This window comes from Sorex fumeus, unplaced genomic scaffold (assembly GCF_029834395.1).
Source record: "Sorex fumeus unplaced genomic scaffold, SorFum_2.1 ptg000091l, whole genome shotgun sequence".
Lineage (NCBI taxonomy): Eukaryota > Metazoa > Chordata > Mammalia > Eulipotyphla > Soricidae > Sorex > Sorex fumeus.
Window position 1 is genome coordinate 102988 of NW_026606148.1, and position 121204 is coordinate 224191.

The 121204-nt window shown below is 49.2% G+C and overlaps 4 protein-coding genes across 7 annotated transcripts; 2 read left to right on the forward strand and 2 right to left on the reverse strand.

The window, feature by feature from the left end:
* Positions 1-7409: 7409 nt before the first annotated feature.
* ACAD8 (acyl-CoA dehydrogenase family member 8) lies at positions 7410-19963 on the reverse strand. 2 transcript variants are annotated; one of them, XM_056131476.1, is made up of 11 exons: positions 19805-19963; positions 15971-16071; positions 15449-15618; positions 14505-14614; positions 14184-14260; positions 13114-13251; positions 12551-12686; positions 12381-12478; positions 11184-11336; positions 10482-10584; positions 7410-8081 (listed from the first exon to the last, which is right to left on the reverse strand). In XM_056131476.1, the coding sequence occupies exons 1-11, from the start codon at positions 19911-19913 to the stop codon at positions 8029-8031; spliced, it is 1248 nt and encodes a 415-aa protein (XP_055987451.1). In that variant the 5' UTR covers positions 19914-19963; the 3' UTR covers positions 7410-8028. The 2 variants fall into 2 exon arrangements, with proteins under 2 accessions (XP_055987451.1, XP_055987452.1); XM_056131477.1 differs by lacking the exon at positions 15971-16071 and having other exon boundaries at positions 19805-19943.
* Positions 19964-20173: 210 nt separating this feature from the next.
* THYN1 (thymocyte nuclear protein 1) lies at positions 20174-25740 on the forward strand. 2 transcript variants are annotated; one of them, XM_056131480.1, is made up of 7 exons: positions 20174-20561; positions 22489-22661; positions 23672-23740; positions 24375-24467; positions 24911-25006; positions 25213-25363; positions 25611-25739. In XM_056131480.1, the coding sequence occupies exons 1-7, from the start codon at positions 20519-20521 to the stop codon at positions 25652-25654; spliced, it is 669 nt and encodes a 222-aa protein (XP_055987455.1). In that variant the 5' UTR covers positions 20174-20518; the 3' UTR covers positions 25655-25739. The 2 variants fall into 2 exon arrangements, with proteins under 2 accessions (XP_055987455.1, XP_055987454.1); XM_056131479.1 differs by having other exon boundaries at positions 20176-20561; positions 25608-25740.
* A 493-nt stretch (positions 25741-26233) lies between these two features.
* Positions 26234-43442, reverse strand: VPS26B (VPS26 retromer complex component B). Its single transcript, XM_056131478.1, has 6 exons — positions 42988-43442; positions 35288-35444; positions 32277-32441; positions 29670-29845; positions 27985-28127; positions 26234-27737 (listed from the first exon to the last, which is right to left on the reverse strand). Exons 1-6 carry the CDS (start codon positions 43208-43210, stop codon positions 27591-27593), a joined length of 1011 nt encoding a protein of 336 aa, XP_055987453.1. The 5' UTR covers positions 43211-43442; the 3' UTR covers positions 26234-27590.
* NCAPD3 (non-SMC condensin II complex subunit D3) lies at positions 42606-120014 on the forward strand. Of its 2 annotated transcripts, none has more exons than XM_056131475.1 (35): positions 42606-42656; positions 48540-48694; positions 52583-52745; positions 63303-63490; positions 65022-65189; positions 65297-65358; positions 65543-65630; positions 70451-70584; positions 72901-72973; positions 74626-74751; positions 74888-75140; positions 75687-75737; positions 76011-76097; positions 84196-84269; positions 85681-85815; positions 87253-87473; positions 90911-91102; positions 91690-91787; positions 91878-91993; positions 96322-96429; positions 102897-103011; positions 103107-103214; positions 104907-105145; positions 105909-105988; positions 112663-112800; positions 112988-113121; positions 113280-113473; positions 115194-115304; positions 116534-116713; positions 117190-117335; positions 117499-117641; positions 118400-118477; positions 119002-119076; positions 119159-119219; positions 119293-120014. In XM_056131475.1, the coding sequence occupies exons 4-35, from the start codon at positions 63335-63337 to the stop codon at positions 119399-119401; spliced, it is 4053 nt and encodes a 1350-aa protein (XP_055987450.1). In that variant the 5' UTR covers positions 42606-42656; positions 48540-48694; positions 52583-52745; positions 63303-63334; the 3' UTR covers positions 119402-120014. The 2 variants fall into 2 exon arrangements, with proteins under 2 accessions (XP_055987450.1, XP_055987449.1); XM_056131474.1 differs by lacking the exon at positions 42606-42656 and adding an exon at positions 44212-44346.
* Positions 120015-121204: the final 1190 nt, after the last annotated feature.

Genomic DNA, 121204 nt, shown 5'->3' on the forward strand with positions numbered 1-121204 from the left:
CTGTGCGTCTTTTCTCATGGGGGGGGGGTTCATATTTGGTGCCAGTGACCGCTGCATGCAAGGTGAGTACCTTAGCCCCTATATTATCTCTCTGCTCCACTTTGCTGTTTTTTTCGTTCATATATTTGAATCTCTGTTGCTTTCTTAGCAAATGCTTTATTGTTTTATGGTAAGGCATTTGAAACCTAACACTTTTTAACACTTCAAGCTGCATACTCTGAAAAAAATCTAGATTCTCATACAGTTGTGATAAATAAGAGAGATCCTTGTCCCCGTTAGGGTATTAACACTGATGCATTTAAGCTGCAGAACAATTTCCAGACACCAAATTCCTCCTCTGGTTTTGCCCCTCCCCACTCCACTCTCTCTCCAGCCCAGTCCTTACCTGTGATTCTGCACTTAGGCTCTGCACTGTTTCCAGAATGAGAGCAGCTCATGTTGGGATCGTGGCCTAAACAGGAGCATACAACAGGCGACCTGTGGGAACTGCATTTCCAGCACGGCGTGACTCTTTGGGGATAGCTCAGGCCCCAGGGCTCCTGCAGCGGGCTTTTCCTTTGTGAAACCCAGCCCACACCTGTACCCCACACCCAGTCCATGCCTGTATCCCACACCCGGCCCACGCCTGCACTCCACACCCAGCCCATGACTGTATTCCACACCCATGCCAGCCCACATCTATATTCTACACCCACCCCAGTCCTGATGCTTCCAGCTTCGATATTCCCAGCCTGTTGGTCTGACAAGAAGCACATAGATCTCCTCTTTAATCCAGTCTTTGCTGCAAGGCTGCTGAGGTCTGCCAGATCATCAGTCACATCTAACGAAGGGCTGATATCACGTGTGACAGAGACGTGTTGGGCTCATTCTCTTCAGATGCTCTTTGTACACTTTACGAACACTTTCCCCACGTCCACTCATAGGTTCATGGCCATTGTGAGTTGTGCCTCTGGCCACTTGGGAGGCTGTGCTAGTGTAATGGTGTGAGACGTACCTGTCTCTTTCACTGCAGCCCTGCCAACACCCCCTTTGCACAAGCTTGGCAGGGCTACCTGTCACCAGCAGCCGAGCCCATAAATCCTTGGAAAGACATGTCCCCATCAGTATGTGGGAAAGTGCTCGAAGAGCAATCAGAGCTTGGGTTCCTGTGGCCAGGCAGAGAACCCTGGGGGAGGGGGGAGGATGGCTGTTCTGGCTGGGGTCGCGCTGAGAAGAGGAAGAAGGACACGTGCAGGGGCTGGTGAGGGATACCCTGACTGAGGCCCCTGGAGCCCTAGGGTGGCTATGTGTGGACTAGGTTACCTGAATAGCAGGTGGTTTTGGCTCAGAGTCGTCATAACCTGGCCATCAGGCCACACTGAGTCCAGCTTCAACTGCTGGGCCTGGGGAAGAGTCTCAGGGACCAAGGAGCCAGGGTTGGCATGAGATAAAACCAGAGAGCAGGAAGAGTCACAAGCACCTGCACCCACACTGATGTTGTTGGTGCAGTTCCCAGACCTGGCACTGCTCGTCAGCCTGGACTGAGACTCGGTCTCCAGCCCTTGGTGTGTGAGGAGCGGGCAGGGCTCAGACAAGGTCGAGCTGGTGCTCGAGCAAAGAAAGAACAGAAACAGGACGGCCCTTGTTCAGAGTCCAGGCTCTTGGCAGTGCCTCAAGGAGAAACTTCAGGACAAGGAGCCAGAGAGACAGGACAGCGGCCAGGATCCCCGAAACTGCAGCAGTGTGGGGGGTAAGCAGTCTGTGTGTATGGACACTCTGTGTGATGGACAGCCTGTGGTGATGGACAGTCTGCGTGTGATGGACACTGTGGGACATACAGTCTATGTGTAACAGTGTTGATGGACAGTCTGTGTGTGATGGACAGTCTGTGTGTGATGGACCCTCTGTGTGTGACAGTCTATGTGTGACAGTGTTGATGGACAGTCTGTGTGATGGTCAGTCCGTGTGTGATGGAGAGTCTATGTGTGACAGTCAGTGTTGGTGGGCAGTCTGTGTGTGGTAAACAGTCTGTGTATGACAGGCAGTCTGTGTGTGATGGACATTTTACGTGTGATCGATTGTCTCTGTTGATGGATTGTGTGTGATGAACAATCTGTGTGAGGAACAGTGTGTGATGGACAGTTTGTGTGTGATGGACAGTCTGTGTGTCACGGACAGCCCTCAGTTCCCAACCACATCCCTACTGGAAAATCCAAGAACCACCAGTGGGAGTGGGGGATAGACAGGCCCTCATCTTCATGGACACCCCACTTCCGGTCTACTGATTTGCCAAATTGTTTCATAAGAGCTTACATTCATTGGCAGTTGTTTGTTTTTATTGTTATTTATTTATTTTTATTTTTTGGGGTCACACCCAGCGATGCTCAGGGGTTACTCCTGGCTCATGCACTCAGGAATTAGTCCTGGCGGTGCTCGGGGGCCCATGTGGGATGCTAGGAATCGAACCTGTGTTGGCCATGTTGGCTGCGTGCAAGGCAAACGCCCTACCTGCTGTGCTATCACTCCAGCCCCAGCAGTTGTTTGCTATGTGTGTGTGTCTGTTTGTCTGTCTGAGGATCAGACCAAGAGCCTCACACTTACAAGGCAAGTGTTTACTACTAAGCTACCTCCTCACCCCCTGGGTAAGGTAATTTTTTTTTTATTGTGCCCAGGAATTAAAGCTCATGGAAAATGTGTCACATTGCTCAAATGCCCTTGGCTTTTTAAGCCTCTGCACTTTTCAGAGCACTGTCTAGGGTCTTGTTTTACCTGCTCTCTGGAGGACACCAAAGGCTCACTGCGGTCAGGGAGATGGCACAAAAGGTGGCAGTACTTGACTTACATGTGGGAGACCCGGGTTTGATCCCCAGCACCAACCACATGGTCCCCAGAGCAGTGCAGGAGTGATCCCCAGTCATGTGTGGGAATAACCCTGAATATTGAGTTCTCCCTCTCCCCCAAAAGAAAGTGCTGCGTGAATCCAACATTTAGGAGGGCACTTGGAGTAGTGAATGCTTTCCAGAGAGGCAGCAGCCTGGGAGGTGAGGATGCAGAAGCATGAGGAAGGTGTGAGTAATGGAGATGGGGAGCCACAGGGTCCCTCCCAGCCACACCCACACCCACACCGGGGGGTCGCACCACATCCAGGGGCTCCCGCCTGGGCCGCACCACACCCAGAAGCCTGTGCTGACCCTGTCTCCCTGCCTCACCCTATGTGCGGACACTCTTCCTGCTGAGTAAAGGTGGCTGGGTGCCAGCCCTAGTGACGCTGCTCCTGGCCAAGCAGATGGCAAGGTGGTACCAGCATACATGGGGTTAGACACAGGTTCCCGTGGAGACACTCTGGAGCGGGGCTCCGTCTCGTTCCTCTGGAGGCCAGCAGGCTTTATGGATGCTGCGGCCCAGCTCAGACCACTGCTGGTCCACAGGTCAGCAAAGGCTGAAAACTCCTGGTCTACCACCTTGGTTACAGCTGTGCATCTGTGGGGCTGAGATAGGACAGTGGGGAGGGCGCTGGCCGTGCACGTGTCTGACCCGGCTCATCCCCAGCACTGCACAGGAGGCCCTCTCACCTCTCCTGGGCCCCACAGCTGGGGCTGGAGGCAGTGGTAAGGTCTGGTACAGTGAGCGGCCACTGCAAAGTGACCAGAGCTGGCCAGAGCTCCCTGTGCAGGGGACAGTGGGTATCGGTGACACAGCCTGGAGTCCTCAAAGGTGGCCACTCCAGCCTGGAAGTGGCCACAGCAGGGCACAATGGCCTGAGGAAAGCGGCCAGGCAGGCCGGCTCGCGATCCAGCCCATGCTGCAGACTCTCTTCCCTGAGTGGTACTCAGCCGGAAGTACTGAGTTTCTTCCCGACCTGCTCTCCCACCCTTTTCTCATTTCCTCACTTTCCCCGGCTCCCCAAGCCTGGGGCCACCCTCCCTCTCACGTCCACTTAGTGACCAGGATGCTCCTCATGTCCTGGGGAGCCAGAGGCTCAGGAGCACATTCTGGCTTGGGAAGGCCCTGGGTGCTGCCCCCAGACCACAAGAGAAAAGAGAAACAGGCAGGAAGGCACCTCCTTCCCCCACCCACTGCAGGGGTTCCGTGGGCTCTACGGCCAGTGTATCTGTGCCGGGGTCTCAGGGTGCAGCTCATGTCCTGCCACCAGTGCTCGGGGAGAGGGCGAGGGGGCCAGCGTGGTCTCAGAATTGGGGCGTCTGAGGGCGCCCCGGGAAAGCAGTGGAACCTCACCGGCTCTGATCTGACCTCCAGACAGATCTCCTGTGAGGCGGGGCCAGCCGCCTGCCCCGCTGCCCCCTGCCCGGGGACCTGAGCTCAGCAAGACTGAGAAGCCTCTGGAGAGCCGCGGGGCAGTGCCGTCGCCAGGTCTGGGAGGTCGCCTCAGCAGTCGGAAGACATCGCTGGTTTGGATTTGGATGTAACTGTAGATTCACGGGACGTGGAAGCACTGTGCACCGCCTGTGGCTCCCGTGCCCACATCACATCCCACAGAGAGGACAGCAGCTCTGGGAGACTGAGGCAGCACCAGCAGGGACCTGCTGTCACTCAGTGGGTGTGTGTAAGCGTGCGAGTGCGTGTGACCTGCAAGTATGTATGAGTGTGCATGTGTGTGTGTGTCCAAGTGTGTGTGTGCGCTTTTGTGCGAGTGTGTGTGCGCAAGTGTGTGTGCGAGCGTGTGCCAGAGTGTCATGTGAGCGTGAGCAAATGTGTGCAAGATTTGTGAGCATGTGTGAGTGCATGGGAGCGGGTGTGTGAGCATGTGATTATGAGTATTGTGTGTGTGTGTGTGTATGAGAGTGCACATGTGAGTGACTGTACACGGGGGTTTGGGTGTGTGAACAAGTTGCATGGTATGTATGTGTGAGCATGTGAGTACGACATAGGCAGTTGGACAGGGAAGGGCCCATGGCTAGCGAATTCCTAGGATGTAAGAAAACCAACAGCCCAACACTAAGCACCCCCTTGCGACCCCAGGCCTGGGAAGACTCACCTGGCCCCAGCAACAGACCTGGTGAAGGCTGGACCCCCCCTGGGAGAAGCGCCAGCAGGGACAAAAGGCCAGGAAAGGAATTTCAAAGACCATCTGCCTGCTTGGCAACTGCCCTAGCAATGGACTTTGACTTAGGTAGAAGCCTCATGTGGGGGCTGGTTGGAGAAACCCTCTAAAAGTCACCTTGAGCAAAGGAAGACAAGAACCTTACCCAAAATCCTGGGTAAGTCCTAGGAGTGACCCTTTTCCGGCAAAGAGCAAATCCTTACTCCACCCTGAGTCCCTGGCTCCCTGAGAAACTGGGTGCTGGGGATCAACTCCCGTGCAGAGACCAAGTAGATGTCAGGTGTGGCTTGACAGCCACCTGGTTGTATTGACCTGTGTTGTGCAGGGGCTCATTGTAGACTTGATCAGTGCTCGCCTCCCCAGAAGCTCTGGGGGGCAGGGGCAGGTCAGGAGAAAGTCTCTCCCCCTGCCTCACATAAGCCACCCATGAGGGTGCACAGCGCACCAACTTCAAGTGTGCCCGCATAGATGTGTTTGACTGTATGGAAGTGCGTGTGAACACATGGGTGTGCATGCATAGGAGGGAGTGTGTGTGCATTTGCGTGTGTGCATGTGCATGCATGTGTGATTGTGAATGGAGTGTACTATGTGTGTACATGTGTCCCAGCTCTGGCTTTGTGGCCGCCACCACCATCCACCGTCTCTCCCTCTCTCCCTCTCCTCTCCCTAGTCTCTCTCTCTCTCTCTCTCTCTCTCTCTCTCTCTCTCTCTCTCTCATACACACACACCTCCCAGGCTGTTCCCAGGGCAGAGGGCAGCATAGTGGCGCCCTCAGGCCATCACCTGATGTGCTTTGACAGTCCCTGAGGCCCTTCACATTTGCCTCAGATTGGCTCACTTTGTACAAGCAGCTTGCTGAGAACTGTGTTAGATATAGAAGGTCTGTGTTAGAGAAAAATTTTCTGATATGAACCGCGCTAGAGACATGTTGTATCTGATACGGATTGCATTAGAGACATGTTTTATCCGATATGAACCACATTAGAGTTGTTTTATCTGATACGGACTGCACTAGAGATATTTTCTCTGATACAGATTGCATTATCAATATTTCCCCATTTTCTCAACTAAGAGTCAACCATGACCCAGGGAGGTACCAAGGAGAGGCACAAATCCAACAAGTCTGGCTCAGCCGACCTCTGGGCTAAGAATCTACAGGACACTTTACAGACATAAAGGAGAGTGGGGTGGGGAGGGCTTGGTGGTTGGTGGCCTTGCAGGAGAACCTGGTGACTGGCCCTGCTGACCTGTCCTTCCCCATTCGTGTTCAAGCCCAGACACATCCCAGAATGTCCTCCAGAGTCAACTCATCTTACTACTTTTACTTTTTGGTGGGGTTAGGGGAACTTAGGTCACACCTGGCAGAGTTCTGGGCTTCCTTCTCATGCTGTGCTCAGTGATCTCTTCTGGTAGGGCTCAGGGCATTGAACCTGACAGTGGCTTGTGAGGCCAATGCCTACCCATTGTACTATCCTTCCAGTCCTCACCTTACCATTTCTTACCTGTTATAAACCCGTGGCTTTGCCTCGCTTACAAAATTAACACGAAGGTCTTTATCATTTTCGCCACAAACTAGGCCAATGCCAGAAGCCGGAAGCAGCAAACCCCACACGTCTCCCATTCCTGGCTCTTTCTTGTCTCCTCAAATATTTCTTACTTTCAAAAAGCTTAATTTGAATTTCCACTCAGGAAACACGCATGCTTTCCTACTGTAAATCTGTTGCCACTGGCAGTGCAGCCCTCAGAATAAGGCCTTCGGAGAGAAACATATTTTAGACCTTATAGTATTCCCACACCTTGTACCCTCAAATAGCTCACACGTTTCCTCCCATGGAGTCTGCGCTGAGAAGGGTTCCTGTTCAGGTTACCTGTCACTGGCTGGAGCTCACATCTCTTGGATATCAGATAAGGACTGGAATAATGTGAAGATCAGTTATAACAGAGTCTCCACGAGGCTTCCAGTTTCAAATATTACTTTACACGGTCTTTCACAAATCACAAAACCTTAGCTCGCAAAACTAGTAGTAACTTTTAAGGGCCAATGTTAAAAAAAGACAACTTGGTTGAGGAAATCTAAAATTGAGTTGAACTTTTTAAATTTTTTTTGTCTTTTTGGGTCACACCCAGCAATGCTCAGGGGTTACTCCTGGCTCTGCACTCAGGAATTACTCCTGGTAGTGCTCAGGGGACCATATGGGATGCTCGGAATCAAACTCGGGTCGGCCGTGTGGAAGGCAAGCGCCCTACCTGTTGTACTACCACTCCAGCCCAAGTTAAACGTTTAATTAACTAAAAGCTTTAAAATAATTGTAAAAGGTATTAGAGAGAAATAAAGATAAACTAAAAGCCACTTCAGTAGAACTGGAGATATTATGGAGAAGTTGGTTTTATTTATCAATGTAGTGATTAAAAATACTTTAAAAGAGGACTAACTTTTAAAAAGGAAGCAACGATTCAGAAAAAATATATAACCAAAGCAACGGATCAGGAAGGGCAAGGAGGGGCTCTGAGCGCCACTCCAGACCCCAGGCTACCAACAACAAAGTTCCAAATGACCTCAGCGCTGAGCACCCAAGTGGTGTTCCCCACATCACAGCTCATTCAGACGTCAGACACGTCTTCCTCCCTACTCCTTCCTTGGCTGGAGTGTTCCAAGGACGCTCGGATGAGGGGCTGCGACATGGGCACTGGAGTGTGTCCACTTGCGTCTCCACCATGCCAAGACTCCTGGAAGGATTTGGTGAAGCAGCGAGACCACGTGGGTCGGAGGAAGGGCTTTGGCGTGAGCGGGGATTCCTCCCAGTCACCTTTCCCAGACACGCATGTGGTCGGTATTTGACACTGTCCCTCTGCAAAGGCTTGCCCAGCCCTGCCTGCAGGGGCCACTGCTGCAGTTGTGGAAGCGCCCTTCTCCCGTTACCCCCCCATGGGCGCTCAGCCCTGGTTTTTGACCGCAGCAGCCCCCTGGCCAGACTCGAGGCTGGGTGCTACTCCTGCAACAGGCTGCGTGACACCAGCATCCTCATCACTTCGTTGCTACCTGCAAGAGGGAGAGAGCAGAGGGTTAAAAACACTATAGCCAGTCCCACGCTCTGGGAGGTGCTGGTGGGGCCAGTGTCACCTAAACCCAGCTCGGGACAAGACGGCGCAGGCGGAAAAGAGGCAGGAAGTGAGGGGGAACTTTATATTACAACAACAGCAACAAAGTCTCTTGGGCCAGAGCGATGGTACAGCATGAGGGTGCCTGCCTTACGCAGAACCGACCTGGGTTCACTCTCCAGCATCCCATGTGGTCCCCTGAGCATGGCCAGGAGAGACCCGAGTACAGAGCCAGGAGGAAACCCTGCATATTGCCGTATGTGTCCCCAAAACCAAAACCAAACACACACACACACACACACACACACACACACACACACACAAACAATGCCAAAATAATTAAAAACAAAAGTCTCTCTCAGGTGGCACCAGGTATGAAAATCTGATGGAGGGTATGAGAGTCTTTTATACACATAAAGCTATCAAGTTATAATCCTGAAATTCTATTTTAATCAATGATAAATCAATTTGAAAAAAGAAAAAGGAGCTGGAGCGATAGCACAGTGGGTAGGGCATTTGCCTTGCACGCGGCCGACCCAGGTTTGATTCCCAGCATCCCATATGGTCCCCCGAACACCACCAGGAGCAATTCCTGCGTGCAGAGCCAGGAGTAACCCCTGTGCATCACCAGGTGTGACCCCAAAAGAAAAACAAACAAACAAACAAACAAAAAACATCACCCCATTGGGAGTGAGTACAGAGGACAGGGCCACTTGCCTTGCACACCGTCAACCCAGGTTTGATCCCTGGCATCCCATGTGGTTCCTAAGCACTGCCAGGAGAGGTCCCAGAGTGCAGAGCCAGGAATACGCCTGAGCATCACATCACTGGAGTGTGGCTCAAAACACAAAAGACAAAAACCCTCCCATAAAAGCAGAGAAAAATACAAACCAGGATCAGGGAGCGGCTCAATGGGGGGGCTGCACAAACACTTCCTGTGCAGGAGGCTTGGTCCAGATTCGTGAGCACTGTCCAGGGACCCCTGGGCAGCGTCTGGAACAGTCCCTGAGCACTGCTGGGTGTGTGCCCCCACAAACAGAACAGTCAAATAAAAACAAACTGTCCTGGAGCCAGATCAACAGTACATCGGGTAGAGCCGACCTCGCATGCAGCCGACCCGGGTTCGACCCTGGCACTGTAAATGATCATCTGAACCCACCAGAAGCAAGCCCCGAGCACTTCCAGGTGTGGCATCCCACCCCACAAAAAAGATTGGTGGGGCCTGGAATCGCCCTATCCCTTTACACAAGGGCCATTTATCCCAATAAGGTTACAAGGCGGCATCAGCAGGAGGGAGGCTCCCTTGGCGAGCCTGCGGGATGAGGCCCACAGCAGGCAGGATGGACAGAGCAAGACGGGGGGGAACGAGTTTGCGGTAGGCAGCAGCTGCCTCCTCTGAGGCCCTTGCTGGTGACGGGCGCCAGAGCTCAGGCCCTGACAGAAACCAGGCTGGTGGGTTCAGGCATCTGCTGGCACCGACCCCTGACCTTGTGTGGTTCTGGAAGACTGTAAATGCCCTGCGGCTAGTGCTCTCAGACTCCACCTCTGTCCCGGGGCTCCTGCAGCACCCATGACCCCTGCACATCACTCAGGGAGCATTTCCAGCCCCGCCCCAGGGCTGTGCAGGGCACAAACTTCTGGGGGGTCTGTGAGAAGTGTGAGGAATACAGTCAATCTCAGGCTGTGGCCACGTTCCTGGCCTGCTGCCCACAGTGCCCACTGCCTGGCCAGACACTTACTCTGTAGGTGAATGACCCCGAGTCACGCCAAGGGAGATGGTTCCTCTGGATGTGCCTCCTGGGCTGCTGGCTTGTTTGTTTTGGGGTCATACCTGGCAGTGCTGTGCCGAGGAGTTACTCCTGGCTCTGTACTCAGGGCTCACTCCTGGAGAGTTTGGGGGATCCTTTTGGATGTCTGGGATTAAACCTAGGCCGGCCAATGCAAAGCAAGTGCCCTCCCCACTGTCTGAAGGCTCCAGCCCGCCACTTACCCCGAGCACCTCTGTCCTGAGGTTCTGGAACCTCTGAGGCCCGGGCTGCAGCAGCTGGGCCGGCCTGCGGGCTGGTACCACCGTTTCTAAGCAGTAAGAACTAATCACTGCTGTTTTTCCTTTTGATTCGGGGCTGCCTCTGGCAGTGCTCAGGGATCAGTTTGTGTTGTTCTCAGGAAACCATGGGGGCCCCGGGCCAGCTGCGTGCAGGGCACGCATCTCCCGGTGCCATCTCTTGGCCCAACTGCTGGTGTTACACACAGTGTTAAGGACACAAGGGCCCCGTCCTGGCTCATGGTCACCTCAGTGCTGGGCTGGAGGAGAAGCCGGGACTGACGGACAGAGCCTCACCTTCCAGGATCTGGTGGACTCTGGAGTCGCGCACGTACTGCTGGACAGCGTAGTCCTTCAGGTACCCGTAGCCCCCGTGCATCTGCAGGGCCTGGTTGCAGATCTGTGGGCGCAGCCACAAGGTCAGACCCGCGCTGGGTAGACCCAGCTGGCAGTTCTCCTCCAACCCCGCTCAGATCTGACCGGGGAAGCCCATCCCAGCAGGGCGTGGCTGTGCGCCTGGGGGGTCTGCTCCCCTCAGTCCACTGCATGGAGGGGGTGGGCCCAGTCTTTCCAGCTTCTCTCCAGCTGGGTGGGTGCAAGACAGAACCGTGCAGTTAGATTGCGCAGAGCCACGGCGCCACCTAGTGGTGCAGCAGCCTCAATGCGGGCTCATCGCTGCTGCCGGCACGCAGCCAGGGATGGAGCCGCAGACACCCAGCCAGCGTCTGAGAAGGGCTGTGAGGGCAGGTGCAGCGCGCCCCCTGGCGGACAGATGCGAGTACTGCAACCAGAGGGCGCCCGTGCAAAAGCACACGCGCGTGCCCGCCCAGCAGCAGCGTGCATATGTGAGCACCACACCCAAGAGGTGTGACCTGGGGATCACAACAGCTGAAGCGAAAGGGTCGGAGGACACGGGGGTCAGGTTCCCACGCAGGGCACTCTGAGTGTCCTGGTCCCAGGAGAGCCCTGCATCCACCTGAGCCGTGGTGGGGGACTTACAGTGAAGCATTCGTCTGTGGCAAAGAGCTTGGCCATGGAGCACAGGGCCACGGCATCCTCCCGGTCCTCCTGCAGCGCCACGGCCGCGTTGCGGATCATCAGTCTCGAGGCCACCAGCCGCGTGGCCATGTCAGCCAACTTGAACTGCAGGTACTGGGCGCCGGGAGGACAGGGGAGGTTTGTGGCAGCTGCACCGGCTCCACAGACTGGCAAAGGAGGGACCCGCTGCCGGGGTCACTCCTGGTGGTGCTGGGGGTCCAGGCAGTGCCTGGGGCTGTACCTGGAATCCCTGCACTCCGGCCTTTCCAGCTGTCTCCCTGCCCAGGAGGTCCCTTTCGTTCTTTCGGGATTTTTTTTGGGGGGGGGGGGGGGGCGGGTTGGAGGAGAGGCACATCCAGCAGTGCTCAGGGGTTACTCCTGGCTTTGCACTCAGGGATCACTTCTGGCAGTGCTCAGGGGATCATATGGGATGCCGGGGATGGAACCTGGGTCAGCTGTGTGCAAGGCAGGCACCCTGCCCGCAGCTGCACTACTTCTCTGAGGAGGCCCTATCCTAAGTGACCCACACCTCAGGTCTCCCGCCCCTTCTGCAGAAAGGGGATTCACTTGCCCTGCTGCCCTTTATCTCCTTAGCAGGCCGCTGGGGGGGAGGGGATGTGGGTTTTTTTTCTTTTTTTGCAGTAAAGCTGGATTTTGGTTCTTCCCTAGATCCCCTTAAGAGACAGAACATGGATGAAGACATGTGTCATGCATGTGGCCAGCCCGAATTTGATCCCCAGTACCTTAGCGGCCCGCCAGGAGTGATACCTGAGCAGAGAGCAAGGAGTAAGCCCTGAGCACTACTTGGTGTGGCCCCCAAATAAAACTAAACCAAAAGCTCTGCTCTTGCTGCCCCCCCCCCCCCTCGGGCCCCTTCCTGAGCCTGAGGGTTGAGTGGCCCAGCTCCATTGCCTGAGTATCATCATCAGTGGTTCCTGGGCCCTCTGGTTCTGCCTCCTGAGGCTGGGTGTCAGCTCACCGGCTGGGCTGGAGCCTTATCCAGCACGCAGCCCGGACTCTGGTCACTGAGCAGCAGGGGAGGCATCCTGGCCCTGGACATCCAGGAAGGACTGCTCAGGGGAACCACGGCTCTGGCCTGGTCAGACCAGGATGAGCCTCTCGGAGACTCGCTGCAAGCACAGAGACCCGGGTGCATACCTGGTTACTGGCCAGGGGCTCTCCAAATTGCTTGCGGATGTTGAGGTGGTCCCGGGTGAGGACGACGGATGCGTGGGCAGCCCCCAGGGAGCAGGATGCTGCAGGGGGAAGAGTCGCTGTTTCTGGGGAGCAGGACTGGGCCCCTGCCCCCACCCGCACCCCGTGCTCACCGACGTTGATCCGTCCCCCGTTCAGCCCCTTCATGGCGATGAGGAAGCCCTGGCCCTCACTCCCGATCCTGTTGGCTGCAGGCACCACGCAGTCTTCGAAGATCACGGCACGGGTGGGCTGTGAATTCCACCCCACCTGGCAAAGAGGGGGGCAGTGTGGGTGCCAGGCACCCCCGCCAGCAGCTATCCCCACAAGATGTCGGCGTAGACGGCTCGCTTAGAAATGTGCCTCCAGGGTACTGTGGGAGCCCTCGCATTGCCCACACTCGGCCCCTGTGGGTTCACTTTATCTGCACTGAATAGGGAGTGTCTCCCACATGGTACTCAGAGGCCCAGGGCCTCTCCTGGTGATTCCCAGCTGGCCTGGCCAATGCCTCAGCGTGAGGCTGGAGGATGCTAGGCTGCTTGTGCCCTGTGGTACCAGGGACCTGACCCAGGAGGACACGTGCAAGGTGACATGTGTCACCTTGGGGAACTTGGGGGCTGTGCTCAGGGATCGCTCCTGGCGGGCTCAGATCCCTGGGCCTCATCCCCTGTGCCACCTCTCGGTCCCAATCACTCACCTTCTTCTCCTTCTTGCCAAAGCTGAGGCCAGGGGTCCCCTTCTCGATGACGATGCATGAGATGCCCTTGGGGCCCGGTCCCCCAGTCCGACACATGACCACATAGGTGTCTGACTCGCCGCCTCCGCTGATGAAGGCCTGAGGGACAGGGAACGGGAACACCGGGCTCAGGCCTGGGGCCTAATGCCAGGAAGACCCAGCAGAGGGAGGAAGTTCCAAAAGTGACAGACCGACAGGACCAGTGGAGAGACGGCAATGAACAATGACACAGAAAGGGAAGAGCAGAGCCGGGCAAAGCGAAGGGGCAGTGGTCACTCCCCAACATGAGGCTGCCTGCAGCTGGGAGAGGCTCAGGGTCACGGGCTGGCCCCTGAGCACTGCCTGGTGCGGCCCCGGGGGCCCCCAGCTCCACTGGGCTCCGAAGTGCCCCCACCAGAGAGAAAACAAAAGGCCCCACCCAGCAGGAGCTCAGGGGTCACTCCAGCACTCAGGAACCACAGGCGGTGCCAGGGAGCAAACCAGGGTCAGCTGCGGGCAGGCAAAGGCCTCCCCCTCACTCCCTCTCTAGCCCCGTCCCAAATAAATGTCAGACCTGGTGGGGGAGGCCGGGGAGCGCACCACGGGCAGCACCTGCCTAGAAGGCCAACGGAGCTGCCTGCGGAGTCCAACTCTCGGCACCACACAGACCACAGCCAATGGGCTGCTGGCAGCACACACGCAGCAGGAGATGCCAGCACCCCAGCCCCACGCCCGGCCTGGGCCACACCAGCACAGCAGCTACAGCAACAGAGAGGGAGGGGGGAGGGGAGACGTGCACACGCCACGCACGCACAGTCCCCGCTGAAAATATTCCCCAGCTGTTGCAGGGGAAAGATTTCCTGGGACCTGGGAAATAGCCCAAAGTGCTCAGAAGAGGCTTTGCCCGGGGGAGGCCCGGGTGATCCGGCACTGCCCAGCACCCAGGGTGTGACCCCGGCACTGCCTGGCACCCCGCACAGTGAGCATCCAGACCCGCAACCAGGAGATGAAGGGGCAGTGCCTTCAGCACAGGAAGAACGGCAAGCCGGCACCTTGGAGCCGTTGAGAATGTAATGGTCTCCTTGCAGCTTAGCTGATGTCAGCAGTGAGGCGGCGTCACTCCCACTCCCTAGAGTGAATGGGAAAAGGTTGGCAGGGCTCAGGCGCCAGGCCCGCAGCCAGCCCAGAGCCTGTGGTGGGCACAAGGCTGGAGCCCTGAGACTCCCGGCACTTGCTGGCCAGGGCACCGGCAGCAGCCTCGGGTGAGCCTGTCTGCGAGGGGCCTCGGTCTGTGAACTCGCCCATGTGCCCTGTCCAAGCCCACCTCCGGCGGGGGCCCCCCCGGCACCAAACTGGGCCGCCTACGGACCCACCTGGCTCGGTGAGGCAGTAGGAAGCGAACTTCTCCATGGAGCAGAGCGGGGGGCAGAACTTCTTCCTCTGCTCCTCATTCCCGAAGGTGTCGATCATCCAGACACACATGCTAGAGAGAGAGCGAGAGAGCGTGAGACAGACAGACAGACAGAGACCGACACAGCGAGAGAGAAAGCAAGAGTGAGCAAGAGAGAGTGGGAAAGAGTTAAGGGAGAGAGAGAGAGCAAGGCAGAGAGAGTGCGGGAGAGCAAGAGAGCGAGAGAGAGGAGGAGAGAGAGAGCGTGGGAGAGGGAGAGAGGGCTGGAGGGGTAATACAGTGGGTAGGGCGTTTGCCTTGCACGAGGCCGACCCAGGTTCGATTCCCAGCATCCCGTATGTTCCCCCGAGCACCACCAGGAGTAATTCCTGAGTGCAGAGCCAGGAGTAATTCCTGCGGCTGGGAGAGGCTCAGGGTCACGGGTTGGCCCCTGAGCACTGCCTGGTGCGGCCCTGTGCATTGCCGGGTGTGACCCACAAAGAAAAAGAAGAGAGGGAATAGGGGAGAGAGACCAAGAGAGGGAGAGAGCGAGAGAGCGGAGAGAGTGAGGGGTGCAGGACAGGCACGGCAGAGGCCAGCACTGTCCCCCTGGGGACAGTGACCAGTGGGGCTGTGTCACGCCCGCACTGTCCGGACTCTTCTCCTTAGGGGAAGGTGCTGCCCTCCAGCCCCACGGTCTCACTTTCCCAAATGACTGCAGGCTCCACTGGGGTGAGGCTGAGGCGCAGTGGCCTGGCCCCTCCACTGGACAGGCCCGATCGGGGAGCCAAGAGGAAGTCACACACCAGCTTCAGGCCCGCCAGCGGTGACGGGTCTGCTGCAGACCCTGCTGCTGGCTGCTCGGGAGCGCGAGGAGCCGCATCTGTGCCCGCAGCCCCTCCCGGCCGCCCCATGCCCTGCGCTTACTTGTGGATGCTGATGTAGGCGGTGGTGCTGGTGCAGCCCGTAGCCAAGGCTTCGAAGATGACTGAGGCGTCCAGCCGGGACAGTCCAGAGCCCCCCACATCCGTGCGGACGTAGACGCCCCCGAAGCCCAGCTGCGCTGCCTTCCGCATCACCTCCACGGGGAACAGCTCCTGGGAGCGGAGAAGAGCGGGTCACGCATGCAGGCCAGGGGACCAGGACTGGCATAGGGGATCTTCACAGGCCCGTCTGTCACCCCTCGGCGCTGGCCATCACCACGTTTGCTCTAAGGACTGACTTTCTAGCATGGAATAGCATGGAAGTTTCTTTTCACATCCGTAGAACCACCCTGGTTCTAAACTTGTCTGAATCTTTGTGCGATTAAGAAAGAAAAAAAAAGTCACAAGATGATGAAGATGCTTCCCAGGAGACCGCGCCCAACAGCATGGCTGCTGGAGAACGTGGACCCCGCCAGGACCAGGAGCTACAGACAAAGGTGGGCCCAGCCAGGACGTGAACGCCTACCTTCTGGTCCCATTCTGCCATATTTGGCGCCATCTCCCGGGCAGCAAAGTCAAAGGCCACTTTCTGAAATTCTTTCTGCTCCTCATTTAGTCCCATGGAAGCTGTGAGCCAAGACGGCACATATTCAGTTCCGGGTCAGGGGTCGGTGGGAGGAGGGCAGAGAAGCATCTGGAAGCAGGACAGGAGGTCTAGAGGGGGAAGTCCCCTTCTCAGACAGTGTCACCCAGCAGGACTCAATTGCTCAGGCCTTTTCCTTCCTGCTGTGCTCCCCAGTGAACTGGCTCCACTTAGACCCTCATCACTCCCTCAGTCCTCAATACTCTCCTCTCTGGCTTCCTCTCACACCCACACTGCAGGTTATTCAACATACACCATCCCTCGAGTTAGTTTTCCCTCTAGATGTCTTCCTTCCTTCTCTGTTCTGGAACTGTGTCCCCATTCCATGTCTGCTACATCTGCATCAACAAAACTTTCCCTTTTCTCTTTTTTTCTTTTCTTTTTGGGTCACACCTGGTGATGCACAGGGGTTACTCCTGGCTTTGCACTCAGGAATTACTCCTGGCAGTGCTCGGGGGACCATTGGTATGCTGGAAATCAAACCCGGATCAGTCACATTTGTTTGTTTTGAGGCCACAGCCAGCGATGCTCAAAGGTTCCTCCTGGCTGTGCACTCAGAAATTACTCTTGGCAATGCTGGGGATCAAACCTGGGTCAGCCCATGCAAGGCAAACGCCCTAACCACTGTGCTATCACTCCAGCCCCAACAAATCATTTTTAAAAGATCGGCTAGGAGAGACTCGTGGGCAGCCTTGGCAAAGCTGCCGGATGAAGAAAAGGCCGCTCTCAGGCAAGCCCTGATTACACGGCTGCTGTTTTCTTCCAGGGAGCTCGGAACTCTCAGCACATTCTCTGTTCTGATCAGCGTTGTGCCTTGGGGCTTGGTCCTTAAGGTCTAAGATACTGAAAAGCAAAGGACCATAAAACAGACCTACAAATACAACAGGCTGGAGCAGTAGTATAGCGTGTAGGGCACTTGCCTTGCATGGGCTGACCCAGGTTTGATCCCCAGCATCGCCAGGAGTAATTTCTGAGTGCACAGCCAGGAGGAACCCTTGAGCATCACTGGCTGTGGCCTCAAAACAAACAACAACGACAGAAACAACAAAACCCAAAACCCAAAAAATAACAGGCAGGTGGTAGAAGGTGGAGACCCACTGGGACAAAGAAGTCTGCCGGGAACCCCCAGCGGCTGTCAGAGGACACTGCACGGCACCGTGAGGAGGGGCTGTAGGGAAGCCCATCCCCACACAAACCAACGGTTCCCAGCACATGAACATTTTGCTTTTCCAACATCCTTGTTCTCCCAGCTGACTTCAACGAAAGATCTCTATTAGCAGTGGCTTCTGGTAACAGAAAAAGCCTCTTACAAGAAAAGGCGAAAAGGGAAACTGGAGCTCAGAGCTTTAGAGCCAACAGCACCTCAGAAAGGAGTGTGGCCCCCATCTCCTTCCCAAGGGCTGCGTTCTGCAGGGTGGCCGCCACTGTGTGTCGTGGGATTTCAGGTTTTACAAGCTACTGTTTTTTGTATATTTTTTTTTGGGGGGGGGGGGGCTAAAATGCTGCATATAAACTAAGGATCACTGTCACTTAAAGTAACTTCTTGATTCTGGAATGGTCTTGCAAGATTGCTCTGCTTGGGGCTGAAGCAATAGCACAGCGGATAAGGTGATTGCCTTGCCGACCTGGGTTTGATTCCCAGCATCCCATATGGTCCCCCGAGTACCTTGCAGCATTCAAATCCTGGTCACACTGGGTTGCAGCCCAGGAGTTCTGCAGGAAGACTATGGACAAGACTCACTGGGAAATTTGCTGGAGCGGGCAGCCCTGTGCTTTCCTGGGCGGGCACAGGCACGAGTCGGGGTCCTGTATGAGCTGAAGGAAGCCCGGCCTGCTCCAGGCCTCACCTGAAAGTGGGAAGCCAGGGAACGAGAGAAACACAGTATAGCAGGTAAGGTACCGCATGTGGTCACTCCAGAGCAGGGGTCACTCCTGGGTCAGGAATAACATCCTAAGCACTTTGGCTGTAGCCCAACTCTCAGCCCTTCCAAAAAGGGAAACTGAGGCAGATATGCAAGCAAGGGCCTTGGGTTTGATGAGCAGGATCATACAGTCCCCTGGTGTTGCAGGGAGCGAACCCTGAGCACCAAGTTGGAAGGCATTCTCAAGTCCTGTACTCACCCTGCCCTTCACCCCTAACTCCCCCAATAAGCCAAAAACAACCGAGGAAACTCAGAAGGAACATGTGGGAGGAGGATTAAAGACCAGGTTGGCCTGACCTGGCTTCATGGGGTCATAGGAGCCAGGATTGGGTTGGGTTGTCTGTAAAAATGCTCCTAGAGATCACAGCCCAGAGTTCACTCACAAAAGCATATTTATTGAGTATCTACCATGAAGCTAGGCTGAGGTTACAAAGATGAACATGGTCCATGCACACAGGATGAAATCAATATCCAGAAGAGTGACAGAATTTCAGTGCCAGCAGAAGCTAGGTAAGTGTTAACAGTTGCTATCATTCTTAGTTGACAGAGGAGATGTCAGCTTCTTGCTTAACTTCTTAAAACAAGTAGTCAGGGGCTGGAGCAATAGCACAGCGGGTAGGGCGTTTGCCTTGCATGCAGCCGACCCGGGTTTGATTCCCAGCATCCCACATGGTCCCCTGAGCACCGCCAGGGGTAATTCCTGCGTGCAGAGCCAGGAGTAAACCCTGTGCATCTCCAGGTGTGACCCAAAAAGAAAAAACAAAAACAAATAAAACAAGTAGTTAAAGAAACAAGAGGTTGATCACACAAGCCGAAACTGTATCTTTATAATAGGGAACAGCTGCACGCAAGTTACATAAAGGTAAATACAATGTGGTTACAAATCTTAAAGAGAGAGACTCAGTCCATCTTAGAGAAGGGGAACTCACATAGAGCGGTGCTGGAGAGAAAAGAACTGGTAAAGAGGAGTTAGGGAAGGCACACCCACAGCTAAGTAAGATTACTGACATTCTCCTTACATACATTCTAGCAACAGAACAGAAGCAGGGATTCCAGAAGCCAACAGCCACACTGAATTAGCCCAGGTAATAGAAACGGGGTGCAAAGGCGAGGAGGTGCCTGTAGAAAGATCCAAGAGTGTGCAAGAGGTCAAAGATAAAAACCCGAGGCCCTGAAGAACAAGAATGTTTTAATGTGTCCAAAGCGGATCCCTCCCTGGAGAACTAACAAACAGATGGAGAACCACCGAGAGCTTGAGTGCTGGAGAACGCTAGGATGGCTTTGGAGTTCTGATAGTTCTTGTCTGTACTGGGGGGAAGGGGGTCTTGCAAAGGAGGGGTGAACCCACCCGGGAGTGCTCGGGGGTCCATGTGGTGCCTTCCCAGCTGGTGCAGCTCTCGGGAAGTCGGGGCGCTCTATGGGAACCGGTCTGCGTTATTCCCTTGTTTAAAACGGGGGTCCCACTAGAGAGCGAGTAAATTCCTGGTCTGGGTGGCAGGAGGGAGGTGGGGCGAGACGGCGCAGCAGAGACCCAGGGCACCGAGGGTCAGCGCTGCGGGGGGCAGCCGCTGAGCCCCGCCCGGGTCGAGAGCGGACACGCAAAACGCGGGGACGAGGTGGGCAGCCAGGCGGACGCGAGGGGTGACAGCCCGGTGCGGGGGGGGGGGGGGCGCGAGCGCACGAGGGCAGCCAGCCAAGGAGGTGGAGCCGGGGTGGGGGTCGGCCGTCCGCGGCTGCAGAGGCCGAAGCCCCCCGCCCGGCGCCGGGACCCCTGCACCTTCAGGGTGAGCCTTACGGTCGATGCAGGAGACCAGGCAGCGGCGGGTGCTCCCCGGCCGGGCGGGGCCGAATCCGCGCAGGAGGCAGAGGCGCGTCCCGAGGCGCGCGCACCCACTCAGCAACATGTTCGCTCGGTACCGCCGGCGCCGCAAGCCCTTGACCTCGGCCCGCGGGGTCTTAAGCGCCGCCCCGCGCTGCACCCTGGGAGCTGTAGTCCTCTCGCCCCGCGCGGAGCCCTGGGGGTTGTAGTCCCTCCGCCCCGCGCTGCTCCCTGGGAAATGTAGTTCTTTTGACGAGGCTCGCACCGGGACCCGGGCGAGCTTTGCGGCACTGAGAACTACAACACCCAGAGATCCCTGAGACTAGAGCCCAGCGCCCGGGAGATACGTGCGACCTCGAGCGGGAATGCGCTGCTCAGACCCCCGGCACTTTGGAGGGTGGCTGGGGTCTTGCGAGCCGCATGGTGGGGCCTGTGCCGTGAAACGACTGAATGGATGAGAAGGACCCAGGGAAACAGACAGGGAGAGTTTGACGGCCAGGTTGTGCGAAGTGGAACGGGGAACGCAGATAAGCGGGGGGAGGTTTTGAGGGGCTGCAGCCCAGGACCCTCCGCGCCGCCAGACTCCGCACCCTCCAGTCTCCGACTGGCTCCGCGCAGTTTCCTGGAGGGAGTTGGAGGCTGCCTCCCGGACCTCTCGCCCGATTCCAGAGCCGACCCTGCGGGGATACCATGCCGAGACCCCAGAAGAGGCCGGCGGGGGCCGCGGGGCCAGGTGAGCTGCGCCTGGTCCGCAGAGGGCTCAGGCCCTCCCCCTGCGCACTACTCCTTTGAACCGTGCCCGGCGTCTCCTTACTCTTTCGTCCTCTTTCCTTGTTCGATACAGATAGGTGAGAAGGAAAACAAACGAAAAAACGCGCTGAGGTTAAGAACACGTGGTTCCTGATCTTTGAAAACATGCAAACAAAACTAGATGAAAGGCGCCTGTAACCGGGGCTGCTGCCCGAGAATGTGTTGTTTGAGTTACCCAGGCCGCAAAATCAGATGCACTTCCTCCACTCCTGAACAGGAAGAGCAGGAACTGAGCAAGAGTGCTCTTGGAGACAAGGTGCCCACAGGGATCCCAGGGGACACCAGGAACCGAAGCCAGGTTCGGAGAGGTAGACCATAGCCGGCGGATATTTAATAACCTCTGATAAGGCAGCTGGGGCTTTAAATCATAAGCCATGCAGGGCTGGAGAGATACGACAATGGGGAAGGTGCTTGCCTTCAGGGTGTGATCCCCGGCACTGCTTATGGTCCCCCAAAGCCCTCCAGGAGTAATCCCTGAGCACAGAGTCAGGACTGTGCCCACCACCCAAAAAAGTCAAAAACAAAGTGTTGGGACCAACCCGGGTGAGCAAGTCTGAAGCAGGGATGCCGTGAGGATTAAGAAAGGGCACAGAAATCAAAGCATGGGGTTAGAGGGCTCACAGTCTCACAGACTGAGACCCTAGCCTTCCTCCACTTCCGAAATTTATTGCTTAGAACCAGTCATCAGAAGAATAACATTTTTCAGCCAAATGTGTCTCTTAATCTATCCAGGCCAGACTTTTAACACATCTGATAGGACAAACATCTTTGTAACAGCCTTTCTCTAGGGCAGTTTCTTCCTGAGAGGGAGCAGATAGAGCAGATACATGACCCTGCCTGGCAGCATCCTGTCTCAGGTGACAGCATTTTGCATTTAAAAGTTCCATGAACTACCTGTCCTGACTCCTTATCTAACTTAGTCCTCAGCCAAAGCAGTTGCAGCTTATTCCTGAAATGTGGCATCAGATACAACAGTGGCAGGTGATTCTGCTGTTCACTTGTAGTCACCAGGGTCTGTGCCAGGGAGGAGGACATGTCCTAGGTCACCAGCTTCATTGAGTTCCATTAGGGTGAGACATAGAGTTTCAGGTATTAAAAAAAAAAAATAGGGGCTAGCGTGATAATACAGTGGGTCCAGTTCTCTAGAATAAAATCTAGGTTATAAACTCAAGATTATACAGTCCAGAGCTTTTGTCCTTAACTTGTCTTGGCACATTTAAGGAGCAGAAAGGAGGAGGAGCCTGCAAAGCACATGTGCAAAGGTAAAGACAGCGACGGTGCTATCAGCATATGTCACAGTGCCAGGCACTGCCTAAACCCTTTGCCATATCTCTTTGGTTTGGGGCCACACCCAGCAGTGCTCAGGGATTACTCCTGGCAGTGCTCAGGGGACCCTGTTGGGGCGCCAGGGATTGAATCTGGGTTGACTGCATGCCAGCCAACTATCTTACCTGCTATGCTCTTGTTCCAGCCCCTCTTTGCCCTATTTTACTGTGCCTTGGAAAGAAGTCCAAGAAGGTGCTCAATTGCCTCACCAGGGAGAATCACCTCAGGCCCAGGAGAGAAACAAAAAAAAAAAAAATTGGCTGTTTGTAGGCCGTTCTGCTGGGCCCCTGAGCCCTGAGTACGACCACGGAGGGTATTCCTGTCTGCAGGGGCTAAGCCAGATGACCTGTAGGATGGTGTTCTTGACCCAGTCTCTTTGCCAAGAAACACCTTCTGCAACTTGGGGTGCTGGGGGTGAAGGGCAAGGGTGGGGCATGGCCAGGGTTCGAATCCGGGCCTGACTCCAAGCCAACGCTCCTGCTCAGCAGCAGGCACCCCCACTCACTCCTGGCTTCTTTTTGCAGACAAGAAGGGGAAGCGTGTCAGGACGGCGCGGGCTGGGGAGGCAGCAGCGCAGACAAGGAGCTCTGGCCCTGCGGACACAGTGGCGTCCAGCCCCCGGGAGAAGAGCCTAGGCAGCTTCTGGCTGATGAAGTCGGAGCCCGAGAGCCGGCTGGAGAAAGGCGTAGATGTGAAGGTGGGGTGCAGGAGAATATGCGCTCTTTGGGGTTCTTTCTCCGCCGGGATTCATCGGGGAGGAGGCCTTTGGGCCATACCCCACAGTGCTCAGGGCTCTTCCTAGTGACCTTGTCGGTGCTGGGGAAACCATATTTGGTGCTGGGGATTCAGTTTGGGGTCAGCTGTGTGCTGCAGGGAGAGCAAGCACCTTAACTAGCAACTCCTTCTGGCCCCCTGCCTGGTCTTGGAGGGGCAGAAAGTGCGTAAGTGGGCGAGGGTCGAGTGATGTTTTGTCGCTCACCTGTTTGGTGAGTCCTCCATCGAAGGCCGTTTTCTAGAAAGGCTGGGGACAGTGCCATAGTTATTCTTGTAACTGGGCTGTCATAGCAAAAAAGTGGCGACAAGAAAACATGAGCAGGGGCCAGAGCCCTGATACAACAGGTAGGATTTGCCTTTTACGCAGCCCACCCAGTTCAGTCCCTGGCACCACAGATAGTCCCCAAGGACCACCAAGAATAATTCCTGAGTGCAGAACCAGGTGCATCATCAAAACAAAAGCAAAGGAAGAAAGAAAAAATTGTGAGCTAATGGCGTGGCTGTGTTCTAGTAAAAGCTGATTTACCTGGCCTGGACCAGGAACCTGTGCTCTTGCCACATCCATGCTGACAGGTCCCTGCTAATAGGTGGCATATTCTAAGGGATTGTAGGACGCCCTTCAAGGAATTAACCTTGATAATAACCCAGAAAAAAATGCAACTCGAAATACATTTTAGTCAAATGCAAACAGCCAGATTAATTTATCCGAGGCTTCAGTCATCTGGATGATCCGTTTCACAGACCCTCTCATTAGCAGATGAGTTACGTGCAGACTCCTTCCCTCCAGCTGATGGGTTGCTCTGGGGCTGTGTTCAGTGCTTGGCTTCCTCCCCCTGCTGTCAGTAGCGCCCCATGGGGGCAGAGCTCCCCACCGTCATGTGCTCTGCTTAGAGGGCGCAGGTGTGCCAATGACTGTTTCCTGCCGCCTCTTAGTTCAGCATCGAGGATCTCCAAGCAGAGCCTGGGCAGACAGCGTGCTGGGATGGCGTCCGCAACTACCAGGTAAGGGCGGGCCCAGGTGCTCTGTGGGTTTGGGGACGCTTCCTTCCTGTGGGCGAGATGGATGCAGAAACTCCCCCAGGCCAGTTCTGTGCTCTATCAGAACCCACACTTGACATGTGCTTACACTATCACTAATTTACTGTGTCTTCGTCCAATTCACAAAGGACATGTGTTCTGGCCAGTGCAGTGCCCTGGGACAAGCCTGAGTATCTTGTCAAAGACGAGAACTAAATGGAAGGTTGGGGGTGGGGAGGGGTGTAAAGAGAAGAGAAAAAACGTGTATAGGGTCAGAGACACAGTGAAAGTGTTATGACACTTCCCTTGCATTTAGCCAACCCGATTTCAACCCCCAGCGCCACACAGGGCCCCCTGAGTATCACTGGGTTCCACCCTGCAGGCCCTTCTGAACTCCACTGAGGTGGTCTGGGGAATCCCAAGAAGTTCCTAACACCACCGCATCCTTGGGCTCTGGCATCAGACTTGTGGCCTGCCGAGCTGAATTTGTCAGGAGGCTGCCCTCCCTTCCCGAGCCTCCTACAAACTCATCTTTCCAAAGCACACTCAGCTTCTGTGAGAAGTGTGCGTTTTCCACTCGGTGGGGAGGCTGATTCTTGCTGCTTCTCCCTTGCGTCAGGCCCGGAACTTCCTCAGAGCCATGAAGCTGGGGGAAAAGGCCTTCTTCTACCACAGCAACTGCAAAGAACCAGGAATCGCGGGCTTGATGAAGGTGAGCTGGGAGCCTCCGAGGCTCCCTCTCCTGGACACTCGCTTCTGTGGCCAAAGGGGTTCAGCGTGAATCATGAATAAAGAGGATGTGCTTCGGGAATGAAGCAAGACCACTCGGGGACCCTCCCGGGCCCAATGTAAGCTCCTCTGAGCCCAGAGTTCAACAGGAACAAAGGAATGGACTCTGGCAGCAGGAGGCGGCCATGTCTACAAGGAGTATTGCTAAGTTTGTGTTTGGCTGGGGAATGAATGTGCTTTGGAAACTTGGTCAGGACGGGAGTCCAGTCCTGTACTTGCCCAATATGGGCAGTTATGTCCACTGTCAGTGCCCTCACCAGCATCCCTGCTTGGCTGTGGGCCAAGAGTGCGTGGGCCACAAAATGTGTGCCTGCCCTGGATCCCAGGCGGTGTGTCAGAGTGCTGGTGTCTTGCCTTTGGTTTCAGATTGTGAAGGAGGCTTATCCAGACCACACCCAGTTTGAGAAAAGCAGCCCCCACTACGATCCCTCCAGCAGAGATGATGACCCCAAATGGTCCATGGTACAGAGGCTGGTTTGCCCTTTTGGAGGAGGGGGAGGATGTAGGAAGGGACGTTGATCTGGGGTGTTGTGAAGAAGCTCCTACACTTGGGAGACAAGCAGGACTTGGTGGCAACCGCCCTGGGGAACACCCTGCAGGTGGCAAGGACACAGCGGCATGACAAGGCTGGGCCTGTCATCCTGTCCCATCTCCTGCCATTCCCCCAGGTAGATGTACAGTTTGTTCGGCTGATGAGACGTTTCATTCCCCTGGCTGAGCTCAAGATCCATCACCAGGCCCACAAAGCCAACGGGGGGCCCTTAAGTAACATGGCCCTCTTCACCCGCCAGAGACTCTCCGTTCAGCCCCTGACCCCAGGTAAGGCGGGCACAATTGTGTCACCACACCACAGGATGACTCAGGGCCTTACCTCTGCTCTTTAGCCCCAGGTACCACTGGGAACTAGTTGTACTCCCTGGAGCATCCGTGAGAAAGCTCCTAGGCCCGTGTGTTTGCAGGCCCCATGCCCAGCCCCCACTGAGTGATGGGGTACTGCGCCTGACTTCCTGTTTGGGCAGGGGGCCAAGACCTAATTATTCTCCCCTTTCCTCCATTTTGGTAGAAGAGTTTGATTTTATTTTGAGCCTGGAGGAACAGGAGCCGAGTTAGTGAAGAGACAGCCTGCTTGAAACAGCCTGCCGGACTAGGCCAGACTGCACCCCCCGAGAATCCTGGCGCCCACTTCCCCCTCCCCCCCCCCCCCCAAGAAGATGGGCAAAGCCTGGTCCTGCACTGCTGCCTGCAGGGAATGAGGCTTTCGTCAACATTCCCCTAATAAAACATCCCTCTCTGAGGCTGGAGAGCTTCTCTTAACTCGGCTGTATGGGCAGGACCCCTTCTGCCCTACAGATTGATTGTTAACACCCACACAAAGCCCACCACGCCTGGACCCAACGGTCTTAGCTGCTCCCACGCCTCCCCATGCCCCCTGTTGCTTCTTAGGGGTCACGCCCACAGAGTGGGCCATGCAAGTCAAGTGCCTCCCTATGCACCCGTCCCTTCAGCTCTGGGGACCTCCCGGTGCCAGGCTGGTCCACACTGTGCAGAGAAGACCCTGGCACACCAGAGCAGGCCCATGGAGCAAGAGCAGACCCTGTGCTGGGTTGGGAGGACTCTGCCAGGTGTGTGAGGTGGCACAGAATAGGGCAGACACAACCACAGACCCCCCAGGACAACAGACACAAAGCCTCCAAGTCACGAGCTTCCTTTAATCAGAGACAAGTGAAACAACGGCTCCTTTTTGTTTTTTTTTTAAATACAGCCATTGGAAAGACAACACATTAGGAAACATGTAAACAGGGCAGCTGCTTGGCCTGGGGCCTGGAACCCGGGACCGGCGCTCCCCACTTCCACACTGACCAGGACCAGAGGAGGAGAGAGTCGAAGACCTGGCCGGGTGCAGCTCGTGACGGGACAGAGGGTCAGGGAATGAGTTGTCAGTTGGGGGAAGTGGGACGGGCAGCCACCTGCTTCTGCTTAGCAGTCCTGCGGGTGGGGGTAGGACCCTCAGCCCAGCTCATGCGCACAAAAGGCCAAGAACAGAGAACCTGCCTCCCGGGCATCTGTGTGCTGCTGGCAGGGGCCCGGGCCAGCTGATGTGGACCTGCTCCACAACAAGGGGAAGGGGGTCCGAGGGAGGGCAAAGCCCTGGGGCTGGACCTTTGCCACTCTTTCACACAGACCATTTGACAGCCCGTGGGAGGGCAGCCCCGCGAGAGAATGATTCCTGGTCCTTCACAGTCAAGTGGCCAGGATGCCAACACCCTGACTGCTGGGCCCAAGTGGGCCCCAGGCACATGTGTGGACCTCTGGTTTCCATCTCTGTCCTAGCAGACGCTGGGGCTCGGCAAGGTGTTCTGTGGGGACCTGCGGTGTCCCAAGGCCCCCAATACCCTCCTTATCTTGGCAGCGTTGCCCAGTCTTAAATCAAGCCCTGGCTCCCAGGGAGTCCGCGGAGACCAGGGAGGGAGCAGGACGGACACCAGGAAGCCAAGTGACCCCAGGTCCCAGCACCGGCTCCACTTGTCCCACCTGGTGGCTGGAGAGTGTGTGATGTGACACTGTCCCTGATCACCCAGTACCCAGACGTGCTCATGGGGCCAGGGACAATCAGCCCGGGGCCCTCGCACGTCACGTCTCTCCGGGTCATCACTCAGGAGCCGGAGGCCGAGGCTGGAGGCAGCTGGAAGGCCTCGGAGCACTGTGCTCGAGGCTCCCCGGAGGTAGCTTCCCGACCGCGACTCTCCCATCGCCCGTCGGCAGGGCAGGCCTACCGAGGTGGCGAGGACCAGCACAGCCCAATCCTGCAGCAGGAAGCTCAGGGGCCGAGGACGCCTGTTCTGCTCCCTGAGGAGCCGGGAGGGAGCCCCCGGGGAAGACCCTCTCAGAGACCATCTTCCGGGATTCTCCCTCTCCAGGGCCCCTCCGTTCTCCAGAGAAAAGAATTGACGGCAAAAACATGATTTGTTTTCAGGTTCAAGTGACCGGCCCCCTAGCCCAGGCCGCTGGTGCTTGGCAGACGATGGGGTGCTGGGCCCAGAGGGGCCTACTGCCTGCTGTTGGCGTCGGGCAGCTGCCCGGGGGTCCGCACCTCGCCCAGGGAGCTCGTGCCCTCGAAGCGCTGGGAGGCGATGGCCGCCTGGTGGGACATGCTCTTCCGAACGATGTCCCCCTTCCGCCATAACACCACTTCCTGTGGAGGGAGAGACGTAGGCTAGGGACTCTGGGGCACTGGGAATCAGAGGACAGAATGGGGGCCAGGGTCAGGCCCGTGGAAGCCAACTTGGGGTGCCAAGTGCAAAGCCCCACACGCTTCACTTGGCAGTGGGCAACAAAGAGTCTCACTTCCTGCTGACCCCAGAGATAGGACCCTGCAGGGTCCTGTGCGTCCCACCGGAAGTGCCCGTCCGCGGGAATCGCCCCTCTCTCGGGTGCCTCACCTGCTGCTTGAAGTAGCGCCGCTCCTCCTCGTCGATCAGCACCAGGTTGAGGTAGTAGCGCACCGAGAACTTCTTGTTGATGTCCCGCATGGTGGGAGTGAGCTCGTAGCCCGCCAGGAAGAGCCGGATGGGGATAGACTCACCTGTGAACACCAGGGGGGATCAGTGTGCCCCCACCACGGGAGCCCGGCCGCTCCCACTTGCACCCCGGCCCCCAGGCTGTGCCATGCCTGTGGCAGTGGCACCATGCACAGCTGACAGGGAATCCAGCAAAGTTTATGGCAGCACCTGTGACCCGGTGAGCGGCTGTGGGTGGAACATCCTATTTCCTCCCTGCCCTGGGTGCAGCTGGCCCGAGAAACGACTCTGTTACAACAGGCCCGACCAAGGATGAGCGAGGCGCCCAGAGCCAATGCTCAAGCCCCGTCTGGTCACCAGGGCACCCCGCCTGGTGCAGTGTAGAGCCACCCCAGGCATCCCGGCCAGAAGGTGGGGTGACGGGGCGGGACAGCAGGACAGCGGGACAGTCTGCAGAGCAGGGCCTGCGGGCAGAGTCCACTCCCCAGCATCCCATGTTTCCTTGGGGGGACGCAGGGGAGACTGGCACTGGTGACCTCTCAGCTCCTCTCAGTGCGACAGCAAACCAGGGCAGTAACTCTGCAGAGACAGGCCGAACTAGAACATCGTTCAAGGGCAGCTAAATATACACAGCTTTGCACATGCTTCTGCAGACCCCGCTCTCAGGAGCAAGAGGGAGGCGGCGAGGCCATGGCCAGCTCTAGGCTTGAAGGTAACTGGGGAGAGGGAATGCAAACTCCTCCACAGGCCTGCTCAGGCCTGACCTGCTGCTGTCATCAGGTCTGGGCGACCGAGGGGCGGGGCCAACGGTGGGAATCAGGTGAAGCCCTGATGCGGCAAACAGCTCTGTGTCCTCCCTGCAGCATCGGGATCCCTGAGCGGGCGAGACCGCACCCCCGACGCCCCCGCCTCCAACTCCCTCCCTGGCCTCGTGCGGTCAGCTCCCTCAGAGGGGCACTCCGGGGGGACATTTCCATCCAGTCCCAGGGCTCTCCAGGACCTGGTGTCACTGGCCTGTACTTGGTGAGCGAGTGCAGAGAAGGGGCCGTGAGAGCAGTGCTGGAACAAGGATAGAGCACTGCGGCCAGGGAGAGTGGGGATCAGCAAGTGTCTGCCTGGGGTGCCGCGTGAATGCTCTTCCTTTCCTGGTGTTTTGTTTTTTAAGTTTTTTCACTTTTCGGCTTCAGGCCATGCTGGTGGTGCCAGGACCATCTGCCGGATCGGGCCAGGCTCCTGCAAGCGCACTGCTCCAGCACCCCAAGCCTGCCCCATGGCCTAAGTCACACTGATTCAAGAAAACCACTTGAGGGTCCCTCAGCGCCACGAGGAAACCCCCAAGCCACAGACCAGGCACGGCCTCTGGGCACTGCCCAGTGTGTCCCCCCCACTCCCCCAAAGAAGCAAAGTGACGGTGTGGTTCCAGACTGACTCTAAGACACACACAATCTACAACCTGGGAGGGACCCTACACTTCAGCCCCCCCTGAACCCCACCCTGCCGTGCACCCTCAGAACCCAGAGCAAACCTGGGGGAGGCAGGGGGAGGGAGCCAGTGGAGGGGAGGTGGGGATGGGGAGAAGCAGCGGGAGGAGGGGTGGGAAAGCTCACCTCGCACGGGCGCCCCGTCCATGATCTCGTACTTGGCTATAGTGTCATTCTCGTGGTACACATTGGGGCCAGTGCCCGTGGTCTCCCGCTTGATGATGTCAATCTCCATGTGCTTGATTTTGATTCTCACCAGCAGGAAGTAGATCTTCCCCACAATGACGTCCTTCAAGTGGTATCTGGAGACGCGGGGCAGAGGGGATGCGGTGTGGGGAGGGCCGGCCCTGGGGCCCGCGATCAGGCTGTCCTGGTTTGTGGCTCAGGTGCACCATGCTGGCTGACGAGAGGCTGCTGGTGTGTCACACTCCCTGCCCCACACTGCAGCTGTGGCCCCACGGGAGCCCCATCCTGTCCCCCTGCCCTGCCCATCCCCCATTCTTTGTGCCCCTTGCATCCCTTGGGCTCCTGTGCACCGCTGGCCCCTTGACACCTCCTTCCGGTGCGCGTGTGGTCCATGTGCGAGGCTGGCGGCTGGCCCCCGAGTGCACCACTCAGACTGGGCCTCAAGGCCAGGCAGGACAGCAGAGAAGGTTCCGCAGGGGGTCTCGCAGGTTGCTCGCAGGGTCAGTGCTTCCTCACCCGCTCCCCACTCCCCAAGCTCCTCTCTGACAGTGGGCTGCACAGGCTCTGTGTGGGAGTATATGTACATGTGTGAATGTCTGTGTGCGACAACCCCCAGGTCAAGTGTGCGTAGCTCTGATCCCAGTCGGGCATGACAAGTGTGTGCGTGCCGGCCCTGACTCCAGGCAGGCAGGCATGAGGGCATGGGTTTGTGCACAGGCCAGCCTGAATCTCGTCAGATGTGGCTGGGAAAGTCATCAAAAGTGAGGCCAGCATCAGCGGGCTGGGAACTTTACAGATTAGGAAAAGGGGGTCTGCAGAACAGGGAAGACTGAGGCAGGACCTGACGAGGGGAGGCCCAGGATGAGACCCCAGACTCTGAAATCTGGGCTCTGATCTCCCAACCACAGCACCGCATGGTTGAGCACAGTCTGGGGGTGCAGGGGACCCCGCCAACATCCCACAAAGTCTGAGAAGGGGGACAGAAGCTGAATGGGGACACTGGCACCCTGGAAAGGGGAGGCCCAGAGAGCAGGTTGGGGGATTTCTCTGCTCTCCTGAAATCCCAGCAGAAGCAACGGAGCCAAGAGTATAGAGTGAAGAGTGAGAGGGGCCTTGTGAGGGAGCCAGAAACCCAGCCCAGCTGCACCCTCACTTCAGAGGGGTGTGTGTGTGTGTGTGTGTGTGTGTGTGTGTGTGTGACTTGTGAGAGTGAGTCTCGGTGTGAATGTGGGGGGGCTGTAAGCGTGCATGTATGAATATGAGTATGTGGCTTGGCTGTGTGTGGGTGTGTGTCTGTGTGAATATGTGTGTGACTGCGGTTATGTGTGAGTATGAATGCATGTGTGTGGATGAGTACTTGGCTGTATGAGAGTGTGAATGTATGTGTCCGTATGTTTGGAATCTTTAAGCATCTGATCTGAGATCTTCCTTATGGAGATGAGAAGCCCAAGAGGCAGAAATCCCAGCACCTGCCCCCATGCCTCACTCTGAGCCTGAACCAGACCCGACCACCTGCCCTTCCAGAGTCTCACCAGGGTCAGACCCTTTGGCACAGGGGCTCCCAGGGCCTGACTCCCTGCGGCAGGGGCACTAGTGGGCAGAGTCTTCACCAGCGGCTGGGCTGGGGGAACAAATGTTCCAGGCAGATCCACAGAGCTCCAAGACTGTGAGGAGCTGTTTCCATCCGTGTGCCTATCAGGCCCAGATCCACCATCCATCCTGTGCCTTGGATGGGGTTACCCAGGTCAAGGAGCGCCCCCTGCTGGACAGCCCCAGTGACATCACTACACGCCCTCCTAGGGGCCTCCTTGCCTCTCCTGGAGCAGGAAGTAGGGAGGTACCCTCATCATGACAGTCTTGGTTGGGCCAGGGGCCAGGCTCTGGGCTTGGGGCTCCAAGGGAGGGCCCCCCACTCTGTGATGCAGTGTCTGTGGGGTTTGTAGCTATATGAATCGAATACCCTTTTTGTGTTTGCCTATCTGCCTTCCAAACATTCTCAGACACAACTGCCCAGAAAAGAAAGTTGCCTTCTGGACATTTTTAAACTATAAGTTCTGAGACTTACACGTGCTTATTTTGCTCTTTTAACAGAAAACTGTGGGAAATATATGTGGCTTCCCAGCACGCCAGTTAAAACCAAACCTTCTCCAGACCTAGAAAACGTTCAGGTTTTGCTCCAGCACCATTCTTAAGCCCTGACTCCTCTCAGCAGAGAGAGCAGGCGAAGGGTGGGTTCAGCTCCCTTGCTTCGATTTTGAGAGGTCTGTACATAGGGTACAAACGCAAATGTGGTGGCAGTCTCGGTAACAAGGAAACAGTTGTAGTAGAATCCCAAACCCACACGAGCTCACCGTGGCTCTTTACAACCTCGAGGCAGTGACACCCAACCCCTCTTACATTTGTGTGAAAAATGCAGCTTCATCTCCTGCTAAATCTGGAGCCCACCAGACATGCCCTCTGTTCTCTGGGACTGCCCCCCCCGACAACCCAGCCAGAGTCGAGGGGTCTCCCGAGCTCCCCGCATTCCATCCTGCCACCGACACTCACTTGGACTTGTTGTACTCAAACTCGATGTGCAGACAGTCCTCGATGCCCACCTCCATCTTGATGGAGGAGTTCAGCTCCGGGTACGTGCTGAGTGTGTGCACCACAATGTCCATCTCCTTGACCACGTCATTGAGGCGGCGGCTGATGGTGGCCCGAAGAAAATACCTAGAGGGGGTGTGACCAGAAAGGGCAGTCAGTCTACGGGTCAGACCCAGTCCACCCACGAAACAGAAACCTCCTGAGGCCAACTGACAGCACAGTGGTTAAGGCGCATGCACCTGACTGGGTCTGATCCCCAGTACCACCCTGAGCAATGCTGGGTGCAATTCTAGTGGCCTGAGCACTGTGGGGGTGGCTGGGTGACACTCAGCCCTGCAGGTTCCCAGCTGCACCGTGTTCTGTGTCTTGCCAGCTCAGATAGCCTGAAATATCTGCTGGGGCAAACTAGGCCTTCTGAGCACCATTTGGGAGGGCACCCCTTCCCCAGGAGTGGGGGGAGAGAGAGTGTGGAGCAAGAGCGAGTGAGCGAGTGAGAGAGAGTATTTACAAACCCTTTCAAGGTCCCTAGCCATTCTGGGCTACGAACTCCTCTTCCAAAAATGCATCTACGCACTCAGATTTGCAGACCCCTCCCAGAAATGTATCTACACATTCAGAGTCACAGACCTGCCTCCTAGAAATCCATCTATGCACTGATTAAGATTCACCTCTGTGAGAGAACAGAGGGGAATGCCCTGCCACAGAGGCAGGGTGGGATGGGGAGGTGGGGGGTGGGAGGGATACTGGGATCCGTGGTGGTGGGAAATGGGCACTGATGGAGGGATGGGTATTTGATCATTGTATAATTGAAACCCAAGCACAAAATATGTAAGTCTACAACTGTACCTCATGGTGTCTCACTAATTAAAAAAAAAAAAAAAGATTCACCTCTGCATCTAAGCATGCAGATTTGCAGACGTGCCTCCCAGAAATGCATCTATACACCCCCGTCCCGTAAATGCATCTATGCTCAGTGTTCAGGGATCACTCCTGGCAGGGTTTGGAGGACCATACGTGGTGCCAGACACTGAACCCAGGTCAGCTGTATGCAAGGCAAGCACCTTAGCCCCTGTATTATGGGGCTGGCCGGGAACTGGCTCCTTTGAACCAGATGAGGATCTGGCTTTTCCTGGGCTCCCCAGCAAGGCTCTGAGACAGTGCAGTTCTGAGGGAAGCAGAGGCAGGCTGGGGCGTGTGTGAAAGGGGGTAGCCAAGCCCTGATGGCTCCTGTGAAACCAAGGCCCTCTGCTGGCCTGACAGACCTGTCCACACACTTCCCGCCCAGCAAAGACTGCAGGACCCAAGAACAGAGGGAAGCCCCGAGACCTTCCTGCTCCTCTGCCTCCTCCTGCCTCCTCTCCCTCTCCAATACACCTCCAGTCCTCCTGTCATTTAGTGGTAAGCAACCCAGCGACCTTCCTGCCCTGTGGTAAGACACAGAAGGGCTCAGCCAGGCCGGTACAGACTGCTCCAGCGTGAGGATACTAAGCCAGAAGCAGCCAAGATGCCGCAGCGGCCAGAACGTGTGTGGGTCCCGAGCCAGCGACAGCCGCGACTCTGTCTCTCCTCCACTCTGGGCTGTGGTGCCCCGAGCTCCTGTGAGTGGCTTGTCTGTCCTGCGGTCATCCTGTGCCCTTGGATCAGGGAACTGGTATGTTGCGGGTTTCGGTCAGACAATCCAGAGGTGGTCAGTGTTCATAGCAGGGCGGCAGCACACCCCTGGCCGTCACTGCCTCCCTCCTGCCCTGCAGCTTTTCTAGCTGAGCCACCAGCAACCCCTCCCCCCCCATACTCCCCCCAACCCTGCTCATGGCCTCTGGCAATCGCTACTTTCAGTTTGGGGGCTGCAGGAGGGTGCTTGGGGATCAGGCGGAGCCTGACCCACGCTGTGGCTGCTTCCTTTATGCTTGGCTCCACGGTTCTGTGTGCACACACCACACGTGCATGGGCGGCCTTGCTGTCACTGTCCAGAAGAGCAACTGCCACCGCAGCTCGGAGCGCTACGGTTAGCTTTCTTGAGGAACTGCTGATACTCAATTTAAAGCAAATCCCTGCAACACAGGGGTTGCGTATGATGTCACAGTCTTGATGGCAGGTTTCACAGGAATCAGGGGGTCATACAGAAGCAAAGTCGTCCTTTGCCCTGCGACAAGTCACAAGGCCACCAGGATTCAACAGACTGCTCTGGAACTTTCTCATCTCAGAGAATTTGAACTTGGTCCCTAACCAGAGGGTCCAAGACTGGAACAGTAAGAACAAGTCTGTGCACTTATTCATCCTGGGAGTGGAAGGTACTCGCGATGGTACTCAGGCACTGCTCCTAGCTCCGTCATGCTCAAGGATCAATCTTGGGGGTATTTTGGTGGGGTGAAGTTGGGGAACAGGGACCAGAGGTGGTACTGGGGATCACATCAGGGTAGGCTGCATGACAGGCAAGCGCCTCACCCCATTGTCTCTCCAGCCCCAGGACTCTTTTAAGAACTTTTCATGCTTTGCTTCCTTTCATGCACCCAACCCTCTTAGATGGAAAGTTCTAGAACAGGTATCTGGCTCTGCCACCCACTCCTCAGTTGGGACCACAGAGGGACAGCACTCAGGACAGTCTGCAGGATGGCTGCCAAGGAACTAGCTTGACCTCATGTCAGACAGCCAGCTCTGGATTCCTGGCATTCTCTGACCCATCTGCTGGTTACCAGGAACAGACCCACACATCCCACCCAACCAGACAGGAAGTACGCTGAAGACTCGGTGCTTCCAAACACTTCCAGCTCTTTGCTCTTGGGGGAAATAACACCTGGTACCTCAGGGGGATGATCACGAAGGTCTGAAAAGCCTCTCCCTGCCTCAGTGCGCAGGGATGACAGGCCTGAGTAGAAACCCATAGAGCTGACGAAGGTCACGGTCCAGGTGCTCTCCTCCGGGGCTCCCGCGCTCAGCCTCCTGCCCCAGACCAGGCAGCCTGTGCCACTCACCGCAGCTTCACATTCTGGCCTGTGTAGGACTCGTACGGCTTCTCCACATGGGTGAACTCGAAGTCGAAGGTCTGGGACTGGGTGATCTCCCCGGGCCGGGCCAAGTCCTTCACCAGCGACACAAACTCATGGTGGTTTCCGCGGTCATAGTAGAGCTCTGGTGAGAGAAAAGTGGGGTCTCATCCATCAGATCCCAAGCCTCAAGGAGCTGGGGGCCTCCCAGCTACAGGAATTGTTCTCTCTCACCACCTGTCCCCAACACGCACACATGCATGCACGCACGTACACACACTCCACCAGCCTCACTTTCCACCTGAGCCCACTCCTGCTGCACGATCCTCACAATTCAACCCCCACCCCCAAAATCTCTGTTTTGTCCAGAAAAACACAGACATTAAAGAGCAAGCTAGCTCCAGGCCAAGGAGTCAGGGGAGTTCAGAAACAGCCACCAAAACAATTGCTTTGCACACATTTATAAACCATTTCTAACTTCGTTTGTTTGTCTGTTTTGGACAGCCCAGCAGTGCCCAGGACTTACTCCTGCTTCTGCACTTAGGCATCAATCCTGGAAGGGGTCAGAGGGCGCTATGGAGTGCTGAGGACCACCCAGATCGACCGGTCCCATGCAAGGCAAGTGCCCTACCCGCCATGGCTCCATCCCATACAAGCCATTTGCAGCTTCTGAAAGCCTTTTCACAGCTTTCCCAAGGAAGAAGCCCTGCTGCCTCCTGTGAGACATGGAGTGCAGGCCTGACAGATGGCGAGGCACTGAGGCTGAGGCACTGAGGTCCCAGGCTGCCTGTGAGGCTGTGGGCCAAGCCTCTCTCCTGTGGGAAAGTCTATTCCTATAATCTGGCCCAAGGCGGTGCAAACACTGAGGTTCTATGATCATCAGCAGAAGTGAGAACATGAAGGAAAAACAGTTACCAGGGAACAAGCATGCACCCAGCATTCTCTCCTGGCTGCTTGGCCTAGTCGGATGGGAGTTCAAGGTGATCTCATCAGAATCAAAGGCGCTCCGAGCCCCATGTGCCCAAATCACGCAAAGACTTTGCAGAAGCCACTGCAGGGCCTGGCCTCTGGGTGCTGGGGCGGGGCCCAGCAGTATCCCCCAGGAGGGACACTCTACTCCTTCCCCTCGGGAGAGCTCTGAGGCTGCTGTCAGTTCATGCCTGCACCTCTTGGGTCTGTGAGCTCGCAGTCTGCATGTCGGTATTAGCCGGAATACAGTAGAAACACATGGGGCTGGTGGGATCCCCACAACCTGTCTGGGCCAAGGGACACTCACCGCTGAGTGTGGCCCGCCCGAGAGAGCTGCAGCCTGCCCCTTGGGTATTTCTGGATCCAGACCCACAGAGTCTATGAGAGAGAGGCCAATGGGGAGTGCGGGCGGGTGCCGCGCACTTGCAGCTTCTGCTGTCAGCTGCCTGGGGACCAGGGGACAGGTCCCCAGAGTGCAGTAACTGGGACAACGGCCCAGTGGGCCTAGTTGGGTCCCTGGCACATAGCAGCACTCACGTGGGGGAACAAGCCTCAGGATGAAGGAAGGTTTGCTGATGGGCCTCCTTGGCCCTGGGTCTGGGTGCATAACCCGCCTGCTTGGCCCTGGGTCTGGGTGCATAACCCGCCTGCTTGGCCCTGGGTTTGAGTGCATAACCCGCCTGCTGCTCACTGCTGGAGGCACGCAGAGCACGGGGTCTGTCCTGAGAACTAGCCAGGGGTGGAGGGGTCTTCTGTGTGCATACAATGTAGGTGGTGATTACTGTGTGCTTACAGTGCATCCTATGATTATTGTGTGTGTTAAAATGTAGCCTATGATTATCTGTCTCCTTACAATGTTATCGTGTGGTGCCCTGTGCTTACAGTCTATCCTGTGATTATCTTGTGCTTACAATGAAGCCTGTGATGACTGTGTCTGAGAATCCTATGGTGACTGTGTCCTGACAGTGTATCCTGTGGTGACTGCCCTTACAGTGTATCCTGTGACAACTGTGTCCTTACAGTGTATCCTGTGGTGACTCTCCTTACAGTGTATCCTGTGTGACCATGTCCTTATAGTGTATCCTGTGTGACTGCCTCCTTACAGTATACACTGTGGTGACTCTCCTTACAGAGTATCCTGTGTGACTATGTCCTTACAGTGTGTCCTGTGTGACTATGTCCTTACAGTGTATCCTGTGTGACTGTGTCCTTACAGTGCATCCTGTGGTGACTGTGTCCTTACAGTATATCTTGTGGTGACTGCCTCCTTACAGTGTATCCTGTATGACTGTTTCCTTACAGTGTATCCTGTGGTGACTGTCTTTATAGTGCATCCTGTGATTATTGTGCATGCTTACAATGCATTCGTGATGACTTTATATGCTGCCAAGGATGTCTATGACTACAGTGTATGCTCACATCCTTTGGGGCCACACCTGCTGATGCTCAGTGCTTACATCCTGGCTCTGTGCTCGGGGGTCACTCCTGGCAAGGGTTCAGGGGACCACAATGGAACGGGCAGCAGCCAACACAAGGCATGCGCCTTAACCTGTGCAATGCCTCAGGTCCCTGACCCACCTTCTTCTCCAAATACTTAATGGCTTTAGAAGAGCATATGCAGCCTGCAATACTCTGGTAGTGAGACATCGATGGCCGCTGCAGGGGTGCAAACCTGTACTTCCTCAGAACTCCACTAACTGGCCCCCGGGAGTAAGGAGGTGCAGTGGGCAGCCAATTTGCCCCCACCAGCCCATGACTGCTGGTTTCCCAGGAAACCCTTATGGTATTTTGGGCGCCAGGGTAGGATCTGGGAAATGAACCCCACAACCCATGCACTTAAGTCAGGAACAGAAGCAGGTGGAGCGAGGTCCCAATGCCCAGGAACCTTTGGGAAAATGGGATGTGAACAGAACCCCAAGCGACAGAGAAAGGTGAGGACCCTGTGCTGTGCCCTCTGCTCTGTCCCTGCGTGGGCAGGGAAGGCCTCCCTTGTGATCCTCCTTCCGGAGGCAAGGGGGCACCTCAGATTGCGCCTGCGTGTCCTGCTCTCCGACGAAGCTTGTTCATGAATAACTCAGAAGCCACTTGCACTGTCTGTGCCAATGGGGCGCAAAGGGGCAGAAACAGCAGCAGACTTGGCCGGGTGCCTACAAGTGGGATGTCCTCTTGCCTAAATTACCACAGAAAACCTGAGCTGTTCCAGAACAAGGGTTGGGGCCTGGGCCCCGGAAGTAGAGCTCGGCCCAATCACCTCCGCTTCTCTCCAGCCAGAGCCTGTGGGGCCGTCCCTTTCCTGCTCCAAGTCAGGACCCACCACTGGCCGGTCTTCGGCCTCCTCCTCATTCCGCCAGGAGGAAATGACTTCAGTAGTCAGAGTGTCTCCATGGCGACACTTGCTGCCAACAGCAGAGCAGAGACTGCTCTCAGGGAGGAAGCGGAGCCAGTTTGCTTCCCAGGCTCAACCCAGTTAAGAGCCCCCATCAGAGGCGGCGGCAAGAGGGGGGTCAGCCTCCTCTCCATCCTCATGGGCCACTGCTGGCTGGGCCAGGAGTTACCCTCTGAATCTGCGGGGGCTGCCCTCTGGACAACTGCCTTCCCTCCACCCCAGTGCACGCCCCCCCACCCCCCACCTGCTCTGCCAGGACAGACCCTCTTTCCAGTCCTGTACTTCCTTTTTTTTTTTGCTTTTTGGGTTACACCAGGCAACGCACAGGGGTTACTCCTGGCGGTGCTCAGGGGACCATATGGGATGCTGGGAATCAAACCCGGGTCGGCCGCATGCAAGGCAAACACCCTACCCACTGTGTTATCGCTCCAGCCCCTCCTTTATAAGAGCCAGAATCAATCCACTTCATCTCAACCTGTCTCTTAGAGGGCTCATGAACTAAAACACAGAGAAAGCCTCTGGGGTCTTAGAAAAGACTTGTTGCTCCTTGTTGCAGAATTTATTTATTTATTTATTTATTTTTAAAAAGGTTACTTTTTTAAAATATTTAGAAGAAAAAACGGGGCAGGGAGAGAGCTCATAAGGCTGGAGCGCAGGCTTTGCAAATCGGAGGCCTAGGTTCAATCCCGGCACTGCATGGTTCCCTGAGCACCAAGCCAGGAGTACTCCTTAAGCACTGTCAGGTGTGACCCGAAAAACAATGCTATTTTTTTTTGGCAAGTGACTTATCCACTCTTCTACCTTTCCGACTCCCTCCTTCCCCCACTCCACCCCCAAGTGGCTCAGAGGCCAGGAGAAAACAAAATGTACATGACAGCCTTTGGAAATGCTTAGCAAAGGCTGCCCGAGCTCCTACTCCCCAGAGGGGCCTCCAGGCTGCTTCGATCAACCCTGCTGGGGGCTACAGCCGATCCCAGCTTTCAGGCGCTTCCAGTTTAGTGCAGAAAACACAAGTCCAAGCGACAGAACAGTGTCAGGCTCTGCACACGCTGCTTGAACAGAGGGACCCACGAGGTCTCGGGCCTGGAGAGTAGAGCGGGAAAGGTGCCAGTCGGCAGAGGGGGTGGGGGTGGGGTCGGCTTCTCTGGGCGATGGCAGGCTTGCTGAGCTCTGAGCAATGAGCAGGTGGCAGCGAGGGGAAGCTGGGGAGAAGGAGAGAGGCAGCCCCAGAGGGGGTGCTGCACCTTTCCCTTTTCCCCAGGGGCAAGGAGTGGATGAAGGAACATTCAGGATGGGCCAAGGGGCCAGGAACCCTTGGAAAGCCCATCTCTTCCAGGAGATGACCTTACAGGAGAGGGGAGGGAGCTGGAGAGGACTGAGGATCTAGTCTAAAGCCGTAAGGGGGGCCAGAGCAACAGCACAGCGGGGAGGGCACTTGTCCTGCACCTGGCCAACCTGGGTTCAAAACCTCAGCACCCCATAGGTTCCCCTAAGCCCTACCAGGAGTGACCCCTGAGCATGGAGCCAGGAGGAAGCCCAGAGCACTACTGGGTGTGTTCCAATAACTTAAAAAAAAAACCCAAAGAAACAAACAAACCAAAACTGTGGGAAAGGACCATGTTCACAAGCCCATGGAAGGTGCTGGAGGAGGGATAAAATCTGAGCTGAGCCCCAGCTTTCAGGGAGGGGTCACCCCAACCCCAGCGAAGATGGGGCTGGGGTGAAAGAGCACAGGGCCTCGCGGCTGGGGATTGGGGAGGGGGGGGTAAGCCCTGCGAGCCTCTGGGACTCTGCGAGGTGAGGTGAGCACAACGAAGGATCCAGAGTCAGCATACAACACCCATATCATGGGTGCAGGTAGAATGAGAGGTCAGGGACAGTGCACAGACAGTGCCTCTCATCCTGACCCCCCCTCACCCCACCCCACAAAGCTCTCTGAGCGTGGTATACCTCCTAAGAGGCCCGATGCCACCCACAAGGTCAGCTGTGTGTGAGCACTGTGCAGCTAGAGCTAGGGGCCCATGCCGCCCCTCCTGGAAACAGACATGAGACATTGCTTGTCCTGCCCCAACAAAGAAACAGAGTTGGGCTGGAGCGATAGCACAGCGGGTAGGGCGTTTTGCCTTGCACGTAGCCAACCGGGTTCGATTCCCAGCATCCCATATGGTCCCTCAAGCACCGCCAGGAGTGATTCCTGAGTGCATGAGCCAGCAGTAATCCCTGTGCATCTCCAGGTGTGCCCAAAAAGCAAAAAAAAGAAAAAGAAAAAAGAAAATAAACAGAGTTGATCCCAAAGCTTAGAGCCATCTCAAAGCTTAGAGCTATCCCAAAGCTTAGAGCCATCCCAACCCCAACCACTGCATCTTCGACTCTGGTGTTCTCCCCCGGCTAAGGAGAAGCGAGGACCATATTCCAGAGTCTGTTCTGGAGGAAGGAAGATTGAGTGCAAAGACAGAGCTGGGCCTCAGACCAGAGTCCCACCTACTTCCCACAGGTAGAGATGAACAAGAAAACCACACATGGCCAGCAGGTGCAGGTGAGGTCAGCTCAGACACATGGCGACAGTCCCCAAGGAAAACTCAGCAGACCCCACCTTGCAGGTGAGGGGCAGTGGCCAGTCACCTCAGTCCAGAGTACATGGAACCTGAAGTAGTGACGAGCAGGAGCACAGGGGGTCCCGAGCAGTGACCAGCGGGCATGCACGGGGCCTGGAGCAGTGACCAGGGAGAGCAGCAGAGGTTCTGAGAAAGCTAAGCATAACTGCTAGGAGTCAGACAGGTATGGTTGGCAGCCCCATGCCCCTTCGGACTAGACAGAACTGCCCCACGCTGTGTTGCTCGGCCCCTGCAACACTGGGGATCAGTATTGCTGATACAATGATACAAGGCGAGTCATGGCAATACTGATTTTGCACAGGCTGACCTCACGAGTGACGCTCAATCACAGACATCCCTATGGCTCTCACTGTGCCCAGCACACTGTGCCTTATAGAGCACCCACGTCACTCTCACAGAACTGGGCATACTGGCAGTGAGTGGCAGGGAGAAGCCCGGTAAGCTGGGAAACCTGCTCCAACGACAAATGATGGAACCGCAAATGCCAGGAACACGGCTGCCCAGAGCACCCTGGGCTAAAGCTGGCAAGCGGAAGGCCTGGCACCGTCTCCTGCCCCCTTGCAACCCCCATTCCAGCACACCACAGGCTGCTGGTGTTCTGGATTCCAAACAGCAGGGCTGTGGGACAAGTTCTTAGGTGAAAGCGCACATGCTAAGTTCTGAGTTCGACCACAGCACCTCATAGTTCCCAAGCACCCTGTAGTGCGGCCCTGGCAGGGCCCAGCATCTCTGGCCAGGAGCCCTGGGCTTTAACCTGGCTCCTCTTGAGAAAATCAACAGGAAGATTCCCAGGGGGTCAGTCTGATTCCACTTAACCAAAGACTCAGAGCACAGTCTCCATCGGGCACTGGAAAATAGACCCGGCTCCATGACCTGGGTCCTCTCATTTCCGACCACTGCGAAAGGGGAGCCCAGGGGCTCTGCGGACAGGCGGAAGGAAGGAAGGAGCGCTGAAGCAGCTTCCCCAGAGTCCAAAGAGCAGGAATGTGTACCTATGGCATAGGCTGGGAACCGATTCCCAGCCTGAGGTTTCCTTTTTGCCTGCTCAAGTATTTCCTGTCCTTATGGCAGAGACCATGTATTTCTCAAGCCCTGCGAGTTGCAATAAATACAAGCCTCTAATTGGTTTTCCAAATGGTGACGCCCCCTCAGCACCCCTCTCTCCCAGCACCCGGGCTGTCGCTGCCTTTCACTGTCCAGCTGATTGATTAACAGGGGTGATACTGTGAATCTGGAGTTACTGTATTTGGGGCTTCGGACCGGCCCTCCCGTCAGGACAACGTGGAAACAAGCGTCAGAATGCAGAACTTCGGAAGGACGGCTCGGGGAGCAAAAGGCCGGGCTGCTGGCTTCCACGCACAGGCTGCCACCTGCAGTCAGACTCAAGGTGAGGCGCGGGGGCAGGCGGCCGCTCCCCTCCGCAGAGAGAGGAGCGGCTAACCGGCCTCGCCGCTCGGGTAAGCGCGGGGCCCAAGACTGGACCGGCCATCCACCCGCAGCACTGCGCTGCCGCTTCGCTCCGAACCCGGGCGGCAGGTGCCAGGGACAAGCGGGCATCGCGGGGCACAGAGGCGCGGCCGCGCGCCCACGTCGCCAGCCGGGCGCCCTCGCGCCGCGCTGTCACCTGTGGCCGAACCCGGGGCACGGACGCGCCGTGGACGGCGTGGCCAGGGGCTGTCCCCGAGGCCCGCCGAACCTTTCGGCTCCCGGCCACTCACCGATCTGCCCGATGAACTCGACCTTGATGCCCTGGTGCTCCAGACGCTTGTTGGGGTTCTTGAGCGCCAGGCTCACCTTCCCGGACACCGTCTCCCCGTCGTAGAAGAGGAAATATTTCTCCTTCTTGCCGTCCTCCGTCTTGTGCTCGGCCCGCTTCCTGCTCTCCGCATCGCTCAGCAGGATCTCCACCTCCACGCTTTGCCCGAAGCCGAAGAAGCTCATCTCCCCGGCGGGCCGGGCCGGGCCGGGCCGGGCCGAGCGCGGGGACAAGGTTCCAGTCCGCGGGGCCGCGCGGCTCCGAGCGCAGGCCGGGCAGGGGCGCGGGCCCGGGCTCAGCCACCCGCCGGGGGGCGACCGCGCGACTCGGCGCTCCGCGGGGAGGGGGCAGGGCCGGCTGCGGCGGCGCCGCGCGAGCCCGGATGCACCAAGCGGCCGACGCGGCCGAGGGCTGGCGGTGCAATTCTAGGGGCGCAGCGCAGAGCCCCAGGGTGCAGCGGAGCGGGCCAGCCAGCCTCCCTCGGGGAAACCGCCGAGGTGCCCGAGCGGCTCGGGGCGCGGGCGGGAGGGGGCGGAGGGCGGGAGGCGGTCCCAGCCCGCACGCGCCGCGGACGCCGGACGCATGCGCACGCCCGGGCCCGGGCCGCTGGGGCCCGGCCTCGGGGCGGTGGCTCGCGCGCATGCGTACTGGGCGTTTCCCTCAACTGACATGGCAGCCGTGGCTTCCTTCCAGGACAGCTCCAGTCCAGACGCCCCGTCACTAGAGGCACCGCAGTTTGTCTTTCTGAGTTGTTTTTTAAATTGCTTTGGCTTGGTGGAAGGTTGGCTGCCACCCCGGCTGGGAGTTGCAACGCCGGACTGCTGTCTCGGCGTGTAAAGCGTGCCCTCAAGACGTGCCTGGGAAATGTCTCCTGACAGGGGGCAAAGGTGATTATTACAGGGAGGGTCTTGTCTCAAACGCTCTTTTTTCCCTTTAGGGACTCTCCGGTGAGGAAAAATGCGGCGGGCCAGACGCGACTAGAGTAGAACGTCGTTCTTGGGCCCGACCTTCAAAGGAAACGGGAGAAGACCGGCCCGGAGCCTCGGCGCGGCGCTCGGCCCCTCGGCGCGGCGCTCGGCCCGGCCTCGCTCACGGTTTGCGCGTGCGCGAGCGGCGGAAGGCGCCGCTGATTGGTCCGTGGGCCGATGGGGCGGGGCGGATTCCCGCGCGCTGGTTGGCCGGCGAAGAGGTTTCGGAGCGCGCGCGCCAGCGAGCTTTCAAAGTTTGCCTCGGCGGCGCGTCGCGGGTCGCGGGAGCGTCATGGCGCTGCCCGGCCTGGCTGACAGCCTGCATCCCTGGTGCCTGTTGGATCTCAGCCCCGGTACGGAGACGACGCGGGGGGCTCGCGGGGCCTGGGCCGCGGTGCTGTGCGCCCGGGCCGAGCCGGGGGGGGGGGGAGGCGCCTGACTGCCCGCGGTCCCGGGGCCTCGGGGCGGCCGCGCAGCCGGACCCGCGGGGCCTGGTGCGGTCGAGGGGCGCGCCCGGGAGCAGCCTGGGGAAAGGGGCTCCGGGGCCCGGTTCGCCGTGCCGGGGCGCCGGCGCGGGCTGGGCCTTCCCTGCCCGGCTGCGGCCGGAACCGCCTCCGCTGCCTGTGGAGGCCGCTTGTCGGCTGGCGCCGAGCGGGCCGCGGCGGGTCCAGGCCCGGGGCGCGCGGGGACGCGCGGGAAGCGCCCCCCGTGCGGCGCGGCGGGGGCGGCGGGCTCGGGCAGGTGCTGCGCGTCGTCCCGTCGTCACGGAGCCCGGGCAGGCTGGCCGCGCCCGGCGAGCTGGGACCGGGCGTGGCCGGCGGCTCCCGGGGTCCCGCGCTGCCCCTCCGGGCTGGGGCCGGGGCGCGTAGGGCGTGGCGCAGGGAGCGGAGCGTCCGTGTGGGACGGGCGCCCCGCGGAGCCGCTCGACGCCCAGCGGCCCCTCGCGCCCCGGCTCGGACTCGGCGCGCACCTGCTTCTGGTCCCCGGCGTCGGGAGGCGCCTTCTTCCCCGGCTGCCCCTCTCGCCGGCCCCCTCTGTGTCCTGAGCGTGCCGTGCCCGCCCTCAGCCGGGCTCCGCTCCGCGCTCCGGGGAGACGGGGCCGAACGTGGGGTTCTCCGGGGCCAAGCACCCGCCGGCCTCGGCCCCTGGAGGCACCCCGGCCCTTGCTCCTTGAGCCCACGGTCAGCGCTGTCCTTCCTTCTCGTGTCTCCGTTCCTCCGCACTGGCTGTCCCCGAGGACCAGCCCTCCAGATCGAGTGGCCGCGCCAGCCCGCCGAGCGCCCACCTTGCTGCCCACCCCACACCTCTGCCGCAGTCACTTTTGGAAACGCTGCCTGAACTTGCTTGAAGTTGTCGGGTCTCCAAGCCTTAGTATTTTCCCTTTAATGAGTCGTCGTTCAAGTCCGAATCTTCCTCCAGAGCGCAAGAGCGCGGAGCATTCACTGCAGTTTTTCCTCACGGCAGAGTCTGAGCTGTGGAGACTGAGTTTGAGTTTGAGCCATGGAGACAGAGTTTGAGCTAAGGAGACTGGAAATGGCCTCTAGGCTTCGTGTCATCGGGCAACCCAAGTGATGTCGCTGTCCCTCCCGTTGTTCATCGACTTGCTGATGCGGGCCCAGTAACGTCTCCATTGTGAGACTTCTTGTTGCTGTGTTTGGCATATGGAATACTCTCGGAGTCGGACCTGGCTGGCCGGGCTGGCTGCGCACAAGGCACATGCCCTACCGCTGTGCTGTCTGTCCCTCCAGCCCAACCCAAGTGATAGATCTCCATTTCTTTGTCTGTCAATGGGGACGTTGGTCTCTGCAGCAGTGTTTTTGTGAGGTTTCATACCGATACCCTGCAACTCTTCTCTGGCAGTACCTTCAACCCTCACACACAAAGCCCACTGTACCTTTTTTGTTCATTTCCACATATCACATACTTTGATCTCTTTGTGCCTTGTTATACCCTTCTGGCTGTGTGGGGGCACTTTCTGACTTTTCCTTTGGTGGTGGGCTCCCATGATAAGGTTCAGCTGAAGCATTCTCTTTCCAATTCCTGTCCCCCACTGCCCCAGTGATTCTCTGCTTTGCTCCCCAGTGTTTTAAGTAGCTTTTTCTGTTTCAATTCTGTTTCATCTGTTATAAAAGTAGCAGTAACTATCATTGATTGACTGTATTGATTTCCTGACAGATTTTGTTGTTGTTGTTGTTGTTGCTGCTGCTGGGTTTTGATACTTATTATCTAGCAATGCTTTTAAAGTGGTTTTTAAAAATTGGAATTGCCGGGGAGGTGCTCAGTAGCAGAATATCATGTGTACACACACACACACACACACACACACAGGCAATGAATGGGATAGTGACTGTCTGCTGCCTAAATCTTGGCAGGCTTTTCCATTTCAGAAATAATTACATTAGAATATAAAATTTCTTACCATTGGTTTTTATTCCAAAAGTTTTAAAATTAGGGTGCTAAGTATTTTCAGTTCCTATAAAAAGAAGTGACATTTTTTTCATTCACTTTCTTCTCTGCCATTCCCATTCATTTAGATCCCCTTACTCCCAGTTTCTAGTGAATCTCTCCATTGCTCCTTGCTCTGGTTTAATGACAGATAGAGCTGAGGTAGTAAGACTAAAATGTTAGAATTGCTATGATTAAATTGCTATGATTTTTATGATATTTGCTATGATTGCTATCATGCATGATTTAAAGTCATGCAGTGGTAGAACTAATGTCATGCATGTGTTGATGCCCTGGGTGCGATCCCCAGCCAACAGCAAACAAAAAAAAATACATGTATGATTTATGAGAAGGGTCTAGAGTGATAATACAGCAGGTAAGGCATTTGCGTTGCATGTGACCGACTTCAGAAGAATAGAAATCTAGGTATTACTTCCTTCCAGATTGCACTAGATGTTTCTGACAGTGGGGGACTTATATGTTTAACACTAAAATAAGGAGTGAGGGGCTGGAGCGATAGCACAGTGGGTAGGGCGTCGGGTTCAATTCCCAGCATCCCATATGGTCCCCCGAGAACAGCCAGGGGTGATTCCTGAGTGTAGAGCCAGGAGTAACCCCTATGCATCACCAGGTGTGACCCTAAAAGGCAAAAAATTAAAAAATAAAAAATAAATAAAATAAGGAGTGAGATGTCTTCATTGTAGTCTACAATGGGAATCAAAATACTGCTGAAAATGCGTTTGTCTTTTTCGGATATTCCTTAAAGCAGCATATTTTATATCTTGGAAACTAATGCTCTGCAAAGCCACCTGCTGCACAGAGACTCTGTCTTCCATAGTTGAACTGAAGAGACAGAGGGGCACCGACAACTTCTTTGAAAGGAGGATAGTTTTTATTTAGTTTTTATTCACTGAATACAGTGTAGTGCTCCGAACCATGAAAGTTTGAGACTTGAGACTATCTCCAGATTTTCTTTATTCAGCCCCAACCCACTTTTCTAAAACAGTGGCAAACCGATATCTAAGTATTCATTTGAAAGAACATCTGACTACTAAGGTCTGAGACATCTGCGCGTTTTCACCTTTCTCTAAAAAGGATCTAGGGGATAGCAATGAAAACACAGAAGAAACATTTTAGAAGAAATGGAATCAAGAAAAATTAGCAAAGGGCTGGTGTGATAGTTCAGCAGATAGGGTGCTTGTCTTGCTTATGGCTAACACAAGTTCAATCCCTCGCATTCCATATGGTCCCTGGAGCTCACCGGAAGTGATCCCTGACCACAGACCCAGGGATAAGCTCTGAGCACCAGTAGGTCTCCCCTGCCCCCACCCCCCGGGGGGTGGAGGGGGGATGACTGGCAAAGTTCGGTCTAGAATCATAAATTACTACTACATTCTCTCAGCATACATTTTTCCATTAGTATGTTTGCAAATCACAAAGCATTTATTTAATTCTGAGTCTCACTTGACTATTCTCATTTAAATTTCTTAAATAAATTATAACCTTTTTGGTTTAATTATAACCTTTTTAGTTTTGCTGCAATGTTACATTTACATAAGGACCTGATAAAGCATTGTACTCTTTACTTGGGTTTATTATAAGATTTTCACAATTTGTATAACCTATTTTGTTTCTCTGATCAAAAATATGAAAAAGTCTGTTTCCTCTAATAATTTATATCTAAAAAGTATTTGTTTTTCTTAATAATTTTAGAATAAACGTCTTATGACCAACAGCCAGATATGATTTTAAAATGTGAAGTGTTCCTTGGGGTGGGTGGGGAGGGTGGTAATAGTTTAAGGATTGGAACATTTTCTTTGCATTCAGAGATACTAATGCAAATCTAAATCTTGGTACTACTTGCCTGCTCCAGAACTGCTTGGTAGGCCCAGAAAGGGGGAGAAAAGGTCTTAGGGTATTCTCAAACCGTTCCTGATATCTTTTATATTGGGTTCCATCAGTGCAGTATTTAATGTGCATTATAACTCATGAACTTTTTCTCTCCTTGAATGTATCTGTAATCTAATGGTCATCAAGTTGTTGGGATTTTTATTTGTTCATTTGTTTATTTAACTCGCTTTCTGATTTCTTTTTCTACCAGAATGGGTGGATACTGTATGGGACCTGGATTTCACGGAAACTGAGCCTTTGGATCCTGATGTTGAAGCAGATATCTTAGAGTCTGGATTGGATGCATTCAAAAGACTTGATGATAGTCTTTTCCACTTTGCTACTGAAGAACAGGGATCCAAGGAGGTAAAAAAATGAAAGAAGTTTTTTTAAAAATCAGGGGCCTAAGTGATAGTACAGTGGGTAGGTAGGGCATTTGCCTAGCTTTTGCCTAGCATGTGGCCGACTGAGGTTCGTTCCCCCCCTCCCATGTAGTTCCCTACGCACCTCTAGGAGTAATTCCTGAGTAAACCCCTGAGCATTGCTGGGTGTGACCTAAAAAGCCAAAACAAAGAAGCAAAAAAAATTAGGTATTAGAATGGGAAGATGAAAGTCGTTATTATAGTCTAAGGAGTAGCCTTTTTGCCAATTTGTATTCAAATCAGGAATACAAAAAGATTAGTGTAAGGAATATGACATCCTACCTAGTAGCATACTATAAAGGTTTTGAGTTTTTTTTTTTTTAAAGCCACAACTTCTTTTTCTAATAGCAAATTAAAGGAAAAGAATAAAAACCCAACAAGGAAGAAAACAGAATAAGGCAAAAATATAGTCACACATGTAGCAATTCAGAAGACCGTCATTGTAAAAAAAATTCATCTTTTTACTAAAACTGAGAAGTATAAGTTGAATTATGAATGAAACAGTTCCTTTGAATATTGAGTTCTACATAGTGTGCTAAATTAATATTTGGATTCACAATTTTTATTTATTTTTTGTTTTGTTTTTGCGCACACCCTTTGATGCTCAGGGCTTACTCTTGGCTCTGCACTCAGGAATCACTTCTAGTGGGCCGAGGGGCAATATGGGATGCTGGAGATCAAACTTGGGTTGGCCCGGTGTAAGGCAAGGCTCATGCAAGGCAAGTACTTTGTCTGCTGTACTATCTCCGGCCCCTAGGGTAATGATTTTTTTTTTTTTAATTTTGGGCTAGAAAGCAGGGGTGAAATACTTAGTAACACCTGAGAAATTTATATTGACAAAACATTTGAATTACAAGGTTCACATAATGTTCCAAAACAAGGTTTTCTAGTTAAACATCATTCAACCTATTGTCAAGTCTTTGGGAACCTGAGAAGACAATGTGATGATTGAGACAGAGACTCTCCTCATTGAGAACTTCGGCAGCAGCACTGGCTGCAAGCCCTCCATGTGTCTTCTGGTCAATGCCAGTTCCATGTCCTTCCAACTGCTGAGTCCTCATGAGTGAAAGCTGGAAATACTTGGTTAAACTGGTTGTCAAAACTGCTATCAGAAAGGTGTAGGTACCATGTAATAGGAGTGAGGAAAAGGAAGTACAGTGAGATTTGAAAGATTTCAGAAAGAAAGCCAGAAGTGAGTCTTCCCAATGGGTGGAATATTAAACAGCAGAAATAAGGGTGCTAAGGTACTGCACACATTCACAATACAGAATACAGAGAGAATCATGGACAGTAAGTGTGAAGGACTTATACAAGTTAACTGGAATATAACCTGGAATCAGGCCAGCTGGTCAGATTGAGAATGTATATTTGGGTAGCTTGAAGTAGGGTTCAACAACAGGGCTTGAAAATTTGTAGCAGAATATCTAGAGTATGTAAGGTTTTTTTCCTGAGGGTCATACTAACACTAACAGTTAATCCTCACAACCACCTGTATGAGGATGAGTTTCTAGGGAGTAGTAGATTAAGTGATATGAGGAGCTCTGATACAAGACACTGCTGTGGGTCAGAGGTGCCCAAAGTAGGAGGAACTGCACCCTTGGAAGACTCTTCCATCTTTCTGACTGTTATTGGTGTGATCTGGAGTCATGGTTCTGGATGTTCCAAAGGAGTTAAAAATGAGGGCCATTTTTCTTTTCCTGCAAGCAGTCTCCCAGAGGTGCCTGGAGGGCCTAGAGCCACTCCTGATGATGGTCAGCCTGGCAGCACTCAAGGGATCCTCAGGAACTGGGAATAGAATTTGAGAGCTCAGGACTTCATTGGAAGTGGTGCTCCATTCCTTGGAGCTATCCACAGGGACTTAGGCAGTTTTTGAAGTCTAACAAGTGGGCTGGAGCGAAAGCACAGCGGTAGGGCGTTTGCCCTGCACGCAGCCAACATGGCCGACCCGAGTTCGATTCCTCCGCCCCTCTCGGAGAGCCCGGCAAGCTACCGAGAGTATCTCGCCCACATGGTAGAGCCTGGCAAGCTCCCCGTGACGTATTCGATATGCCAGACACAGTAACAACAAAGTCTCCAACGGAGACGTTACTGGGCCCGCTCGAGCAAATCGATGATCAACGGGAGGGCCTTTACTTTTACTTTACTTACTTACAAGTAGAGCTTAGTGAACCCAGCCAGTCTTATCAGATCTACAGACATGGTGAATGACTGGACATGGAGTGAAAAGAAATGTCAAAGATCACACGGTCTTTTACAAAACTCGGAGTGGAGCGATATTTTTAGCCAGTATAGGTACTGAGGAAAAGACGGGAAAGTCTAGTAGAGGACTCTATGAGTTTATTTTTATGGTTTTGAGTGTGAGATTTTTGAGCTTTGGTATTGGGACCATATTGGGCATGGTTGATGGCTAATCCGAGCTCTCATCTCAGAGGTTGATATCCCAGTGCTGCTCAGGGAACCAGCCTTTCCGGGGGTGCAAGGCAAACACTTTACTGTGTCTCTGGCCTTGATTTGAGATTTTTTAAGTGATCTTCAGGGACATAATTAGAAATGTGAATCAGCTGTACAGAGAGATGTAAGGTTGTAAGGCTCAATAAAACAAAAACAGTGACTTCTTGGAGTATGTGGCCAGTGTGCTCTGCTGTCAGTGAGAGAGAGAAGAGGCCGACTGAGGAAAGGCAGGCACACAGGAGCTAACAGGAGGAGCTGCTTGTGGGCAGTGACCTGAGATCTTCAATCAAGGCTGTTGGGGCAGAGGTGACTGGGTAAACCCTTAACATCCTATGTCCCCATTGCACCAAGTGTACAGAAATAAAAGTACTGTTAGGACTGAGTATGTACTGCTAAAAATTCTGGAGTGTGCTTCCAGAAGTTTTATGGCTCAGGAGAGTGCTTAGAGGAATCCAAGCGGCCCTTCTTTGTATTGGTTAAGTGGTTAAGCTACTGTCTTTATAAGGAGCCAGTTGCTACAAGATATGATTTTCTTGAGCTTCTGTGGGCTTAGGTTCTGGTTTTGGTTGATTTTTTTTTTGAGGTTCTCCAAGACAAATCATATTTATGGGGCTGGAGCGATAATTCATTGGATAAGGCACTTGCCTTCCATCCTGCCAACCCAAGTTCAATCCCTGACACCCCGTATTGTCCACCAGTAGAAATCCCTAAGCACAGAGCCAGGAGTATACCCTAAACACTGCCAAGTGTACCCTAAAACAAGACCCCCCAAAAAACCGAAAAAAGATATATCATATTTATTCCCCACTACATTTAATTTTTAGAAAAAGTCTCACTAGGTTTGGTTTCTCTGCATTTGGTTTATATAATAGATGGTATGGAACAATGATAAAATTAATGAAATTTTGGTTTACACTATAGGGCTTATTTCCTTTCACACTTTGGCTACTTCTGAAATCTATAGAAGGAGCAAGTTGCGGATACTTCCTTTCTACTTTCGTTGCCAGAGAACACTTATTTAACATAACTGTAGACGAAGCAGTCAGAGTCTCTTGGTAACTAGAACATTAACGTAGAGCTGTAACTTGTCCAAGGGATCACTGATACAGGGTGATACCCAACTCTTGGTATAATTTTCTGTCTTTCTGAACTCTGTATATGCTTCATAGTTATCAAAATTATTTTCAAAGTTTATTTAAATGCACTGATACTTAGGTTTCTAATTCTAAATAGTACATTTCTATTTCAGTCCTGTTCAAGATGGTAATACGTTGAGATGATAATCAGGAGGAAGAGTGATTTACTTTCTTTACAAGTACTTTATGAATCAAATGACAGATTTTTACATCTATGTCATTGGCTTTGTGACTCTCCTCTCCAGAGCATTTGGACCTTCTTCATTGAGAACAACATTTCCCACAGAGCCCTGGTGGCTCTGTTCTATCACTTCGTTCAAACAGGCCACAAGAAAAATGTCAGTGTAAAAGCTCGAGAATACGGTCTTCATGCTGCTGGGCTTTACTTTCTGCTACTAGAAGTACCTGGTATGTATATTTGGTATGAGAGGACAAATCTTTTGTGAGTTTCGATTCATCTAAGTTCCTGGTAAGGGGCTGTAATGATGCCAAAGAGATAGTATAGCAGGGAGGGCACTTGCCTTACATGCAGCCAACCTAGGTTTGATCCCCAGCACTACATGATCTTTGCAGCCTGCAAGAAGGGATGCCGAGTACAGAGCAAGAAGTAAAATAAAAAAATATAGTCTTCTGGGAGCAGCTCCCTAGGCCCTAGAGTCATCCCAGAAGCTGGAGTTATTGTGACCCCTCTTTGCAAATTGTTGTAACCAATAAAGACAGTTGTTAGTATCATTTAAAAAAAATGGTGAAGTAGTAGGATCTACTTAATGCAGACAGGAAAGATTTTCTATCTGGATTTATGCAAACCAACATAGTGCCATGAAGCATCAGAAAGGTACGGATGATGCAAACAAGAGAAAAGCAAATATTTCAGTTTACTTACAGTGAAATACAATCTACCCATTTGCTGTGAATCCTGGTCAAAACAGTATTAAAAATTCTGTAGAAGTCAAATATACAGTTTATCAACATGTTTAATTCATTTAGTCCCATGTTGAAAACCTTGATTTTTAATTATCTAAGAGCACTGTAACAGGACTGTGGATAATCTGTCTAATATCTTTTCATAGATCTTGCCAAGAACAATTCTGTAGATACAATTTTTTTGTAGATACAATTTAAATATATAAGATCTATAAGTAACAATCCAGTTATAGTTTCTTTTCTTTAAACACAACCTCAGATATTCTACACTTTTCATTACACTCATTCTGTCCTTGACTTTTCTTCATTCCATTTCAAAACCAGCTTCACTTTAATAGGATTCCTTTTTTCTCACTGGTATCTCCATCCATTAACTTTCTTACTTAACATATACATTTATACTCCTTGTAATCTTATCTAACCTCCTTATTTTACTGAATTTACTACAACCTGATCTCCCAAGAAGTTTGGAAACAAGTTGCTGATCATTATCTCATTTAGCATGACCAAATTGTACTCTGCAGTACTCTTCCAAAAGCATTTACATCAGCTCTATAGATATTCAAAAGGTTTTAAAATGACATGATTAAAGATCTTAATTAAAGGAGGGGGAGGCTGGAGCCATAGCACAGCAGGTAGTGCTTTTGCCTTGCACGAGGACAACCAGCGTTCGAATCCCAGCATCCCATATAGTCCCCCGAGCACTACCAGGAGTAATTCCTGAGTGCAGAGCCAGGAGTAACCCCTGTGCATTGCCAGGTGCGACCCAAAAAGCAAAAAAAAGGAAAAAAAAGATCTTACAGCATATACTACACTTGGCAAAAGTTCACTTCACATTCAGAATTAACCAGAACATATTAAAAAGTTTCAACTTTAGAATTTTGACTTCTAGGAAAGCACAGTTATTATTAAAACACTCACAAAAATTACTATGAAACAGTAAGGATTTCACAGTTATGGATAAAACTTTGTAAAGGTCCAGACTAGTTGATATCTAGTGACAAAGCATTTACATCAGTTCTATAGATACTCAAAAGGTTTTAAAATTCCCATAATTGGACTGGAGTGATAGTACAGTGGGTAGGGCATTTGCCTTGCACACAGCCGACCAGGGTTCTATTTCCAGCATCCCATATAGTCCCCAGAGCATCACCAGGAATAACTCCTGAGAGCCAAGAGGAACCCCTGTGCATTGCTGAGTGTGACTCCCCCCCCCAAAAAAATGCCCATAATTAAAGATCTGACAGTATATACTACACTTTGCAAAAGTTCACTTCGCATTAGGAATTAACCAGAACATAAACAAAAAGTTTCAGCTTTAGAATTTTGATTTCTAGGAAAGCAAAGATATTACAGGGTTAAAGCACTCACAAAGTTAAAAATAAAGTTATCCTCATAATAGCATCATTTTCATGTACTATACAGACTGATTGACAGTAGTCTGGAAAAGGAAAAAATTGATAGTTTGTTTTCCACATTTTTCACAGAATTCCCATTCTCAGAAACCACTGAAGTTGAAGTGGCTCTTTGTAGCAGTGGCTGAGTCTTAAAACTCCCCATTTTCTTTTCTTCAGACTCTTTATCAGTAAGTAGCTGTTCCCTAGATCACTTCTGAAGGGAGAGGTAAGATAATGGAGCTTTGTGCAGTTCTTTGCATTCAATTTTATAACTTCTAGGAATCTATGTCTTAAACGAAATTATTACTCCTTGAGCCAGTTTTTTTTATTACCTCAGTTATTCCAAATCATGAGTTATAGGCCAGATGTTTTAACAATTCCACACAGAGAAAAACTAACCTATGCTTTCAGACACAGAAAAGACCCTTAGTTCTTACCAAACTTTTAGGTACCAGCATAAGAAAATACTTGAACTGCCAATGTTTTAAGAAAACATGAGAAATCTTTCTTTGACTTAATTTCTCTACCTCTGTTATTAGTAAAACAGCTTAATTTCTCGTAAAAATGCAACTGTTTCACAGAGCTTTAATCTCGCTTCTGCCTTTTGGTTTAGCTCTGCCACCCTTCAGAACATTGAAGGTTCTGAAGCCAAGAGAACTTATGGTGTCAGGGACCATTCAACTTTTTCAAACAAGAAATTTGGATTAAGAATATCAGTTTCTCTTTGTGCTCAATATTTAGTTTGGAAACCTTTCAGCTTACTCATGGTCTAGGACAGTCCAAAAGCATCTTTACAATTTCATACACAGGCAGAAAATTTTTCTACGAAATAGGGTGTGGCCATCACACACACAAGCACACCTGCCTACTGAGACTATCCTTTGCTCGTCACCACCACCACACTCGCACTAAAACCTCCCCTAGCCCCCCCGACACACACACACACACACTCCAAACAGGTCTAAAAAGAGCTTCTTTGATACTAAGCCAGCAAAGCTAACTTATAGCCAAGTCATTTTATTTATTTTTTTACCATTTTAAAAAGTTTTCTTTTTTTTTTAATTTTTACTAGTGAAACACCATGAAGTACAGTTGTAGACTTACAAATTTTTGTGCTTGGGTTTCTGTTATGCAATGGTTGAGTACCCATCCCTCCACCAGTGCCCATTCCCTACCTCCAATGCTCCCAGCATCCCTCTCACCACCCCAATCCCCACCCCACCCCTATGGCAGGGCATTCCCTTATGTTCTCTAGAGGCATTGAGTGGCAATCATGTTCAGTCTATAGTCTATTTTCAGCATGCATCTCTCATCCTGGGAGGATCCTCCCAACACCCGTTACTTGGTGCTCCCCTCTCCATCTGAGCTACCTTCTCCCCCAGCATGTACGGCTGGCCTCCAAGCCATGGATAGCCAAGTCATTTTAAATCTTAAGAATAGTGCAGCATTTTCAGTTAAAAACAAATAGAAGGAGAATCAGTGCCCCGTGGGGCAAGAATAACAAGGAACAAGGGCTTGTAACAGTCAATGGGGAAGACTGCCGCTTGGAATCTCAAAGGAAAGAAGTGGTTGCAACACTAAGCATACATTGGTCGGACAGACAGAAAAACAAATAAATGAATAATAAACCAACAGACAGACAACATAGACCACAAATAGGAATGGGCAGCCATCGGGTGCTAGCCCGGCAGGATCCCTCTAAAGATCTTAAGGTCACCTTGACATCAGAGTATGGGTATAATCCCACACCTGGTTGCTGCTGTAAACTGAAATTCAGGGGCAGGCGGGGAAAGGGCAAATCTCCATGAGCCTATATGGTATCCACAGAAGCCAAACCACAGATTAGATACACTCAGATCCTGTAGCCGAAACCATGGGACCACCAATCAATCCAAACACTCTCACACACTCCCATTCAAGCCAGGAAATAAGGCTGACTGATCAGCACAGGACAACAACAATAACAAAAAACAGACAGGTGGCCATCAACCAGATGATCCTACCAGATCCTGCGAGGCAGGGTTATATCTCACTCTTGACTCTTCTTGAGTCTAGGAGAGTAAACAGCACCTGATCCCTCCTCAGACACTGATAGTGTTGGCTATAATAGACTTTACCTCAGGAGGTCTTTTAGATAATTTCCTGCAAGATGTTCCAAGGGGTGATATCAGACCTGGGACTTCTTACTATCCTATAGCTGAGGAATGTCATCTCAGTAGCCTCTCCTAGGACAGAACGAAAGGGCCCTCGCAGCATTCTCCCCCACGGGACAAGGCCTGTTTTTTTTTTTTTTTTTTAATCTTGATGGGGCCTCCAAATGCTATAGGCTAGGCAGTCTCAAGTCAAGGAACCTTTATTAGCTTGCCAGCAACTACTCTCTCAAGCCCAGCCTGGATGAGAAAGGCATCCCTGAGTGAAAAAACAAGGGTTTTTCAAAGGGCCAAATCACTTCGAATTTCACTAAGCAAGAAAGCAAATTTATAGAAGCCAAAAAGCAGGTAAACTAAACAATCCATTGATTAACACAGAAACCAAAAATAAAATAGTCAAACAACTGAAATAGTTTTAGTCAAGTGGTTGAGTGGTTAATAAAAAGTTCAGTGGTTAAGTGATTAACCAATTGAGTAGTTAGACAAGGAATCTAATAGTTAATCAAAGAATAAAATAGTCAAATAGTATTAGATATTCAATCAATCAATTGATGAGAGAAAAAATGGAAAAGAAAATGGTTAGCTTCATTCTAGAACATGATTAGCTAAATTCATTCTTTAACATTCTTTATTGATTCACTAGAGTTTTGCGTTTTTTTCTTTCTGACAATTGAGTGTATCCATTCTGGATGCCTAGATCAAATCAGTCTTCCACAGTGGTAACCAATGTTTTTAGTTTTTTATTTTTTAATTTTTTGAATTATCGAATCACCGTGATTCATCACACAGTTACAAAGTTGTTCATGATTAAGTTTCAGTCATACAATGTTCCAACACCCATTCCTTCACCAGTATGTATTTCCCACTAACAATGTCCCATTTCCCTCCAACCCCCACGCCCCAGCCTACCTCAATGGCAGGTACTTTTTCTCTCTCTCTGTTTCCCATTTTTCCCTTTTAGGCACTGTGGTTTGCAATACTGAGGGGTTATCATGTATATCACTTTACCTCCTTTCAGTACCTAGTTCTTGTCTAGTGTGATCATTTCCGACTATCATTGTCATAGTGGTTCTTTCTCTGTCCTAAATGTACTACCCCTACCCTACTGACTTGTGACAAACTTCCTATCATGGACCAGTCCCCCTGACCCTCATTTCTATTGTCTTTGGGTAGTATTCATATACTCTGTGTATATTTAGTTTTATATCCCACAAATGAGGGCAATCATTCTGTCTCCCCTTCTCCCTCTGACTCATTTCATTCAGTATGATACTCTCCATGTCCATCCGTGTATAAAGCAAATTTCATGACTTGATTTCTCCTAAGGCTGTTAGTTTCTTTATGAACTCATCTGTTCTCAGGTACTTGAGTTGTTTCCAGATACTGTCTATTGTGAATAGTGCCCCAATGAACATATGAGTGCAGATGGCTTTTCTATATTGTGTTTTAGGGACCCTAGGGTATGTTCCCAGGAGCAGTATTACTAGGTCATATGGAAGCTCAATTTCTAGTTTTTTGAAGAATGCCCATATCATTTTCCATAAAGGCTAGACCAAGGGATATTCCCACCAGCAGGGGGTGAGACTCCCTTTCTCCCTGCATCCACACCAGCACTGATTGTTCTTGTTCTTTTTGATGTGTGCCAGTCTCTGGTATAAGATGATATCTCATTGTTTTGATTTGCATCTCCCTAATGATTAGTAATGTAGAGGAGATTTTTTTTTCTTTCTTTTATTTTTTTTTAATTTTTATTAGTGAAACACCATGAGGTACAGTTGTAGACTTACAAATTTTTGTGCTTGGGTTTCAGTTATACAATAATCGAATACCCATCCCTCCACCAATGCCTATTCTCCACCACCACTGATCCCAGTATCCCTCCCACCCCTGATCCCCCCCTTCCCACCCTACCTGTGTAGCAGGGCATTCCGTTTTGTTATCTCTCCTTTTGAGTGCTGTGGTTTGCAAAAGAGACATTGAGTGGCAATCATGTTCGGTCTATAGTCTACTCTCATCACGCATCTCCCATCCTGGGAGGAACCTCCCAACACCCTTTATTTGGTGCTCCCTTCTCTATCTGAGCTGCCTTTTCCCCTAGCATGTGCGGCTGGCCTCAAAGCCATGGAGTAGTCCTCCTGGTACTTATCTCGGCTATTCTTGGATATTAGTTTCCTATTTTGTTACTTTCTGTTCCCCAAATGAAGTAATGAAATTTATATACAAGTGGTACTACATGGAAAGTATCACGCTAAGCGAAATGAGTCAGAAAGAGAGGGACAGACATAGAAAGAGCAGATTTTTTTTCATGTGCCTTTTGTCCATTTGGTTTTTTGTTTGTTTTAAATTTTGATGACAGCAAGTTTTCTCACATATATTCCTGTCTTGATTCTCATCTAAGACTGAAAAATAAGGGTTAAATTCATGGTTATAGATGAGACAAGTGATGTTGCCCAGATTATGTAATAAGAAATTCTTTTTAGTTTGGGAGTGATGGTAATAACGGTTTAAGTTTTTATACTACTCTAAAGCGTATAATAAATATGCAAAATACATGCAAAGTGCCTGGCAGGCTACCTGTGTTGTATTCATATGCCAAAAACAGTAACAACAAGTCTCACACTGGAGATGTTACTGGGCCCACTCGAGCAAATCGATGAACAACGGGAGGACAGTGCTACCGTGCTACAGTGCTTGCTTTTTGGGTCACACCGGTGATGCACTCAGGAATTACTCCTGATGGTGTCCGTGGGACCACATGGGATGCTGGGGATCAAACCCGGGTTCCATGCAAGGCAAATGCCCTACCTGCTGTACCATAGCTCTAGCCCCTGTCCATTTGTATTTCTTTGAGGAAGTTTCTGTTCTCTTCTCCCCATTTTTTGATGAGGTTGGATATTTTTTCTTGTAAAGTTCTGCTAGTGCCTTATATATCTTGGGTATTAGCCCCTATCAGGTAAGTGTTGGGTAAATAATTTCTCCCATTCTGTGAGCAGTCTTTATGTCCTGGTCATTGTTTCCTTTGAGGTGCAGAAGCTTCTAAGTTTAGTGGTTTTAGTTGTGCTGAGGGTTAATGTATAATGATGAGAAAAGTTTTTCTGTTTTTCTTCCAATGTTTTATTTTCTTATATTGTAATATGACTCCGCACCAGGCTATTGGGGTTCACTCTTAACTGGTGCTTAGGATGCCAGTCCATGGTGTTGGGGGTCAAACTGGCTTTGTGCAAGGCAAGCCCCTAAAGCCCTGTACTGCTTCTGCAACCAAGATTTCTGGGTTTTGACATTTGTTGTCCTTTATAGAGTCTGACTTGGTGAATCTTCTGTTTGTACTTGAATAAAAATGGTTGTTTTGTCTTTGGTCAGTCTCATTTTGTATTAGGTCAGATTGGTAGCTGAAGTTCTTGAGTCTTTTATTGCTGCCCTGGAGTATGTTTATCAGTTGCTTAGAGGGTGGGAAGGAGGGGGGAAGGAAGGGGATGAAAATTGAGATCTCCAAGCATGATTTTCAGTTTTTCTGTTTCTTCTTTCATTTCTCTATGTTTAAATTATATCGAGAGTCTATTTAGGTGTCAGTGTCTTTATGATTATACGTCTCCCCACTGAATTGGAAGTCTGCTGGTCATCAACTCTTGGAATTTGATAGAAGTTCTTATTCTATCTTCGGGAGTGTAAGTTTTTGTCTTTTGGGTGTGTTTTTACTTTTGCGCCACGCCTGGCAGTGCTCAGGAATTACTCCAGGCAGTGCTCAGGGGAGTATATGGATGCCTGGAATTGAATCTGGGTCGGCCACATGCAAGGCCCTACTTGTACTATCTTTCTGTCCCCACGTATGTTTTTGATGAATTTACAATGTTAAAAAATATTTTCAGTGCCCTTAAGGTGTTGTCACATTGTTTCCTGATTTATATTATTTCTAGTGATAAGTTTCATAATTCAGACTTTCTGTTTTTTGTGTCCCGTCTTGTTTTGGGTTACTTTGAAGATTTTGTTAATTTGTTTTAGGAGTTTGATTGTATTTCCTGTGTTTTGTTGGAAGTTCCTTTGTATTTAATAGGTTTGGTTTTTTTGTGCATCTACTATTCAAATTCATTTATCTTTTCAGTGTTTAATCTACTCTCAAGTTGCTCGGCTGGAGCGATAGCACAGCGGGTAGGGCGTCTTCCTTGCATGCGGCCAACATGGCCGACCCGAGTTCGATTCCTCCGCCCCTCTCGGAGAGCCCGGCAAGCTACCGAGAGTATTCGATATGCCAGACACAGTAACAACAAAGTCTCCAATGGAGACGTTACTGGGCCCGCTCGAGCAAATCGACGATCAACGGGAGGGCCTTTACTTTACTTTACTTTACAAGTTGCTCGGTGAATTTTTCTTTCTCAGGTCAAGTTCCATTTGAGGGTTGGGGAGATAGCTCAAGTTGTAGTTCTTTGGCCTAGCATGTACAAGATCCTGCATACTGTATGGGACCCTAAGCACCCGAATACAAATGGGTGTGGCCCCAAGCACTGCCAAACCAGAGCCCCAAAACTTTCAGGTCATTGGTGTTAGTAGACCCAGGATCTCCAAGCTCAGCTTGGTGTTTGCTGTATCATTATTATTATTATTTTAATGAACATAAAGACGTTCCATTTGATTCTTTAAATTTAATTTTCTTTACTCTCCTTGTCTGCATGTTTTAACTCTGGAGCTAATGATACCTGCTTTAAGGTTTCTGTCTGTAGTTCCAGTTTCTTAGTGGTTTCTTGGACTTTTTCTATTGGCTGGTTTTCCTTCTAAGCCTGCCCAGTGCTTTTCTTTCTGGTGTCACGTCACTAAGTGTCTTGATATGCTATTTTCCTTCAAAGAGTTTTGAAGAATGTTCTGACAGACAGCTGTTGGTGGATGACTTCACTTAGTTCCTCCTTTAAAGCCTGTTAAGGTAGATGTAAAGGTAGCCTTTACTCTAGATCTGGGTCAGCCCTCCCATTTGGTGTATTTGTTTTCAAGATCTTGACCTAGTGTTCAGGTAATGCAAGAGAGACCCCTGGCCAGCACTCAGACATGTCTCAGTTCTGTCTGAGTTCTGGAAATCATTTATCTTTATACATCCTTTACATCCTTGCTGTATGAGATGCTTTGCTTGCTTTCATGGAATTTTATGCCATATGCTTTTTTCTTTTGATTTCCCTGCTTCTGTTTTATATATTTATTTTTTTTCTGGAGAGGCTGGGCAGTACTGGGAGTTCCATCTGGCAGTGCTGCAGGGTCTGTGCCCAGAAGTGATCCCAAATCATGGTAAGGAGACTATATACTGTGCCATGGATCAAACCTGAGTCACCGTATGCATAAGCACTTTAATCCCTGTGCTGTCTCTGGTCTCCTCATGCCTCTCTATTTGTGCGTGTTTGTTAAGCCCTCCACAGAGTTCTGAGTGTCTCTTGTTTTGGGGTCACAGCTGGCAATGTTGTCAACTACTATTCTTCGGTGTTTCTAAATCTTTTTCTCATTATGGCCTCCCTTTGAACCTGTTTCCTTCCTCTGGCACCCCTGGGGTCTTATCAGTTGGACCTTCAAGTCTCATGGCATGCCCAACTGCCCTCCCCCATTTACTTTTTTTTTTTTAAATGTGTAGCCCCCTTGGATTCTTGGTGCCTTCAGGAAGCTATATGTCCCCTGGTGGAGAAACTGCTTTGCTTCATGAATACCAGCTTTTGCCTCTATTACTCTGATACCTACTCAACAGTGTTTTTATGCTTTTTTCTAGAAATTGCCTCACACCCTGAAGCTGGGCAATTCTAGGACTTTACCTCCTTTGTTTTCCTCCTACCAGAGATTGCTTATTTCTGCTTCCTGTTGCACTGTGTCCTAAAATGGTTACTTTATCATTTTATACATCCATTTCTATAGTTCCCCACCCCCCACTTTGGTTTGAAGGTTATCTATCCAGCAATATTTTGGGGTTACTTTAGCTCTGCAATCAGGAATTCCTCCTGGGGTGCTCAGGAGACCATGTGGGATGATGGGGATCCAACCCAGCTTAGCCTCATGCAAGGCAATTGCCCTTTACATTGTACTATTGCTCTGGGCCCTATGGTTTTTGAACTGTAGAAAGGCAAGTACAAAATTAAGTACTCCCTCATAATCACATAAAGGAATCTTTATTTCTGATAGCACAGTTCATCTCAGACTGGAGTTGAGTGATACTTTTTGCCAAAAGTACATCTTTTTTTCAACTTAAGTAGAAGCTTCTTTTTTACTTTTTTAATTGTCATCTTCTATGATAGCTTTTTGGTTTTGTTTTTGGGTCACAGCTGGCAATGTCTAGAGGTTTCTCCTGGCTCTGCACTCAGGAGTTACTCCTGGCGGTGTTCAAGGGGAACCATATGGGATACTGGGGATTGAACCCAGGGGTGGATACATGCAAGGCAAACGCCCTCCAATCTATACTATTCCAGCCCTAATCATCTTCTGTTATATTGTTCAAAACAATGAATCTAATTCTCTTCATTCTTCACAAACAGGAAGTGTGGCCTACCAGGTATTCCACCCAGTGATGTTTGACAAATGTATTCAGACTTTGAAGAAGAGCTGGCCTGAAGAATCACACTTGAATCGGAAAAGAAAGAGTGAACAGCCTAAAAACTCTCAGGCTAGGGATACGGGAAGGCAGAGAAAAAGGGGAAAACTATCCAGGAAAGAAGATATTGAGGTAAGAAATAAGTGGAATTATAAAGAATATGTTTGCTCTCGTGATTTTTAAAGTAAAGTAAAAGTAAAGGCCCTCCCGTTGATCGTCGATTTGCTCGAGCGGGCCCAGTAACGTCTCCATTGGAGACTTTGTTGTTACTGTGTCTGGCATATCGAATACTCTCGGTAGCTTGCCGGGCTCTCCGAGAGGGGAGGAGGAATCAAACTCGGGTCGGCCATGTTGGCCGCTTGTAAGGCGAACGCCCTACCCGCTGTGCTATCGCTTCAGCCCTCGTGATTTTTAACTTAAGAATTAAGTTTATAAAGCTTTTTTTTGTTATCATGATTTTACCTTAAGAATTAACTATATTAAGATATGATTGGGGGCTGGAGCAATAGCACAGCGGGTAGGGCATTTGCCTTGCCCACGGCTGACCCAGGTTCCATTCCCAGCATCCCATATGGTCCCCTGAGCACCGCCAGGGGTAATTCCTGAGTGTAGAGCCAGGAGTGACCCCTGTGCGTCGCTGAGTGTGACCCAAAAAGCAAAATAAATAAATAAAAATGAAAAAATAAAATAGATATGATTTCAGGGGCTGGAGAGACAGTACAGTAGATGGGGTGCTGCCTTGCACCCAGGTTTGATCCCCAGCATCCCATTTGGTCTCCCAAGCACGCCAGGAGTAATCCTCAGCATTGAGGGAGTGTCTTAAAAAAATCAAACCAAAACAAGATATAATTTCAGAAATCATGATTGTAATCAATATCCTATGTATCCTGAGTTGTCCAGTGTGATTTTGAGATTCTCTTGTGTTCCATATACTACTAAAATTATGTCTCTTTCCTGGCATCTTTTCACCTTCTCTTGGTCTCTCACCAACCTGTACCTAGATATTCTTGATGACAATCTGTGTATTGGACACATTTGCTTACTGGGCTGGAGCAATAGCACAGCAGGTAGGGCGTTTGCCTTGCAGGCGGCCAACACGGCCGACCCAACTTCAATTCCTCTGCCCCTCTCGGAGAGCCCGGCAAGCTACCGAGAGTATTTCGCCTACACGGCCAAGCCTGGCAAGCTACCCGTGACATATTTGATATACCAAACACAGTAACAATTGTCACAGTGGAGACGTTACTGGGCCTGCTCGAGCAAATCGATGAACAACGGGAGGACAGTGACAGTGACAGCTTACCGGTTGATGTAATCTGAGCGCTCATGTCTAAAAAGTATAATAGAATTACATGAATTCTGAACTCCTGTATGACTGTAGGATGGTGGGAGTTGGCTGATGTGAACATGTCTAAGAGCACACAGTTCTTATCAACACAAGAATAGATGACTAGGAAGGGCCACTGAGTCTTCTAGTCTATAGGTTTACCATTGTGGCCTTGGGCACCGAGCAGCAAGGGACTTTCTCACAGGGTCTTGTCACTTCATCTGCAACTTGTCGACCTCCTAAAGTCTAACTGGATATGATTTGCGAACCATGAAACTATCAGACAAAGTGTTAGGCATTAGTACACCATCACCCGTACATTTCTTCATAATTTAGATGGATGAAATCATGGAAGAATCAGAAGACGAAGAAAATATTTATTTCTCTGCCCAAGATCTTTCTCAAATTCGAAATACCATCTTTCACGTTTTGAAGAATTTTTTAAGACTTCTGCCTAAGTTTTCCCTGAAAGAAAAGCCACAGTGTGTCCAGACTTGTATAGAGGTAAGTGGATATTCCACAATCGCAGCTTGGCTTCCAAGTTCGTGGGCTGTGGCTGATACTTCATGGACAGAAAAAAACCAGACCTTTCCTTGGCATCTGTTTTCTAGGTCTTTGTGTCATTAACTAGTTTTGAACCAGTTCTTCATGAATTTCATGTTACAGAAGACGGGTGAGCTATTAAATATTCCAGTCCTAAAATTTAAATGTAATAGGAACATGTTTGCTCTTGCAGACGTAAAAATGCCTGTTTATCCTAATGACACGCAGGTGGAATTTAAGTGTGGTTTATAAGGCTAGAGAATATTTTAAGTAAAAGCATATCCTGTAACAAATCTTTTCCTTTTCTTCTTTAGAATTCTTAACAGAGCAAAGTACATTCCAGAACTGGCCTACATTGGATTATATTTGCTGTGCTCTCCAATTCATGGAGAAGGAAATAAGGTAAAGGCTATGAGAATCTAATGTAGTTACAATTGAAAGCTTGGAAGTTATATAATGGTAAACTATAAGAACCATTTAATGTAATGCAATTTTAAATTCCTAGGTCATTCTTTCAACGTTTTGTCATTTCTGTTTATTGCCTACTTCTTATTACCTAGTGTATATATATATCCAGATACTTGGTATTTCCCACCAATTATTGTTAGATTTCATACATAAATGGTTTTAGTATGAATCAGGTAGAAAGAACAGATAAGTTTCTGAGCAGGACTTCTCTGTAATTGGATACCAAATTATGAATAGACACACACACAGTTTTCAAGTTTGATTCCGCAAATCATGTGTATTAATTATCCTATTGGCCTAATTCTACAGAAAGTTTACTCATTATTTCATGGTTAGCATTTATATATATATTTTTTTTTTTCCTTACATTATCCTAACAGTATTGTTGCTCTAACCTTAGCATTAGTGGGACTGGAGAGATAATATAGTACATAAAGATACTTGCCTCGCACACCACAGATCCCGGTTTGATATCCAGCTCCCTATTTGGTCCCCACAGACACGGGTTTGATCTCCAGTTCCCCATATGGTCCCCACAAGCTCCTTCAGGAGTGATCCCTTAGCACAGAGGATGTTTGGGTCACACTGAGCTGTTTATCAGGCTTTCTCCTGGATCTGAGCTCAGGGATCACACCTGGTGGGGCTCAGAGGACCATATGAGATATGGGGCATCAAATGGGTCAGTTACGTGCAAGGGCAGCACCTGCCCTGCTGTACTCTCTCTGGCCCTAGTGTTTTTTAATTGTGAAAGTATTGATGAGGTTTTTTAATTATGAAAGTATTGACGATGTTAGACAGTGTTGGTCCTAGTGAGTCATTTAATAACCTTCCTTTGGATAACTCATCTTTGGAGTCCTCTGTATTAAGTCGCTTGATCACTTGACAGCCCGTTATTCATCGATTTGCTCAAACGGACGCCAATAATGTCTCCATTTGTCCTTGTCGCGTGCTAGTGTAGCCCAGTGGCATCTACTCATTCTACAAACACGAAGAGCCTCAAACCGAACGGTCAGGGTCTTGATGAAGAAGTCTGACCATCTCATAGGTGGGTGGCCACGTGGTCTTTTAACGTCCCGTGGAATCCAGTTGGTAATGGTTCTAGTCCAGCGGTCATCTCCAAATCTCATTACATGTCCAGCCCATCTGATTTTCGACGCCTTGGCAAATGAGACAGCATCCTTGATTCTTGACCGTCAACGGAGGTCAGAACTCTGGTTTCTTTCTCTCATTTGAGTGAAGCGTGATATTCCAAGCATAGCTCTCTCGATTCCTCTTTGGGAGACCCAAATAGCGTTCTCATCCTGTTTTCGTAGGGCCCAGGTCTCTGAGGCATATGTTAATACAGGAGGAACAGTGGAATTGAACAGATGTGCCTGGAGTCAGAGGTTCTTCATCCTCTTAGCTATTTCTTCGACGCTCTTGAACGCATTCCAAGCCGCTCTCTTCCTCCTGCGCAACTTAGGTGCCAGGTCATTCATCACGTTGAGTTCTCGACCTAGGTACACGTAACTGTTGCATTCTGAGATGTTCGTTCCGTTGAGAGTGAATGGAATGTCAGGAACAAGATTGTTTCTCATAAACATTGTCTTTGTGAGAGTCAGCTGCAGTCCGACCTTTCCACAGTCTCAGTCGAAGTCGGCCAGCATTTGTGCTGCTTGACTAATGTTTGATGTTATTAGAACAATGTCATCAGCGAAGCGGAGTTGGTGTAGTTGCCGTCCGTCTATCCTCACTTCCATTCCTTCCCATTCCAGTTGTCCCATGACATTCTCAAGGGTGTCATTGAAGAGTTTTGGTGAAAGTATCACCCTGCCGAACCCTTCTCTTGACATCAATGATTGCTTCTTTGTAGAATGGTGAGATCCTGGTAGTGAATCCATAATACAGCTCATGGAGGATCCTGATGTATTGAGTTTGAATGCCCTGATTGACTAGGGCTTCAACGACCACTTCCGTCTCAACAGAATCCAAGGCCTTCTTTAAATCAATGAACATTAGACAAAGCGGCATCTTGTACTACTCCCGAGAAACCTCAATGAGCTTGGTTATCGGGTGGATATGGTCGATCGTGCTGAATTCTTTGCGGAACCAGGCTTGCTCGCATGGTTGTCCTATATCCAGTGTTCTGCCAATCCTATTCAGGATCACTCGAGTGAACAGCTTGTAGATGACAGACAACAGGCAGATCGGGCGATAGTTGCCAATATCCTGGATGTCTCCCTTCTTGTATAGTAGTACAGTCCTACTTGTTTTCCACTGGGATGGAACCTTGCATTCAGACAGGTAGCTTGTGAAGAGTCGAGCCAGTGTATTGATGAGTACTGATGGCAGGTTCTTCAGGTATTCAGGTCTGACCTTGTCTGGGCCAGGTGCTGTTCATTTCTTTACCGACGAATTGGCGTGTCAGTTTTCGGAAGGGAGAATGTTGGGAACGACATATCCATCCTGAGGAATTTGGTATGTGGGCAGGTGGACGTGGCTATCAAAGAGATCTGAGTAGAAGTCATGGATAATCTTCTCCATTGCCCTTCTGGAAGATGTGATAGATCCATCAGGACGTCGGAGGGCAGTCATCTTGGTCTTGTAGTTGGCGAAGGACAGGCGGGCGTTGAGCGAATGCACGGCAGAGTCTGGCAAGCTATCCAAGGCGTATTCGATATTCCAAAACCAGTAAATACAATGGGTCTCATTCCCCTGACCCCGAAGGAGCCACCAATATGGCAGTGTTGAAAAGGATGTGGAATGAGAGGTCAATAAAATCTCAAGGCCAAACTAGGCTGCCAAAACGAAGAAAGACAAAAATGAGTGTCTGTACTTTCAGTGCACGTACACTGAGGACCTGATGGTACAAGCACGAAAGATCAAGTACAACATCATAGATGAGAGGAGACGAGACATACGAGACAAGAAGGCATCAATCACATCACGCCGTTTTCAACACTGGAGAAGAACTGTTCCTCAAAACATGCGACAAAAGAGGCATCGGTGGTATCGGTGTCCTTGTCAACACAAACTTGGCCATGAGCATTGATTCATTCGAATGCCTAACAACCCGAAACAGATGGTTATACTTGAATAGATGTGGCTCACTGCCAGCAGTTTCTATCTTCATTGTCTACGCACCAACATCCAATTATGACGAAGGAGAAATTGAGAAGTTCTACATGGAGCTGGAGAAGTTCTATTATGAAGACAACACCTTCTACAAGATCATTGTCGGTGATTTTAATGTCAAGATAGGACCGAGAAGATCAGCTGAAGAACTCCACATCGGGACCCATGGCCTAGAATGGAACGAATAGGGTGAGAGACTGTTTGAGTTCATCATGTTGACCAAGACCATTCCATGGTAACTCACAGTTCCAGAAGGCCAGATCTAAACGTTGGACATGGGAGTCTCCCGGTGGATGGTTCCACAACGAAAATGACCACATCATATTCTGTTGATGGCTTTGCCTGACCGATGTCACTGTTGTCCCAAAATTCCAAATGGGATCGGACCACAGTCTTCTTCGTGCAAGTCTACTTCATGGAGCAGGGAGAAAGGACTGAAAATTTAAGAAGAGATCTCCCAGAACGACCACCAACTGGGCGCTCTTTGGCACTATTGCTGCAACATGGGAAGATACCGTCATTGACAATATTGATGAGGAATACGATCGACTGGTTTAGCACCTCCATGATTGTGTGAGGAACTCCAAGAGAGAGATAGCCACAAAAAAAGCCTGTCTTCGAAAACTCTTGAGCTTATTTGCCAACGTGGCTTGGTGCATGCCTCGGGCAACCGCAAGCGAATGTCTAAGCTCGCAAAGCAGTGCAGAGAAGCGATAAAAGAAGACCCCAAAGAGAGAAGAGCAGCAGTGCTGTTAGATGCAGCAGAAGCCGGGAAAAGCATTCTCAGTGCCTGCCTGTTTTAAGTATAAAGTAAAAATATTTCCATTTTGTATCTTTTTTTATATGTAATACAGACATCACATATAATACTTGTCTTATGGAGTTTTGGGCTATAGCGATAGCACAGCAGGTAAGGCGTTTGCCTTGCACGCAGCCAACCCAGTCAGCCCAGGTTCGATTCCTCTGCCCCTCTCGGAGAGTCTGGTAAGCTACTGAGAGTATCTCGCCCGCACGGCAAAGCCTGCAAGCTACCCGTGATGAATTCGTTATGCCAAAAACAGTAACAAGTCTCACAGGCCCCAGTAGGGCCTGCTCAAGCAAATCGATGAACAACGGGATGACAGTGCTACAGTGCAGTGCTATGGAGTTTTAGCGAGCTTATTATCAGAATAGTAAAATCTTATGATCCATGTACTTCTGCAGTACTTACCACCTCTTTGGTCTTCAGTAAATGTCTTATTTCTTGAATGAGTAGGTTCAATAGTTATGATTGATTGGGTCAAGTATATGCAGCAACTCAAGGTTCTTTGTAAACATCAAGTTAAGTATAAGTAGCAGTCACAGTTCTTCCTTTCCGCATTCTGTAAGGGATTCCCACCAGCATTCTTTGCCATGGATGAGTGGTAGTTTATTTTCCCTGATTATTGACTCCAGCTTACGAATGCAGTGAGAGGAACTTGATATTCTTACTATTGTTTGTCTGTGTTTTCACACTGTTTACACTATGCATTGATTGAATGTCTGGTAACCCATCCTAAGAGTTCAACTGTCAACCTGATTTATCTTCGGATACCACAAAATGCTGTCTGTGGTCCATGGTTCGGAATCATGTCTTAACTTGCTTTTCTGTTTTCTTCTAGGTTATCAGTAGTATTTTTCATAAAATGCTTAATGTTCTATTAATGTTAGAAGGCGGCAGGGGACCCCACCATGCCCCACTTTCTATCACCTCGGCAGTCATCAGCAGGAAAAACCTGGCTGTCCAGTTCATCAGGTGAGGTGCATACTGCCTCTGTTTCCTGTCGTGATCTCTTCTAGCCTCACCAAAATTCTGGCACCTTTGGAAACTAAGACATTCCTGATCACATGTGACAAAGGGACATGTCAAACACTTCATAGCTCACCTGGGTCCTTATTTAGGGTCACTCCTGTTGTCTCTGCCTGTGGTATTGTTGAAAGGACAAAGAGTCTGTTATTTGGCTGCCAGCACTACTTCCAGCTAATTTCCACCTGCCTGAAGGTTAGCTCTGTGCAATGACAGTGACCTTGGTTGTTTGCTCATTGTCTGCTCAGTATTTGCTACCCAAAGTCCACCACTTTTTTTGCTTAGCTGTTCTCTGAGTCACCTTCCTTTTATTCTTTGCCACTTTTTTATGGTTTCTTTTCACATTTTTAATTAATTTCTCCTAAATGTAATAGTTCCTATGAGGTTGGAATTGAATTGATTTTTTTTCCAATCTTTAGCAATAAATGAAGGACAAAGCCTTTCTCGTGAGTCAGCTTTATCTGAAGCATTCAGTGTCTCAATAAGCAAAGATATTGTTCTCTCACTGGATTTTCTTTTCCTCCCTGGTGGAGTATTTGGCACAGGGTGTTGAGGTGGTAGAAGAAAATGGGCAGGTGTATATAGGACTGTGGCCACACTTCCATGGGTGTCCATGGCACAGAACATTTTTGGCGACATGGGTGTGGATGGTGGAACCAGGCAGAGGCGGTCAGTGAGCTATTAAACAGATATTGCTCACTAATTTCATTTGTTTTTGTTTGGAGATCATACCTGGTGCTGCTCAGTATACTCCTGGTTCTGAGCTCAAGGATCATTCCTGGAGGGGATCATAGGCAGTGCCAAGGATTGAACCTGGCAAGGATAGAGAGAAGTACAACTGGTAATGCATTTGCCTTGCACACAGGTGACCTGAGTTCATGTTCGGCACCCCGTATAGTCCCCTGTTCCCACCAGGAGTGATTCCTGAGAACAGAGCCAGGAGTAAGCCCTGAGCACCACTGGATGTGGCTCAAAAACCAAAACAAAACAAAACCAAGAATTGAACTTGGATCTTTGGCACAAGGCAGGCACCTTACACACTGTAATATCTCTGGTTTCTCTCATTTTGTTTTTAAATTTTAGCTAAAATATTATAAGTGAAATACTTGGGGTTTTTTTCTGTGAGAGTTTATGATATAGGTAGTTGAAGTAGTATTTTTTAAATTTGTATTTCTCATAAATAAATGAATAAATGTAACTTTAATTGAGTCAAATCTGAATATTTTGGGGCTGGAGAGATAGTTCAACAGGTACGTAGCTTGCCTTGCATGAAGCTGACCTCGGTTCAATACTCAGCATCTCTATGGTCCCCCAACCCCACCAGGAGTAATACTGGTGAGTGCAGAGCCAGTTGTAACCCCTGAGCGTCACCTGGTGTGCCCTCCACCATCAAAATAAAAAAAAAAATCTGTGTATTGTAACAATTTCTTATGTACAAAACATTGAGGCACTTAGCTCCCAGGAGGTGGTACTATGTGTTAGTTTTTTATTTACCCCAAAATCATATTTTTTATATGTTTAATATGAAATTTAGCAAGTTGTCAAAGAGCCACACGAATATAGCACATTCTCTGCTTGCTGCTGTAGCTAGCTGTCTTTTCAGCAGTGATTTTTTTTTTTAAGTCAAGCATGGGAAGTAATAAACAATTTTCTGCTATAAAACTTTGTCTTTAAGCTCTGAAATGCTGCTTGCAATATAGAATAAATTGTTTTTAATGTTTCAGTATTCCGAAACATGAGAAAAGCGATTTTTGAAAGCAGGAAGGAAATTAACTATTTTGTTGTGATGATAGCTAATTTTTTTTTTAATTTTTATTAGTGAGACATCATGAGGTACAATTGTAGACTTACAAATTTTTGTGCTTGGGTTTCAATTATACAATGATCAAATACCCATCCCTCCACCAGTGCCCATTTCCCACCACCACGGATCCCAGTACCCCCCATCCCCCCCCCCCCACCCTTTTGTTCTCTCTCTCTTATTGGGTGTTGTGGTTTGCAAAAGAGGCATTGGGTGACAGTCATGTTTGATCTTTTTTTTTTTGCTTTTTGTGTCACACCTGGCAATGCACAGGAGTTACTCCTGGCTCTGCACTTAGGAATTACTCCTGGCGGTGCTCAGGGGATCATATGGGATACTGGGAATCGAACCCAGGTCGGCTGTGTGCAAGGCAAATGCCCTACCCGCTGTGCCATTGCTCCAGCCTCATGTTTGGTCTTATAGCTGATTTTTACAGTGTTTTTTTCTTCTCTTTTTTTAAATAGCTGTCTTGTGGATGAACTAAAGGAAAGCATATTTCCAATTCTGCGTATCTTATTGCAACACATCTGTGCCAAGGTAATACTGCTTTAGTACTAATACTAAAAAATACATGAAGGTCAGTGTGTGTATAGTCACTCTTAGGAATGAATTTGTCTTCTTACTAAACATGGTTTTACTTAATATATTTACTAGATAGCTTCCTAGGCAGTGTGCTTTTGGTAGGGAGGGGGGCACTTTTTATTTTGTATTTGCTTCTTTTTGTTTGGGGAAAATACTTGATAGAGCTCAGGGGTTACTGCTGGCTTTGTGCTCAGCTATCACTACTGGTGTGCTTGGGAGGCAAGCACCCTACTCAGCGTACTATCTCTTCAGCCCAGGTTTTGAAAAATTTACATGGAACTAATGGTTATGTGTACACACCTCCAATAATTTGTGTCATTCATACAAAGATATCTATATAGATACAGATAAATATAGATATATGGCGGACATAGCTCCTGCAATTCAAGAGCTTTATATGAAGCATAACCATTTAGACTGGAGAGAGCTCCAACAGGCCTCATATGCAGTAGGCCCAGGCTCAGTTCTCAGTATTTCATGTTCCCCTGAGCACCACAGGGGCATCCCCATTAGGAGAGCGCGGAGCTAATAGTCACTGTATCACTGTCATCCTGTTGTTCATCGATTTCCTCAAGCGGGTGCCAGTAACGTCCCAATCCTGAGATTTTAGCAGCCTCTCCTTACTTGTCCTTCCCGGTGCTGCCAAAAACAGTAACAATAACGGGCCTCATTCCCCTGACCCTGAAAGAGCCTCCAATATGGCAGTCAAAACCTAATAATAATAACAATAATAATAACATAGCCACAAAATATTAGAACACTTAACAAAAATACAGTAATTCTTCATGTTGTCAACATTCTAATTTTCATGATTATTTCTTTAACACTTTGAACAAATGATTTTTGTTTATTTTTGAGCAGAGGGAGCCACACTCAGTGGTTGGGGGATGTGACAGATGGTGGTTCTAGGACCTCACACACAGGCTTATGCCGTCATTTGAGCCATATCTCCAGTTCCTGAATAGATGATTTTGACTTTTTGCATATTTTTGGCCACACCCAGCTGTGTAAGACCTTATTCCTGGCTCTGCTAAGGGATCAATCCTGGCAGGCTCAGGGGACAGTATGGGACCCTGGCCACAGATAGGGAAAGTGCCCCACTCGGTGTGCTATCTTTCAGTCTTCTAAATAGATCATTTTAATTTGAATCCTATGCGTCCTGTGGGGTGTGGGGGGGATGGGGTGTCTATAAACTCCCTGAAATTACCTGCTAATTCATATTTCTGTAGAGAGGACTTGGGATTCTTTTCCTAGGTTAGTTTTCAAAGGGACATTCATGTTTCAACCTGGGTCAGAGCAGTAGCACAGGAGGTAGGGCACTTACCTTGCAGCTGCCCGGGTTCAATCCCAGACACCCCAGATGGCACCCCAATCCCCATCAGGAATGATTCGTGAGTGCAGAGCCAGAAATAAGCCCTGAGCACCAGTGGGTGTGACAAAAAATAACAACAACAAAAAGAAACCTAAAACCTAAAATTGGCCAGTCCTTTCCATACCATTTAAAGATCACTGAACTAAATGCACTCATTTCACACCTGCCTTGCACCATGCATCTTATTAGTCCTGCAGATGAATGTTGATTGCATAGTGTCTCACTGTATTTCCAGGTGATAGATAAATCAGACCACCGGACCCATGCAGCTCAGTCTCTGGTTCAACTGCTCCACAAACTTCCTTCTGGGGAATATGCCAGTTTTGTCACCTGGCTGTATAGATACTCACGAAGCAACAAGGTAGGAGAAACAGCTAGATGAAGTCTTGGTTCCTGGCTTAGCAACTTTCTCTGGATGTCACAGTTGAATCTATGAGAGGGACTCCTTCAGGGTTTCTTCTAGTCTCATGCCAGTTCTTATTATTTTGCTTTGCCAGGTGCAACACAGGATTTTTACTCTGGATGTTGCTCTGGCTATCTTAGAGCTACCTGAAAGAGAAGTGGATAACACTCTGTCCTTGGAGCAACAGAAGTTCTTGAACCATAAGTTCTTGGTGCAGGAAATCATGTTTGATCGCTGTCTAGACAAGGCACCAACTGTCCGAAGCAAGGCCTTGTCCAGTTTTGCCCATTGCCTGGAGATGTCTATCACCACCGCCTCGGAGAGTATACTGGAACTTCTAATTAGTAGTAAGTAAGGTGACCACTCTGGAACAGAGCGTATCTTATACTTGTTGAGGAATTGAATTATTTTAGTGTATTTTACTTTTAATATCTTTTAAAATAGTCAAGCGTGATATATTTGAAAGACCCTTTTTCTAATTTGTTTTATATTATTTGGGGCCACACTCAGCAGTGCTCAGAGTTTACTCCTAGCTCAGGGATAATTCTTGGCAGGGCTCGGGGGTTCATATGTAGTGCTGGGAATCAAACCCTGGTCAGAGCCTGCAAAGGAAACTCTCTATTACTCTAGTTCTTAAGTACTTTAGATACTCAAAGTTTAGAGGTAAGATTGAGGCCTGTTTTTGTGACTGCTTTGCATTGTTGAGTATTGTCTACATTGGGCTTAAAGCCCATTTAAATACATACTCTGGGAGAACACTGTTCATTGTCAGTAATTTAAAATCTGCCTGGTTTTCACTTAGGTCTGCTTATCTTGGTTTATTTCTCTGTGGGTATTTACTTAGGGTTCTTGATAGCAGACTTTCCCCATCTTACTTGTCTGTTTCTTTTCAGATTCCTCAGCTTCAGGGACAGAGACTGGTGCCTTATTGAGAGATTTGTCAGGTCAGCATATTTTCAAATATTAAACTTTTTAAGTGAAAAGACTTGGTGAATATTTATAAAAACAAACAAACAAAAAATTCCACATTCATCAGTTTTAATACTGTACCATTTTTTTCTTCATCAGATCAAGTTTATTTCACTAGCAATATACTGTTACTTAAATATGCTATGCTTATATTTTTAAAAGGTAGAACATACTTTTGTCTGCATGACTGAAGGCGTGTATTTTATTTACTAAATAATGTATTCATTTATTTAATTTGTATTTTAAAGCATCCTGTCAGAAGGAGGCACTTCACCCTTCCAGAGGCTCAGGCGTGATGAGCCTAGAGGATTGCAGTGAAGCAGCTATACTTGGGGGTATGTCCAATTTCATCACTATTAAATTAATAATTATGTTGGATTCCAGACAACTGTAAGTAGAAACTAAAAATCTTGCCCCTTTGTTTCTGGTCAATTAACCCTTAATTATTCTAATTTTTTTTCCTATTTAGTAATTTCTTTCAGAATATCTTTATGTCCTTGCACTACAAAATATTTTACTTTAAAGATAGCTGAGCTATATTCCACTTAGCAAGTACTGAACTCCAATACTTCTGTGAAGCTTAACAGTGTATTAGCAAATATTTTATATCCTTTTTAAAGTCAGTTGTAGCACTTGGGACTGCCTCCTAAATAAGGACCTACTGTTTAGAGGAAAGTCACCACAAAAAAGGGGGTGGAGGGCATAAAGAATTTTTGGTGTTTTTTTTCTTGTATTTTGTTTTGTTTTTTCTTGTTTTTAATTCCTCCTTTTTTCTTTATGTCAGCCGATGACTGATTAAACCATACCAGATTCCACCTCTATTTATGGTGTAGAATTGAGTTGAAACTTCCATCAAAAAAAGACTGTAGAATTTATTTATTTATTTATTTATTTATTGCATTTTGGGTCACACCCAGCGATGCACTGGGGTTACTCCTGACTCATGCACTCTGGAATTACTCCTGGTGGTGCTCCAGGGACAATATGGGATGCTGGGAATCGAACCCGGGTCAGCTGCATGCAAGGCAAACACCCTACCTACTGTGCTATCGCTCCAGCCCCTAGAATTTAGACTCTAACTTCTCTTCACAAGCAGTATAAACCATTGGGGTGATTATAAGATACTCTTTCCCATGGAGTCCAGTGCAGGGTTCTGACCTTATCAAACCCAGAATAATCTAAGGTGATTCAAATGTCAAAGTGATTGAGGGGGGAGGAAACAAGTCTGAACTAGGTAGTAGAGCTTGAATCAACTCACAGATTTTTGTCTTAGCTGTGCAGCCCTCAGAAAGTCACTCTCCTTCCCTCTGCTGAGTTTTTATCAATAGCAGTTTCTCAAAATGATTTGGCTTATTGCCCTTTTTCAGGAAAACAGTCATTTAGTGCTGCCTTGGAAATCTGCCTTCTTGTTTTGTTTTGTTTTGTTTTGTTTTTGTTTTTGGATCACAACTGACATTACTCGAGGTCTAATTCCAGCTCGATGCTCAGGAGACTGTTGTGGTGCCAAAAATCAAACCTGGACAATAGTGTGCAAAGCATGTGTTCCAGCCCATTGTCTCTCTGGCCCTGGGAAATCTGCCTTCTTTAAGTAAACAAATAGAAAATGTCTCCCCCTTGCACCTGAGATATGGTTGTTTCCATATCTAAACTAAGTGCAGCAATGAACAATGACATGCATACAACCTTTTGAATGAATGTTTTTAAGTCCAGGGTAGATACCCCAAAGTGGAATTGCTAGGTCATAGGGCAGTGCAAATCTAAGTTTTCTGAAGACTTCCCATACTGTTCATGGAAAGGTTTTCTAAAGATGTAATTTTAGACGCTGGAGAGATAGTACAGCAGGTTGGGTGCTAGTTTTGCAGGTGGCTGACCAGGGTACCATCCCTGGTGCGCCATGTGGTCCCCTGAGCTGAGCCAGGAGTAAGCCAATTTTAGGTGCCGGAGTGATGGTACAGTGGGTAGGGCATTTGCCTTTTATGAGGCTGACCTGGGTTCTATCCCCAATATCCCATATGGTTCCCCAAGACTGCCAGAAGTGAACCCTGAGCTCAGAGCCAGGGGTAAGCCCAGAGCATTATCAAATTTGGCCTAAAACCAAAAAGCAAAAGAGTGCTTTTAAAAGATGCTCATATAGATATATACATAGACTGACATACGAGAAAGAGGAAAAAAGAAATATGTATATAATGGATTAATAATGTAGGTTTATTGTGTGCACATTTATATACATTTATGAACATCCCTGATTTGTGTTAAATATTGTATTGACTTTAATAATTCATAGTTGTGATAGCTACATTAGTTTGTAAATATTGCATGCATTTATAATTAATAATTCTGAGATTGAGTACTAATGTGTTTGTAAAGTCATTGTTTGCAATGATGTTAAGTACTTATTTCAACCTTAGTAAGATCAGCATAGGATTAGGTTTATGTGGCTAGAAATCATGTCTGATTCAAATAACAATATATATACATTATATAGATCATGGGCTGGAGCGATAGCACAGTGGTAGGGCGTTTGCCTTACAAGCAGCCAACATGGCCGACCTGAGTTCAATTCCTCCGCCCCTCTCGGAGAGCCCGGCAAGCTACCGAGAGTATCTCGCCCACACGGCAGAGCCTGGCAAGCTCCCCGTGACGTATTCGATATGCCAAACACAGTAACAACAAGTCTCATGATGGAGATGTTACTGGGCCCGCTGGAGCAAATCAATGAACAACGGGAGGACCGTGACCGTGATATAGATCATATATATCTCTAGATGCGTTATAGAGAGAGAGAGCAATAATTATATATACACATGCATATATATATATATAGATATACAGATTCCCTAAAAGTATTGTAATGGAATTTACACTGGAAAAGTATTAAATGTTTCTGTTGATTGTGGTTTTAGCTAAGTACAGATTTGCTGTTGCATAGACTCTCAAACAGTAACCAGTTGTATTGATTTAATGATGCTTCCAAATTATAAAAGTTGCCCAAATGTAAAAGGCGCATGTTCCCATCTTAATTTTGCTTAAGATGATTTGTATTATTGGCATTAATTATATAAAAAAAATTGCGTGGTTTTTGCAAGTCGGACATTATGTGTGCTAAGTAGTTTTTTGATTGTTTTGTTGCCACTTAAAGTATAAGATTCACTGGTTTTCAGTATGCCCATAAAAGCATGTGATCTAATTCCAGAACATTTTCTTCAGCTGTAAAAGAAACCCTGTGTCCATTAGCAGTCCCTCCCCTCCCCTGTCCTCTGTCAGCACTGCTTGTTTCCTGCTGTGCAGCAGCCTATTCTGGTCACCCTGGAAGCTTATCATTCATGCGTCTGACTGGGTGACGTCTGTTTTGCTTTTATTTTGGGACCCGGCCGTGCACAGAGATCACTCCTGGCCAGCTTGGAGGACCATATGGGGTGCCGGGCATCAGTCACGTGCAAGGCAAGCACCCTGCCATATACTATTGCTCTGGCTCCTCATGGATGATTTCTTTCACCCCATAGTTTCCAGGCCCATCTATGTTCTACATGCATCAGTTCTTCGTTTTGTTATGGTACAGTATTGGTCTTTCGTATGGACAGACTGCATTTTGCATATTACTGTATCCATTGTTGGGCATTTGAAGTATTTTTATCTTTTGTTATTGCAAATAGTGCTACTGCAAACATTCTTATACAAGTTTTGTATAAAAATGTTTCTATTTCTCTTGGATTTGTACCTGAATGGAACTACTGGGTCATGTGGTAATACTTTGCGTAACATTTTGAGGAGCTGACAACTATTTTCAAAAGTGGGCCCCATTTTTTTTTCAGTCTCACCAGCATGTCTGCATATCTTACCCTCATTCTCTCTGTTTCTTCTAGCCATCCGACTGCCTATGAAGCAGGGTCTCGTCGTGATTCCAATTTACATTTCTCTGCCTATTGACTGATGTTCATTTAAAAAGTTTCTTAAGTCCCCCTTCTCTTCCTTTGTAGTTCCAACAACTGGAGGTCACCAACACTTAGTTGCTGTGCCCACAGTGGGCTGGTGGGGTCACATCATAGTCACAGTGCTCACATACCTGTGTGTGAGCCCACATGCAGTGCATTGGAGACGGCGCATTTTGTGGTGCCTCGAGCAGCAGTGATGGTGGTTCATGCCCAGTCACAGCAGCAGTGCTGGGTGTTGGCTTGCTATTTCATGTTTGCAGGGTGGCCCCTCCCACCCCCTGCCACAGCGAATTTCATGTGTCAGTTGCCATTTCTTACATCTTTGGAGAAATGTCTATTTGAATTCTTTGCCCATTACTTTTTGCTTATTCATTTTGATTTTTAATGGATTGGGCTTTGGGGCCACACCAGGCTGTGCTCAGGGCTGACTCTGATGCTCAGAGTCACTTCTGGCAAGGCTTAGGGGACCATATGTGGTACGAGAGATCAAATTTGGCTTGGCCATATGCAAAGCAAACATCTACCCACTGTACTTTAGTTCTGGCCCCTATTTTTAATGGGTTTTTATCTTTATTAGTAAACGTAGCACTGCACTTGGGCTGGAGTAATAGCACAGCAAGTAGGGCGTTTGTCTTGCACGCGGCCAACCCGGGTTCAATTCCTCCATCCATCTTGGAGAGCCCGCCAAGCTGCCGAGAGTATCCTGCCCACATGGCAGAGCCTGGGAAGCTCTGGAATATACCCGCGGTGTATTCGATATGCCAAAAACAGTAACAGCAAGTCTCACAATGGAGACGTTACTGGTGCCCGCTCGAGCAAATCAGTGAACAACGGGAGGACAGTGCTACAGTGCTATTAGTAAACGTGTGCATTTTATCATTTTCTGTGACGTGTAAAATCGTAAGTGAAATTGGGAGGCTGTTGTTTGTTTGTTTGTTTGTTTGGGACCACACCCAGAGGTGCCAGGGCTTACTCCTGGTTCCACACTTACGGATCATTCCTGGCGGGATTCAGGGAACCATGTGTGGTTCTGGGAATTGAACCCAGGTAGACCAGTGTGTAAGGCCAGCATCTTCCCTGCTATAATATTCCTCTGGCCCCAGCAGCTCTTACAGTTTTGGCCTTGATCAAATTTGAGTTGATTACAGTCAATAATAAGCAAAGTTTGAATTTCAAGACATCAGTTTTATGGATCAGTACAGTTGTTAGGGTGCTTGCCTTGCACATGGCCCACCTGGGTTCGATCCCCAACATTCAAAAATGCTAGCAGAAGTGATTCCTGAATATAGAACCAGGAGTAAGAGCAGAGCACCGTTGCCTCCCTATAAGTATTCTCCCCCCCATCAAAACAGACATCAATTTAAGCTATTTTATCAGCTTTTGTGGCTTTATAAAAGTGTAATGATCAGACTTACAGTGCCTTGGGGTAAAGGTAAAGGTAAAGGCCCTCCCGTTGTTCGTCGATTTGCTCGAGCGGGCCCAGTAACGTCTCCATTGGAGACTTTGTTGTTACTGTGTTTGGCATATCGAATACGTCATGGGGAGCTTGCCAGGCTCTGCCATGCAGGCGAGATACTCTCAGTAGCTTGCCGGGCTCTCCGAGAGGGGCGGAACAATCGAACTCGGGTCGGCCATGTTGGCTGTGTGCAAGGCAAACGCCCTACCGCTGTGCTATCGCTCCTTGGGGTATTTTGGTGAATTTCCTTTGGGAAACTGCTGTGGCTGTGATATAACTGCCAAATCCCTCTGCTCAGTACTCCAGTCTATTTGAGTTCTATGACGGAATTACCACAAAATTGCTAACTTCACAGACAAGGTTTGGGAATTGTGAAGGTCCTTTACAAATTAAAATGAACTTTTCAGGGCTGGAGCAATAGCACAGCGGGTAGGGCGTTTGCCTTGCATGCAGCCGACCCAGGTTCAATCCCCAGCATCCCATATGGTCCCCCAAGCACCGCCAGGAGTAATTCCTGAGTGCAGAGCCAGGATAACCCCTGTGCATCGCCAGGTGTGACCCAAAAAGCAAAAAAAAAAAAAAAAAAGAAAGAAAAGAAAAGAACTTTCCATGCATTTGCTTGGTTAAAAAGAAATCTGGGACTGGAGCAGTAGTATAGTGGGTAGCGTGTTTGCCTCACATACGGCCAACCTGGTTCTATTCCCAGGCTCACTTATGGTCCCCCAAGCCCACCAAAAGTGATCCTAGAGCGCAGAGCCAGGAGTAAGCCCTGAGCACAGCTTGGTGTGGTCTCCCAAATACAAACAAAAAATCCTTCTCTGTCAAAACACTTTTACTATACATCTGCTCTCATTTCTCACAAAAGTAAATTGAGATTTTGCGATGGTCCCATATCCATTAACTTTGTAAGATTCAAAGGCAGAAAAAGCAAAGAATCTAGCTGTGCATTCCAGTTTGTGTCCCCCTCCCATCCCCGCCTGACACACACACACTCTCTCTCTCTCTCTCTCTCTCTCTCTGTCTCTCTCTCTCCCTCTCTCTCTCTCTCCTTAGTGTTATTGTCCTGCTGTCCAGGTGTTGTATACATGCCTGGCCATAGTGGTCATCACAGCTGAGACTACAGTACTCACTCGCTTCACCACAGTGCTCACTGAAGGTTGTGCTGCTTTAATTCAGTGCTTGCAGATGTGCCCACTGAGAATATGCTCTTAGATGAGGCACAGAGGTTCTTTGGGGAGAGGCGGGGACAGTGGGGGCAGTTAAATATACTCCCCGGTGGTGTTTCCTGGCTATTCCTGATGCTGTTCAGGAGTGACCCTTAGTAGTACTCTGATGGGGGGGCGATGTATATGACTTTAGGGATTCAAACCAAGGTCGTTAGTCTGCAAGACAAGTGCCTTAATCACTGGACTGTCCCTTCAGTGCAAATATGTATTTTTCCTTTAGGCTGCTTATAGTGACCTTCCTACATTAAAGTGAATGATACTCTCTTCTGAGATGGTGTACAGAGCATTTACAATGGCCTGGCATCTAACATACTGTCATCGACCATCCAGAAACCCTGACAACAGTAGTATTTACCTTGAGCCCAGGAAGATTGGGAAAACAACAGAGTCTGCGGATGGCATGTGTCCAGCAGAGTCGTCGGAGTTCCTGTTACAAAAGCTGATGTTGTGTGAAGCTCCAGGACGAATACCATGTCAGCAAGGCCCATGGGTCCCTGCATGCTCAGTGTTTCCATGGCATGGTCACATCAACTTTTCTTACAAAGGAGCAGAAAATTATTGTGAGAGCACAAAATTACAGTGAAGGGACAGCAGAGTCAGAAAACTATATAAGAAATGAAGCTCTTTGAGTTATAAAGAAATCTAAAAGAAAACAAAGTGAATGATTAAATATTTTTACAGTTCTCAGTTTAAGGTTTTTTTTTTTCTTTTTGGGTCACACCCGGCGATGCACAGGGGTTACTCCTGGCTTTGCACTCAGTAATCACTCCTTGCAGTGCTCAGGGGACCATATGGGATGCTGAGGATTGAATCCAGGTCGGCTGCAGGCTAGGCAAATGCCCTACCCACTGTACTATCGCTACAGCCCCTCTCAGTTTAAGTTATATTGACAAAAAGATAAAATCCGCATATAAAAGCTTTTAGGTCTCCTCAACAATATTTGATATGCAAAGGGGTATATAATTGACATTTTTAAAGCTGCTTTAATATGTCTTAGTTCATTTTTAAAATACTCTAAGGGTTACCTTGGCCCTGGATTACAGAAATAAGAATGCCAAGAAAGAGGATGATGGCAGTGAGCAATGAGGAGTTGGACTGGTAGTAATGTAAGGTCAAGGGTCTTGGACACTTTGGTGCTATGGAGGTAACTGGTACATCAGAACCGTAAGAATCACACTGTTGTAAGCGGGAGACCCAAAGTATAATAAAAATGTTTTTGATGTGTTTGCTAGGGGGGCCTGGTAGGGGGTGAGGGAACCTTGGGCCATTGATGGTAAAACACTGACACTGATGGTAGGTTTGAAGTTGGACATTTTGCCTGAAAAAATCAAAACTAAAAACAAACAAATACAATTCTAAGGATTAGACTAGAGGCTTCCTATTGCCTCCTTTTCGTGAAGAAAAATTTCCTAGACCCCTGGAAATCCGCCTTCTTGAAGTATACAGAAAGCACCTCCCTAGTTACTCCTGAAGCTACCACCATTTCCCCCACCCCCCACCCCAGTAATTCTAGCACATACCACCTACCCAACAACCCAGGGTGGACCATATGGCCTACTCTGGGAAAGAATGAGTTAGATGTTCTTTTTTGCAGTTACGTACTAAATAGTCATTCAAAGTTCTATGCCACAGGAGCTGGAAATTAAAATTGATTTTTAAGAATCCAGAATTCTGCCCTTTTTAAATAATTCTGTTCTGCCATTTTTATTATTGTTTATAAGTTTTGAGTTCATTTTCTTTTTACACACTATTTTATACCCTGCTATGTACTGTCTAGTCTTTCTCCAATCATGGCTGTTCTTTGATATTTCCTTCACAGAAAGGAATGTCATGGCAATGCTGAGAAAGCGAGTCAGGGATGAGAAGACCAATGTTAGGAAGTCTGCGCTCCAGGTATGCAGTTATTTTAATAAACTTTTGGTAAACACTTAAATACTTTTAAAATTTTGACTGGATTAATTATTTTGCTTTTTAGTTAATATTAGTTGAGATATGTGTCTAGTTATATATAGATGAATAATATAAGTGAATTGAAGATTGAAGGGCTTCTTGTTTTAAGTGTTCTACTGAGTTGCTTTTTTTTGTTTGTTTTTTAAAGCATCACAGGTTTGTATCCTTGATTTTTTTTTTTTTAAGAAAAAAAATTTGTTGGGGCTGGAGCAATATAGTACAGTGGACAGGGCATTTGCCTTGCATGCGGCTGGTATGGGTTCAATTCCCAGTATTCCATATGGTCCCCTGAGCACTGCCAGGTGTAATTCCTGAGTGCATGTGCGAGGAGTAACCCCTGTGTATCGCCGGGTGTGACCCCAAAAAGCAAAAAAAGAAAGAAAAAAAATTCATTCATTTTGTTTACGGGCCTTATCTGGTCCCAAAGAATTTATCAAGAATTAATCTTGATAAATGCTCAGGGAATCATGCCAAAGCAGGGATCGAACCAGCCTTTTGCTTGATCAGCAGTCATTCTGAATCCTTCAAAACTAGAATAAGAATTCTTAGAATAGGAATTCATGGACTGACTTTACTGTAGCACTGTCCTCCCGTTCATCAATTTGCTCGAGCGGGCCCAGTAACGTCTCCATCGTGAGACTTGTTGTTACTGTGTTTGGTGTATTGAATATGTCACGGGTAGCTTGCCAGGCTTTGCTGTGCGGGTAAGATACTCTCAACAGCTTGCCAGGCTCTCCGAGAGGGGCAGAGGAATCGAACCAGGCTCTGCCGGGCTGGCTACGTGCAAGGCAAATGCTGTGCTATTGCTCTAGCCCCAACTGACTTTACTAGTGTTCAAGAAATCCTTGAAATTGAAGATGTATCTACATCAAAATCATGAATCAACACTGTTGTAAGCATATGGCTTAAACTATAATAGGTAAATCAAGGGGAAAATGAGTTTGTAGAAGGTAGGATGGGAAGAGGGAGTGAACCTTGAGCCTTCAATTATAATTAACATAATAGAATAATAATAATTGGTGGACACTGACACTGATTTCAAGGTATAGAACATTGAGTGCCCAAAACTGTTACTAAAAGCTTCATAAATCATGATGCCTAAAGTAATAAGTAAATTTTTTAAGAATATTGTAAATCTTGATCATATCAGTGATACATCAGATTTTTCTCCAAAGAAAGGCCTTAGATTGTAAAAAGTTGTACGTTACTAGGGAACGGATGGATCTGTGACTTCAAAAATGTGAAGAACCACCAATTTAAAGAAAACTATCCTCTAGAAAACTATCCATCTCATCTCCTTTTGTCTTTATACTGTGCATGGTTCATCTGGTCATACTATGTCTGTGTCTTCCAGGTCTTGGTGAGTGTTCTGAAACACTGTAATGTTGCAGACATTAATGAGGACCTACTAATTCTTCGTGACCGGTGTCGGGACCCTGCAGTATCTGTCCGGAAGCAGGCTTTACATTCCCTTACTGAACTTCTTGTGGTAAGAGGCATCACATTATGTTTGTAATGTAGATACTTGACAGAAAAACAGTTCACACTCTGGTAATCTGTGGCTGAGTGTTGAATTCTGTATTTAAAAACTCTGAGTCATCTTTAGGATGACAGTGCAAAAGAAAGGAAGAGGTATCTTCCAACTGCATAAGGTAGGCCACATTTCAAATTAAATATCTACAGTTTGAATCTCAGAGATAGAAATTTTTTTTAAAATTATATCACAGCGGTAGGGCATTTGCCTTGCACGCAGCCAAGTTGGCTGACCTGAGTTCAAGTCCTCCGCCCCTCCTGGAGAGCCCGGCAAGCTACCGAGAGTATCTTGCCCACACGGCAAAGCCTGGCAAGCTACCCATGACATATTCAATATGCCAAACACAGTAACAACAAGACTCACAATGGAGACGTTACTGGGCCCGCTCGAGCGAATCTATGAACACGGGGAGGACAGTGCTACAGTGCTATTTAGGCCAGGGGCCGGAGCGATAGTACAGCGGGTAGGGCATTTGCCTTGCACACAGCCAACCCAGGTTCAATCCCTGGCATCTCATATGGTCCCCCAAGCACCGCCAGGAGTAATTCCTGAGTGCAGAGCCAGGAGTAACCCCTGAGCATTGCTGGGTGTGACCCAAAAAGCAAGGAAAAAAAAAAGTTATTTAGGCCAGAGGCCTAGGTCACCATCTCACTATTAAGGCAAAAGATCAGATACACTAATGCAAAAGATACTTTTACTCTGCAATTTAAATTTTGGAGCAATTTTAAACTGCTTATTTGTTTTTAATAGAGCAATGCATATTTCTATTTTCTCTGTCAACACATATTCTGATGCTTCTTAGGGAAAATATGTATTATTAGTTCTGATCTTGAATTGCTAGAAAGTGCTAATTTATTACAAATAGTAAAACAATAACTTTTAAAAGTTTTTTTTTTCTTTTTGGGTCACACCCAGCGATGCACAAGGGTTACTCCTGGCTCTGCACTCTGGAGTTATTCCTCGCGGTGCTCAGGGGACCTATATGGGATGCTGGGAGTTGAACTCACTTGCAAGGCAAACGCCCTACCTGCTGTGCTATCTCTCCAGCCCCCAACTTCTAAAAGTTGTATAGTTTAGTATGTACTAAGTCTTAGTAACTGAAGATTGAACTTTGTTTATACAGATTGTGTGTATGTATTTGGTTTTTAGTGTGTGTGTGTGTGTGTGTGTGTGTGGTGCTAGGAATCAAACCCAAGACCTGACACTTACTTCGTGTTTGTTTTCATGCATGCTTGAATGTTGATGTTTTTTGTTTTCATGGTTTACTTGTAATCACGTATGCAACTTTTTAACATGTCTCAAAAATTGATCACAGCTGCCAATAACTGATTTGGACTTACGTTTCTCCTAGTGTTGGACTTCTTTATAACTTATTCATTTTTAACATTTCAGGCCCAACCTAAATGTGTTCAGGTTCAGAAAGCCTGGCTCCTGGGGATCATTCCTGTTGTCATGGATTGTGAGAACACAGTGCAAGAGAAGGCCCTGGAATGCTTGGATCAGCTCCTGCTACAGAACATTAAGCATTACAATAAATATCATGATGGAGATGACAGCCAGGTGCTCGCCTGGGCACTTCTTTCTCTGCTCAGCACAGATAGCCTGGAATTGAAGTACGTTACTTATGACTTGTTTTCCTTATAGAAAAGGCCATAGAGCTTTATTAATAAATTTCATAAATATCTTGGAACATCTGCATTCTACATTGGTATATGTAAAATCTAGATTTTTATCTTTCTTTTTCTTTCCTAATTCAAATATCTTTAACATTTGTGTAGTGATTTTTTTTTAATGATGGCCTTTGATCACGTCCTTTGTTTTCTTCTGAGTTCTACAATTATAAATTAATGCACCCCTAAGAGTAGAAGTCATTGATTGATATGGTATCTTACTTTGGTCAGTAATAATTAATAGGAAAGATGACATCCTACTTGTTTTTCTAACATTTTATTGGATTGGTTTACTAAATACTGCAGCATTTTGGTTTTTGTTCTATTTGAAACACTGATTTGAACACAGCCTCTATATTAAAAGTTGTGGTGAGTTAGTTCCTACAGTGATAAATTTGTTTTGTTTTGGTCTAATTTTGGGCTACACCCAGCAATGCTCAGGATTTACTCCTGGCTCTGCTCTCAGGAATTAGTCCTGGTGGTGCATGGGGGGAGCAATAAGGGTTGCCAGGAATTCAACCCTAGTCGGCTATGTGGAAGGCAGGTACCATATTTACTGCACTGTCTCTCACCCGCTGCAATGATAAATTTTATCTATATTTCAGTATCTTGTAGTTTGATTTTATGTTGCCTTGACTGCCTTATCTTTCTCTTTCTCTCTTTATTAATGGATTTTTTGGGGTTTTTTTTTTTTTTTTTTCGCTTTTTGGGCCACACGTGGTGATGCACCGGCAGGGGTTACTCCTTGCTCTGAACTCAGGAATCACTCCTGGCGGTGCTCAGGGGACCTTATGGGACTGGGGATCAAACCTGGATAGGCCACGTGCAAGGCAAATGCCCTACCCTCTGCGCTATTGCTCCAGCCCCAGGATTATTAATTTTTATTAATGGATTTTTTGTTAATGGATATGGATTAGTGTCAGGTTGTTCACATTTGTGAATTATGTGACTATGTGCTGGTCTCTTGGGTTGTTTTGTTTTGATTTTGATGTTTTGGGGTTTGTTTAATTATGTTTTGTTTTTGTTCTTCTGGGTGGGGGGTGTGAGTTCAAATGTGAGTTTGTTCAGTGACTGAGAAGGTGGCTGAGAACTGTTCCCCTAGGCTGGCTGATCATGATTGACGAAGGAACAAGGAACAAGGGGAATGGAGCCCCAGGCTGCTTGGAAATCAGTGTGTTCATTTAAGTCTCACAGCCTTAGTTGTATAGAAATTGTTGGTTATACAGAAATCGTGAAGGGTAGAGGTACACATAGGTGTGGTTGAATATTATCATAACGATAAACAGTTGTAAAGCCCCTCCTTTAGGAAGTTGACTCAGGAAAAAAGTCTCATCACGGGATTCAGCACTCTGATTACTCTAGATTACTAGGAGATCTGCTCAAGAGTGGGATTCCATCTAAGGGTGTATTGCTTTCTCCTTTCCTTAGCTAGTACCATTGAAACATATTAAATTTGCTTCTTACTGCTATTTCTAGTCATTTTGTATGAACACAGTAAAAGATATATTAAGCTTAAATAGTGGTTCTTCTGGCAGCATCTTGCCGTATATCCCAGACTGTAGTCCTCAGGCCAGGTTAGTCTTTCCTAAACCCAGCAGGGTTCCATGACCGTGCTCTTACTTCGTATGGCACTTAGCCTGTCCCTTTTTAATGCCAGGGTAGCTTATAGCTTGCCCTAGTTCCATCCACGTCCCTCACCAAGACCCTCCTTTTGGGGGTGTTAGGAAGTAAAAGCAATTGAGACTTAAGTAAATTTGATGGATGCCCAGAAGTAAATATTAATTCAGTCAATTAACTCCCATATTACAGAAGCATAGCATCAACTGTTCTGGACATTCCTAAAACCATGCAAAGGACATAAAGGAAAGAGAAAAGCAATATAAGATTAGGAGTGCCTGATGAAATTGGGTGTGCTTTGAGAGCACTGTGGTGGGGGTAATTCAATAAACCAAAGCTCTGTGCAGGAGAAGCAAGGACAAACCAATGTTGTCCAACAGGGGAGAAGAGGGAAGACAACACCTGGCAATGTTCAGGACTTAATCCTGGATCTGCACTCAGGAATTACTCCTGGTAGCACTTGGGATGCAGGGATTTGAAATGGTATTCAGCCCTGTGCAAAGCAAATGTCTACCTGCTGTTCTATGACTCCAGCCCCCTACTGTATTATTCTGTTTTGTTTTGCTTTCATTTAATCCATTATTACACAATTTTTTAGGATACAAAATATCTCTGGAGCCATAACACAGCGGGTAGGGCATTCGCCTTGCATGCAGCCTACCCGGGTTCGATTCCTCCATCCCTCTCGGATTGCCCAGCAGCTACCGAGAGTATCCCGCCCGCACGGCAGAGCCTGGCAAGCTCCCCATGGCGTATTCGATATGCCAAAAACAGCAACAAGTCTCACAATGGAGACGTTACTGGTGCCCACTCGAGCAAATCAATGTACAACAGGATGACAGTGCTATAGACAGTGCTACAGTGCTACAAAACATTTGCTTAAGACTAATTTGAAATAAACAGCATGTTATGTCAGAATGCCATCAAGAGCAGAGCAGCAATGAACTAAACAGTGCACGTTACAAAGAGTGTACAAGGAAAAAAAGGCTAAATTTTAGCCCTGTTTTTTTTCAAGTCAGGTTGTTGCTTCTTTGCATTTTTCATTGAGAGGATTAATTATAGAGTATATATAAAAGATACTGTCATTCATATTGTAAAATATCTTCTACTTAATGTTGTTTTGTTTGTTCTTGGTTGTTTTGTGGGGTTCTTTAATTTTTTTGCATCTCTAGGATTGAGCTCAGGTCTAATGACTTTCCCTTAATGCATGAGCCACATCCCTGATAGCCCCATGACTTTTTACTCTTGGTTGATGTCATTGGGTTTTGTTATTCTGTTTTTATTTTTTCACGAAGAGTGGGGGGGAGGGGCAGGGCATGGCATCCAGCAATGCTCAGGGTTTACTCTTGACTCTGCACTCAGAAATTATTCCTAGCAGTTCAGGGGACCATATGGGAGGTGAGGATCAAACCCAGGTGGGCCACATGCAAGGCAAGCTCCCTACCCGCTCTACTATCTTTCCGGCCCCTGTTTTGTTTTGTTTTTTGGGTTATTCCCAGCAGGACCTTGTGGTGCCAGGGATGTGACCTGGGGTTCCCATGCAAAAAATCCCCACATTCAATTATTATGTGGAGTGGGGTTGTGACCACAGTTTAAGAAGCTAGACGACAGAATACAAGTCAAAGACACCTAACTAGCCCACATGCTCAGAGGCAGCAGTGGATCAAAGGGAGAAACCAAAGCAACATAGACCTACTAAGGGCTGGATCAGCATGGCCTTGTCCATTTATACTATTGACTATGCTTTCTCCTCTTTCTTCCAGCCACTATTTGAAGAAAGCCTTTAATATCTGGTACAAGAAGGATAAATTCTCAACCACTTACATCAACAATGTGGTATCACACACTGGTACAGAGCATGCAGCACCTGCCTGGATGTTGCTCTCCAGAATCACTTACTCTGCGCCCAAGCTAGACTACACCAAAATAATTGAGTCCTGGGAGATAATGAGCAGGTGTGTGGATCCTTGTAATTGAGCCACAGGTCGGCGTGAGAGTTCTGGAGACAACTCGGGTCTTCAGGATGAAGATTTCCACAGCTACGCACATACACAGGGCTCTCTTCAGTTCTGGCCTAAAGGCACACAGGACAATACGAATCAGTTGGAAGCTTTAAATTTACACTTTCTCCAAGGAAAGTGTTGTTTAACTTCTAATCCAGTGCTGTCCTTCTCTCCAGCGTTAATGCTACCTTATTCCCTACAGTACTGATGCTACTCTGCTCCTGCTCCCTTCAGTACCGGTGCTGTTCTTTCTGATGCCCATGCTACCCTGCTTTCTCCATTTTTCACGCTTCCCGACTATTTCAAGATTGAGGTTACCCTGCCCCTCCATTGTTGATGCTATGTCACCCCTCCATGTTAAGGCTGCTCTACATCTGCAGCATTAATGCTACTCTGCCCCCTCCAGTGTAAATGCTACCACGCTCCCTACAGTATTAATGCTACCCCACTTGATCTTGGTCATCCAGAAAAAAAAGCCTCGGGTTGGCAGCACTCTTTGATTCGTTTCAGTATTGATACTTCCTCTCCCATCTTTCTAGTCAAAAGAACCCCAATTCCAGCACCCTGGGACATGTTCTGTGTGTTCTCGGGCATATTGCAAAGCATCTTCCTAAGAGCATTCGGCGCAAGGTGACTGGTGAGTCTGTAAGTTAGAGTCTTTCTGAAAAGAACATTGCCTTGCACTTTGTATGTCTTGTCTGGTAGTTGAACTTCACTTCCTTTTTAGATACTGTCCAGTGCAAGCTGAATAGATTCCAGTGGTCTCCCAAGTTGATCAGCTCAGCTGTGGACTCTTTGCAGAGACTCTGTAGTGCGTCTGCAGAAACCCCTGTGGAGGAACAGGTATGCTGCTGATTCTGGGCTTGTCATGGCCTATATGTGGACAGTGATCTGTTCTCTTTGTGTGCTCTGCTGGTGGGTATTTGCCAGCAGCGCTTACTATTCTCAGAAAATTAGGAAACACGTGACAAGTATTCGGCCTTCTCTGAGATTTTCTTGGCCACTGAAACCTCTGGTTGCTTTTGGAATTCGGCACCATGATTTTAAGTACAGTAGTCTGCTAGAAAGTGTGCCAACCAGGTAGATATTTCCTGGGAAGAGCATAAGGGCTCAGTTCTCCTCATTTCTATCCTTATTCCAAGGATGCTTAGTACAGTTTCTGCCCAGATGCTGCCCCACTGAAAAAGATTTCTGATCACTTGATCTGTCATAATCTTGGGAAATGCTTGTCCTGAAAGACTGCATTACTCTCGTATGTTCTGTTTTATGTCCCCAAAGTTTTCCAATTACATTAGTTTTCATTCAGGGCTGGAGTGATAGCACAGCGGTAGGGCATTTGCCTTGCACGCAGCCAAGATGGCCGACCCGAGTTCGATTCCTCTGCCCCTCTCGGAGAGCCCGGCAAGCTACTGAGAGTATCTCGCCCGCACGGCAGAGCCTGGCAAGCTCCCCGTGACGTATTCGATATGCCAGACACAGTAACAACAAAGTCTCCAATGGAGACGTTACTGGGCCCGCTCGAGCAAATCGACGAACAACGGGAGGGCCTTTACCTTACCTTTACCTATTAGTTTTCATACAGCTAATGTTTTAATGTATATGCATAAATACAAATACAAATCAAAAAAATTATTTTAATACTATTGCTGCCATAGAATGCATTCTTTGGCAGTCCTAATCATAATGGACAATTGGGGAACTGTTACTCGTACAGTGATGAATTAAGGGCTGGAGAGATAGTACAGTGGGTCAGGCACTTGTCTTGCCAACATGGGTTTCATCCCCATATATGGTCCCTCAAGCCTTGCCAGGAGTGATCTCTGAGCACAGAGCCAGGAATAAACCCTGAGCACTGCTGAGTATCACTGAGGTTATTCCCCACTCCCCCCCAGGCCCCCCAAAACGTTGGGGTTAGATGTAGAAATTTAGAAAGTCAGGATGAACCTGTTATTCCGTTAGAGAAAGGGCCAACGTTTTTATTCTGCCAACACTCCCTTGGAGATCGACAACTGACTAAAATCCTGAGATTTTTCTCTAATCTTCAACAATTTGTTTCCCTTAACATACTTTCTCCGTAAGTATTTTGTAATCACTTGATCACTTGACATCCCGTTACTTATCAATTTGCTCAAGCGGATACCAGTAACATCTCCATTCATCCCTGTCACGTGCTAGTGTAGCCCAATGGCGTCTACTTGCTACACGAACACAAAGAACCTCAGACCAATCGTTTAGGGTCTTGACGAAGAAATCTGAGCATCTCGTAGGTGGGTGGCCATGCAATCTTTTGACATGCCGCAGAATCCAGTCGGTAATGGCTCTAGTCCAGCGGTCGTCTCCAAATCACATTACATGTCCAGCTCATCAGATTTTCGACGCCTTGGCAAATGAGACAGCGTCTCTGATTCTTGATCGTTGACGGAGATCGGAACTCCAGATTCTTTCTCTAACTTGAGTGAAGCGTGATACTCCAAGCTTAGCTCTTTTGATTCCTCTTTGGGAGACCCGAATAGCATTCTCATCCTGTTTTCATAGAGCCCAGGTCTCTGAGGCATATGTTAATGCAAGAGGAACAGAGGCTCTTGAAGGCGTTCCAAGCTGCTCTCTTCCTCTTGTGCAACTCAGGTGCCAGGTCATTCATCATGTTGTGTTCTCAACCTAGGTTCTCATAACTGTTGCATTCAAAGATGTTCATTCTGTTGAGAGTGAATGGAACGTTAGGAACGAGTCTGTTTCGCATAAACATTGTCTTTGTGAGATTCAGCTGTAGTCTGACCTTTCCACAGTCTCGGTGGAAGTCGGCCAGCATTTGTGCTGCTTGACTAATGTTTGGTGTTATTAGAACGATGTCATCAGGGAAGCGAAGGTGGTGTAGTTGTCGACTGTCTATCTTCACTCCCCTTCCTTCCCATTCTAGTCGTTGCATGATATTCTCAAGGGTGGCACTGAAGAGTTTTGGTGAAATGGTATCTCTCTGCCGAACCCCTCTCTTGACATGGATGATCACTTCCTGGTAGAATGGTGAGATCCTGGTAGTGAATCCATAATATAGCTCGAGGAGGATCCTGATGTATTGAGTTTGAACGCCCTGTTTGGCTAGGGCTTCGATGACTGCTTCAGTCTCAACAGAATCCAAGACCTTCTTTAAATCAATGAACGTTAGAGCGGCATCATGAACTCCCGAGAAACCACAATGAGCTTGGTTATTGTGTGGACATGGTCAATCGTGCTGATTCCTTTGTGGAACTCGGCTTGCTCGCATGGTTTTTCTTCCTCTAGTGTTCTGCCAGTCCTATTCAGGATGACTCAAGTAAACAGCTTGTAGATGACAGACAACAGGCAGACCGAGCAATAGTTGCCAGTGTCGTGGATGTCTCCCTTCTTATACAGTAGAACAATGCTGGTGGTTTTCCACTGGCAGTTTTTGTCTGTAAATTAGTATGAGTTAGTGGTGTGGGGTGCTGTCATTTGAAAAGCATCTATGAGACCGTAGACTACATTAATAGAACGTTTCATAGGGAGAGGAATAATGGTCCTATTCTTTATACTGATTAGACCTAAGTTGCATGTTATGTAATTCGGTGACAGCTCTTCTGAAAAATGATAGTAAAACTAGCTGTCTCCATACAGAAGTTAGAAGAGGGAATTACAAAACAGATTGGGTGGGGAACAAGTGAAAGACTTGGGATGTTGATCCTATAGGAAAGCTATCTTGCTAAATTCAAATACATGAAGGACTGAAAATTAGGATTTATTTGGGATCCCGAAAAGAATCAGTCTGGACAACAGGTAGGAATTGCAGGGAGACAAATTCAACTAAAGAAAAACTTTCCTGAGGTTTGTGTCAGTGGAAGGACTTAACTTTAAAGCTCATCCCTGGTGATTGGATTATTCAGTCACAGGAGCTAGACAACTGGTCCTGAATTCCTGTGCAGGAGAATCCCAGAACGGGATGGCCTTGATGCCCTGCCCCAGGAACTGGGGTTCCAAAGATTACTTATGGGCTACTTAGCAAAGTTCAGGACTTGCTGTCTCATACAAGTTAGCTTTTATCTTCTCAATCCAGGCAAGCATGTGGGTTTGAAGCTCTCACAGGCCATGAAGTGTTCCTTTGAAAAAGCAATAAAGATAGGAATTTTGAAAATTTAGAGTCAACTCAAACTAAAAACTTTTGGAACGATAATTTTGGTTTGCCAACCGTTGGGCCTACATGAAATTCCATTTTGTGGCCATGCTTCTGGGAAGTGGAATGAGGGTTAATGTACTTGCCTTGGGCTGGAATGATAGTACTGTGAGTAGGATGCTTGCGTTGCATGAGCCCGACCCGGGTTTGATCCCCAGCACCCCAGATGGTCCCCTGAACACCACCAGGAACAATCCCTGAGTACAGAGTCAGGGATGAGCCCTGATAATTGCTGGGTGTTTTCCCACGCTCTCCCCGCAAGAGGCACTTACCTTGTATGTGACTGATCCTAGTTCAATACTTAGCACTGCATGCAGACCCCTGAGCACCAGCGGTATGGTCCAAACCCCTCTCCGCAAAATAAGAAGTGTTCTCTTACAGAGAAGTGAGGCTGTTCCTGCATAACATACTGGTTCTTTGGATGGACATCACCCAGGATGGCAAGGAAGTGCAGGGTAGACACTCAGACCTGGGTATTCGGGCACAGCCACCTAGTGAATGTGAAGTCGAGTCTTTGGAGAGTGGTATGCCTCGCTTTGTGTCAAAGTGCCATGAGACCTGGAGAGGAGGGTGCCCCTCTAGGGGCATTTAACTGAGGTGCTGAGAGCTACCTAGTGAATGGATTCCGGAAGGATGGCAGCTCTTCCAGGTCTCAGACAGTCACTGTTTGTAACAGTAGCTAGTTCACAGTCTGCACTCACCAGAAGGGTGCTGATGCTTTTCTCCATTACCAAGGAGCACTGTCATTGGACACACCTTACAGGTTAGGTCCCACATCTTCCGAAATATCTGCTTTTTGCTCCTGTAAGGCAAACGTAGGAAAGGACATATTGTGTTCTTTATAAATTCCACCTGGCTAATTGTCTTGGCCAGGCTGCTAGAGTGCCAGGGAGCATGGTGCCTATACCATGAAATCGGGGGCCATAGTGTGGCATGGGAACTCTGCGGGACACATGGATCCTTCACATGTGGTCATGATCTGCCGTAGGAATTGCTGCAGCAGGTGTGCGGGGCCGTCCTCTCCACATGCATCCACCGCCTCTCCAACATCGTCCTGAAGGAAAACGGAGCCGGGCATCTGGACGAAGATCTGTTGGTGAGTGGTATCTGTCTTAACCCTGCTTTGTTCTTCCTTTCGTTGCTTCATTTATAAGGCTGCATCCAGCAGTGCTTGACATGTGGGCGGCACCATCCTGGGGACTTCCAGGGCTGCACCCAGCAGTCTTCAAGGACCATGTGGTGCTGGGCATCACACTCAGGGACTTGAGCATGGAGGGCATGAGCTCTGCCACTCAGGCTGTCTCTGGCTCCCCAGTTGGTGGTTGTTGTTTAAAGATAACTGTTAGATAAGTCTCTTATGCTCTCTCTTAATTTTTTCCCTTAGGAGAATTTCTCAAGGGGCTGGAGAGATAGAACAGCGGGTAGGGCGTTTGCCTTGCATGCGGCTGACCCGGGTTCGATTCCCAGCATCCCATACGGTCCCCTGAGCACTGCCAGGAGTAACTCCTGAGTGCAGAGCCAGGAGTAACCCCTGTGCATCGCCGGGTGTGACCCAAAAAGCAAAAAAAAAAAAGAATTTCTCAAAAACCATTTTTGGTGTGGTACCAGGATTTACAATACTACTAATCATCCTTTTCATGGATGTATCATTCCAACACCACATCCATCACCAGAGAGCCTGCTTCCCTCCAACGTGTCCCAAGGTCCCTAACACCACCCCCAGACACCATCTTCAGCTCAGTTCTGAAGACAATTTGTTGTTCCCTTACTATATTTCTTTTTTTATCTCATATTTGGGATACATCTTTTTTTTTTTATTGTGGAGGTGGTGGCACCTACACATATAGAAAAGAATCACCAATCTGAGTTTCAAAAAATTATAAATTAATGGTAAATTGCTAAAGTAAAAAATTTCTCTGCAGATACATCAATTTTTTAATATTATGAATAATTCTGTACTAATATATAAAATTTTCATTAAATAGATAAGTCCTTCAGATGTAAAATTTACTAAGATGAAGAAATGTAAGGAAAATATAAGGGGAGAATCTAAATGGGCTTGTAGCACTGTAGCACTGTCCTCCCGTTGTTAATTGGTTTGCTCAAGCAAGCACCAGTAACATCTCACAACAAATTGTGAGACTTGTTGTTACTGTTTTTGGCATATTGAATACGTCACGGGAAGCTTGCCAAGCTCTGCCATCTGGGCAGGATACTCTTAGTAGCTTGCCAGGCTCTCTAAGAGGGACGGAGGAATTGAACCCAGGTTGGCCACGTGCAAGTCAAATGCCCTACCCGCTGTGTTATCGCTAATTAAGAAAACACCTTACCAGATACATAAATTTCAGTATAAATGAAATACCAATTTGTTATTGCAAATGTATATGACCCTTTGACAGGATCGGAGTACAAGACTCTTTATTGTAGTGGAGGGCAACCATATGCACCATGAGTGAGTGCTGTACTCAGTGCTAGTGCTAGTTTGTCTAGCATTTTTTTAATTTTTGGTCTTCCTTATAAAGAAGTTCTTTTAGTGCGTCTTGCTATACTGGTTTCAAGGCTATGAATTCTCTAAGCTGTTGCCTGGCCCTGAGACTCTGAATCTGAATGACAATCTAGCTGGATAGAGTGTTCTTGGTGACTTGCTCATTTCATTGAGTTTTTATACTGTATGCCTCCATTCTCTTCTGTCTCATAGAATCTCATTTGATAGCTCTTCTGTGGATCTTATGGCCTTCTTTGGTCTTGCTGCTTCCAGTATTCTGTTTCAGTCTTTGGATTTTGACTTCTGAGCACACTGTGTCTTAGAGTTTTCCTATGTGTGTCTATTTTTGCTCGAACCCGTTAGGCCTCTTGGATCTTGGTACCTGTATTTCTCAACTCTGGGAAATTATTTATTTTTTTAATTTAATCACTGTGAGATAGAGCATGACAAAGCTGTTGATTATTGGGTTTTAGTCATACAGTGTTCCAGCACCCATCCCTTCACTAGTGTAGTTTCCCAGCACCATTGTCCTCAGTTTCCCTCCCACCCCCACCACAGCCTGCCCACAGCCTGCCCCTCTATGGCAGGGACCTCTCCTCTCTCTCTCTCTCTCTCTCTCTCTCTCTCTCTCTCTCTCTCTCTCTCTCTCTCATTTTAGGCATTATGGTTTACAGTACAGATGCTGAAATTGTGTATGTCCCTTTATCTACTTTCAACAGTCAGTTCATGTAACTCTGGAAATTCTTATTTTTCATTTCTTTAATATTATTTCTTCATCTAGTTTTCCTGTTCTTCAGGGACTCCAGTGATTCTTTTTTTTTTATATGTAGGAGTATTGCTATTTATTCAGCCACTGATTGATTAGCTGATTGAATTGTGCATGAAATCCATCTTACTTTTTTTTTCATTTTTTATAATCTTATTTATTGAATCACTGTGAGAGCAGTTACAAAGCTTTCGGGTATAAGTCTTGGTCATACAATGAAACACTCGTACCTTCACCAGTCCCCATTCTCCACCCCCAACAGCCCCAGTATACCCCCATCCCAGACCCTCCCCCTACCAGTGGGGCAGATGATTTCCACATTCCTCTCTCTCTACTTTGATCACATTCAATATTTTGACACCAGACCCACCATTATTATTTGGGATTTTACCCCCACACTCAGATCTGCTGAAAAGGCAACAGTAGACAATTTGTTTTCTATTGCTGGTTATGAATAACATATGATGTCATGCAGCCACAGTAGTGGCCATGTGATTTTGAAATTCCGAAATTTTAACACTTAAATCTGGAGGGGTATCTGCCAAGATCTGCTGGGTTCCGAGATTTGCTCCTGAGTCTCTGGGATCATGGACATTAAGCAGCTTGATCAGGAGCCAGAGAGGCCGTTCGTGGGCGATGACTTGGGGTCTCGTTGGGGTGGGGAGGACAGGACCGGCTCCACCCCCATCCCGTGAGGCCCAACAAGTTTCATTACTGCGGGCCCAAGCCTGACTGTCCAATGGCCTCTGGAGGATGGCGGCCACCGAGCCACCAAGGGGGAGCAGGCGGAGGGACAGCACCCTTTCCCCCCGGGGTGGCCCAGCGACAGTAACCTACTGCGGGGTCCGGACACATTTCTGCCAAAAGCCGCTGGGTTTTGAGATTTGTTTCGAATCTCTGGGATCATGGCTGTTAAGCAGCTTGATCAGGAGCCAGAGAGGCCGTTCGTGGGTGATGACTTGGGGTCTTGTTGGGGTGGGGAGGACAGGACCAGCTCCACCCCTTCCTGTGAGGCCCTGCGTGTCTCGTCACTGCGGGCCCAAACCTGACTGTTCAATCGCCTCTGGAGGATGACGGCCACCAAGCCGCCAGGGGGAAGCAGGCAGAGGGACAACACCCTTTCCCCCCTGGGTTGGCCCAGCGACAGTAACCTACTGTGTGGTCTGGACGCATTTCTACCAAAAGCCGCTGGGTTTCGAGATTTGTTTCTGAGTCTCTGGGATCATGGCCATAAAGCAGTTTGATCAGGAGCCAGAGAAGCCATTCATGGGCGATGACTTGGGGTCATGTTGGGTTCGGAAAAAATGTCCTGGTACCCGTATGCCAAAGCTATGTTTGTAGGAGCTCATGGTCACCGGGGTTCCATCTGGAGAAGGTGGGACGGCAGCACCTACCCCATCTGGGACCTCCCGGTGATATCGGCTCTGTTTGGGAAGATACTGTTTTGAACTTGATTGAATTAAATTCAAGGTGAGAAAATAATACATGGAGTATACATTTCATTTCTTTGGTTTATTTAATTCATGAATGAAAATATGTCTGCTGAGCTGCTTCCATGCCAACCTAGAACAGAATCCTGTTTGCAGTCACTTGACCCTTGAAATAACATTAGGGTCGGTGATGCCGACCCCCATTCATCCCACCCACAGTTCAAAATCCTCGTGTCATTTAGATTTGCCCCTCATTCCTGCCTTGTGGCTCTGCATCCAAGGAATCAGTCAGAGGATGGCTAAGATTGCTCAAATCTGTGAATACAGTGGAACTTCAAGGTTCGCACTGGTTTTGTTCAAGGGTCAGCTGTATCTGACAGCCGAGGACAGATGACTTTGAAGCAGCATGAGTGTATGAGGGACCAGGATAGGAGCAGCGGTGTCTTACTGTGACTTACCATCAGCAAAATATGTTGTGACAGGTTTAATTACAACACCTGATACTGATCAGTGATGAGAGTAAGGAGTTTCTTTTCCAAACCCTAAGCAGGTCACCATTTAACCAAAATTGACCACTTTCCTCATCTATTTAAAAGTTTGCTAAAATCCTCCTCCTGCAATGCTTCTTGCTTTGCCATGATAGCACAGCAGGTAGGGCGTTTGCCTTGCACGCGGTCTACCCGGGTCTATCCATCCCTCTCGGAGAGCCTGGCAAGCTACCGAAAGTATCCTGCCTGCACAGAAGAGGCTGGCAAGCTCCCCATGGCATATTTGATATGCCAAAAGCAGTAACAACAAGTCACACAATGGAGACGTTACTGGTGCCCACTGAGGAAATTGATGAACAACGGGACAACAGTGCTACAGTACTACTACCTAGTTATACAAGAATCTGCTTAGCTTTGTTAGAAGAGAAACTGTGTGTCCAAGACTCAGGCCCAGCTCTGAAGTCTGGACAGAAACTGGTATCTCAGTTCTCAGTGTCTCAAATGCCCCCTGCTAGGGTTCTGGAGGATGCTGTTCTCACTTGTCTGGGGAAGTACTGCCCAAACTAAGAAAAATGCCAGACTGGTGTTTGTACTCTTAAGATTCTTTCCTCGGTTATTAATTCTGGCATGCAGATCTACCCTCCATGAAAGACAGGAAAAATATTGCCTGTGAATATTGTTTATTTAGTACTTCTTTTAGTACAGTATGTTAAATATTTTCTTAATCAACTCAAAGTATGTTCAGAAATGCTTAAGTACACATGTACTTTTTATTGACTTTGCCCAGTAAATAAGGCTTTACTGAACGTATACTATTACATATCACTCCTGTATTTTTTAAGTCAACCACTATATTGGGGCTGTAGCAATAGTACAGTGGGTAGGGCATTTGCCTTGCATGAGGCCAACCCAGGTTTGATCCTGCTTATCCCATATGGTCCCCCCAGTACTGCCAGGAGTAATTCCCGAGTGCAGAATCAGGATTAACCCCTGAGCATCACCGGGTGTGACCCCCCTCCCCCTGCCAAAAAGAAAAAAAAACCACTATTTTGTTTTATTTCTTAGCTGCATGTCCTTAGTGAATGGACAGTGGTGCATCTACAAGGAAGCAGGAGCCTATACAATAAACAGTAAGGGCCCTGTTTAAAATGTAGAGCAGTTTGGCACCAGAGTCACTTCTAAGGAGAAGAACAGTGCTGTGTCACTGGGTGCGGATACAAATAGCAAAGGGTTAGAAATAGCCTCACACCAGAATAAATGGATATTGTAAGATTTTATGGATATGTAGTGATTGAGCTCTTATTGTATATGTTATGCGTGGTTGTGCAATGTTTAAAGTACTGCTTGAAAACTTTGTAATAGCATGGATTGTTAATTACATAAACATAGCAGATATTTAGCTGTATAACTGTAAACATACAGAAAATTATACAAAAATAGTGAGGTCTGTATGTGTTGGCATTATAGGTAGATGATTCACGGTATCACAGTCCTCCCATTGTTCATCGATTTGCTCGAGCGGGCCCAGTAACGTCTCCATCGTAAGACTTGTTGTTACTGTGTTTGGCATATTGACTACATCACGGGTAGCTTGCCAGGCTCTGCCGTGCAGGCGAGATACTCTCGGTAGCTTTCTGGGCTCTCCGAGAGGGGCAGAGGAATCGAACTCAGGTCAGCCATGTTGGCCGCTTATAAGGCAAACAAACGCACTACCGCTGTGCTATAGCTCCAGCCCTTAGGTAGATGATTACTAATAGGTATTTTTTACCTATATAGCATAATTAATAGCATCACTATAACATTTTTTTTTCTTTTTGGGTCACACCTGGCAATGCACAGGGGTTACTCCTGGTTCTGCACTCAGGAGTTACTCCTGGTGGTGCTCAGGGGACCATATGGGATGCTGGGAATCGAACCCAGGTCAGCCGCGTGCAAGGCAAACGCCCTACCTGCTGTGCTATCTCTCCAGCCCCTATAACATTCTTCTTACTTGAAAAAATACATAATGAAAGATGAGAAAATTATATGATCATAATTTTTTAAAAGTTTTATAAAGCAGTGATTCATTTTTACAGTGATTGTTTTGTAAGAAAAAAAATTTTTCTTTTTCTTTTGGCTTTTTGAGTCAAACCCAGCGATGCATAGGAGTTACCCCTGGCTCATGCACTCAGGAATTCCTTCTGGCAGTGCTTGGGCGACCGTATGGAATGCTGGGAATTGAACCTGGGTCGGCTGCATGCAAGGCACGCAATAGTCCTACTGTGCTATTGCTCCGGCCCCCAGAAAAAATTATTTTAATTTGGGGACCATTAAAGGATTCCATTGACATGTCCTTAATTTAGCTGGGCTAATTTTTCTTTTTGTCTTTTGTTGATAAATCCATTCTCTTCGTAGGTAAAGTACATTTTTACATTAGGTGATATTGCCCAGCTCTGCCCAACCAAGGTGGAGAAGAGGACCTTCCTTCTCATTCAGTCCATTCTGGCTTCTTCTGCTGATGCAGACTTTGGTAAGGAACTTGACGTTGTCCTCCCCACATGCTGTCTTAGGACTCACCTGATCCGGAAGTACTGTAAATGATCATTTTTCTCTTCCCCACCACAGTCCCTGCCACTCAGAACAGCACTGAAGCTCCTGCCTCCCAGCCACCTCCCCAGGTCCGAGGCTCTGCCATGCCCTCTGTGATAAGAGCACATGCCATCATTACATTGGGTGAGTCAGAGGGGCAACTTGTGCAGCCTGGTTCCCGTGTGGCTTTTTTCCTTACCAAACCAGCACAGGTCTGAGTTAAGAACTGATAAGGAACTGGAGCGATAGTCCAGGGGTTCAGGTGCCTACCTTGCATGCAACACTGCAAGGTGTAGCCCCCAAACCGAAAAACAAACTGATGAGCCCATGTTTGCTGTGACTGTTAGGATTGGGGCCGGTGGTGGGGGGAGGTGCCATTCGATTGGAGCACCCACTCTCTAGGTATGATTAATAGCTGATTGTGAGAGCCCAGAGGTGAGTGGCTGCCTCAGCCATCCTTACCTGTTGTGTCCTTTCGGCTCAGTTACTGAATCTACTACTCCATGTGCACCTGTTCATGTGATTTTTTTTAAAAAATTTTCCTGTCGCACCATGATTTCTCTTCATCTATATCTCTATACCAGGCATTGCCCTGAATTCTGGAAATAAAAAAGCACATTTCATTTGGGTTTTGAACTGGTAGAGGGGCTGTTAAACTTATTACTCCATAAAGTCAACTTTTCATCTTGAAAACACTCCTCTATCCTGTCATTTGAGATTTTCTTTCTTTAGTATGACTGAACATTTTAAGGCTCAAGAAGAGTTATGAATTATTTTTATTACAATGATTATTTTTCAAAATCTACAGATTAAAACATTCACCAAGCTATAAATAAAATAGAGACTAGCCTTTCTTCCCTTATAAGAAATAAAACCAAGACAATTCTCTTGCTTACCAGCTCAGGTTTCAAGTTCATTGTTAAACTTAAGAGTTTTATAGATTACCAAAAATAGATAATATCGGGGGCCTGGGAGATAGCACAGCAGGTAGAGTGTTTGCCTTTAACTGATGCAGTTAACCTGGTATTAGTCCCTGGCAACCCATATGGTCCCCCAATCCTACCAGGACTAATCCCTGAACACAGCCAGGAATAATGCCTGAGCATTACCTGGTGTGTTGTGCCCCCACCCCAGAGAAAAAGTGTTATTAGCAGTACCTCTAAAATTCAAATGTTGACTTTACAGAGAAAATTATTTGACTAAGTAGAAGGAGCATTTCACAGTTTGCATTCTCATGAAACCCAGGGGAGGGACGATCTTGAGCTTCCTGATACTAATAATGGATCCATTTGCCTTTGATATTTTGGTTTGTGAGGTTTGGGGTCATTCTCTTTTGGGGGTAAAGGGCTGGAGCGATAGCACAGCGGGTAGGGCTTTCGCCTTACACGCGGCCAACATGGCCAACCCGAGTTCAATTCCTCCGCCCCTCTCGGAGAGCCCGGCAAGCTACCGAGAGTATTCGATATGCCAGACACAGTAACAACAAAGTCTCCAATGGAGACGTTACTGGGCCCGCTCGAGCAAATCGACGATCAACGGGAGGGCCTTTACCTTACCTTACCTCTTTTGGGGGTATTGGGTTCACCAGACTTTTTGACTTTTGACTTTTGACTCTGTACTAAAAGTGTCACTCTTAGTAGTGTTCAGGGGGACCCATATGCAGTGCTGGGCATTGAACCAGAGTCAGCCACAAGCCAGTCAGTTTAACCACTGTACTATCTCCCAGCCTTGCATTTTTCCCCCTATTTGGATTAAATAATTCATAGTAAGAGCTCCCTGTAGGAAATTGAGACTTAGACTAGAATAGAGGGACGAATACTAACTCTCCTATGGCAGGTAAGCTCTGCTTACAGCATGAAGATCTTGCCAAGAAGAGTGTTCCAGCCCTTGTTCGAGAGCTAGAGATTTGCAGCGACGTGGCCGTGCGCAACAACGTGATCATTGTTCTGTGTGACCTCTGTATGCGTTATACCGCCGTGGTGGACAAGTACATCCCCAACATCTCCATGTGCCTCAAGGACTCCGATCCCTTCATCCGAAAGCAGACGCTGACTTTACTCACCAATCTCTTACAGGTCCGTATTAGCGCGGCCCTCCCCTCGCCGTCTCTTCTGCCAGGTGCAGCGCAGGCTGCTTTGTCATAGAATCCAAAAATAATCAGCCTCCTCTGGGGTTAAAATTGTGACAGCTTTCTGTTCAGTGCCACCATTTACGCAGAGTGTTACATCCTAATATTCATTTCGGGTGTTTGCTCTGTATCCTGTCAAGCAATATGATGGTTCAGTTTTACAAATCCACACCACAGAGGAAAAAGCAGGTGAGTGGCTCTGGTTCCTGCCTCATGACTGCGTAGTCAGCGGGCCTCAGTGGGAACTTCTCCAGCTGGACAATGACGATTATTCGCTACCTTCCCAAGGGCTTGGAGAATCCTGTGAGGTTTTTTTCTGTCATGTGCACAGAGACTTGTTACTACAGGGCCTTCAGTGGCCAGGCTCACATCAAGAACAAAGATTCAGCCTGTATTGTTCGTAAATAATCTTGGCTCTTTATAAAAAGGGATTTGACTGAGTTGTGTGTCTTTAATGGTGTGTTGTGTGTTTCTAAGGGAGGCGCCAGGGCACTCCCCCCTAAAGCCAGGTACTTTGAGTCCTTTTTCAGTGACAGTAAGAAGGTAGCTATCATGCTATTCTTATTCTCCCTGTGTCCCCCTTCACCTCTCTGACTGACGTGTGCCATAAGAGATGGAGGAAGGTATCCTGTTCGACAAGAGAAAACTACTTTGTTTTAACTGGGTGCACTGTGACCTTCCTCCTGACACCCTGGTCTCTTTTTGTGCAGGAAGAATTCGTGAAGTGGAAGGACTCTCTATTTTTTCGATTCATCAGCACACTGACAGATTCATACCCAGACATTGCCAGGTAAATCTTCCTCAGACATCAAGCAGCTCATTTCTGATATAAACTGGCTTATATAGTATTTAGCGAATTATTTAGGATTTAGGGAGATTTTTCCATTGCCAGACAATTAGCTGGTTTGTTTGTTTGTTTGTTTTTGTTTGTTTAAAAAAAAAAACATTAAGCTAGGGACTGGAGCAATACAGCAGGTAAGGCATTTGCTTTGCTTGCAGCCAACCTGAGTTCAATCCCCTTCACCCCATGTGGTCCTCTGAGCAATTCCAGGTGTGGCCCCAAGACCCCCCAAAAAAACAAAGGAAAAACCCACTAAGCTGTATAGCAGCTTTATTTTGCACCCAAGTTTAAAAGAAGCCGTCAATATTAAATAATCTTATCAGTACTTCATTTACTACCTTGTTTGCTCTTGGAGGAATGATTCAGTAAATCACAGGGAATAGAACTTCTTCTTATCCTAAGTTCCTTCCTGGCTGGGACTAGGGGGAATAGAACTTCTTATCCTAAGTTCCTTCCTGGCTGGGACTAGGGAGTGACTCTTTTACTTTCCAATAAATTCTTCTATTTCAATAGCACTGCACTGTAGCACTGTCCTCCCATTGCTCATCGAGCAGGCACCAGTAACGTTGCACAACAAATTGTGAGACTTGTTGTTACTGTTTTTGGCATATTGAATACGTCACGGGCAGCTTGCCAGGCTTTGCAGTGCAGGCGAGATACTCTCAGTACCTTGCCGGGCTCTCCAAGAGGGATGGAGAAATTGAACCCAGGTAGGCTGCATTCAAGGCAAACACCCTACCTCCAGCCCTCTATTTCAATAAATAAGTAAAAAGAAGCCACAAGGAATAGCCACCATTAACTCTGGGCTTAACCATAGATATTTATGGGCCAGTGAATTTTTTTTTTCTTTTTGGGTCACACCCGGCGATGCACAGGGGTTACTCCTGGTTCATGCACTTGGGAATTATACCTGGTGGTGCTCGGGGGACCATATGGGATGCTGGGAATCAAACCCGGGCCAGCCACGTGCAAGGCAAATGCCCTACCCGCTGTGCTATTGCTCCAGCCCCCAAGGCCAGTGAATTTTTGATAGAAGTATAGACTTCTTTGAATGCAGAAATCTTAAGAAATTCCAGGAACTAAAATTTTACAAGAGAATAATACATTACAATTAATTGTAAAAGAGAATATTCAGAGTCTCCTTGGAAATGGGTGTTTCAGGAGAATTGAAAGGGAAGGGAATAATTTTGCCTCTGTTCATTCCTACCCTTCTGTAGCTTTTTTATTATTTTTTGGGTTTGTTTTTTTTTTTTAATTTTTATTAGTGAAACACCATGAGATAGTGTTGTAGATTTACAAATTTTTGTGCTTGGGTTTCACTTATACAGTGATCAAGTACCCATCCCTCCACCAGTGCCCATTCTCCACCACCACTGATCCCAGTATCCCTCGCACCCCCTGTCCCCCCCGATCCCACCCTGCCTCTGTGGTAGGGCATTCCCTTTTGTTCTCTCTTTTGAGAGAACACCTTTTGGGTGCTGTGGTTTACAGAAGAGGCATTGAGTGGAAATCATGTTCTGTGGTCTACTTTCAGCATGCATCTCCCATCCAGGGAGGATCCTCCCAACACCCTTTATTTGGTGCTCCCTTCTCTATCTGAGTTGCCTTTTCCCCTAGCGTGTGCGACTGGCCTCCAAGCCATGGAGTAAACCTCCTGGTACCTATCATGGCTATTCTTGGGTGTTAGTCTCCTATTTTGTTACTTTATGTTCCCAAGATGGATGCAGTCTTTCTATGTCTGTCCCTCTCTTTCTGACTCATTTCACTTAGCATGATACTTTCCATGTAGTACCACTTGTGTGTAAATTTCATGACTTCATCTTTTCTAACAGCTTCTGTAGCTTTTTTAAATACATACTTTCAAGGGGTTGAAAAATCTGACAGAATTTATTAACCTAGATTGTCTTAGGTAAGTATTTTTTAAAGGAAATTTGTAACTAGAAAATAGAATGTTGAATGCCATGGCAGAAGCAACCACAGTTGGGCAAAGGTCTTTTTAGAGTCTTTATAGAGTTCATTAACTATAAATAGTCTCTAATAATGGGTCCCTCTGGTTCTAAAAATATGGCCCCTAATGATTTACTCTGAGTTCCATGGAAAATTTTCTATCCAATTCCCTTTGGGTATAATTTTCCAAGAAGAAGCATTCTACATAATAAACTAGTAGAAGGTTAACGTTTAATTAATACTGTCTAAAACCAGAAGCAGAAGCTAAGGCAGTTACTTTGCCTTTTATTCATTTGTGTAATTGGGAGAGGACCATCTTGGCCCTGCCATTGGGAATGCCATTCAGCACCCCTGTCCCAGAAGCCACCCAGGGGCACACACAGGTGCCTGGAAGGTTTTCTGATGATGATCCTGGCTAGCAGATTGGTGACAGGAACTGCCTTTATCTGTTCCTCCCCATTTTTATCAGCTCCTGTCTACACAGACTTATGTAAAATGTACGCAGAACCTGTTACATAGGTGATCAGAACATGTAGCGGACTGAAATTAGAATAAAAAGAGATATTTTCATTGTAATAAGATTATCAGTGCCTATATTGAAACACTACTCCTTTACTCCTTTAGCTCTTTCCATTTTTTTTTTCTCTGTATTCTGGGTAAGGTTCAGATGTAGATGATTCCCAGCTTTAAAGCTAGCCATAGTTTAAATTAGTACAGTTCCCTGTATTTAGCGGAAAAGACAAAATAATATCCTTAGATTAAATACACTTCCCCCCATGGCTGTCTGCTAATACAGTTCTTTCAAAGAGAGCTTGAGGCGATGGTTACAGGGGTTAAGTCACTTGCCTTGCACATGTGCATGTGGTCCTCTTGGCATGGAAGGAGTGAGCCCTGAGTACACTGGGTATGGCCTAAAAACCAAAACAAACCAAAAATAACCTTCAGAAAGACTATAGTGGCAGAACCTCTGAGGTGGAGTCCCTGAATATTTAACATGAACCAATTTGTGTGACATTTTCAGCTTGGGGTGGGGTGAGGGCTAGGGACCCCGGCCCAGGGACCAGGCCCAGCAACACTGGGCCAACCAACTGAGTCAGACGATCCATGCGGTGGCCTGAGAGTAAAGAGTCGCATGGTCTCACAGGGCACAGGGTTCTCCAGAGCCACAGCCAGGAGTGCTGCAGGGCCATGTGGGGCCACATGCGTGAGGAGTTGAACTCTGTGCCCTCACCATTAAGATCAAATTGGGTTTCCAGAACTGCCCAGCATATTTTCCTGTTGCCACTAGGGGGCGGCCTTGTAGCACAGTCCGAGGATGATAATGATGGGCCCTTTAACCTAGCAAGCACTGGGTGGGGGGTGGGGGGCTAGCGCTCAACAAAGGGGACTAGGGAGGTTCTCAGCACGAATGACAGAAATATAACACCTCAGAGAAAGACAGAGATGGCCGGGTTGGGGGTTGGGACACACATGGACACAGAAGCCATTGAGAATGTGGAGCAGTGGTTTTCGGTCTCTAGTCTACAGTTGGTGTCACTTGGAAATTTTCTGCTGGTCCCATAGCAAAGTCCCTACGGCTTCCCTGTTAAGTCACAGAGCGGGCCTGGACCAGAGGGCGGTGATGTTGGAAGAGGAGCTTGAGCCAGCAGAGCCGCTTCCCAGTAGCATTTGGTTTGGGAGATATGGGAAAGAGGCAGTGGCGGTTGGTTTCGGGGGGGCCTCATCCTACAGTGTCTGGTCTCTGGGGGTGCTTCTGGGGCTCAGGCCCAGAGCCTGCACACGCCAGGCCGCTCTTTCTTCTCCTGAGCAGCCTCCCCAACCCTGAAGTCTCTTAGAGGGTCTGAAACAAAAAGAAGTGCCCCGCCTGGGCCCTCCTAGGCTCTTTGACCCTCGAAGCTTTTCCTTCAGGGCATCCGTGCCCAGCTTGAGCTGGGATCCTCTTCTCTCTGTCCAGTGCTGAGATTGCTGTGTCCACATCAGCATCCCTGGATGCTTGTTCCCTGTGCCTTTTGGCGAGTGTCCTGGGGCGAGGGCGAGGAGAGCTGGGGAAAGGCTGCTGCTTCTCCTGCCCTCAGACCCCTCTTGAGCTGAGGAGCCGTTCTGTGCCAACTGCCAATCCAAGGGATGATCTGGAAGCTTTACAACTCCCCCACAGTGACGCCTGCCTCTTCTCAAGCTGCTCCTGCGTGGGGGCTCCCTCCGGACCTGGTTGACATCTGCAGCCGTGAGGCTGGCACTGGGGGTGTGACCCAGTGACTGGGGGTATTCTCTCACCATGCAGAGCTCAGGCCCCGCAGTTCCCCAAGAGTCCCAGCGCTCTGCGCCACCTGCTGTACTCTTGCTTGTGAATGTGTTTCCACTCTTTGCCCTTCAGGGTTTGCCTCAGGCGGTGACCCTTGTGTGGGGAGAGCTCCCTCTTGTGCCCTGAGCTGCTTGTCTCCACCCTGAGTCTCTAAACACAGGTTGGGATGAACGTGTTGCCGACAGAGTACACGGCTGCTAGCTGGCCAGAGGTGACTTTCTCTGCAGGCAACACCTGTCAGTAAATAGATTTGGGTTGGTTTTGTTTTCTTTGTTCTGCCAGCTGCTTCCTCATTTTCTAGGTAAGAATCTGCAGTGAAAAGTGGGATTTCATGCTGGGGAGAGAACCAAGGCCTTGTATGTGCAAAGTGAGCACTCCCCTGGCAGCAGGGACTCAGGAACTGGCCTTTCTCCAGCCTCAGACTCTGGCTGCTCCCTGTTTCTGCACTTCCCCTCTTTCCTTCATGGTCGTGGTGCTGACTGGGGCGACAGCAAGGGGACACACACATGCACGAGGACATGTACACGCACAGAGACGCGCGCATCCACCGGGACACACACACTTGGGGACATGCACTCACACCTGGGGAAATGCACACACAGGGACACGTACTCATGGGGACATGCATACACACTTGGGGGTATGCACACACACGTGGCATGCACTCACATGGGGACATGCGCACATATGGGGATGCATACATGTGGGAACACACACAGGGACATATACACACTTGGGGGTACACATACACACTTGAGGACACGCATACATGGAGACACGCACACACACTTGGGACACGCATTAACATTTGGGTACATGTACTCACAGGACACAGATACTTGGGGACATGTACACACAGAAACAGCACACACACTTGGGGACATGCACTTACATGGAAACATGAACACATGGGGACGCACACTCACTTGGGGACACACACAGGGACACGCACACCACTTGGGGGCACACACATATGGGGAATGCACATGCACAGGAGGACACATATTCATACTTGGGGGTGTGCACACACACTTGATGGTGATACTGGCACATTTCATCATGGTGCGGAGGGTCCTGGTACAGCGCTGCACGACGGCTCTTGGGACGGGGTTGAGACTGCCACAGGTCCACTTCTCTTGAGATGTGTGCTGTGGCAGACCCAGTTACCATTGGCCCAGGGACTGGGAGGGAGTATCCCGACAGTGCTCCCTCCTGGGAGTCTTAAGTCCCCCAGAGACTTAAGATTGCTGACTTGAAAAGGACACCTGCTGGGGCTGGAGCGATAGCACAGCGGGTAGGGTGTTTGCCTTGCACGCAGCCAATAGGGCCGACCCTGGTTCAATTCCCAGCATCCCACATGGTCCCCCGAGCACCGCCAGGAGTGATTCCTGAGTGCATGAACCAGGAGTAACCCCTGAGCATCGCCGGGTGTGACCCAAAAAAGCAAAAAAAAACAAAAGGACACCTGCTGGCAGTGGAGTAGACTGGGCCCAGCCCTTGTCCCCACGCTGTTGCTGCTGTCAGAGCTGTCACCACTGCCTGACTTGCATGTGCGCGTGATGTGTATGCATTATGTGTGCCTCACTGTGTGTACACATCAGCTGTAGCCACTACCCTTTCTAGGAGTGGGTGCTGGTGATGTGTCACCTCTGAGTCCAGTTTATGCCTCTCCAGCAGAGGACAGAAGGTGCCCAGGGCTTGAGGGCCCCCTCTTGGAGTAGGTCTGACAGTGGAGGTACCTGCCCTGCCTGCCCGCTGTCCTGCTGTGTCAGTCCCACTTGGGAAGTCCCTGTCTCTGAAAAGGGTTTACGTGCAGTGCCAAGGAGGTCAGTCAGATAGTCGCGTGTGTACCTGCACATGTGAGGTGCTGCGCTGGCGCTCCAGCTCCCTGTGGCTTTCCCAATTGGTCCCTAAGCCACTTTGCTGGAAGCAGTGTTTGGGCAGAGCAGTTGAGTGACATTAGAATTTGACAGGAACAAGGTCAGGGGGCAACAGTGAAGGGCCTTCTGCTGACCTTGGACTCCAGAGACTGCCAATCAGGCACCCACATTATGTGGGTGAGTGTTGTTTGTGCCGTGTTGTGTGCATGCATTGTGTGTGAAGTGTTGTGTGTGCGTGCATTGTGTGCCACGTTCTGTGTGTGCACATTTTGTGTGCATGTGTTGTGTGCCCATGTTTGTGTGCATGTGTTGTGTGAATGTTGTGTGAATTCCACATGTGGATGCATGTGGAATGAGAGAAGCACCGTTTGTGGCTGCCTTGATTGGATAGACCCAGTGTTCCCCCAGCACGGTTCCCAGGCCCTACTGTCAGGCAGGCTGGGGCAGGAATCCCGAGACTGCCCCCAGTAACCAGGCATCTGGTTTCCTTGCAGTTTTGGGGAGTTCTGCCTGGTTCACCTCTTACTGAAGAGGAGCCCTGGCCTGTTCTTCCAGCACTTCACCGAATGCATCTTCCACTTCAATAACTACGAGAAGCACGAGAAGTATAACAAGTTCCCCCAGTCCGAGAGGTCAGTGCGGCATCGGGGAAGAGCCGGGGCATGGGATGAGGACCAGGAGACGGGGAAGTGATGGAAGGGCCTTTGCTTTGCACTGTCCTCTTCGGGCTGGCCCTGAGCTGCAGTGCTAGCCAAGCCTGGAGGACAGATGTCCCGCTCTGTGGGCTCCAGGTGACAGGAAACCTCCTGCTCTGCTTAGAGAGAAGAGGCTGTTTTCCCTGAAGGGAAAGATGAACAGGGAGAAACGGATGAAAATCTACAAGTTCCTTCTAGAGCACTTCACAGACGAGCAACGATTCAACATCACGTCCAAACTCTGCCTTAGTATTTTGGGTAGGCCTGGTGGGTTTGGGGTGACTTGGCTGAGTTGCTCATGGTCCAGTAGACATGTCCCCAGAGACCTTGGGACATCAGGAAGCCCCTTTTGTGCCTGTTGACATCAGTCCTGATCTCGGCCACTGGCAGCCCCCTCAGCGCCCTCTCTTGTCCAGCTTTCTTTGCGGACGGCCTCCTGCCTCTGGATATGGAAGCCAGTGAGCTGCTTTCAGACACCTTCGAGATCCTCAGCTCCAAGGAGATCAAGCTCTTGGCAATGAGGTGTAGGCCGGACCTGCTCCTGGAGGAAGACGATGTGGCTTTGGCAAATGTGGTCATGCAGGAAGCTCAGAAAAAGATCATCTCCCAGGTGAATGGCACCCTGTCAGTGGGCTGGCTGGGGTCACCAGCTTACTGTGAGCAGCTGAGTGTGACCTGCTTTGACGCAGTGATCCCAGAGAAGTCTGTCCTTGTTCAGTCCCTGTGTCTAGCTGCAGCTTCTGAGGACCTGTATCAGGTCCCCTTGCCTCCCTAGATGAGCCACAGGACTCCCAGACCCCCTCTCCTTTCCCTGCCTTCAGCCTCTCTGCCCACAAGGGACCCTCGTGCTGCCGTGGTCAGGGTGGGAAGGACTCTGGGGGCGGCTCAGCAGCCCCACTCCTCTGCAGGTGGTGAGTACCAGTAGTGGCTGCCATGTTCTGCTGAGCCCAAAGATACAGACTGGAGCACAGCCAGCCGGCTGGTGACAGGGATTTCGCCAAGTGATGGCTGTCGCTGAGTGTCATCTTAGACAGCTCCTTCTGTCCCTTTTGTCTTAGAGATCCTGTCCTATCTCGAGGTTCTCATTATTCTGCCAGGCTGCCCCTCCACACTTATGCCAGTGACCTTCAGAACCACAAACAGGGCTTTGCTCTCCTGCCTCAGAAAACCCAGGCATGCTGGCTGCAGGGCAGCAGGAAGTGTGGTCACTTGGGGTGTGCCCTTGTCAGCTCCACACAGGGCCATGCGTTGGCCGTGCATACGCTCTATGCTCTAATGACATCTTCAGTCAATGGACTGTTGGCCCTGTCATCTGAATGAAACTCAGCTCCGTTTTCAGAGCTTCTCACACACTGTGCCACCCCCACCCTGTCTCTCCTGCAGGGTGTCTCCATCCTCTCCCGCCCTGCCCTCTTGCGTGTTGCGAACCCTCTCCTGTCATTACTTTCCTTTCTTGCCTCCTGAGTCCTGCCCATCCCAAGGGGGAGCTTTTCAGAGAGGTCTTTCCTGCGAACTCTGCTGTCCGCCCCTTCCTTCCTCCACACCCTGCTCCGGAGGCGACTAGGGCCAGGACTCTCCGCGTTTGTCTCACGGGCTAACTTTGTCTCTAGTGCTAGGAGGCACTTGATAGTATTTATTCAGCGAATGCATCTTAGACACTTTTAAAGGCGCTCTCTGGGTGGACCACCTCTGCAGATTCCTGTTACATTCTCTACCTTCTGCCCTGTTTCAGGCGCTCTGGTAGGCTGGTGTTGAGAAATAAGTGGTTTACTGGAGCACACTGGTGATGTGAATGAAAAGAAAAGGAATACATCTTAGACTCAGAAGGACACATCTTGCATAAGGGGGCAAAAGAGTGACTTTTGCTCCTTAAAACACACTTCACGGCACATTGCGGTTAGTGTCCAATTACAGCCAAGAATCTTAAGGTTCAGAGGCCTGGGCTCCACGTAATGGCAGCACTTTTCCGCATGCATGTAGCGCCCAGAGAGATGCTGCTAACAGCATGGCTCTTCCCCTGAAACACCGTGAGCGCCAGCTTGTGTTCTGAGACACTTTCCTAGCCAATGGGGGGCTGTAAGCTTTCTGCTGAATTCTCCAGCCCATCTCTAGCCCCTTTTCCATGCTTAGAAAATAAGAAGCGTCTTTCCCCGTCCTCCTTTACCAAGCCAGAGTGGTTTAAAATGATGCTCACACAAGTCTTCAAAACAGAAGTGGAGGCTCCCATATGAGGCCCCAGCATCGTCAGCAAGAATAGCTACACTTACATAGGGCAAGTCTTTGTCACCAGGAATTCCGCAACTAAACACGCTTCCTTCATGTTGCTCCAGGTTCAGAAGAGAAACTTCATTGAAAATATCATTCCGATTATCATCACTTTGAAGTCACTGCTGGAGAAGAAGAAGATCCCAGCCTTGCGGGAGCTCATGAATTACCTCAGGGTGAGGCTGCCTGGGGTGCCCTGCGCTTGGCTGGCGAGCTCAAGGCCCTGGCCACAGTGCAATTAGTTGGGACAACATGAACTCACTAAAATCCAGCAGCGTTTCCACTTTCAGTGGTGCCGCCTCTGCTAGGGAGATGGAGATCAGCCCCGACCCAGAAGCTGTGTGTGTGTGTGTGTGTGTGTGTGTGTGTGTGTGTGTGTGTGTGTGGCGCTTTGGGGTGCTCTGAGGAGGCTGCGAAGTCTCAGCTGAAGTGGAGCTCTTCTCATGTGCAAGAGGCCTTGGCCCATGGCGGGAGCTGCCATCAGGAACTTATTTGTCTTTTACACTAGCTTGTTCTCTAAGTTGCTGAAGGTTTTGTTGTTTTCTTTTTTTTTTGCCACAAAGAGGTACATCAGAGTCACATTGAATATACTTTTTCATGACTTAATTTAGAAAAGTTGAAAATGGGTAAGTGAGAACTCATTGTGTAAAAGAACAAATGAAACTTCTAGTTACTTTATTACCAATCTTTATTCATGGGCGGGGACAGGGGCTTCCCAGCTTCCCATTGTGCTCAGGGACCCACTCAGTCACCTGCATTATGACAATTTACTGCTAAAGGACCTGTGGTTCTGGGATCCACGGCCAGAAGCCTCGGTGCACCCCCAGCAGTGCTCAGGGAATTGCCCAATTTTAAGCTTCAGAAAAGGGACAAGCTTCACTCCTCTAAGATGCAGTCCCATGCTTGTCCCGCGCTGGCTCTAACCGTGGGCCCTTCGTGGAAAGGCATCCAAGATGCACTTGCAGCATTGCTGGTAGCAAGGCCCCGCCATGCCTCCACTTCCCCAGGGCGCTTGCCTCAGTGACACTGAGCGTTCCTTCCCCAGCAGTGGCTCAGGGTCGTTATCCCAATTCCCGGAGTGGAGCAGGTGGCTCTTGGTGGCACTCCCATGTCCTGTTACAGGGTTGGCTCCCCTCAGGAATCCAGAAATTGCTTAAAATTGCGCTGAGCCAGACAGAAACTTCCAGTGGCTGAGAACAGCAGAGATGTCTCCCATCAGGGTCCCTCTGTGTATGTTGGCGGGGGACAGTGTGTTGCAGGGGTGTTTGCAGGGAACAGGGCCACTATAGTCAGCAGAGAAACGTCACTTTGTTACTTCTGCTAGGCAGAAGCTACCTTCTTGCTTCCAGTTTCCCTGCAGTCATCCCATGAGCATCAGATAAAAGGTGCCCCTGCTCTGTCCTAGGAGGTGATGCAGGATTACCGGGATGAAGTCAAGGATTTCTTCACGGTTGACAAGCAGCTGGCATCAGAACTGGAGTACGACATGAAGAAGTACAATGAGCAGCTGGCCCAGGAGCAAGAGCTGATGAGACAGGCGGATGGCAGTGGGGCAGCAGGTGCTGGCGGGACACTGCCCGTGCAGGTAAGCACAGGGCCTGTGGTGGCCGAACCATGGGGTTTCCCTCTCAGACGTGGGGGGAGTGGAGTGTGATGGCCCAGGAAGTGGCGCACCGAGGACCCGAGTGGTTATGCCTTCCAGAGAGGACTGTGATAGCGACTTGCCCTGTCTCTCTATTGACTTTTTGCTTTTTCAGCTGACCCCTCCCCAGACTCATGGAGTGTTTCTACGTGTGTGGCCCCAAAACGAGGTGTCGCTTAGGGGGTTCCTATGTGACTTGCTGCCCCTTCCAGACCCCATTTTCTTGCTTCCCTGAGAAATCCAGGCACGTCTGCTGTTGGAAGGGACGCAGACAGGTTTGCTTTCTCACTGATGCCACCTGATCCGCGCAAGGCTGTGCGTTCTCTGAGAAGGCTCTTCCCCCCGCTGATACGGTTTCAAATGGAGTCTCTAAAGGCCTCGTCATTTTCGTGTTAGAAAGTGGAACCTCTCTCTCACAGGTGGCTGCCAGCTTAGAAACCTCATCAGCTCCTGCCGACCATGAGAACTCCCCAGTGGCCCCTGCAGGGAGCCCGCTGCGCACCCCTCAGGCAGTGCCACCCTCCCTGCCAGTGGTCTCCGTGAAGCGGTTACTGCCTAGAGCCAGGTGGGCACCTCCCCACCACCACCGTCAGGGTTTGGCTCCTTCCCCTGCGTGGCCACTCAGCCCACCTTTGGCTCCTGCATGTGGCTGTAGGATGCCCGTGAGGAACGGGGGTCATCTCTCCATGTCTTCATGCTTTCTGCGTGTCTCCCACGCCCTCCTGCAGACAAATGTCCCTGAGTACCATAGCCATCCTAAACTCGGTCCAGAAAGCCGTGGAGTCCAAGAACCAGCACCGGCGGCGGAGCCTCGGCGCACTGCCTTTCCCTGTGAGTTCTGGGAGTCTGGACAACACCAGGAGCAACCGAGGTAAGTCTAAAGGCGGCTCGGGAGAGCAGGAGCTGCCAGGCCCTCGCACCCACAGGGAGCCACATCATCTCCTTCACCAGTAGTTTTTGTTTTGAATGAGAAATGACCATTATCTGGGGCATTGGGGTTCTGAGTAAGAACAGTGTTCATTTATGACAAGGACTTGGAGCCCAGAGGGGCTAGTTTTTCTCATCTCCTAGTCCTCACACACATTTGGTTTTATTTTTAACACTAAGCTGAGCGTGCCTTCTGTTTTATCACCTGCTTCCTTCGTGCAAGAATAGTGAAATATTGTGAACATTTTCCATCAGCTTTTCTTCCAGACATTTCTCCCAGTGATTGCATAACCGTTGTCCTGTGGAAGTGCTATGACTTCATTAGCCTGCTCTATTCTTGGAAATGAAGGGGCTTTTTGATTTTTGGAGACTGTGTTATAATGAATCTCCTTGAGCACACAGCCTGTGTGCATATAATCCTTGGGGTTAATCCCCAGCACTCAGAAACCTCAAATACTTTTGAAACTAAGATTTCAAACTGCCCACCCGCCACCAAACCCCCAGTAATCCCCCCGGTGGCCATTTCCACCGGCTTCCCTCTTGGTATCTGTGAACCCTGGCGAGAGTGAACAGGGTTCCTCACTGTCAGGGACACCCTGTACCATGGACCATGCACAGCTGCCTTCTCCGTGGGCTCTGTTCTTCGGTGTTGCTTGGGTCCTTCCAGACAACAGCTCAGCTAACTATCCCGTTTCATCCCAGCCTCTTCATACACCTTGGAACAAGAGTCCAGTGGCACCATCGATGATGTGACTAAACGAGCCATCAGCACCCCGGAGAGTAAGTGGGGCCATGGGGACCCAAGGGGGCGGGGGGAGGGGGGACTGTAGACAAAGTCTCTGATGCCCAGCAGCTTGTGCAGACACGTGTGAGCTCAGTAACAAGGACCCAGGCAGGGCCTATGTCTCAGCTGACAAGCTCAGAGCCTCTGGCACATCTCAGGCCCTTCAGCTCTGCTGCTACTTGGGTTCCGTCCTTGTACCCTACACAGCCAGGACTGATTTGCTCTGCAGTGGCCTGTACGGTGCCCCCGCTCCTGTGCTCAGGGCTGCCCTCTCACTCTGGGCAATGTGCCTCCAAGGCTTGCATTGCCAAGGGGAGTTAGGGGTGTGGAGAATGAGTCCCGCTGGCTCTGACCAGTACTCGCCGTGGTTCAAGAAAACTGAACTGCTGAAGCAAGAAGGCAGTGGCAGAGGCTGGGCCTGACAGCCACTCAGGACTGACCGCTGCTGGACCCTGCTTGGTCCACTTGGTGTGGTGGCTCCTACTGGCCATCCGTTAACAAGCCATGTCCCCTTTCCCAGAGACCATCAACAATGTCACATTTGAAGCGGGCGTCAGCTACATCGCCACCACGCCCAGTCCTACACCAGACAAAGGTAAGTCTTGCTCTCCTGCCCAGGGGCAGGGACATTCACCACTGGCCATTCTTTGAGGTCCGAATTTGTGTCTCCCTTTCAGAGAAAACTGAAGCCCAGACTGAGGGAAAAGATATCTTATGTTTATCACTGCCTGACAAACTGTGAGTGGACTAAACATTCCTTGGGAGGGAAACGTTATTTTCCTACCAGAGTAATTCTATCTTTTCTTCCCAGGCCTCCTCAGCCTCAGCCATGGAATGTGAAGTCCCCAGCTAGGAACAAAGACAACCCCGCCCCCAGTCGGAGGTCGCTCCGCAAGGCCCCCCTGAAAACAGCCAACTAACAGCAGTGCACTGCATCCAGGGCAGGCTGGGAAGGGCAGCTGTCCTGCACCTGGACTGGGGCTCACTCCCCGCTGCCCCCCACCAACCCCACTATCCTTTCACCATGAGATACCAGCACTTCCTTGGGATTCCAGGACTCGCTTCTATGTGTAGTTGGCAGTCTCACCAGTCTATTTTAATAAGTGGTTTGTTAATATTTAATAATGCAGCTTCCATCACTGGATGTCCCAGGTTCTTCTGCCAGCATCCTGATCTCTCTCTGAGCATCCCAGTTCCCTCCAAGTGTCCCAAGGGCTTCTAAATGTCCTCTCCTATGGAGCACCACAGGCAGCTTTCTGTCAGAATCCCTGACAGGAGTTTCCCACTGCTAAAAACAGTCTTTACTGTAATATTTTTTCCTATTCTTATTTATAAATGGCAGGTTTTTCTAAAGTGTAAAGCTTTATAAATGGAACAATAAAAGTTAAACAGAAAAACAGAGCGTTACAGTATTCAATGGAATTTTTCTATTTTTACAAAAGGGCCTCGAGTGGGAGTTCCTTTCATTTGCAGACACTGCTGATAAAAAGCCCAGTCTTGCTTGCAAGGAAGCAATGTGTCTTGAGGGTTCCATGAGGTCTGCAGCAGGAGCAGCCTCTGTGCCTGTCGGCGGCCAGAGTCTATCGACACCATCCTGCCTGCACAGGAAAAACTGTCCACAGCCACAGGAAGAGACGGGACAGGCGCGCATCCCCGACACTCCAGAGCTCAAGTGCTGTGCTGTGTGTTCTGAGATGTCAACCAGAGGGGGTGTCCTGTCAGTGACCTGTCCCCCAACCCCCTGTGTGCCACAGAACGAGGCCCGGGCAGGGACCACCCAGGAGGACAGGACGCGGCGCGAGGAGAAACAATGAGGCGCGGCTGATTTGTCTTTCATAAATGAGATTTATCAGACTAATGCGCAGGTGTTAGTACAGGTCTGCAGCACATGCATGCCAGAGCCACACAGCGTGTGTAGCCGAGACAGTCACATTCACATCTGAAAACACACCGCACTCCTCTGTCTACACAGCACGGCAATAGGCGATGGCTTCCCACCTGCTCATGCCCAGCCCCACCCAGTTCACCCAGCACTGGAGCAGGAGGGTCCAGCACCCAGGAAGGGAGGCAGGCCTGAAAGCCACCTCGTCACTATACCAACCAAGGAGGAGGCTTGAGCGAGGCTCCCAGCTAGAGGGCGAAGCTGGGCCTGCTCCCCAGTGGACGTAACGCTGAGGGTGTCTGAGACCAATGCGGGGGAGACCCTGCTGCTTTTGTCAAAGGCCCCCAGCAAAGGATTCAGAGAACACAGAAACGACAGTCCACAGAAGGCTCAAGTACTTGACTAAAAACAAATCAAAGTATAAAATATTAAGACCAAGTCCTCTCCCGGATGAGCTGCCCTCGGCACAGGGGCCTGGCAGCTCCTTGTGCCCCGCTGCCTCTGTCCGTCCTCAGGCTGATGTGGCCATGTCCAAACCAGCCTGGGGTCTGCTCTGAAGTACAAAGGCTTCCGAATGATGTTCTAAGGTGACCCCTGGGTGAGGACATCTGGGTAGATGAAAACCAAAATCAAACTGAGGGAGTGCCTTTGATGCCCGCAGTCTGCTTTCGGCCTGGGCTGAGCTGCCCAAGGCTTCAAAAGGCAGGACGGCTGCACAGACGGGCCTGCTGTGCTCACAGCAATGGCGGGTCTGTGGCCCTCAGGGATGGCAACAGGAACAGAGACTTCATCTCCAAAATGACTTTCTGGACTCCACAGAAATGATTCAAAACTGCCTGTG

Bases quoted from the DNA above. Each gene is read 5' to 3' on its own strand.
- VPS26B (XM_056131478.1), bottom strand. From the start codon at position 43,210: ATGAGCTTCTTCGGCTTCGGGCAAAGCGTGGAGGTGGAGATCCTGCTG. The intron at 35,445-42,987 runs GTGAGTGGCCGG...TTCTCTCACCAG, and splicing joins CGAGTTCATCGGGCAGATCG to AGCTCTACTATGACCGCGGA. The intron at 29,846-32,276 runs GTGAGTGTCGGT...CCGCGTCTCCAG, and splicing joins TTTGAGTACAACAAGTCCAA to ATACCACTTGAAGGACGTCA.
- THYN1 (XM_056131479.1), top strand. From the start codon at position 20,519: ATGCCGAGACCCCAGAAGAGGCCGGCGGGGGCCGCGGGGCCAG. The intron at 24,468-24,910 runs GTGAGCTGGGAG...CTTTGGTTTCAG, and splicing joins GAATCGCGGGCTTGATGAAG to ATTGTGAAGGAGGCTTATCC. The intron at 25,364-25,607 runs GTAAGGCGGGCA...CCATTTTGGTAG, and splicing joins CGTTCAGCCCCTGACCCCAG to AAGAGTTTGATTTTATTTTG.
- ACAD8 (XM_056131476.1), bottom strand. From the start codon at position 19,913: ATGTTGCTGAGTGGGTGCGCGCGCCTCGGGACGCGCCTCTGCCTCCTG. The intron at 12,687-13,113 runs GTGAGTGATTGG...CCTCTTTGCCAG, and splicing joins TTGGCAAGAAGGAGAAGAAG to GTGGGGTGGAATTCACAGCC. The intron at 11,337-12,380 runs GTATGCACCCGG...CCCGGCGCCCAG, and splicing joins AGCCCCTGGCCAGTAACCAG to TACCTGCAGTTCAAGTTGGC.
- NCAPD3 (XM_056131474.1), top strand. From the start codon at position 44,286: ATGGCGCTGCCCGGCCTGGCTGACAGCCTGCATCCCTGGTGCCTGTTG. The intron at 65,359-65,542 runs GTGAGCTATTAA...TTTCTTCTTTAG, and splicing joins TTTCATGTTACAGAAGACGG to AATTCTTAACAGAGCAAAGT. The intron at 85,816-87,252 runs GTAAGAGGCATC...TTAACATTTCAG, and splicing joins CCCTTACTGAACTTCTTGTG to GCCCAACCTAAATGTGTTCA.